The 122,542-nt window shown below is 44.9% G+C and overlaps 14 long non-coding RNA genes across 23 annotated transcripts; 5 read left to right on the forward strand and 9 right to left on the reverse strand.

The window, feature by feature from the left end:
• Window positions 1-8,904: 8,904 nt before the first annotated feature.
• Window positions 8,905-9,955, forward strand: LOC115768410. The gene is made up of 4 exons (XR_004018538.1): window positions 8,905-9,110; window positions 9,166-9,323; window positions 9,382-9,771; window positions 9,827-9,955. It is a non-coding gene; the product is annotated as an uncharacterized LOC115768410 (long non-coding RNA).
• A 39-nt stretch (window positions 9,956-9,994) lies between these two features.
• LOC115768408 lies at window positions 9,995-10,957 on the forward strand. Of its 2 annotated transcripts, none has more exons than XR_004018536.1 (4): window positions 9,995-10,120; window positions 10,179-10,355; window positions 10,409-10,754; window positions 10,819-10,957. It is a non-coding gene; the product is annotated as an uncharacterized LOC115768408 (long non-coding RNA). The 2 variants fall into 2 exon arrangements; XR_004018537.1 differs by having other exon boundaries at window positions 10,409-10,692.
• Window positions 10,958-11,020: 63 nt separating this feature from the next.
• Window positions 11,021-15,005, forward strand: LOC115768406. Of its 2 annotated transcripts, none has more exons than XR_004018532.1 (9): window positions 11,021-11,099; window positions 11,164-11,444; window positions 11,509-11,893; window positions 11,969-12,148; window positions 12,354-12,628; window positions 12,686-13,050; window positions 13,117-13,457; window positions 13,541-13,872; window positions 13,943-15,005. It is a non-coding gene; the product is annotated as an uncharacterized LOC115768406 (long non-coding RNA). The 2 variants fall into 2 exon arrangements; XR_004018533.1 differs by having other exon boundaries at window positions 14,332-15,004.
• A 7,657-nt stretch (window positions 15,006-22,662) lies between these two features.
• LOC115768407 lies at window positions 22,663-24,962 on the forward strand. Of its 2 annotated transcripts, none has more exons than XR_004018534.1 (7): window positions 22,663-23,115; window positions 23,171-23,328; window positions 23,387-23,776; window positions 23,832-24,125; window positions 24,184-24,360; window positions 24,414-24,759; window positions 24,824-24,962. It is a non-coding gene; the product is annotated as an uncharacterized LOC115768407 (long non-coding RNA). The 2 variants fall into 2 exon arrangements; XR_004018535.1 differs by having other exon boundaries at window positions 24,414-24,697.
• A 2,026-nt stretch (window positions 24,963-26,988) lies between these two features.
• Window positions 26,989-29,008, forward strand: LOC115768405. 2 transcript variants are annotated; one of them, XR_004018530.1, is made up of 4 exons: window positions 26,989-27,054; window positions 27,121-27,461; window positions 27,545-27,876; window positions 27,947-29,008. It is a non-coding gene; the product is annotated as an uncharacterized LOC115768405 (long non-coding RNA). The 2 variants fall into 2 exon arrangements; XR_004018531.1 differs by having other exon boundaries at window positions 28,336-29,006.
• A 326-nt stretch (window positions 29,009-29,334) lies between these two features.
• On the reverse strand, window positions 29,335-31,774 carry LOC115768432. Its single transcript, XR_004018555.1, has 7 exons — window positions 31,324-31,774; window positions 31,111-31,268; window positions 30,663-31,052; window positions 30,152-30,607; window positions 29,939-30,096; window positions 29,491-29,880; window positions 29,335-29,435 (listed from the first exon to the last, which is right to left on the reverse strand). It is a non-coding gene; the product is annotated as an uncharacterized LOC115768432 (long non-coding RNA).
• A 65-nt stretch (window positions 31,775-31,839) lies between these two features.
• On the reverse strand, window positions 31,840-34,631 carry LOC115768431. Its single transcript, XR_004018554.1, has 7 exons — window positions 34,179-34,631; window positions 33,966-34,123; window positions 33,518-33,907; window positions 33,007-33,462; window positions 32,794-32,951; window positions 32,346-32,735; window positions 31,840-32,290 (listed from the first exon to the last, which is right to left on the reverse strand). It is a non-coding gene; the product is annotated as an uncharacterized LOC115768431 (long non-coding RNA).
• Window positions 34,632-38,469: 3,838 nt separating this feature from the next.
• Window positions 38,470-42,454, reverse strand: LOC115768424. Of its 2 annotated transcripts, none has more exons than XR_004018546.1 (9): window positions 42,376-42,454; window positions 42,031-42,311; window positions 41,582-41,966; window positions 41,327-41,506; window positions 40,847-41,121; window positions 40,425-40,789; window positions 40,018-40,358; window positions 39,603-39,934; window positions 38,470-39,532 (listed from the first exon to the last, which is right to left on the reverse strand). It is a non-coding gene; the product is annotated as an uncharacterized LOC115768424 (long non-coding RNA). The 2 variants fall into 2 exon arrangements; XR_004018547.1 differs by having other exon boundaries at window positions 38,471-39,143.
• Window positions 42,455-42,837: 383 nt separating this feature from the next.
• LOC115768429 lies at window positions 42,838-45,989 on the reverse strand. The gene is made up of 9 exons (XR_004018552.1): window positions 45,537-45,989; window positions 45,324-45,481; window positions 44,876-45,265; window positions 44,365-44,820; window positions 44,152-44,309; window positions 43,704-44,093; window positions 43,355-43,648; window positions 43,120-43,296; window positions 42,838-43,066 (listed from the first exon to the last, which is right to left on the reverse strand). It is a non-coding gene; the product is annotated as an uncharacterized LOC115768429 (long non-coding RNA).
• A 3,997-nt stretch (window positions 45,990-49,986) lies between these two features.
• On the reverse strand, window positions 49,987-53,971 carry LOC115768425. Of its 2 annotated transcripts, none has more exons than XR_004018548.1 (9): window positions 53,893-53,971; window positions 53,548-53,828; window positions 53,099-53,483; window positions 52,844-53,023; window positions 52,364-52,638; window positions 51,942-52,306; window positions 51,535-51,875; window positions 51,120-51,451; window positions 49,987-51,049 (listed from the first exon to the last, which is right to left on the reverse strand). It is a non-coding gene; the product is annotated as an uncharacterized LOC115768425 (long non-coding RNA). The 2 variants fall into 2 exon arrangements; XR_004018549.1 differs by having other exon boundaries at window positions 49,988-50,660.
• A 383-nt stretch (window positions 53,972-54,354) lies between these two features.
• LOC115768430 lies at window positions 54,355-57,506 on the reverse strand. Its single transcript, XR_004018553.1, has 9 exons — window positions 57,054-57,506; window positions 56,841-56,998; window positions 56,393-56,782; window positions 55,882-56,337; window positions 55,669-55,826; window positions 55,221-55,610; window positions 54,872-55,165; window positions 54,637-54,813; window positions 54,355-54,583 (listed from the first exon to the last, which is right to left on the reverse strand). It is a non-coding gene; the product is annotated as an uncharacterized LOC115768430 (long non-coding RNA).
• Window positions 57,507-61,503: 3,997 nt separating this feature from the next.
• On the reverse strand, window positions 61,504-65,461 carry LOC115768428. 2 transcript variants are annotated; one of them, XR_004018550.1, is made up of 9 exons: window positions 65,383-65,461; window positions 65,038-65,318; window positions 64,589-64,973; window positions 64,361-64,513; window positions 63,881-64,155; window positions 63,459-63,823; window positions 63,052-63,392; window positions 62,637-62,968; window positions 61,504-62,566 (listed from the first exon to the last, which is right to left on the reverse strand). It is a non-coding gene; the product is annotated as an uncharacterized LOC115768428 (long non-coding RNA). The 2 variants fall into 2 exon arrangements; XR_004018551.1 differs by having other exon boundaries at window positions 61,505-62,177.
• Window positions 65,462-65,524: 63 nt separating this feature from the next.
• LOC115768420 lies at window positions 65,525-67,162 on the reverse strand. Of its 2 annotated transcripts, none has more exons than XR_004018544.1 (5): window positions 66,710-67,162; window positions 66,362-66,654; window positions 66,127-66,303; window positions 65,790-66,073; window positions 65,525-65,663 (listed from the first exon to the last, which is right to left on the reverse strand). It is a non-coding gene; the product is annotated as an uncharacterized LOC115768420 (long non-coding RNA). The 2 variants fall into 2 exon arrangements; XR_004018543.1 differs by having other exon boundaries at window positions 65,728-66,073.
• Window positions 67,163-68,502: 1,340 nt separating this feature from the next.
• On the reverse strand, window positions 68,503-71,974 carry LOC115768419. Of its 2 annotated transcripts, none has more exons than XR_004018542.1 (10): window positions 71,522-71,974; window positions 71,309-71,466; window positions 70,861-71,250; window positions 70,350-70,805; window positions 70,137-70,294; window positions 69,689-70,078; window positions 69,340-69,633; window positions 69,105-69,281; window positions 68,768-69,051; window positions 68,503-68,641 (listed from the first exon to the last, which is right to left on the reverse strand). It is a non-coding gene; the product is annotated as an uncharacterized LOC115768419 (long non-coding RNA). The 2 variants fall into 2 exon arrangements; XR_004018541.1 differs by having other exon boundaries at window positions 68,706-69,051.
• Between the last annotated feature and the right edge of the window lie 50,568 nt (window positions 71,975-122,542).

The raw sequence follows: 122,542 nt of genomic DNA on the forward strand, positions 1-122,542 counted from the left end.
CCCTTCAATAAATTAACCATAATTAATTTAAGCCCACCCCAAAAAATACTTAACAATATTAATATCACACATTTACTATACTTATTACAATACCTTACATTATATTATCTTATACTATATAACAATGTATTACTTACCAGTGATACTTACCCAATACATAAAGAAATAAACAGCTGCCATATAAGCCAAAATTAAAACCAAAAACTTATACACTATACTCAACTGTTAGTAAAATATCCAAACAACCTACCTCAAATATCTTAAATCCTTATCATCCACATACAATACAATCTACTATCAAGAACCCAACTGACACTAAAAACTAATACAAACCGCAATTATAAAATCCACATTTTTCTCTAGCAAACCCTATTACATATATACTCTTCCCCCCCCAAAACAGACAAACCCACAATCTTGGATAGAATCACTAAAACTCAATTCACAAGCACTATGTCCAATAATATACAAACCCATGATCTCAGAATCATCAGCTGGAACTCAGCCGGAATCTTAAACAAAATCTCTGAACTAGAATCACACATTCACGAAAATAGCATTGATATAGTCCTAATATCTGAAACCCATCTAATTGACACGGACATAGATACCATAACAATTGAAGGATACGACCTATACATAGCCAACCATCCAACCAATCGAAGAAGAGGAGGCTCTGCTATTATAGTCAATAGAAAAATTGAGCACATTGCTCTCCCAACAATAATCACACAGGCCATACAATTGACCCCAATCAGTGTCACCCTCAAAGACCAACCGCTAATTAATATAGCTGCCATTTACTGCCCGCCACTAAAGGGCCTTACTTCCAAAGCTTTTGAAACTATATTTAAACTCTTTGAACCAAGATTCATAATAGCCGGTGATTGGAATGCCAAACACCGTTGGTGGGGCAACAATCGTGCCTGTAATCGAGGCAATGAGCTCATAAACTGCATCAGGACACATAGCTACAATATATTAGCCACTGGCTCACCCACTCACTATCCCCATGATCATCGAAAAAGACCCTCAGCCATTGATTTCGCCATTTATTGTGGCATACAACACAATCGTTTACAAATTGAATCCTCATTAGATCTAGACTCAGATCACCTTCCACTTCGTATCCACCTACTAAATAAGCCAATGATTGTATCTCACAAGAAACCAGTTTTAACTCCAAACTCTAATATCAAAAAATTCCATCACTGGCTAAATCAAAGCATTCATCTCAACACTGAGATAACAAGTGGTCAAGACATAAACGATGCAGTTGATATCCTAACCAGAAATATCCATCAAGCCGCTATCTATGCAACAAATTTGCCCCCAAATCTCCCAGCAAATAGCCGTTTTCGTACATACCATACCCCAAATAGACGTATCCAAAATATGCTTATTGTAAAAAGATACTTCAAATACAATCATCTCGTCCTTAGAGACAGCTCAGCCAAAAGACCTCATAAATTAACAGCTAATCGAATCAAAAAAGCACTCCAAGATAGAAAAGCACAACGCCTAGACAGATCACTTCTAGCCATTGATCCTAAGGATCGATATAGTTTACAAAAACTTTGGAAGTTCACCAAGCAAATTAAAAGACAACCAATGCCAAACTTACCCGTAAGGCAACATACAATACAAACTAACACAAATACTCCGGACAAAGAAAGTAGCTGGTGTAAAACTAATATAGAAAAAGCTGAAGCATTTGCTCAGCATCTTGAAACTAGATTCAGACCAAACCTAATAAATAGTCCAGAAGAAAGATCTTTCATTGAAAATCAAATTGCACCCCAGCAAATGCCTAACAACCCCATATTCAAACCAATTACACTAGCTGAAGTTAAAACCCAAATCAAGAAACTCCCAAATAACAAAGCCCCAGGACTAGACAGAATTGACAACTATACAATCAAAGCATTACCAGACTCTGCCTTAATATACCTTATATTAATTTTTAACAACTCACTTCGACTAGGCCATTTTCCACAACAATGGAAAATGGCTGTTGTCACAATGATACCCAAACCGGGTAAGCCGACCGAGCAACTCGCCTCATATAGACCTATTAGCCTACTTTCTGGCCTGTCAAAAATACTAGAAAAACTTCTTCTAAGCCGCATGTTCAAATCCAAAACCTTCATATCCTATATACCAAGTCACCAATTCGGATTTCGCTACGAGCATAGCACTGAGCAACAATTGGCAAGAGTCACCCAATTTATACTCAGAGCTTATGAAAGAAATCAATTCTGTTCAGCTGTCTTTATCGACATACAAGAGGCCTTTGATCGTGTCTGGCATCCAGGACTATTTTTCAAACTCAAACCACTAATACCTCATACGCTATACGCAGTCATTAGACACTATCTTTCAAACAGAACTTTCATGGTTGAATGCCATGAGGGTGCCAGATCGACCCCAAAAACAATTTCGGCCGGAGTGCCACAAGGTAGCGTTTTGGGACCAATTCTGTACACCATCTATACAGCAGACATGCCTACCCCAGATAAAGTCTACACCAATATCCCACGCAACTCAGCATCCTTACTTGCAACCTATGCTGATGACACTGTCGTCATGTTTGCCAACGAATCGGCTATAACAGCCATTGAGCAAGTTAACATAATGCTGGAGACCCTAGAAAAATGGACCAATAAATGGTGTATAAAAATAAATGCCAGCAAAACGGCACACATACTATTCCATCTAAAAGAAAACTATGAACTCATACTACCCATAATTTCACCAAAAATCTTAGGCCAACCCATTATCACCAAAGACTCCCATCCCTATCTGGGTGTAAATTTAGATAAGAAATTAAATTTCTGCAAACATATTGCAGCCCTTACAACCAAACTCAAAGCCAGAAGAGCCCAACTCGACTGGCTGATAAATAACCAAAGCAAACTCACATTAAATTGCAAAACCCTTTTGTATAAACAATTAATAGCCCCAATATGGCATTACGCTCTGCCAGTCTGGGGTGCACTCACAAGTGAAACTCAGATCAATAAAGTCACTACATTTCAAAATATTACCCTACGAACCATCATGAACCCCCCACCACTAACCAGAAATAGCACAATACACAACGACCTTAAGATACGCACAATCGAAGACACATTTGACAAACTTTCTGCCAATTATGCCAAAAGACTTGGCAAACACTCAAACATTGAAGCAAAAAAGCTTGTTGCCACCCCATACGTCCCATTTCGTTTAGCCAGAAGTCGAGCCAGATATATGGATCAACTTAGCAAACACGTTAGACCAATACAACGTACCATAGCCCCATTACCAACAGTCAGAAAACCTGTACAGAATCTCCAACCAGAATATTTTGCCAAACTTCAGAGCAAGAAACATAGCCTACTCCAACAAATCAGTGAGCTACGCGCTAGACTACCATTTGACCCAGACACCACAGAACGATCCTTTACACTCCGCTTTCCAATGAGTGTCAACGAAATGAATAACATCAATCGAGAACTAATCGCTCTCAACAATAAACTCCAAGAAACAGAACGACTACTAGCATCCTTTCCTGCGCAAGCTGAGAGTGCACCCCAGCAGCAACAAAAACCGCTTACACAGCCACAACAAATTTCTGTGCAACCAGCACTTAGCCCCCTAGATGATACACTACCACTAACACTATAATCTAACCAATCTAACCAACAACAATAACCATAAAACTGCATACACCATATAAGTATGCTATGCTTAATCTATATAAACACCAAGCCATACTCACCAGTAACACAGTTAAAACTGCCTAGCCTAATTAACAAATATATGGCAAACTAAAAACCAAAATAAAAACACATCATACTTACCAGTAGCACAATGATAACAAACCAAGAAAACTGCCTAGCCTAGTGGGTCAGCATATAGTGATGAAATATAATGATAAGAGCATCTCACGCTATCACTATCATTATCTCTGACAATGCTGACCCATACCCCCCCTGGCCTGTTCACCAATCAGAACCCCCCCCTAATAGCACTAACAAACAACCAACTGCTCGACCTAAGTGAGCTTAAACAAAACCTAGCCAAGTCATACTGTGAGCCAAATAAAAGTGCCACATATGAATAAGTTGCTTAGACCACAGAAACCAAGCCACACTCACCAAGAAACACATAAATATTAACTGCATACACCAACCACAAATGCCAATCACTAACACAACTAACACAACCAAGACAAGGCACCAATGCTTAGCACAAACAACAAATGCCAAACTCTAAGCCACACTCACCAATGACACTACAGTCCCAACACCCCAACCCGGGAGACTGGCCAAAGAATGCAAATCCAAAAAGAAAAATCCAAAAATACTGCCTAGTCAAATGGATCAGCATAAAGTGAAGAAATATAATGATACAAGCACCTTGTGCTTCACTATCATTAACCCTGATCTTGCTGATCCAAACACCATGGCCAATCCAATTACTCAATTTAAAATAACTAACTCAAACCAAATAACAATTATATAAATATTAACTGCCAAACCAAACAATGGCCAAATAAAGAACAACCAAACACACAACCAAATTACACTGTGTACCATAATCCAATAGTCTATGCAAACATGCAACAAACTTCAAACTGCTGAACAAACTTAACCACCAAAATATCCAGCCATAGCATATTGTGCACTTACAATTCGCACAAACTGCACTCCCAATTCTCAGTGCCAGAATTACCATATGACCAATTCAACTAACAATAATACTAACCCATTAATATGCAAGTCATTCAGTTTGTCAGAATAGAGACTGAGAAGAGACCCTAAAGTGTATGTTCTTAGACAAGCAGACGACAACCAAGTTGCATGTTAACGTTCATACCAGACAAACAAAAACAAACCCAATTTGCTCAATAGCAACAGGAGACCCATACACACCAAAAGTGACCCAAACAACAATCCAATATTCGGATATATCACACCCCTAATAAATCTGCACCGCCTAAATTCCAGTGCCTAGAACAGTCATATCAGACTTCTAAAAACTGCTTAGCTTGGGTACCTGGAGCTCTGTCCTTCCGGACATGTGTAAACCAGGTGAGTGAGCAGTTATAGATTAAAAACAGCACAACAATATCCCAGTGCCTAAACTGCTTTGCTTGGGTGCCTGGAGCTCTGCCCTTCTGGGTATGTGTAAACCAGGTGAGTGAGCAGTGACCATGAAACCCCAAGAAAACAATGCTAGCCGGCACAACTCCTATGCCAAACAGCTCAACAAACCTCAAAAACCTGAACTGTCCCACCAGACTTCAAAACTAATCCACAACTAACCACCAACCTGGCGCAAACACTAACCACAACTAACAACCTCAATATGCTCTACACTTCCAAGGCTAGCCACCAAAGCCACAATAGCGTATTGACCAACCACCAATAAAAACAATCCGTGCTTCACCCAGCGCAACAAGCTCCAACCTGAGCAACACCTAAGCGCCAAAAACAAGAGCTATACCTAGCCATAATCTGCAATACCAACAATTGCCTCCCAAGAAAACGACCGATTCCGCGTGGTCCGCTAAGCGGCGCAGTGCGGTAAACTTGTCCAGATCCAGCCATTACACGGATCTGGGCCACCAGCCGTATGTACTGAGTAATAGACCAGTACATACTACAAAAAAAAAAAAAAAAAAATGGACCAATAAATGGTGTATAAAAATAAATGCCAGCAAAACGGCACACATACTATTCCATCTAAAAGAAAACTATGAACTCATACTACCCATAATTTCACCAAAAATCTTAGGCCAACCCATTATCACCAAAGACTCCCATCCCTATCTGGGTGTAAATTTAGATAAGAAATTAAATTTCTGCAAACATATTGCAGCCCTTACAACCAAACTCAAAGCCAGAAGAGCCCAACTCGACTGGCTGATAAATAACCAAAGCAAACTCACATTAAATTGCAAAACCCTTTTGTATAAACAATTAATAGCCCCAATATGGCATTACGCTCTGCCAGTCTGGGGTGCACTCACAAGTGAAACTCAGATCAATAAAGTCACTACATTTCAAAATATTACCCTACGAACCATCATGAACCCCCCACCACTAACCAGAAATAGCACAATACACAACGACCTTAAGATACGCACAATCGAAGACACATTTGACAAACTTTCTGCCAATTATGCCAAAAGACTTGGCAAACACTCAAACATTGAAGCAAAAAAGCTTGTTGCCACCCCATACGTCCCATTTCGTTTAGCCAGAAGTCGAGCCAGATATATGGATCAACTTAGCAAACACGTTAGACCAATACAACGTACCATAGCCCCATTACCAACAGTCAGAAAACCTGTACAGAATCTCCAACCAGAATATTTTGCCAAACTTCAGAGCAAGAAACATAGCCTACTCCAACAAATCAGTGAGCTACGCGCTAGACTACCATTTGACCCAGACACCACAGAACGATCCTTTACACTCCGCTTTCCAATGAGTGTCAACGAAATGAATAACATCAATCGAGAACTAATCGCTCTCAACAATAAACTCCAAGAAACAGAACGACTACTAGCATCCTTTCCTGCGCAAGCTGAGAGTGCACCCCAGCAGCAACAAAAACCGCTTACACAGCCACAACAAATTTCTGTGCAACCAGCACTTAGCCCCCTAGATGATACACTACCACTAACACTATAATCTAACCAATCTAACCAACAACAATAACCATAAAACTGCATACACCATATAAGTATGCTATGCTTAATCTATATAAACACCAAGCCATACTCACCAGTAACACAGTTAAAACTGCCTAGCCTAATTAACAAATATATGGCAAACTAAAAACCAAAATAAAAACACATCATACTTACCAGTAGCACAATGATAACAAACCAAGAAAACTGCCTAGCCTAGTGGGTCAGCATATAGTGATGAAATATAATGATAAGAGCATCTCACGCTATCACTATCATTATCTCTGACAATGCTGACCCATACCCCCCCTGGCCTGTTCACCAATCAGAACCCCCCCCTAATAGCACTAACAAACAACCAACTGCTCGACCTAAGTGAGCTTAAACAAAACCTAGCCAAGTCATACTGTGAGCCAAATAAAAGTGCCACATATGAATAAGTTGCTTAGACCACAGAAACCAAGCCACACTCACCAAGAAACACATAAATATTAACTGCATACACCAACCACAAATGCCAATCACTAACACAACTAACACAACCAAGACAAGGCACCAATGCTTAGCACAAACAACAAATGCCAAACTCTAAGCCACACTCACCAATGACACTACAGTCCCAACACCCCAACCCGGGAGACTGGCCAAAGAATGCAAATCCAAAAAGAAAAATCCAAAAATACTGCCTAGTCAAATGGATCAGCATAAAGTGAAGAAATATAATGATACAAGCACCTTGTGCTTCACTATCATTAACCCTGATCTTGCTGATCCAAACACCATGGCCAATCCAATTACTCAATTTAAAATAACTAACTCAAACCAAATAACAATTATATAAATATTAACTGCCAAACCAAACAATGGCCAAATAAAGAACAACCAAACACACAACCAAATTACACTGTGTACCATAATCCAATAGTCTATGCAAACATGCAACAAACTTCAAACTGCTGAACAAACTTAACCACCAAAATATCCAGCCATAGCATATTGTGCACTTACAATTCGCACAAACTGCACTCCCAATTCTCAGTGCCAGAATTACCATATGACCAATTCAACTAACAATAATACTAACCCATTAATATGCAAGTCATTCAGTTTGTCAGAATAGAGACTGAGAAGAGACCCTAAAGTGTATGTTCTTAGACAAGCAGACGACAACCAAGTTGCATGTTAACGTTCATACCAGACAAACAAAAACAAACCCAATTTGCTCAATAGCAACAGGAGACCCATACACACCAAAAGTGACCCAAACAACAATCCAATATTCGGATATATCACACCCCTAATAAATCTGCACCGCCTAAATTCCAGTGCCTAGAACAGTCATATCAGACTTCTAAAAACTGCTTAGCTTGGGTACCTGGAGCTCTGTCCTTCCGGACATGTGTAAACCAGGTGAGTGAGCAGTTATAGATTAAAAACAGCACAACAATATCCCAGTGCCTAAACTGCTTTGCTTGGGTGCCTGGAGCTCTGCCCTTCTGGGTATGTGTAAACCAGGTGAGTGAGCAGTGATAAAGAATCAAATCTGCACAACCTCAGTGCCTTAACTGCTTTGCTTGGGTGCCTGGAGCTCTGCCCTTCTGGGTATGTGTAAACCAGGTGAGTGAGCAGTGATAAAGAATCAAATCTGCACAACCTCAGTGCCTTAACTGCTTTGCTTGGGTGCCTGGAGCTCTGCCCTTCTGGGTATGTGTAAACCAGGTGAGTGAGCAGTGACCATGAAACCCCAAGAAAACAATGCTAGCCGGCACAACTCCTATGCCAAACAGCTCAACAAACCTCAAAAACCTGAACTGTCCCACCAGACTTCAAAACTAATCCACAACTAACCACCAACCTGGCGCAAACACTAACCACAACTAACAACCTCAATATGCTCTACACTTCCAAGGCTAGCCACCAAAGCCACAATAGCGTATTGACCAACCACCAATAAAAACAATCCGTGCTTCACCCAGCGCAACAAGCTCCAACCTGAGCAACACCTAAGCGCCAAAAACAAGAGCTATACCTAGCCATAATCTGCAATACCAACAATTGCCTCCCAAGAAAACGACCGATTCCGCGTGGTCCGCTAAGCGGCGCAGTGCGGTAAACTTGTCCAGATCCAGCCATTACACGGATCTGGGCCACCAGCCGTATGTACTGAGTAATAGACCAGTACATACTACAAAAAAAAAAAAAAAAAAATGTCAGTTGGCTTGGCGGTCACAGTAACGCATTCAATCGGCTCAATAGTAATGGATGGCCTGGAAGCAGGCCGGTAGCGATTCAGATTGCTAGATGGAGCCCAACAGGAGCTGCTGAGCTGTTGCCCACTTTGTTTGAGAGGGCGGTGCCGGAGCTGTCGCTCACTCCAGGTTGAGTATTTAGCCAGCAGGCCGTCGTGGAGCATGTCATCTTCTTGGTAAGTATGTGTTTTAAACAATTTTTTGCTTTTAATTATGTGCCTTTGGTTGCAGGACAGCGCATCATCTTCGTGATTTGGAAATATCTGGTGGCGTCTCTCACACGCCACGCAGCTTGACCAGGAATTGTTTGTATGAGCGATACCGAAGCAGTCGCTCACTTCAAATGAGTATTTGGCCCAATTTACCGTCGTGGGTGCATCGTCTTCTTGGTATGTATGTATTTAAAGCTTTATTTAGACATTGTTTAATTTATGCCTTTATTTGCAGGGCAGCAGTTCTGCGTCTTGCTTTAGAAACATTCATTGTCGTCTCTCACACTCCACAATCCGTCCAGTAGTTGCATGTCAGCAGACCCGGGTGGCCCGCAAACAGGCCGGTTGCAGTTCAGGATGCTAGATGGAGCCCACAAGGAGCTGCTGGGCTGTTGAATACCTTGTTCGAGTGGGCGATGCCGAGGCCGTCGCTCACTCCAAATTGAGTTCCCAAACCTTGCTTGCAGGACAGCGCATCATCGTCGCGGTTTGGAAACATCCAGTGGCGTCTCTCACACGCCATGCAGTTTGGCCAGGAATTGTTTGAATGGGCGATACCGAAGCAGTCGCCCACTCTAAATTGGGCATTCGACCAGCAGGCCGTCGTGGAGCATGTCATCTTTTGGTAAGTATGTATTTTAAACAATTTTTTGCTTTTATTTATGTGCCTTTGGTTGCAGGACAGCGCATCATCATTCGTGATTTGGAAATATCTGGTGGCGTCTCTCACACGCCACGCAGCTTGTCCAGAATTTACATATCAGTCGACTTGGTAGTCACAGCAGCGTATTAAATCGGCTCCGTTGTACTTGATGGCATGCCAGCAGGCTGTTTGCGTTTCAGGATGCTGGATGAGCCCACAAAGAGCTGCTGAGCTGTTGCATATTTTGTTTGAGTGGGCGATGCCGAGGCACTCGCTCACTCCAAATTGAGAATTTGGCCCAGTTGGCCGTCGTGGGCGCATCGTGTTCTTGGTGTGTATGCATTTAAAGCTTTGTTTAAACAGTGTTTAATTTGTGCCTTTGTTTGCAGGTCAGCACTTCTGTGTCGTGGTTTGGAAACATCTATTGGCGTCTCTCAGACTCCACAATTTGTCGAGGAATTGCATGTCAGCTGACTTGGCGGCAAAGTATTAAATCGGTTCCGTTATGAGTCAGGATGTTGGATGGAGCCCACAAGGAGCAGTTGAGCTATTTCATATTTGTTTTGGTAGACGCTGCCAATGCCGTTGCTCATTCCAAACTAATTATTTGACCCAGCAGATCATCTTGGGAGCTTGCGACTTCCATGTCTTCATTTAGAACGCGTTCCAATGTTAACCGGACTCTCTGGAGGCCATGCTCCAGGAGTGTTTCGTGGCTGATGGCTGTATTTATCTGGGTGTGTTGTAGTTGCGGCTGCTGTGGTTGCGTCAGCGATTGCAGGTTTCCTGTCCCCTGAGGTGATGTCGTTAGCTGCTGTTGTGGCGTTACTGATGCCTGTTGAGTCTGCATTGGCAGAGTATGCTGTGTTTGATGATTCTGCTGCCTCTCGTCCACATAGTCTGGTAGGATTAATCGCTGGATTGTTGGGGGTTGGCCTTGGATGTTAGCCACTAGCTCTTCACGTGTAATTTGTCCGCTTCTATACATTCTTCTTAACGCATTTATTCTTAACTCCCCAAATCTTCTAGGTATTTGCTGGAGTTGGTGCCTGGCCTGGATGACAGTCGTCGTTAGCTGAGTTTGTTGGAGTTGCGGCTGCTGTAGCTGCGGTTGCAACTGCGGATTCACTGACTCCTGAGTTGGCGTAGTTAGCTGCTGTTGTTGCTGCGTTGATAGTGCCTGTTGTATCTGCATTGGCAGAGTACGCTGTGGTTGATGATTCTGCTGCCTCTCGTCCACATAGTCTGGTAGGATTAATCGCTGGATTGTTGGAGGTTGGCCTTGGATGTTAGCCACTAGCTCTTCACGGGTAACTTGTCCGCTTCTATACATTCTTCTTAACGCATTTATTCTTAACTCCCCAAATCTTCTAGGTATTTGCTGGAGTTGGTGCCTGGCCTGGATGACAGTCGTCGTTAGCTGAGTTTGTTGGAGTTGCGGCTGCTGTAGCTGCGGTTGCAACTGCGGATTCACTGACTCCTGAGTTGGCGTAGTTAGCTGCTGTTGTTGCTGCGTTGATGGTGCCTGTTGCATCTGCATTGGCAGAGCTTGCTGTGTTTGATGATCCTGCTGCCTCTCGTCCACATAGTCTGGTAGGATTAATCGCTGGATTGTTGGGGGTTGGCCTTGAATATCTGCCACTACCTCTTCACGGGTGATTTCTCCGCTTCTATACATTCTTCTTAACGCATTTATTATTGACTCCCCGAATCTTCTAGGAGGCGGCCGATTAGGTTGCTGGATCTGTTGCCTTGCCTGGATTTCGGCCAATCTCTCATTTTCTCGCCTCTCTAGCTCTTCTTCTTGAAGCCGGAGGAGTGTTGGAAGCTGCTCTCTAAATTGCATCCTTTGTTGTGCTTGTTGTGCTTGGTGAGCAGTGTGCTGTGTGTGCGGTGGCTGTGCTTGGCGCTGTTGCGGTCCATGATGATTCTGAAGCGGTCGTATGTGTTGTTGTAATTGCTGCATGTAGCGGGGCCTCAGTAGGCGCTGTGGCTCAAATGGGTGCTCTAGCAGGTTTCGTGCCTCAGGGTTTGCATGTCTGACCAACGAGTTTGCAAAGCGGTCACTTGCCAAGTGAAAGACTTCGTCAACAGTTTTAAGGCAGTATGTACTCCGTATTGTTGCGTTTCTGGTGTACCAGGATGCATTAACTGATTTTCTTATTATTTTATTTTGCAGTCGCTGAATTCGTTGTAACTGTGTGTCCGATGTGAGCGCCCCCCAGACAGGGAGACCGTATTGCCAGATTGGTATGATGAGCTGCTTGATGAGTACCGCTTTGCAGTCCTTTGCCAGTCTGCTGTTGGGACCAAGGAGCCACATCAGTTTGGATGCTCTTGCTCTCAGCTTGTTACTTAGGTGAGTGACATGTGGTTTGAGGGTGAGTTTCCGGTCCAGTATGATTCCCAGGTATGTCTGTGAGGTTTTGCTTGGTATCCTTTGCCCATTTAGTAGTGGTGACCGTTCTCTATCTGTTTGAGCTAGATTTCTCAGTGTGTAGAGCACATGGCCTGTTTTGTTAGCGTTGATACTAATGGACCATTTTTTCGCCCATTTTGTGAAGTGGCGAAGGTATTCCTCGTTCTGTCCGACAGCCCCCGAGGGAAGCGCAGAGGCACACATGATCACTGTATCGTCGGCGTATGTTGATAACAGCATTTGATTTTGGCTGGGCGCAAAGTATGTGCGTCTCATGAGCGATGGGAGGGGCATATCCGACGAGTAAATTGTGTACAGAATTGGGCCCAGCACACTGCCCTGGGGCACGCCGGCAGCAACTCGACCTGTTCTAGATTTGACACCGTCGTTGCAGTTTACTACGAAGGTGCGCTCGCATAGGTAATTTTCAAGTATCGTATAAAGGTTTAATGGTAACAATTTTATTAACTTGTTCAGCAGGCCGTCATGCCACACGCGGTCAAAGGCTTCCGAGATATCTATATAGACCGCTGAGCAGAAATGTCGCTCTTCGTATGCGCGTAATATAAATTGCGTAACGCGGGCCAGTTGCTGCTCAGTGCCGTGTTCTCGCCTGAAGCCAAATTGATGGCTTGGCATTGCCCTGGCAAAATCCTGGACTTCGAAGAGCCTTGACATTAAGAGCTTCTCGAAGATCTTTGATAGGCCCGATAAGAGGCTGATTGGACGATATGATGTTGCTTCAGCTGTGCTTTTACCAGGCTTGGGAATCATAGTTATGCCAGCGTGTTTCCATTTGCTTGGGAAATGCCCTAACCTTAGGCTAGAGTTGTAGATTAGCAGTAAGTATAGCAGCGCTTTTTGCGGTAAAAGTTGGATAATTCTGTTATCTATTTTATCTTCTCCAGGCGACTTCGTTACCACTAGTGCATCAATTTCTAGCTTTAGTTCATTGAGCGTGATTGGCCTAATAGTCTGCTGTAGCTCCTGGTCTGTTTGTTGCTGCTGGAGTTTCTGCTGCTTCAGTTGTCTCCATTCCTGACGAATTTCTGCACGCTCCTCAGACGAATTAGAGAAATTTGGACTGAATCTTTCTTCAAGGTGGGCGACGAAAGCCTCCGCTTTTTCGGCAGTAGTTTTCGTCCATATTACGTTTGGATTTGTCGCACGCCTCGCGCCCCCATTGCCAACATTAGCCTGTATTGTTTTTATTGGCCAATTGGGCTGCGGCTGTTTTTTAAGCTTGTTGGTAAGTCTCCAAAGCTTTTGCATAGCGTATCGATCATGGGTGTCAATGTCCACAAGCATTTTATTAATATTCTTGTTTTTCAGCTGGATTAGTGCCTTCTTCAACTTATTTTGTGCAGACCTATATTGTTGCCTTGCCTCTGGAGTTCGTGTCGCCATTAAAATCTGCTTGCATCTCTGTTTCTCCGATAATAGTCTTCTGGTTGGCTCGTCCAGTTCAAGATCGTGCCTGCGGTGGGCCCGGTGGCTAAGCTGGTTTCCTATCTGCCTGTGTGCTGCTGCATCTGCCGCTATTTGAACGTTGCGTACGAAGATGTTCACTGCATCGTCGATGTCCAGGCCACTGCGGATCTCGGTGTTTAAGTGGATTTGCTGGTCAAGAAGCTCCTGAAAACGATGCGTATTGGCTCCATTAGGTAGCAGTCTGTGATTTCCAGTATGAGTTGTAAAGATTCGATTTTTGTTAGTGATCAGATCAACTCTTAGGGGCAGGTGGTCCGAGTCCAGGTCCGTAGAGGAGTGGATTCGAAGTCGATTGCTATCTAGCCCACCGTAGACTGCGAGGTCAATTGCTGATGGTCTTTTCCTCCTATCGTACGGGTAGTGCGTTGCTCCGCCGGTGGCCAGAACATTATATCGACTTTGCGTGTGAATTGCTTCGAAGAGCGCTTTGCCTCTGTGACAGGCGCGCGGGTTTCCCCACCATGAGTGCTGGGCATTCCAGTCACCGCAGAGGAGAAAGTTAGATGAAGCCAGTTCTGTGATTTTGTCAAAATGTCTGAACAGTTTTGTGAAGTGTTCGACTGACCATTTGAACACTGGGGGGCAGTATATTGGCGCAATTATAATTATTTCCCTTTTATTCTCATTTTCAGGAAGTAAGGCAACAGGCATAATCTGGAGGAAGTTCTCGGACATTGGATGAAGGGCGGCATGTCTAATGTCGTTTCGTACAAAGATAGCGACTCCACCTCTCCGATACGTGTGTGGATTGGTTGTACTGTATGTGTGGTAGCCGTCCATGCTTAGTATGCTGGCGTCAGATGGAACCCGAGTTTCGATGACCATCATAATTTGGATGGACTCGCGTCGCATGTACAGCTCTAGCTCTGTCATTTTGTTGCCTATACCACATGCATTCCAGAAAGCAATTTTAAGTGGGTTGCTATTCTGGCCGCTCCTGTGGATGGTCACATGTGGATTTGCTGTACTAATTGGCGCACTGTTGTGGACATTTTCAGCTGAGGAAGTAGTGGCTATGGTCAATTGAGAGTCGGTACTGCTGTGAGTACGACTATACATATTTAGTGACGTCATTGGCGATGGCAGCTTCCCTAGAGCAGTCCATTTGGGCTGCTTTGCTGTCTGTTTGTTGATGGGCTATGTTTGGGAACACATGATTATTGGTGTTTGTTGTATTGTTTTCATTATGGATGGTAATGAATTGCACAAGGACATTTAATAGAGTGTCTATTCTTTTTTCCATGCGACTAAACATTGCCATGTTTTGTTCTAATGTCTGGAGTATAGTGCTTTTGGACATTGATGATTGGTGTCCTGCCTGCTGCTGCTGTTCATCCCATTGATGCTGCTGTGGAGTGGCCAAATGACTTCCAAACGAATTGCGCAAGGGAGCACTATAGTCGACTTGGCCGTGCGTGAACTTGTCACGATTGGTTGGAGTAGCTGGCTTGTTAATTGATGATGTTGCTGGCTTCCTGGAATTGTTCGAACGATGTTGTTGTTGATTCTGCCGTCTGCGAAGTGGCCGCTGAAGTGTTCCTAAAAGCTTTCTTTTCGGGTTATGTTTGCGGATTGTGGACACAAGCCGGCTGTGGGACATGTTGGTGGATCTTTCAGCTGAATTCGGTGTACTGGCATTGTTTGTTGCTGAGATCTGCTGTTCCCTCATGGGAGGATTTGGTAGTTGATTTTGCTGTTGTTCCAATCGTAGTTGCTGCTGGAAAGTGGCCAAGTGTATTTCGGCCGGGTTTCGTACGCGACCGGCAGCGTTGCCGTTACGCACGACCTGACTGTAGGATAGCTTAGCGACTCCTGGCTGTTTTAATGCTCTTGACTGCTGATGTGCTGGTTTTATCTGGTGTGGATGCTGGATTCCTGGCAGTGGCTGCTGCCTCTGCTCACGTTCTTGCCGCTGTTTATCATCGGCCATGACTCGGTTTGCCCTTAGTTTGCTGCGTGCGTTTTTGTAGGCAGGGCAGCCTTTATAGCAGCTTATATGATTGCCCTTGCAATTTGCGCACTTGGGCTCCACCTGTCTGGGTTTGGTGCACGCAGTTGACATGTGCTCACCTGCACATTTCATGCAGACGAAAGGCCGCCTGCAGTAATTTTTCGTGTGTCCAAAGGCCTGGCACCGATGGCACTGCACTGGATCACGAGGTTTGACTTGCCGCTCAACCGCGACTGATTGGCTCCCCAGCTCTTTCAGGTTGAGGATGTCTTCATGGCTCCCATCCGCTTTGGTCTGCAGTTCGATTTCGAATATATTCAGCGGCCTGCCTGTAAACCGGTGTTTTATGCCTCGGATGAATCGAGCGACAAAGCCCAATTGTTCTAGCTTGGCCGCTATCCATTCACAGGGTGTAGTGTGATGGATATGGCGCAAGATTATGCGATATCCCTTTTCGCTGCGTAGTTGGTGCGTATGCAGATGAGTGCCTTCTTCAGCCAGGGCGGTCAGGATTGCGTTGTGTGTGACCAGATCTTCACATTGGACACGTAATCCGCTGCCAGATGTTGCCTTTGTGGAGAATTTTCCAACACCTGGATTGCTTTTCAGTTTATCTAGTAGTGGTATAATTGCGGGCACCATCGGCAAGAAGAGTGCGGGCACTTTCTTGCTTTGTATTGTCTGTTGCTGTAGTGGCTGTGGTAGATGCTCTTTCGATTGCTGCTGCGAGCTCTCGTCCTTTGATTGCTGATGTTGTTGCGATTTTTGTTGATTCTGTTGTTGATGTGGCTGTGAATGCTGACAATTTTGTGATTGCCCTTGCTGTTCTGCCTGCTGTCCATGTTGCTGCTGTGCGTCACTTTGGAGCATTTGTTGCCGGCGTGCCTCCTGGTGGAGCTTGATGGCGAACCCGCTCTTAAAAATGGGCGTTGTTAGCGGTAGCACCTGGAGAGCGGGATCATCATCAGATTCATCCATGTCCACACATCTTCTCTTCAGGGGGGATCGCCATGTTGTGGCGGCGGTATTTATCGTTACTAGTGGAGGCTTTGGTAGTTCGTTGGGCAGCAGTGGTGGCACACCAGATAGCCAGCTTTGTAGCAATGTTGCTTTGTCGTTGTTGGTATTTTCTGCCGTCATTGTTAGCGTCTGAGTTGGCGGCGATTTTATTAAAGATGGCAGCAAGTTTCTTCTGGTTGTGGTTGTTGTAGTTGTTGCTGTTGGCGCAGGCATAGAATTGTTTTTCCATTGCTGGAGAAGTAGCTTCCAAGGTTTAACTTGTTGTTGGCTCTGTATTGGCTGTTGTAGTGGTTTCTGCTGTGTTGCTTGTTGTTGCTGAGTGCCAGTTATGTTGGCGTTCATGCGTGCATTGGTAGATGAGGACTGTAAAGCAGCGTTTAGTTCCTGCTGTAGTATGTGTGCGCCGCTTTTATTGGCGCTTGTCGATAAAGCAGTTTCCTTGCCCTGTGTGTGTATTTGCTGTGCGCACTGTTGTAGTGTGTGTGTGCCGATTCCGTTGGCATTTGTCATTCTTTTTGTGTCTCTTATTTCTCTTTTGGCGGGGAATGTGCCGCTACTTTTGCGTTTGATTGTGTTAGTGATTTTCGCTTTTTTCTTTTGGATTTTATATGTATTGGCGCCTTTTTTTGTGGTGTTAGTGGCGTCTGATGCGCGTTTTGGCGGCCCTTTCTTTGCTTGTTCTTTTTTGAAGATTTTTGGGCAAATGGTTTTTTCCATTACTGTCGTTTGCAGGGGGCTCAGCGGGGCATCCATTTCAGCAAGGGCGGCTTCATCCTCGGTGTCAAACGTTACATCCATGGGTGAACCGCGGATAGGCTTGGTGGACAGGTCCGAGTTGGACTGCGACGGGAGTGTGACTATGTACTCACCGCTTGCTCTCGTCGGATCTGCCGCCGATGGGGCAGCATCGTGGCTAGAATTGGCTGGAGCAAGTGCATCCATGGAGAGTCGCCGGGTAGTACCGTGAGCAGTAGCGTCTGGCACGGTCAAGGGTGCCGTCGTTAATTTGTCAAGTTGGGAATTATCAGATTCACTGGCACTGGGCATGACGTATCTCGCTATATCACCGAAGTTGTAGCCGACCGAGATTATGGAGGCGTCAGAGGAATCGTATTCCTCATCTGAGCGCAGCATTTACTTTTTTTTTTTTTTTTTTTTTTTTTTAATCTTAACTTTTTTTTTTTTTAATCTTAACCTTTTTTAATGTTAACCACTTGCCCGCCAGAAAGATACTGACGGTGTCTTTATTTTTAATTTAACTCATTACTTTAACATAGCAACTTATTTTAAATTTAAATGGCAACAGAAGTATTATAATTTGTGGGCAAAACATTTTGCAGCCCTGTTACAGCGTGTCGGTATTAACTTATCGGCTAAACGCGTTTTTGGTATTTTTATTTGCAACGATATTTATCGTCCTGCATTACTCATCTTTAGGAGCAGCATCAATGGCAGCGTTTCCTGAGTTTTGGCCCAGTAATCCGCCGTGGGAACCTGCGTCTTATTGAAAACAGTGGTAACTTCCTCTGTGGCGGCTATCGCGCGTCATGCATCTCACTCAGCTGGCAGGTACGCTTATGATGGATGGCCACTCGGGCAATTCAGGAAGTGAGGGGAGCCCACATGAAGCTGCTGGGCTATACCGTCGCTCATGCCAATTAGTGGTTTGGCTCAGTGGATCGTCGTGGAGCAGATCATCTTATCTGAGTATTGCATGTCAGCTGGCTTGGCAGCCGCAGCAACGCATTGGGTGGCCCGCAGTACAGGCCGGTTGCAGTTCAGGGTGCTAGGTGGAGCCCACAAGGAGCTGCTGAGCTGTTGCATATTTTGTTCGAGTGGGCGATGCCGATGCCGTCGCTCACTGCAAATTGTGTATTTAACCAGGAGGCCATCGTGGGGCGTATCATCTTCTTGGTAAGTATGTAGACAATTTTTTTTATTTGTGCTTTTGCTTGCAAGACAGCGCATCATCGTTGTGGTTAGGAAGCTTCTTTTTAATCTTAACCACTTGCCCGCCAGAAAGATACTGACGGTGTCTTTATTTTTAATTTAACTCATTACTTTAACATAGCAACTTATTTTAAATTTAAATGGCAACAGAAGTATTATAATTTGTGGGCAAAACATTTTGCAGCCCTGTTACAGCGTGTCGGTATTAACTTATCGGCTAAACGCGTTTTTGGTATTTTTATTTGCAACGATATTTATCGTCCTGCATTACTCATCTTTAGGAGCAGCATCAATGGCAGCGTTTCCTGAGTTTTGGCCCAGTAATCCGCCGTGGGAACCTGCGTCTTATTGAAAACAGTGGTAACTTCCTCTGTGGCGGCTATCGCGCGTCATGCATCTCACTCAGCTGGCAGGTACGCTTATGATGGATGGCCACTCGGGCAATTCAGGAAGTGAGGGGAGCCCACATGAAGCTGCTGGGCTATACCGTCGCTCATGCCAATTAGTGGTTTGGCTCAGTGGATCGTCGTGGAGCAGATCATCTTATCTGAGTATTGCATGTCAGCTGGCTTGGCAGCCGCAGCAACGCATTGGGTGGCCCGCAGTACAGGCCGGTTGCAGTTCAGGGTGCTAGGTGGAGCCCACAAGGAGCTGCTGAGCTGTTGCATATTTTGTTCGAGTGGGCGATGCCGATGCCGTCGCTCACTGCAAATTGTGTATTTAACCAGGAGGCCATCGTGGGGCGTATCATCTTCTTGGTAAGTATGTAGACAATTTTTTTTATTTGTGCTTTTGCTTGCAAGACAGCGCATCATCGTTGTGGTTAGGAAGCTTCTTTTTAATCTTAACCACTTGCCCGCCAGAAAGATACTGACGGTGTCTTTATTTTTAATTTAACTCATTACTTTAACATAGCAACTTATTTTAAATTTAAATGGCAACAGAAGTATTATAATTTGTGGGCAAAACATTTTGCAGCCCTGTTACAGCGTGTCGGTATTAACTTATCGGCTAAACGCGTTTTTGGTATTTTTATTTGCAACGATATTTATCGTCCTGCATTACTCATCTTTAGGAGCAGCATCAATGGCAGCGTTTCCTGAGTTTTGGCCCAGTAATCCGCCGTGGGAACCTGCGTCTTATTGAAAACAGTGGTAACTTCCTCTGTGGCGGCTATCGCGCGTCATGCATCTCACTCAGCTGGCAGGTACGCTTATGATGGATGGCCACTCGGGCAATTCAGGAAGTGAGGGGAGCCCACATGAAGCTGCTGGGCTATACCGTCGCTCATGCCAATTAGTGGTTTGGCTCAGTGGATCGTCGTGGAGCAGATCATCTTATCTGAGTATTGCATGTCAGCTGGCTTGGCAGCCGCAGCAACGCATTGGGTGGCCCGCAGTACAGGCCGGTTGCAGTTCAGGGTGCTAGGTGGAGCCCACAAGGAGCTGCTGAGCTGTTGCATATTTTGTTCGAGTGGGCGATGCCGATGCCGTCGCTCACTGCAAATTGTGTATTTAACCAGGAGGCCATCGTGGGGCGTATCATCTTCTTGGTAAGTATGTAGACAATTTTTTTTATTTGTGCTTTTGCTTGCAAGACAGCGCATCATCGTTGTGGTTAGGAAGCTTCTTTTTAATCTTAACCACTTGCCCGCCAGAAAGATACTGACGGTGTCTTTATTTTTAATTTAACTCATTACTTTAACATAGCAACTTATTTTAAATTTAAATGGCAACAGAAGTATTATAATTTGTGGGCAAAACATTTTGCAGCCCTGTTACAGCGTGTCGGTATTAACTTATCGGCTAAACGCGTTTTTGGTATTTTTATTTGCAACGATATTTATCGTCCTGCATTACTCATCTTTAGGAGCAGCATCAATGGCAGCGTTTCCTGAGTTTTGGCCCAGTAATCCGCCGTGGGAACCTGCGTCTTATTGAAAACAGTGGTAACTTCCTCTGTGGCGGCTATCGCGCGTCATGCATCTCACTCAGCTGGCAGGTACGCTTATGATGGATGGCCACTCGGGCAATTCAGGAAGTGAGGGGAGCCCACATGAAGCTGCTGGGCTATACCGTCGCTCATGCCAATTAGTGGTTTGGCTCAGTGGATCGTCGTGGAGCAGATCATCTTATCTGAGTATTGCATGTCAGCTGGCTTGGCAGCCGCAGCAACGCATTGGGTGGCCCGCAGTACAGGCCGGTTGCAGTTCAGGGTGCTAGGTGGAGCCCACAAGGAGCTGCTGAGCTGTTGCATATTTTGTTCGAGTGGGCGATGCCGATGCCGTCGCTCACTGCAAATTGTGTATTTAACCAGGAGGCCATCGTGGGGCGTATCATCTTCTTGGTAAGTATGTAGACAATTTTTTTTATTTGTGCTTTTGCTTGCAAGACAGCGCATCATCGTTGTGGTTAGGAAGCTTCTAATGGCGTCTCTCACACGCCATGCAGTTTGACCAGGAATTGTTTGTATGGGCGATGCCGGAGCAGTCGCCCACTCCAAGTTGGGTATTCAGCCAGCAGGCCGTCGTGGAGCATGTCATCTTCTTGGTAAGTATGTATTTTAAAACAATTTTTGCTTTTATTTATGTGCCTTTGGTTGCAGGACAGCGCATTTTCGTCGTGATTTGGAAGCGTCCAGCGTCGTCTCTCACACGCCACGCAGCTTGGCCAGAAATTGTTTGACTGGGCGATACCGAAGCAATCGCTCACCTCAAATTGAGTACTGGGCCCAGTCGACCGTCATAGGCGCATCGTCTTTATTTGCAGGACAGCACTTAGTGTCATGGTTTGGAAACATCCGTTGGCGTCTCTCACTCGCCACGAAGCTTGCCAGTAATTGCATGTCAGTTGGCTTGGCGGTCACAGTAACGCATTCAATCGGCTCAATAGTAATGGATGGCCTGGAAGCAGGCCGGTAGCGATTCAGATTGCTAGATGGAGCCCAACAGGAGCTGCTGAGCTGTTGCCCACTTTGTTTGAGAGGGCGGTGCCGGAGCTGTCGCTCACTCCAGGTTGAGTATTTAGCCAGCAGGCCGTCGTGGAGCATGTCATCTTCTTGGTAAGTTTTTAATCTTAACCACTTGCCCGCCAGAAAGATACTGACGGTGTCTTTATTTTTAATTTAACTCATTACTTTAACATAGCAACTTATTTTAAATTTAAATGGCAACAGAAGTATTATAATTTGTGGGCAAAACATTTTGCAGCCCTGTTACAGCGTGTCGGTATTAACTTATCGGCTAAACGCGTTTTTGGTATTTTTATTTGCAACGATATTTATCGTCCTGCATTACTCATCTTTAGGAGCAGCATCAATGGCAGCGTTTCCTGAGTTTTGGCCCAGTAATCCGCCGTGGGAACCTGCGTCTTATTGAAAACAGTGGTAACTTCCTCTGTGGCGGCTATCGCGCGTCATGCATCTCACTCAGCTGGCAGGTACGCTTATGATGGATGGCCACTCGGGCAATTCAGGAAGTGAGGGGAGCCCACATGAAGCTGCTGGGCTATACCGTCGCTCATGCCAATTAGTGGTTTGGCTCAGTGGATCGTCGTGGAGCAGATCATCTTATCTGAGTATTGCATGTCAGCTGGCTTGGCAGCCGCAGCAACGCATTGGGTGGCCCGCAGTACAGGCCGGTTGCAGTTCAGGGTGCTAGGTGGAGCCCACAAGGAGCTGCTGAGCTGTTGCATATTTTGTTCGAGTGGGCGATGCCGATGCCGTCGCTCACTGCAAATTGTGTATTTAACCAGGAGGCCATCGTGGGGCGTATCATCTTCTTGGTAAGTATGTAGACAATTTTTTTTATTTGTGCTTTTGCTTGCAAGACAGCGCATCATCGTTGTGGTTAGGAAGCTTCTAATGGCGTCTCTCACACGCCATGCAGTTTGACCAGGAATTGTTTGTATGGGCGATGCCGGAGCAGTCGCCCACTCCAAGTTGGGTATTCAGCCAGCAGGCCGTCGTGGAGCATGTCATCTTTTGGTAAGTATGTATTTTAAAACAATTTTTGCTTTTATTTATGTGCCTTTGGTTGCAGGACAGCGCATTTTCGTCGTGATTTGGAAGCGTCCAGCGTCGTCTCTCACACGCCACGCAGCTTGGCCAGAAATTGTTTGACTGGGCGATACCGAAGCAATCGCTCACCTCAAATTGAGTACTGGGCCCAGTCGACCGTCATAGGCGCATCGTCTTTATTTGCAGGACAGCACTTAGTGTCATGGTTTGGAAACATCCGTTGGCGTCTCTCACTCGCCACGAAGCTTGCCAGTAATTGCATGTCAGTTGGCTTGGCGGTCACAGTAACGCATTCAATCGGCTCAATAGTAATGGATGGCCTGGAAGCAGGCCGGTAGCGATTCAGATTGCTAGATGGAGCCCAACAGGAGCTGCTGAGCTGTTGCCCACTTTGTTTGAGAGGGCGGTGCCGGAGCTGTCGCTCACTCCAGGTTGAGTATTTAGCCAGCAGGCCGTCGTGGAGCATGTCATCTTCTTGGTAAGTATGTGTTTTAAACAATTTTTTGCTTTTAATTATGTGCCTTTGGTTGCAGGACAGCGCATCATCTTCGTGATTTGGAAATATCTGGTGGCGTCTCTCACACGCCACGCAGCTTGACCAGGAATTGTTTGTATGAGCGATACCGAAGCAGTCGCTCACTTCAAATGAGTATTTGGCCCAATTTACCGTCGTGGGTGCATCGTCTTCTTGGTATGTATGTATTTAAAGCTTTATTTAGACATTGTTTAATTTATGCCTTTATTTGCAGGGCAGCAGTTCTGCGTCTTGCTTTAGAAACATTCATTGTCGTCTCTCACACTCCACAATCCGTCCAGTAGTTGCATGTCAGCAGACCCGGGTGGCCCGCAAACAGGCCGGTTGCAGTTCAGGATGCTAGATGGAGCCCACAAGGAGCTGCTGGGCTGTTGAATACCTTGTTCGAGTGGGCGATGCCGAGGCCGTCGCTCACTCCAAATTGAGTTCCCAAACCTTGCTTGCAGGACAGCGCATCATCGTCGCGGTTTGGAAACATCCAGTGGCGTCTCTCACACGCCATGCAGTTTGGCCAGGAATTGTTTGAATGGGCGATACCGAAGCAGTCGCCCACTCTAAATTGGGCATTCGACCAGCAGGCCGTCGTGGAGCATGTCATCTTTTGGTAAGTATGTATTTTAAACAATTTTTTGCTTTTATTTATGTGCCTTTGGTTGCAGGACAGCGCATCATCATTCGTGATTTGGAAATATCTGGTGGCGTCTCTCACACGCCACGCAGCTTGTCCAGAATTTACATATCAGTCGACTTGGTAGTCACAGCAGCGTATTAAATCGGCTCCGTTGTACTTGATGGCATGCAAGCAGGCTGTTTGCGTTTCAGGATGCTGGATGAGCCCACAAAGAGCTGCTGAGCTGTTGCATATTTTGTTTGAGTGGGCGATGCCGAGGCACTCGCTCACTCCAAATTGAGAATTTGGCCCAGTTGGCCGTCGTGGGCGCATCGTGTTCTTGGTGTGTATGCATTTAAAGCTTTGTTTAAACAGTGTTTAATTTGTGCCTTTGTTTGCAGGTCAGCACTTCTGTGTCGTGGTTTGGAAACATCTATTGGCGTCTCTCAGACTCCACAATTTGTCGAGGAATTGCATGTCAGCTGACTTGGCGGCAAAGTATTAAATCGGTTCCGTTATGAGTCAGGATGTTGGATGGAGCCCACAAGGAGCAGTTGAGCTATTTCATATTTGTTTTGGTAGACGCTGCCAATGCCGTTGCTCATTCCAAACTAATTATTTGACCCAGCAGATCATCTTGGGAGCTTGCGACTTCCATGTCTTCATTTAGAACGCGTTCCAATGTTAACCGGACTCTCTGGAGGCCATGCTCCAGGAGTGTTTCGTGGCTGATGGCTGTATTTATCTGGGTGTGTTGTAGTTGCGGCTGCTGTGGTTGCGTCAGCGATTGCAGGTTTCCTGTCCCCTGAGGTGATGTCGTTAGCTGCTGTTGTGGCGTTACTGATGCCTGTTGAGTCTGCATTGGCAGAGTATGCTGTGTTTGATGATTCTGCTGCCTCTCGTCCACATAGTCTGGTAGGATTAATCGCTGGATTGTTGGGGGTTGGCCTTGGATGTTAGCCACTAGCTCTTCACGTGTAATTTGTCCGCTTCTATACATTCTTCTTAACGCATTTATTCTTAACTCCCCAAATCTTCTAGGTATTTGCTGGAGTTGGTGCCTGGCCTGGATGACAGTCGTCGTTAGCTGAGTTTGTTGGAGTTGCGGCTGCTGTAGCTGCGGTTGCAACTGCGGATTCACTGACTCCTGAGTTGGCGTAGTTAGCTGCTGTTGTTGCTGCGTTGATAGTGCCTGTTGTATCTGCATTGGCAGAGTACGCTGTGGTTGATGATTCTGCTGCCTCTCGTCCACATAGTCTGGTAGGATTAATCGCTGGATTGTTGGAGGTTGGCCTTGGATGTTAGCCACTAGCTCTTCACGGGTAACTTGTCCGCTTCTATACATTCTTCTTAACGCATTTATTCTTAACTCCCCAAATCTTCTAGGTATTTGCTGGAGTTGGTGCCTGGCCTGGATGACAGTCGTCGTTAGCTGAGTTTGTTGGAGTTGCGGCTGCTGTAGCTGCGGTTGCAACTGCGGATTCACTGACTCCTGAGTTGGCGTAGTTAGCTGCTGTTGTTGCTGCGTTGATGGTGCCTGTTGCATCTGCATTGGCAGAGCTTGCTGTGTTTGATGATCCTGCTGCCTCTCGTCCACATAGTCTGGTAGGATTAATCGCTGGATTGTTGGGGGTTGGCCTTGAATATCTGCCACTACCTCTTCACGGGTGATTTCTCCGCTTCTATACATTCTTCTTAACGCATTTATTATTGACTCCCCGAATCTTCTAGGAGGCGGCCGATTAGGTTGCTGGATCTGTTGCCTTGCCTGGATTTCGGCCAATCTCTCATTTTCTCGCCTCTCTAGCTCTTCTTCTTGAAGCCGGAGGAGTGTTGGAAGCTGCTCTCTAAATTGCATCCTTTGTTGTGCTTGTTGTGCTTGGTGAGCAGTGTGCTGTGTGTGCGGTGGCTGTGCTTGGCGCTGTTGCGGTCCATGATGATTCTGAAGCGGTCGTATGTGTTGTTGTAATTGCTGCATGTAGCGGGGCCTCAGTAGGCGCTGTGGCTCAAATGGGTGCTCTAGCAGGTTTCGTGCCTCAGGGTTTGCATGTCTGACCAACGAGTTTGCAAAGCGGTCACTTGCCAAGTGAAAGACTTCGTCAACAGTTTTAAGGCAGTATGTACTCCGTATTGTTGCGTTTCTGGTGTACCAGGATGCATTAACTGATTTTCTTATTATTTTATTTTGCAGTCGCTGAATTCGTTGTAACTGTGTGTCCGATGTGAGCGCCCCCAGACAGGGAGACCGTATTGCCAGATTGGTATGATGAGCTGCTTGATGAGTACCGCTTTGCAGTCCTTTGCCAGTCTGCTGTTGGGACCAAGGAGCCACATCAGTTTGGATGCTCTTGCTCTCAGCTTGTTACTTAGGTGAGTGACATGTGGTTTGAGGGTGAGTTTCCGGTCCAGTATGATTCCCAGGTATGTCTGTGAGGTTTTGCTTGGTATCCTTTGCCCATTTAGTAGTGGTGACCGTTCTCTATCTGTTTGAGCTAGATTTCTCAGTGTGTAGAGCACATGGCCTGTTTTGTTAGCGTTGATACTAATGGACCATTTTTTCGCCCATTTTGTGAAGTGGCGAAGGTATTCCTCGTTCTGTCCGACAGCCCCCGAGGGAAGCGCAGAGGCACACATGATCACTGTATCGTCGGCGTATGTTGATAACAGCATTTGATTTTGGCTGGGCGCAAAGTATGTGCGTCTCATGAGCGATGGGAGGGGCATATCCGACGAGTAAATTGTGTACAGAATTGGGCCCAGCACACTGCCCTGGGGCACGCCGGCAGCAACTCGACCTGTTCTAGATTTGACACCGTCGTTGCAGTTTACTACGAAGGTGCGCTCGCATAGGTAATTTTCAAGTATCGTATAAAGGTTTAATGGTAACAATTTTATTAACTTGTTCAGCAGGCCGTCATGCCACACGCGGTCAAAGGCTTCCGAGATATCTATATAGACCGCTGAGCAGAAATGTCGCTCTTCGTATGCGCGTAATATAAATTGCGTAACGCGGGCCAGTTGCTGCTCAGTGCCGTGTTCTCGCCTGAAGCCAAATTGATGGCTTGGCATTGCCCTGGCAAAATCCTGGACTTCGAAGAGCCTTGACATTAAGAGCTTCTCGAAGATCTTTGATAGGCCCGATAAGAGGCTGATTGGACGATATGATGTTGCTTCAGCTGTGCTTTTACCAGGCTTGGGAATCATAATTATGCCAGCGTGTTTCCATTTGCTTGGGAAATGCCCTAACCTTAGGCTAGAGTTGTAGATTAGCAGTAAGTATAGCAGCGCTTTTTGCGGTAAAAGTTGGATAATTCTGTTATCTATTTTATCTTCTCCAGGCGACTTCGTTACCACTAGTGCATCAATTTCTAGCTTTAGTTCATTGAGCGTGATTGGCCTAATAGTCTGCTGTAGCTCCTGGTCTGTTTGTTGCTGCTGGAGTTTCTGCTGCTTCAGTTGTCTCCATTCCTGACGAATTTCTGCACGCTCCTCAGACGAATTAGAGAAATTTGGACTGAATCTTTCTTCAAGGTGGGCGACGAAAGCCTCCGCTTTTTCGGCAGTAGTTTTCGTCCATATTACGTTTGGATTTGTCGCACGCCTCGCGCCCCCATTGCCAACATTAGCCTGTATTGTTTTTATTGGCCAATTGGGCTGCGGCTGTTTTTTAAGCTTGTTGGTAAGTCTCCAAAGCTTTTGCATAGCGTATCGATCATGGGTGTCAATGTCCACAAGCATTTTATTAATATTCTTGTTTTTCAGCTGGATTAGTGCCTTCTTCAACTTATTTTGTGCAGACCTATATTGTTGCCTTGCCTCTGGAGTTCGTGTCGCCATTAAAATCTGCTTGCATCTCTGTTTCTCCGATAATAGTCTTCTGGTTGGCTCGTCCAGTTCAAGATCGTGCCTGCGGTGGGCCCGGTGGCTAAGCTGGTTTCCTATCTGCCTGTGTGCTGCTGCATCTGCCGCTATTTGAACGTTGCGTACGAAGATGTTCACTGCATCGTCGATGTCCAGGCCACTGCGGATCTCGGTGTTTAAGTGGATTTGCTGGTCAAGAAGCTCCTGAAAACGATGCGTATTGGCTCCATTAGGTAGCAGTCTGTGATTTCCAGTATGAGTTGTAAAGATTCGATTTTTGTTAGTGATCAGATCAACTCTTAGGGGCAGGTGGTCCGAGTCCAGGTCCGTAGAGGAGTGGATTCGAAGTCGATTGCTATCTAGCCCACCGTAGACTGCGAGGTCAATTGCTGATGGTCTTTTCCTCCTATCGTACGGGTAGTGCGTTGCTCCGCCGGTGGCCAGAACATTATATCGACTTTGCGTGTGAATTGCTTCGAAGAGCGCTTTGCCTCTGTGACAGGCGCGCGGGTTTCCCCACCATGAGTGCTGGGCATTCCAGTCACCGCAGAGGAGAAAGTTAGATGAAGCCAGTTCTGTGATTTTGTCAAAATGTCTGAACAGTTTTGTGAAGTGTTCGACTGACCATTTGAACACTGGGGGGCAGTATATTGGCGCAATTATAATTATTTCCCTTTTATTCTCATTTTCAGGAAGTAAGGCAACAGGCATAATCTGGAGGAAGTTCTCGGACATTGGATGAAGGGCGGCATGTCTAATGTCGTTTCGTACAAAGATAGCGACTCCACCTCTCCGATACGTGTGTGGATTGGTTGTACTGTATGTGTGGTAGCCGTCCATGCTTAGTATGCTGGCGTCAGATGGAACCCGAGTTTCGATGACCATCATAATTTGGATGGACTCGCGTCGCATGTACAGCTCTAGCTCTGTCATTTTGTTGCCTATACCACATGCATTCCAGAAAGCAATTTTAAGTGGGTTGCTATTCTGGCCGCTCCTGTGGATGGTCACATGTGGATTTGCTGTACTAATTGGCGCACTGTTGTGGACATTTTCAGCTGAGGAAGTAGTGGCTATGGTCAATTGAGAGTCGGTACTGCTGTGAGTACGACTATACATATTTAGTGACGTCATTGGCGATGGCAGCTTCCCTAGAGCAGTCCATTTGGGCTGCTTTGCTGTCTGTTTGTTGATGGGCTATGTTTGGGAACACATGATTATTGGTGTTTGTTGTATTGTTTTCATTATGGATGGTAATGAATTGCACAAGGACATTTAATAGAGTGTCTATTCTTTTTTCCATGCGACTAAACATTGCCATGTTTTGTTCTAATGTCTGGAGTATAGTGCTTTTGGACATTGATGATTGGTGTCCTGCCTGCTGCTGCTGTTCATCCCATTGATGCTGCTGTGGAGTGGCCAAATGACTTCCAAACGAATTGCGCAAGGGAGCACTATAGTCGACTTGGCCGTGCGTGAACTTGTCACGATTGGTTGGAGTAGCTGGCTTGTTAATTGATGATGTTGCTGGCTTCCTGGAATTGTTCGAACGATGTTGTTGTTGATTCTGCCGTCTGCGAAGTGGCCGCTGAAGTGTTCCTAAAAGCTTTCTTTTCGGGTTATGTTTGCGGATTGTGGACACAAGCCGGCTGTGGGACATGTTGGTGGATCTTTCAGCTGAATTCGGTGTACTGGCATTCGGTATCGCCCAGTCAAACAATTTCTGGCCAAGCTGCGTGGCGTGTGAGAGACGACGCTGGACGCTTCCAAATCACGACGAAAATGCGCTGTCCTGCAACCAAAGGCACATAAATAAAAGCAAAAAATTGTTTAAAATACATACTTACCAAAAGATGACATGCTCCACGACGGCCTGCTGGTCGAATGCCCAATTTAGAGTGGGCGACTGCTTCGGTATCGCCCATTCAAACAATTCCTGGCCAAACTGCATGGCGTGTGAGAGACGCCACTGGATGTTTCCAAACCGCGACGATGATGCGCTGTCCTGCAAGCAAGGTTTGGGAACTCAATTTGGAGTGAGCGACGGCCTCGGCATCGCCCACTCGAACAAGGTATTCAACAGCCCAGCAGCTCCTTGTGGGCTCCATCTAGCATCCTGAACTGCAACCGGCCTGTTTGCGGGCCACCCGGGTCTGCTGACATGCAACTACTGGACGGATTGTGGAGTGTGAGAGACGACAATGAATGTTTCTAAAGCAAGACGCAGAACTGCTGCCCTGCAAATAAAGGCATAAATTAAACAATGTCTAAATAAAGCTTTAAATACATACATACCAAGAAGACGATGCACCCACGACGGTAAATTGGGCCAAATACTCATTTGAAGTGAGCGACTGCTTCGGTATCGCTCATACAAACAATTCCTGGTCAAGCTGCGTGGCGTGTGAGAGACGCCACCAGATATTTCCAAATCACGAAGATGATGCGCTGTCCTGCAACCAAAGGCACATAATTAAAAGCAAAAAATTGTTTAAAACACATACTTACCAAGAAGATGACATGCTCCACGACGGCCTGCTGGCTAAATACTCAACCTGGAGTGAGCGACAGCTCCGGCACCGCCCTCTCAAACAAAGTGGGCAACAGCTCAGCAGCTCCTGTTGGGCTCCATCTAGCAATCTGAATCGCTACCGGCCTGCTTCCAGGCCATCCATTACTATTGAGCCGATTGAATGCGTTACTGTGACCGCCAAGCCAACTGACATGCAATTACTGGCAAGCTTCGTGGCGAGTGAGAGACGCCAACGGATGTTTCCAAACCATGACACTAAGTGCTGTCCTGCAAATAAAGACGATGCGCCTATGACGGTCGACTGGGCCCAGTACTCAATTTGAGGTGAGCGATTGCTTCGGTATCGCCCAGTCAAACAATTTCTGGCCAAGCTGCGTGGCGTGTGAGAGACGACGCTGGACGCTTCCAAATCACGACGAAAATGCGCTGTCCTGCAACCAAAGGCACATAAATAAAAGCAAAAAATTGTTTAAAATACATACTTACCAAAAGATGACATGCTCCACGACGGCCTGCTGGTCGAATGCCCAATTTAGAGTGGGCGACTGCTTCGGTATCGCCCATTCAAACAATTCCTGGCCAAACTGCATGGCGTGTGAGAGACGCCACTGGATGTTTCCAAACCGCGACGATGATGCGCTGTCCTGCAAGCAAGGTTTGGGAACTCAATTTGGAGTGAGCGACGGCCTCGGCATCGCCCACTCGAACAAGGTATTCAACAGCCCAGCAGCTCCTTGTGGGCTCCATCTAGCATCCTGAACTGCAACCGGCCTGTTTGCGGGCCACCCGGGTCTGCTGACATGCAACTACTGGACGGATTGTGGAGTGTGAGAGACGACAATGAATGTTTCTAAAGCAAGACGCAGAACTGCTGCCCTGCAAATAAAGGCATAAATTAAACAATGTCTAAATAAAGCTTTAAATACATACATACCAAGAAGACGATGCACCCACGACGGTAAATTGGGCCAAATACTCATTTGAAGTGAGCGACTGCTTCGGTATCGCTCATACAAACAATTCCTGGTCAAGCTGCGTGGCGTGTGAGAGACGCCACCAGATATTTCCAAATCACGAAGATGATGCGCTGTCCTGCAACCAAAGGCACATAATTAAAAGCAAAAAATTGTTTAAAACACATACTTACCAAGAAGATGACATGCTCCACGACGGCCTGCTGGCTAAATACTCAACCTGGAGTGAGCGACAGCTCCGGCACCGCCCTCTCAAACAAAGTGGGCAACAGCTCAGCAGCTCCTGTTGGGCTCCATCTAGCAATCTGAATCGCTACCGGCCTGCTTCCAGGCCATCCATTACTATTGAGCCGATTGAATGCGTTACTGTGACCGCCAAGCCAACTGACATGCAATTACTGGCAAGCTTCGTGGCGAGTGAGAGACGCCAACGGATGTTTCCAAACCATGACACTAAGTGCTGTCCTGCAAATAAAGACGATGCGCCTATGACGGTCGACTGGGCCCAGTACTCAATTTGAGGTGAGCGATTGCTTCGGTATCGCCCAGTCAAACAATTTCTGGCCAAGCTGCGTGGCGTGTGAGAGACGACGCTGGACGCTTCCAAATCACGACGAAAATGCGCTGTCCTGCAACCAAAGGCACATAATTAAAAGCAAAAAATTGTTTAAAACACATACTTACCAAGAAGATGACATGCTCCACGACGGCCTGCTGGCTAAATACTCAACCTGGAGTGAGCGACAGCTCCGGCACCGCCCTCTCAAACAAAGTGGGCAACAGCTCAGCAGCTCCTGTTGGGCTCCATCTAGCAATCTGAATCGCTACCGGCCTGCTTCCAGGCCATCCATTACTATTGAGCCGATTGAATGCGTTACTGTGACCGCCAAGCCAACTGACATGCAATTACTGGCAAGCTTCGTGGCGAGTGAGAGACGCCAACGGATGTTTCCAAACCATGACACTAAGTGCTGTCCTGCAAATAAAGACGATGCGCCTATGACGGTCGACTGGGCCCAGTACTCAATTTGAGGTGAGCGATTGCTTCGGTATCGCCCAGTCAAACAATTTCTGGCCAAGCTGCGTGGCGTGTGAGAGACGACGCTGGACGCTTCCAAATCACGACGAAAATGCGCTGTCCTGCAACCAAAGGCACATAAATAAAAGCAAAAAATTGTTTAAAATACATACTTACCAAAAGATGACATGCTCCACGACGGCCTGCTGGTCGAATGCCCAATTTAGAGTGGGCGACTGCTTCGGTATCGCCCATTCAAACAATTCCTGGCCAAACTGCATGGCGTGTGAGAGACGCCACTGGATGTTTCCAAACCGCGACGATGATGCGCTGTCCTGCAAGCAAGGTTTGGGAACTCAATTTGGAGTGAGCGACGGCCTCGGCATCGCCCACTCGAACAAGGTATTCAACAGCCCAGCAGCTCCTTGTGGGCTCCATCTAGCATCCTGAACTGCAACCGGCCTGTTTGCGGGCCACCCGGGTCTGCTGACATGCAACTACTGGACGGATTGTGGAGTGTGAGAGACGACAATGAATGTTTCTAAAGCAAGACGCAGAACTGCTGCCCTGCAAATAAAGGCATAAATTAAACAATGTCTAAATAAAGCTTTAAATACATACATACCAAGAAGACGATGCACCCACGACGGTAAATTGGGCCAAATACTCATTTGAAGTGAGCGACTGCTTCGGTATCGCTCATACAAACAATTCCTGGTCAAGCTGCGTGGCGTGTGAGAGACGCCACCAGATATTTCCAAATCACGAAGATGATGCGCTGTCCTGCAACCAAAGGCACATAATTAAAAGCAAAAAATTGTTTAAAACACATACTTACCAAGAAGATGACATGCTCCACGACGGCCTGCTGGCTAAATACTCAACCTGGAGTGAGCGACAGCTCCGGCACCGCCCTCTCAAACAAAGTGGGCAACAGCTCAGCAGCTCCTGTTGGGCTCCATCTAGCAATCTGAATCGCTACCGGCCTGCTTCCAGGCCATCCATTACTATTGAGCCGATTGAATGCGTTACTGTGACCGCCAAGCCAACTGACATGCAATTACTGGCAAGCTTCGTGGCGAGTGAGAGACGCCAACGGATGTTTCCAAACCATGACACTAAGTGCTGTCCTGCAAATAAAGACGATGCGCCTATGACGGTCGACTGGGCCCAGTACTCAATTTGAGGTGAGCGATTGCTTCGGTATCGCCCAGTCAAACAATTTCTGGCCAAGCTGCGTGGCGTGTGAGAGACGACGCTGGACGCTTCCAAATCACGACGAAAATGCGCTGTCCTGCAACCAAAGGCACATAAATAAAAGCAAAAAATTGTTTAAAATACATACTTACCAAAAGATGACATGCTCCACGACGGCCTGCTGGTCGAATGCCCAATTTAGAGTGGGCGACTGCTTCGGTATCGCCCATTCAAACAATTCCTGGCCAAACTGCATGGCGTGTGAGAGACGCCACTGGATGTTTCCAAACCGCGACGATGATGCGCTGTCCTGCAAGCAAGGTTTGGGAACTCAATTTGGAGTGAGCGACGGCCTCGGCATCGCCCACTCGAACAAGGTATTCAACAGCCCAGCAGCTCCTTGTGGGCTCCATCTAGCATCCTGAACTGCAACCGGCCTGTTTGCGGGCCACCCGGGTCTGCTGACATGCAACTACTGGACGGATTGTGGAGTGTGAGAGACGACAATGAATGTTTCTAAAGCAAGACGCAGAACTGCTGCCCTGCAAATAAAGGCATAAATTAAACAATGTCTAAATAAAGCTTTAAATACATACATACCAAGAAGACGATGCACCCACGACGGTAAATTGGGCCAAATACTCATTTGAAGTGAGCGACTGCTTCGGTATCGCTCATACAAACAATTCCTGGTCAAGCTGCGTGGCGTGTGAGAGACGCCACCAGATATTTCCAAATCACGAAGATGATGCGCTGTCCTGCAACCAAAGGCACATAATTAAAAGCAAAAAATTGTTTAAAACACATACTTACCAAGAAGATGACATGCTCCACGACGGCCTGCTGGCTAAATACTCAACCTGGAGTGAGCGACAGCTCCGGCACCGCCCTCTCAAACAAAGTGGGCAACAGCTCAGCAGCTCCTGTTGGGCTCCATCTAGCAATCTGCATCGCTACCGGCCTGCTTCCAGGCCATCCATTACTATTGAGCCGATTGAATGCGTTACTGTGACCGCCAAGCCAACTGACATGCAATTACTGGCAAGCTTCGTGGCGAGTGAGAGACGCCAACGGATGTTTCCAAACCATGACACTAAGTGCTGTCCTGCAAATAAAGACGATGCGCCTATGACGGTCGACTGGGCCCAGTACTCAATTTGAGGTGAGCGATTGCTTCGGTATCGCCCAGTCAAACAATTTCTGGCCAAGCTGCGTGGCGTGTGAGAGACGACGCTGGACGCTTCCAAATCACGACGAAAATGCGCTGTCCTGCAACCAAAGGCACATAAATAAAAGCAAAAATTGTTTTAAAATACATACTTACCAAAAGATGACATGCTCCACGACGGCCTGCTGGCTGAATACCCAACTTGGAGTGGGCGACTGCTCCGGCATCGCCCATACAAACAATTCCTGGTCAAACTGCATGGCGTGTGAGAGACGCCATTAGAAGCTTCCTAACCACAACGATGATGCGCTGTCTTGCAAGCAAAAGCACAAATAAAAAAAATTGTCTACATACTTACCAAGAAGATGATACGCCCCACGATGGCCTCCTGGTTAAATACACAATTTGCAGTGAGCGACGGCATCGGCATCGCCCACTCGAACAAAATATGCAACAGCTCAGCAGCTCCTTGTGGGCTCCACCTAGCACCCTGAACTGCAACCGGCCTGTACTGCGGGCCACCCAATGCGTTGCTGCGGCTGCCAAGCCAGCTGACATGCAATACTCAGATAAGATGATCTGCTCCACGACGATCCACTGAGCCAAACCACTAATTGGCATGAGCGACGGTATAGCCCAGCAGCTTCATGTGGGCTCCCCTCACTTCCTGAATTGCCCGAGTGGCCATCCATCATAAGCGTACCTGCCAGCTGAGTGAGATGCATGACGCGCGATAGCCGCCACAGAGGAAGTTACCACTGTTTTCAATAAGACGCAGGTTCCCACGGCGGATTACTGGGCCAAAACTCAGGAAACGCTGCCATTGATGCTGCTCCTAAAGATGAGTAATGCAGGACGATAAATATCGTTGCAAATAAAAATACCAAAAACGCGTTTAGCCGATAAGTTAATACCGACACGCTGTAACAGGGCTGCAAAATGTTTTGCCCACAAATTATAATACTTCTGTTGCCATTTAAATTTAAAATAAGTTGCTATGTTAAAGTAATGAGTTAAATTAAAAATAAAGACACCGTCAGTATCTTTCTGGCGGGCAAGTGGTTAAGATTAAAAAAGGTTAAGATTAAAAAAAAAAAAAGTTAAGATTAAAAAAAAAAAAAAAAAAAAAAAAAGTAAATGCTGCGCTCAGATGAGGAATACGATTCCTCTGACGCCTCCATAATCTCGGTCGGCTACAACTTCGGTGATATAGCGAGATACGTCATGCCCAGTGCCAGTGAATCTGATAATTCCCAACTTGACAAATTAACGACGGCACCCTTGACCGTGCCAGACGCTACTGCTCACGGTACTACCCGGCGACTCTCCATGGATGCACTTGCTCCAGCCAATTCTAGCCACGATGCTGCCCCATCGGCGGCAGATCCGACGAGAGCAAGCGGTGAGTACATAGTCACACTCCCGTCGCAGTCCAACTCGGACCTGTCCACCAAGCCTATCCGCGGTTCACCCATGGATGTAACGTTTGACACCGAGGATGAAGCCGCCCTTGCTGAAATGGATGCCCCGCTGAGCCCCCTGCAAACGACAGTAATGGAAAAAACCATTTGCCCAAAAATCTTCAAAAAAGAACAAGCAAAGAAAGGGCCGCCAAAACGCGCATCAGACGCCACTAACACCACAAAAAAAGGCGCCAATACATATAAAATCCAAAAGAAAAAAGCGAAAATCACTAACACAATCAAACGCAAAAGTAGCGGCACATTCCCCGCCAAAAGAGAAATAAGAGACACAAAAAGAATGACAAATGCCAACGGAATCGGCACACACACATTACAACAGTGCGCACAGCAAATACACACACAGGGCAAGGAAACTGCTTTATCGACAAGCGCCAATAAAAGCGGCGCACACATACTACAGCAGGAACTAAACGCTGCTTTACAGTCCTCATCTACCAATGCACGCATGAACGCCAACATAACTGGCACTCAGCAACAACAAGCAACACAGCAGAAACCACTACAACAGCCAATACAGAGCCAACAACAAGTTAAACCTTGGAAGCTACTTCTCCAGCAATGGAAAAACAATTCTATGCCTGCGCCAACAGCAACAACTACAACAACCACAACCAGAAGAAACTTGCTGCCATCTTTAATAAAATCGCCGCCAACTCAGACGCTAACAATGACGGCAGAAAATACCAACAACGACAAAGCAACATTGCTACAAAGCTGGCTATCTGGTGTGCCACCACTGCTGCCCAACGAACTACCAAAGCCTCCACTAGTAACGATAAATACCGCCGCCACAACATGGCGATCCCCCCTGAAGAGAAGATGTGTGGACATGGATGAATCTGATGATGATCCCGCTCTCCAGGTGCTACCGCTAACAACGCCCATTTTTAAGAGCGGGTTCGCCATCAAGCTCCACCAGGAGGCACGCCGGCAACAAATGCTCCAAAGTGACGCACAGCAGCAACATGGACAGCAGGCAGAACAGCAAGGGCAATCACAAAATTGTCAGCATTCACAGCCACATCAACAACAGAATCAACAAAAATCGCAACAACATCAGCAATCAAAGGACGAGAGCTCGCAGCAGCAATCGAAAGAGCATCTACCACAGCCACTACAGCAACAGACAATACAAAGCAAGAAAGTGCCCGCACTCTTCTTGCCGATGGTGCCCGCAATTATACCACTACTAGATAAACTGAAAAGCAATCCAGGTGTTGGAAAATTCTCCACAAAGGCAACATCTGGCAGCGGATTACGTGTCCAATGTGAAGATCTGGTCACACACAACGCAATCCTGACCGCCCTGGCTGAAGAAGGCACTCATCTGCATACGCACCAACTACGCAGCGAAAAGGGATATCGCATAATCTTGCGCCATATCCATCACACTACACCCTGTGAATGGATAGCGGCCAAGCTAGAACAATTGGGCTTTGTCGCTCGATTCATCCGAGGCATAAAACACCGGTTTACAGGCAGGCCGCTGAATATATTCGAAATCGAACTGCAGACCAAAGCGGATGGGAGCCATGAAGACATCCTCAACCTGAAAGAGCTGGGGAGCCAATCAGTCGCGGTTGAGCGGCAAGTCAAACCTCGTGATCCAGTGCAGTGCCATCGGTGCCAGGCCTTTGGACACACGAAAAATTACTGCAGGCGGCCTTTCGTCTGCATGAAATGTGCAGGTGAGCACATGTCAACTGCGTGCACCAAACCCAGACAGGTGGAGCCCAAGTGCGCAAATTGCAAGGGCAATCATATAAGCTGCTATAAAGGCTGCCCTGCCTACAAAAACGCACGCAGCAAACTAAGGGCAAACCGAGTCATGGCCGATGATAAACAGCGGCAAGAACGTGAGCAGAGGCAGCAGCCACTGCCAGGAATCCAGCATCCACACCAGATAAAACCAGCACATCAGCAGTCAAGAGCATTAAAACAGCCAGGAGTCGCTAAGCTATCCTACAGTCAGGTCGTGCGTAACGGCAACGCTGCCGGTCGCGTACGAAACCCGGCCGAAATACACTTGGCCACTTTCCAGCAGCAACTACGATTGGAACAACAGCAAAATCAACTACCAAATCCTCCCATGAGGGAACAGCAGATCTCAGCAACAAACAATGCCAGTACACCGAATTCAGCTGAAAGATCCACCAACATGTCCCACAGCCGGCTTGTGTCCACAATCCGCAAACATAACCCGAAAAGAAAGCTTTTAGGAACACTTCAGCGGCCACTTCGCAGACGGCAGAATCAACAACAACATCGTTCGAACAATTCCAGGAAGCCAGCAACATCATCAATTAACAAGCCAGCTACTCCAACCAATCGTGACAAGTTCACGCACGGCCAAGTCGACTATAGTGCTCCCTTGCGCAATTCGTTTGGAAGTCATTTGGCCACTCCACAGCAGCATCAATGGGATGAACAGCAGCAGCAGGCAGGACACCAATCATCAATGTCCAAAAGCACTATACTCCAGACATTAGAACAAAACATGGCAATGTTTAGTCGCATGGAAAAAAGAATAGACACTCTATTAAATGTCCTTGTGCAATTCATTACCATCCATAATGAAAACAATACAACAAACACCAATAATCATGTGTTCCCAAACATAGCCCATCAACAAACAGACAGCAAAGCAGCCCAAATGGACTGCTCTAGGGAAGCTGCCATCGCCAATGACGTCACTAAATATGTATAGTCGTACTCACAGCAGTACCGACTCTCAATTGACCATAGCCACTACTTCCTCAGCTGAAAATGTCCACAACAGTGCGCCAATTAGTACAGCAAATCCACATGTGACCATCCACAGGAGCGGCCAGAATAGCAACCCACTTAAAATTGCTTTCTGGAATGCATGTGGTATAGGCAACAAAATGACAGAGCTAGAGCTGTACATGCGACGCGAGTCCATCCAAATTATGATGGTCATCGAAACTCGGGTTCCATCTGACGCCAGCATACTAAGCATGGACGGCTACCACACATACAGTACAACCAATCCACACACGTATCGGAGAGGTGGAGTCGCTATCTTTGTACGAAACGACATTAGACATGCCGCCCTTCATCCAATGTCCGAGAACTTCCTCCAGATTATGCCTGTTGCCTTACTTCCTGAAAATGAGAATAAAAGGGAAATAATTATAATTGCGCCAATATACTGCCCCCCAGTGTTCAAATGGTCAGTCGAACACTTCACAAAACTGTTCAGACATTTTGACAAAATCACAGAACTGGCTTCATCTAACTTTCTCCTCTGCGGTGACTGGAATGCCCAGCACTCATGGTGGGGAAACCCGCGCGCCTGTCACAGAGGCAAAGCGCTCTTCGAAGCAATTCACACGCAAAGTCGATATAATGTTCTGGCCACCGGCGGAGCAACGCACTACCCGTACGATAGGAGGAAAAGACCATCAGCAATTGACCTCGCAGTCTACGGTGGGCTAGATAGCAATCGACTTCGAATCCACTCCTCTACGGACCTGGACTCGGACCACCTGCCCCTAAGAGTTGATCTGATCACTAACAAAAATCGAATCTTTACAACTCATACTGGAAATCACAGACTGCTACCTAATGGAGCCAATACGCATCGTTTTCAGGAGCTTCTTGACCAGCAAATCCACTTAAACACCGAGATCCGCAGTGGCCTGGACATCGACGATGCAGTGAACATCTTCGTACGCAACGTTCAAATAGCGGCAGATGCAGCAGCACACAGGCAGATAGGAAACCAGCTTAGCCACCGGGCCCACCGCAGGCACGATCTTGAACTGGACGAGCCAACCAGAAGACTATTATCGGAGAAACAGAGATGCAAGCAGATTTTAATGGCGACACGAACTCCAGAGGCAAGGCAACAATATAGGTCTGCACAAAATAAGTTGAAGAAGGCACTAATCCAGCTGAAAAACAAGAATATTAATAAAATGCTTGTGGACATTGACACCCATGATCGATACGCTATGCAAAAGCTTTGGAGACTTACCAACAAGCTTAAAAAACAGCCGCAGCCCAATTGGCCAATAAAAACAATACAGGCTAATGTTGGCAATGGGGGCGCGAGGCGTGCGACAAATCCAAACGTAATATGGACGAAAACTACTGCCGAAAAAGCGGAGGCTTTCGTCGCCCACCTTGAAGAAAGATTCAGTCCAAATTTCTCTAATTCGTCTGAGGAGCGTGCAGAAATTCGTCAGGAATGGAGACAACTGAAGCAGCAGAAACTCCAGCAGCAACAAACAGACCAGGAGCTACAGCAGACTATTAGGCCAATCACGCTCAATGAACTAAAGCTAGAAATTGATGCACTAGTGGTAACGAAGTCGCCTGGAGAAGATAAAATAGATAACAGAATTATCCAACTTTTACCGCAAAAAGCGCTGCTATACTTACTGCTAATCTACAACTCTAGCCTAAGGTTAGGGCATTTCCCAAGCAAATGGAAACACGCTGGCATAACTATGATTCCCAAGCCTGGTAAAAGCACAGCTGAAGCAACATCATATCGTCCAATCAGCCTCTTATCGGGCCTATCAAAGATCTTCGAGAAGCTCTTAATGTCAAGGCTCTTCGAAGTCCAGGATTTTGCCAGGGCAATGCCAAGCCATCAATTTGGCTTCAGGCGAGAACACGGCACTGAGCAGCAACTGGCCCGCGTTACGCAATTTATATTACGCGCATACGAAGAGCGACATTTCTGCTCAGCGGTCTATATAGATATCTCGGAAGCCTTTGACCGCGTGTGGCATGACGGCCTGCTGAACAAGTTAATAAAATTGTTACCATTAAACCTTTATACGATACTTGAAAATTACCTATGCGAGCGCACCTTCGTAGTAAACTGCAACGACGGTGTCAAATCTAGAACAGGTCGAGTTGCTGCCGGCGTGCCCCAGGGCAGTGTGCTGGGCCCAATTCTGTACACAATTTACTCGTCGGATATGCCCCTCCCATCGCTCATGAGACGCACATACTTTGCGCCCAGCCAAAATCAAATGCTGTTATCAACATACGCCGACGATACAGTGATCATGTGTGCCTCTGCGCTTCCCTCGGGGGCTGTCGGACAGAACGAGGAATACCTTCGCCACTTCACAAAATGGGCGAAAAAATGGTCCATTAGTATCAACGCTAACAAAACAGGCCATGTGCTCTACACACTGAGAAATCTAGCTCAAACAGATAGAGAACGGTCACCACTACTAAATGGGCAAAGGATACCAAGCAAAACCTCACAGACATACCTGGGAATCATACTGGACCGGAAACTCACCCTCAAACCACATGTCACTCACCTAAGTAACAAGCTGAGAGCAAGAGCATCCAAACTGATGTGGCTCCTTGGTCCCAACAGCAGACTGGCAAAGGACTGCAAAGCGGTACTCATCAAGCAGCTCATCATACCAATCTGGCAATACGGTCTCCCTGTCTGGGGGGCGCTCACATCGGACACACAGTTACAACGAATTCAGCGACTGCAAAATAAAATAATAAGAAAATCAGTTAATGCATCCTGGTACACCAGAAACGCAACAATACGGAGTACATACTGCCTTAAAACTGTTGACGAAGTCTTTCACTTGGCAAGTGACCGCTTTGCAAACTCGTTGGTCAGACATGCAAACCCTGAGGCACGAAACCTGCTAGAGCACCCATTTGAGCCACAGCGCCTACTGAGGCCCCGCTACATGCAGCAATTACAACAACACATACGACCGCTTCAGAATCATCATGGACCGCAACAGCGCCAAGCACAGCCACCGCACACACAGCACACTGCTCACCAAGCACAACAAGCACAACAAAGGATGCAATTTAGAGAGCAGCTTCCAACACTCCTCCGGCTTCAAGAAGAAGAGCTAGAGAGGCGAGAAAATGAGAGATTGGCCGAAATCCAGGCAAGGCAACAGATCCAGCAACCTAATCGGCCGCCTCCTAGAAGATTCGGGGAGTCAATAATAAATGCGTTAAGAAGAATGTATAGAAGCGGAGAAATCACCCGTGAAGAGGTAGTGGCAGATATTCAAGGCCAACCCCCAACAATCCAGCGATTAATCCTACCAGACTATGTGGACGAGAGGCAGCAGGATCATCAAACACAGCAAGCTCTGCCAATGCAGATGCAACAGGCACCATCAACGCAGCAACAACAGCAGCTAACTACGCCAACTCAGGAGTCAGTGAATCCGCAGTTGCAACCGCAGCTACAGCAGCCGCAACTCCAACAAACTCAGCTAACGACGACTGTCATCCAGGCCAGGCACCAACTCCAGCAAATACCTAGAAGATTTGGGGAGTTAAGAATAAATGCGTTAAGAAGAATGTATAGAAGCGGACAAGTTACCCGTGAAGAGCTAGTGGCTAACATCCAAGGCCAACCTCCAACAATCCAGCGATTAATCCTACCAGACTATGTGGACGAGAGGCAGCAGAATCATCAACCACAGCGTACTCTGCCAATGCAGATACAACAGGCACTATCAACGCAGCAACAACAGCAGCTAACTACGCCAACTCAGGAGTCAGTGAATCCGCAGTTGCAACCGCAGCTACAGCAGCCGCAACTCCAACAAACTCAGCTAACGACGACTGTCATCCAGGCCAGGCACCAACTCCAGCAAATACCTAGAAGATTTGGGGAGTTAAGAATAAATGCGTTAAGAAGAATGTATAGAAGCGGACAAATTACACGTGAAGAGCTAGTGGCTAACATCCAAGGCCAACCCCCAACAATCCAGCGATTAATCCTACCAGACTATGTGGACGAGAGGCAGCGGAATCATCAAACACAGCATACTCTGCCAATGCAGACTCAACAGGCATCAGTAACGCCACAACAGCAGCTAACGACATCACCTCAGGGGACAGGAAACCTGCAATCGCTGACGCAACCACAGCAGCCGCAACTACAACACACCCAGATAAATACAGCCATCAGCCACGAAACACTCCTGGAGCATGGCCTCCAGAGAGTCCGGTTAACATTGGAACGCGTTCTAAATGAAGACATGGAAGTCGCAAGCTCCCAAGATGATCTGCTGGGTCAAATAATTAGTTTGGAATGAGCAACGGCATTGGCAGCGTCTACCAAAACAAATATGAAATAGCTCAACTGCTCCTTGTGGGCTCCATCCAACATCCTGACTCATAACGGAACCGATTTAATACTTTGCCGCCAAGTCAGCTGACATGCAATTCCTCGACAAATTGTGGAGTCTGAGAGACGCCAATAGATGTTTCCAAACCACGACACAGAAGTGCTGACCTGCAAACAAAGGCACAAATTAAACACTGTTTAAACAAAGCTTTAAATGCATACACACCAAGAACACGATGCGCCCACGACGGCCAACTGGGCCAAATTCTCAATTTGGAGTGAGCGAGTGCCTCGGCATCGCCCACTCAAACAAAATATGCAACAGCTCAGCAGCTCTTTGTGGGCTCATCCAGCATCCTGAAACGCAAACAGCCTGCTTGCATGCCATCAAGTACAACGGAGCCGATTTAATACGCTGCTGTGACTACCAAGTCGACTGATATGTAAATTCTGGACAAGCTGCGTGGCGTGTGAGAGACGCCACCAGATATTTCCAAATCACGAATGATGATGCGCTGTCCTGCAACCAAAGGCACATAAATAAAAGCAAAAAATTGTTTAAAATACATACTTACCAAAAGATGACATGCTCCACGACGGCCTGCTGGTCGAATGCCCAATTTAGAGTGGGCGACTGCTTCGGTATCGCCCATTCAAACAATTCCTGGCCAAACTGCATGGCGTGTGAGAGACGCCACTGGATGTTTCCAAACCGCGACGATGATGCGCTGTCCTGCAAGCAAGGTTTGGGAACTCAATTTGGAGTGAGCGACGGCCTCGGCATCGCCCACTCGAACAAGGTATTCAACAGCCCAGCAGCTCCTTGTGGGCTCCATCTAGCATCCTGAACTGCAACCGGCCTGTTTGCGGGCCACCCGGGTCTGCTGACATGCAACTACTGGACGGATTGTGGAGTGTGAGAGACGACAATGAATGTTTCTAAAGCAAGACGCAGAACTGCTGCCCTGCAAATAAAGGCATAAATTAAACAATGTCTAAATAAAGCTTTAAATACATACATACCAAGAAGACGATGCACCCACGACGGTAAATTGGGCCAAATACTCATTTGAAGTGAGCGACTGCTTCGGTATCGCTCATACAAACAATTCCTGGTCAAGCTGCGTGGCGTGTGAGAGACGCCACCAGATATTTCCAAATCACGAAGATGATGCGCTGTCCTGCAACCAAAGGCACATAATTAAAAGCAAAAAATTGTTTAAAACACATACTTACCAAGAAGATGACATGCTCCACGACGGCCTGCTGGCTAAATACTCAACCTGGAGTGAGCGACAGCTCCGGCACCGCCCTCTCAAACAAAGTGGGCAACAGCTCAGCAGCTCCTGTTGGGCTCCATCTAGCAATCTGAATCGCTACCGGCCTGCTTCCAGGCCATCCATTACTATTGAGCCGATTGAATGCGTTACTGTGACCGCCAAGCCAACTGACATGCAATTACTGGCAAGCTTCGTGGCGAGTGAGAGACGCCAACGGATGTTTCCAAACCATGACACTAAGTGCTGTCCTGCAAATAAAGACGATGCGCCTATGACGGTCGACTGGGCCCAGTACTCAATTTGAGGTGAGCGATTGCTTCGGTATCGCCCAGTCAAACAATTTCTGGCCAAGCTGCGTGGCGTGTGAGAGACGACGCTGGACGCTTCCAAATCACGACGAAAATGCGCTGTCCTGCAACCAAAGGCACATAAATAAAAGCAAAAAATTGTTTAAAATACATACTTACCAAAAGATGACATGCTCCACGACGGCCTGCTGGTCGAATGCCCAATTTAGAGTGGGCGACTGCTTCGGTATCGCCCATTCAAACAATTCCTGGCCAAACTGCATGGCGTGTGAGAGACGCCACTGGATGTTTCCAAACCGCGACGATGATGCGCTGTCCTGCAAGCAAGGTTTGGGAACTCAATTTGGAGTGAGCGACGGCCTCGGCATCGCCCACTCGAACAAGGTATTCAACAGCCCAGCAGCTCCTTGTGGGCTCCATCTAGCATCCTGAACTGCAACCGGCCTGTTTGCGGGCCACCCGGGTCTGCTGACATGCAACTACTGGACGGATTGTGGAGTGTGAGAGACGACAATGAATGTTTCTAAAGCAAGACGCAGAACTGCTGCCCTGCAAATAAAGGCATAAATTAAACAATGTCTAAATAAAGCTTTAAATACATACATACCAAGAAGACGATGCACCCACGACGGTAAATTGGGCCAAATACTCATTTGAAGTGAGCGACTGCTTCGGTATCGCTCATACAAACAATTCCTGGTCAAGCTGCGTGGCGTGTGAGAGACGCCACCAGATATTTCCAAATCACGAAGATGATGCGCTGTCCTGCAACCAAAGGCACATAATTAAAAGCAAAAAATTGTTTAAAACACATACTTACCAAGAAGATGACATGCTCCACGACGGCCTGCTGGCTAAATACTCAACCTGGAGTGAGCGACAGCTCCGGCACCGCCCTCTCAAACAAAGTGGGCAACAGCTCAGCAGCTCCTGTTGGGCTCCATCTAGCAATCTGAATCGCTACCGGCCTGCTTCCAGGCCATCCATTACTATTGAGCCGATTGAATGCGTTACTGTGACCGCCAAGCCAACTGACATGCAATTACTGGCAAGCTTCGTGGCGAGTGAGAGACGCCAACGGATGTTTCCAAACCATGACACTAAGTGCTGTCCTGCAAATAAAGACGATGCGCCTATGACGGTCGACTGGGCCCAGTACTCAATTTGAGGTGAGCGATTGCTTCGGTATCGCCCAGTCAAACAATTTCTGGCCAAGCTGCGTGGCGTGTGAGAGACGACGCTGGACGCTTCCAAATCACGACGAAAATGCGCTGTCCTGCAACCAAAGGCACATAAATAAAAGCAAAAATTGTTTTAAAATACATACTTACCAAAAGATGACATGCTCCACGACGGCCTGCTGGCTGAATACCCAACTTGGAGTGGGCGACTGCTCCGGCATCGCCCATACAAACAATTCCTGGTCAAACTGCATGGCGTGTGAGAGACGCCATTAGAAGCTTCCTAACCACAACGATGATGCGCTGTCTTGCAAGCAAAAGCACAAATAAAAAAAATTGTCTACATACTTACCAAGAAGATGATACGCCCCACGATGGCCTCCTGGTTAAATACACAATTTGCAGTGAGCGACGGCATCGGCATCGCCCACTCGAACAAAATATGCAACAGCTCAGCAGCTCCTTGTGGGCTCCACCTAGCACCCTGAACTGCAACCGGCCTGTACTGCGGGCCACCCAATGCGTTGCTGCGGCTGCCAAGCCAGCTGACATGCAATACTCAGATAAGATGATCTGCTCCACGACGATCCACTGAGCCAAACCACTAATTGGCATGAGCGACGGTATAGCCCAGCAGCTTCATGTGGGCTCCCCTCACTTCCTGAATTGCCCGAGTGGCCATCCATCATAAGCGTACCTGCCAGCTGAGTGAGATGCATGACGCGCGATAGCCGCCACAGAGGAAGTTACCACTGTTTTCAATAAGACGCAGGTTCCCACGGCGGATTACTGGGCCAAAACTCAGGAAACGCTGCCATTGATGCTGCTCCTAAAGATGAGTAATGCAGGACGATAAATATCGTTGCAAATAAAAATACCAAAAACGCGTTTAGCCGATAAGTTAATACCGACACGCTGTAACAGGGCTGCAAAATGTTTTGCCCACAAATTATAATACTTCTGTTGCCATTTAAATTTAAAATAAGTTGCTATGTTAAAGTAATGAGTTAAATTAAAAATAAAGACACCGTCAGTATCTTTCTGGCGGGCAAGTGGTTAAGATTAAAAAAAAAACGCTGTAACAGGGCTGCAAAATGTTTTGCCCACAAATTATAATACTTCTGTTGCCATTTAAATTTAAAATAAGTTGCTATGTTAAAGTAATGAGTTAAATTAAAAATAAAGACACCGTCAGTATCTTTCTGGCGGGCAAGTGGTTAAGATTAAAAAAGGTTAAGATTAAAAAAAAAAAAGTTAAGATTAAAAAAAAAAAAAAAAAAAAAAAAGTAAATGCTGCGCTCAGATGAGGAATACGATTCCTCTGACGCCTCCATAATCTCGGTCGGCTACAACTTCGGTGATATAGCGAGATACGTCATGCCCAGTGCCAGTGAATCTGATAATTCCCAACTTGACAAATTAACGACGGCACCCTTGACCGTGCCAGACGCTACTGCTCACGGTACTACCCGGCGACTCTCCATGGATGCACTTGCTCCAGCCAATTCTAGCCACGATGCTGCCCCATCGGCGGCAGATCCGACGAGAGCAAGCGGTGAGTACATAGTCACACTCCCGTCGCAGTCCAACTCGGACCTGTCCACCAAGCCTATCCGCGGTTCACCCATGGATGTAACGTTTGACACCGAGGATGAAGCCGCCCTTGCTGAAATGGATGCCCCGCTGAGCCCCCTGCAAACGACAGTAATGGAAAAAACCATTTGCCCAAAAATCTTCAAAAAAGAACAAGCAAAGAAAGGGCCGCCAAAACGCGCATCAGACGCCACTAACACCACAAAAAAAGGCGCCAATACATATAAAATCCAAAAGAAAAAAGCGAAAATCACTAACACAATCAAACGCAAAAGTAGCGGCACATTCCCCGCCAAAAGAGAAATAAGAGACACAAAAAGAATGACAAATGCCAACGGAATCGGCACACACACACTACAACAGTGCGCACAGCAAATACACACACAGGGCAAGGAAACTGCTTTATCGACAAGCGCCAATAAAAGCGGCGCACACATACTACAGCAGGAACTAAACGCTGCTTTACAGTCCTCATCTACCAATGCACGCATGAACGCCAACATAACTGGCACTCAGCAACAACAAGCAACACAGCAGAAACCACTACAACAGCCAATACAGAGCCAACAACAAGTTAAACCTTGGAAGCTACTTCTCCAGCAATGGAAAAACAATTCTATGCCTGCGCCAACAGCAACAACTACAACAACCACAACCAGAAGAAACTTGCTGCCATCTTTAATAAAATCGCCGCCAACTCAGACGCTAACAATGACGGCAGAAAATACCAACAACGACAAAGCAACATTGCTACAAAGCTGGCTATCTGGTGTGCCACCACTGCTGCCCAACGAACTACCAAAGCCTCCACTAGTAACGATAAATACCGCCGCCACAACATGGCGATCCCCCCTGAAGAGAAGATGTGTGGACATGGATGAATCTGATGATGATCCCGCTCTCCAGGTGCTACCGCTAACAACGCCCATTTTTAAGAGCGGGTTCGCCATCAAGCTCCACCAGGAGGCACGCCGGCAACAAATGCTCCAAAGTGACGCACAGCAGCAACATGGACAGCAGGCAGAACAGCAAGGGCAATCACAAAATTGTCAGCATTCACAGCCACATCAACAACAGAATCAACAAAAATCGCAACAACATCAGCAATCAAAGGACGAGAGCTCGCAGCAGCAATCGAAAGAGCATCTACCACAGCCACTACAGCAACAGACAATACAAAGCAAGAAAGTGCCCGCACTCTTCTTGCCGATGGTGCCCGCAATTATACCACTACTAGATAAACTGAAAAGCAATCCAGGTGTTGGAAAATTCTCCACAAAGGCAACATCTGGCAGCGGATTACGTGTCCAATGTGAAGATCTGGTCACACACAACGCAATCCTGACCGCCCTGGCTGAAGAAGGCACTCATCTGCATACGCACCAACTACGCAGCGAAAAGGGATATCGCATAATCTTGCGCCATATCCATCACACTACACCCTGTGAATGGATAGCGGCCAAGCTAGAACAATTGGGCTTTGTCGCTCGATTCATCCGAGGCATAAAACACCGGTTTACAGGCAGGCCGCTGAATATATTCGAAATCGAACTGCAGACCAAAGCGGATGGGAGCCATGAAGACATCCTCAACCTGAAAGAGCTGGGGAGCCAATCAGTCGCGGTTGAGCGGCAAGTCAAACCTCGTGATCCAGTGCAGTGCCATCGGTGCCAGGCCTTTGGACACACGAAAAATTACTGCAGGCGGCCTTTCGTCTGCATGAAATGTGCAGGTGAGCACATGTCAACTGCGTGCACCAAACCCAGACAGGTGGAGCCCAAGTGCGCAAATTGCAAGGGCAATCATATAAGCTGCTATAAAGGCTGCCCTGCCTACAAAAACGCACGCAGCAAACTAAGGGCAAACCGAGTCATGGCCGATGATAAACAGCGGCAAGAACGTGAGCAGAGGCAGCAGCCACTGCCAGGAATCCAGCATCCACACCAGATAAAACCAGCACATCAGCAGTCAAGAGCATTAAAACAGCCAGGAGTCGCTAAGCTATCCTACAGTCAGGTCGTGCGTAACGGCAACGCTGCCGGTCGCGTACGAAACCCGGCCGAAATACACTTGGCCACTTTCCAGCAGCAACTACGATTGGAACAACAGCAAAATCAACTACCAAATCCTCCCATGAGGGAACAGCAGATCTCAGCAACAAACAATGCCAGTACACCGAATTCAGCTGAAAGATCCACCAACATGTCCCACAGCCGGCTTGTGTCCACAATCCGCAAACATAACCCGAAAAGAAAGCTTTTAGGAACACTTCAGCGGCCACTTCGCAGACGGCAGAATCAACAACAACATCGTTCGAACAATTCCAGGAAGCCAGCAACATCATCAATTAACAAGCCAGCTACTCCAACCAATCGTGACAAGTTCACGCACGGCCAAGTCGACTATAGTGCTCCCTTGCGCAATTCGTTTGGAAGTCATTTGGCCACTCCACAGCAGCATCAATGGGATGAACAGCAGCAGCAGGCAGGACACCAATCATCAATGTCCAAAAGCACTATACTCCAGACATTAGAACAAAACATGGCAATGTTTAGTCGCATGGAAAAAAGAATAGACACTCTATTAAATGTCCTTGTGCAATTCATTACCATCCATAATGAAAACAATACAACAAACACCAATAATCATGTGTTCCCAAACATAGCCCATCAACAAACAGACAGCAAAGCAGCCCAAATGGACTGCTCTAGGGAAGCTGCCATCGCCAATGACGTCACTAAATATGTATAGTCGTACTCACAGCAGTACCGACTCTCAATTGACCATAGCCACTACTTCCTCAGCTGAAAATGTCCACAACAGTGCGCCAATTAGTACAGCAAATCCACATGTGACCATCCACAGGAGCGGCCAGAATAGCAACCCACTTAAAATTGCTTTCTGGAATGCATGTGGTATAGGCAACAAAATGACAGAGCTAGAGCTGTACATGCGACGCGAGTCCATCCAAATTATGATGGTCATCGAAACTCGGGTTCCATCTGACGCCAGCATACTAAGCATGGACGGCTACCACACATACAGTACAACCAATCCACACACGTATCGGAGAGGTGGAGTCGCTATCTTTGTACGAAACGACATTAGACATGCCGCCCTTCATCCAATGTCCGAGAACTTCCTCCAGATTATGCCTGTTGCCTTACTTCCTGAAAATGAGAATAAAAGGGAAATAATTATAATTGCGCCAATATACTGCCCCCCAGTGTTCAAATGGTCAGTCGAACACTTCACAAAACTGTTCAGACATTTTGACAAAATCACAGAACTGGCTTCATCTAACTTTCTCCTCTGCGGTGACTGGAATGCCCAGCACTCATGGTGGGGAAACCCGCGCGCCTGTCACAGAGGCAAAGCGCTCTTCGAAGCAATTCACACGCAAAGTCGATATAATGTTCTGGCCACCGGCGGAGCAACGCACTACCCGTACGATAGGAGGAAAAGACCATCAGCAATTGACCTCGCAGTCTACGGTGGGCTAGATAGCAATCGACTTCGAATCCACTCCTCTACGGACCTGGACTCGGACCACCTGCCCCTAAGAGTTGATCTGATCACTAACAAAAATCGAATCTTTACAACTCATACTGGAAATCACAGACTGCTACCTAATGGAGCCAATACGCATCGTTTTCAGGAGCTTCTTGACCAGCAAATCCACTTAAACACCGAGATCCGCAGTGGCCTGGACATCGACGATGCAGTGAACATCTTCGTACGCAACGTTCAAATAGCGGCAGATGCAGCAGCACACAGGCAGATAGGAAACCAGCTTAGCCACCGGGCCCACCGCAGGCACGATCTTGAACTGGACGAGCCAACCAGAAGACTATTATCGGAGAAACAGAGATGCAAGCAGATTTTAATGGCGACACGAACTCCAGAGGCAAGGCAACAATATAGGTCTGCACAAAATAAGTTGAAGAAGGCACTAATCCAGCTGAAAAACAAGAATATTAATAAAATGCTTGTGGACATTGACACCCATGATCGATACGCTATGCAAAAGCTTTGGAGACTTACCAACAAGCTTAAAAAACAGCCGCAGCCCAATTGGCCAATAAAAACAATACAGGCTAATGTTGGCAATGGGGGCGCGAGGCGTGCGACAAATCCAAACGTAATATGGACGAAAACTACTGCCGAAAAAGCGGAGGCTTTCGTCGCCCACCTTGAAGAAAGATTCAGTCCAAATTTCTCTAATTCGTCTGAGGAGCGTGCAGAAATTCGTCAGGAATGGAGACAACTGAAGCAGCAGAAACTCCAGCAGCAACAAACAGACCAGGAGCTACAGCAGACTATTAGGCCAATCACGCTCAATGAACTAAAGCTAGAAATTGATGCACTAGTGGTAACGAAGTCGCCTGGAGAAGATAAAATAGATAACAGAATTATCCAACTTTTACCGCAAAAAGCGCTGCTATACTTACTGCTAATCTACAACTCTAGCCTAAGGTTAGGGCATTTCCCAAGCAAATGGAAACACGCTGGCATAACTATGATTCCCAAGCCTGGTAAAAGCACAGCTGAAGCAACATCATATCGTCCAATCAGCCTCTTATCGGGCCTATCAAAGATCTTCGAGAAGCTCTTAATGTCAAGGCTCTTCGAAGTCCAGGATTTTGCCAGGGCAATGCCAAGCCATCAATTTGGCTTCAGGCGAGAACACGGCACTGAGCAGCAACTGGCCCGCGTTACGCAATTTATATTACGCGCATACGAAGAGCGACATTTCTGCTCAGCGGTCTATATAGATATCTCGGAAGCCTTTGACCGCGTGTGGCATGACGGCCTGCTGAACAAGTTAATAAAATTGTTACCATTAAACCTTTATACGATACTTGAAAATTACCTATGCGAGCGCACCTTCGTAGTAAACTGCAACGACGGTGTCAAATCTAGAACAGGTCGAGTTGCTGCCGGCGTGCCCCAGGGCAGTGTGCTGGGCCCAATTCTGTACACAATTTACTCGTCGGATATGCCCCTCCCATCGCTCATGAGACGCACATACTTTGCGCCCAGCCAAAATCAAATGCTGTTATCAACATACGCCGACGATACAGTGATCATGTGTGCCTCTGCGCTTCCCTCGGGGGCTGTCGGACAGAACGAGGAATACCTTCGCCACTTCACAAAATGGGCGAAAAAATGGTCCATTAGTATCAACGCTAACAAAACAGGCCATGTGCTCTACACACTGAGAAATCTAGCTCAAACAGATAGAGAACGGTCACCACTACTAAATGGGCAAAGGATACCAAGCAAAACCTCACAGACATACCTGGGAATCATACTGGACCGGAAACTCACCCTCAAACCACATGTCACTCACCTAAGTAACAAGCTGAGAGCAAGAGCATCCAAACTGATGTGGCTCCTTGGTCCCAACAGCAGACTGGCAAAGGACTGCAAAGCGGTACTCATCAAGCAGCTCATCATACCAATCTGGCAATACGGTCTCCCTGTCTGGGGGGCGCTCACATCGGACACACAGTTACAACGAATTCAGCGACTGCAAAATAAAATAATAAGAAAATCAGTTAATGCATCCTGGTACACCAGAAACGCAACAATACGGAGTACATACTGCCTTAAAACTGTTGACGAAGTCTTTCACTTGGCAAGTGACCGCTTTGCAAACTCGTTGGTCAGACATGCAAACCCTGAGGCACGAAACCTGCTAGAGCACCCATTTGAGCCACAGCGCCTACTGAGGCCCCGCTACATGCAGCAATTACAACAACACATACGACCGCTTCAGAATCATCATGGACCGCAACAGCGCCAAGCACAGCCACCGCACACACAGCACACTGCTCACCAAGCACAACAAGCACAACAAAGGATGCAATTTAGAGAGCAGCTTCCAACACTCCTCCGGCTTCAAGAAGAAGAGCTAGAGAGGCGAGAAAATGAGAGATTGGCCGAAATCCAGGCAAGGCAACAGATCCAGCAACCTAATCGGCCGCCTCCTAGAAGATTCGGGGAGTCAATAATAAATGCGTTAAGAAGAATGTATAGAAGCGGAGAAATCACCCGTGAAGAGGTAGTGGCAGATATTCAAGGCCAACCCCCAACAATCCAGCGATTAATCCTACCAGACTATGTGGACGAGAGGCAGCAGGATCATCAAACACAGCAAGCTCTGCCAATGCAGATGCAACAGGCACCATCAACGCAGCAACAACAGCAGCTAACTACGCCAACTCAGGAGTCAGTGAATCCGCAGTTGCAACCGCAGCTACAGCAGCCGCAACTCCAACAAACTCAGCTAACGACGACTGTCATCCAGGCCAGGCACCAACTCCAGCAAATACCTAGAAGATTTGGGGAGTTAAGAATAAATGCGTTAAGAAGAATGTATAGAAGCGGACAAGTTACCCGTGAAGAGCTAGTGGCTAACATCCAAGGCCAACCTCCAACAATCCAGCGATTAATCCTACCAGACTATGTGGACGAGAGGCAGCAGAATCATCAACCACAGCGTACTCTGCCAATGCAGATACAACAGGCACTATCAACGCAGCAACAACAGCAGCTAACTACGCCAACTCAGGAGTCAGTGAATCCGCAGTTGCAACCGCAGCTACAGCAGCCGCAACTCCAACAAACTCAGCTAACGACGACTGTCATCCAGGCCAGGCACCAACTCCAGCAAATACCTAGAAGATTTGGGGAGTTAAGAATAAATGCGTTAAGAAGAATGTATAGAAGCGGACAAATTACACGTGAAGAGCTAGTGGCTAACATCCAAGGCCAACCCCCAACAATCCAGCGATTAATCCTACCAGACTATGTGGACGAGAGGCAGCGGAATCATCAAACACAGCATACTCTGCCAATGCAGACTCAACAGGCATCAGTAACGCCACAACAGCAGCTAACGACATCACCTCAGGGGACAGGAAACCTGCAATCGCTGACGCAACCACAGCAGCCGCAACTACAACACACCCAGATAAATACAGCCATCAGCCACGAAACACTCCTGGAGCATGGCCTCCAGAGAGTCCGGTTAACATTGGAACGCGTTCTAAATGAAGACATGGAAGTCGCAAGCTCCCAAGATGATCTGCTGGGTCAAATAATTAGTTTGGAATGAGCAACGGCATTGGCAGCGTCTACCAAAACAAATATGAAATAGCTCAACTGCTCCTTGTGGGCTCCATCCAACATCCTGACTCATAACGGAACCGATTTAATACTTTGCCGCCAAGTCAGCTGACATGCAATTCCTCGACAAATTGTGGAGTCTGAGAGACGCCAATAGATGTTTCCAAACCACGACACAGAAGTGCTGACCTGCAAACAAAGGCACAAATTAAACACTGTTTAAACAAAGCTTTAAATGCATACACACCAAGAACACGATGCGCCCACGACGGCCAACTGGGCCAAATTCTCAATTTGGAGTGAGCGAGTGCCTCGGCATCGCCCACTCAAACAAAATATGCAACAGCTCAGCAGCTCTTTGTGGGCTCATCCAGCATCCTGAAACGCAAACAGCCTGCTTGCATGCCATCAAGTACAACGGAGCCGATTTAATACGCTGCTGTGACTACCAAGTCGACTGATATGTAAATTCTGGACAAGCTGCGTGGCGTGTGAGAGACGCCACCAGATATTTCCAAATCACGAATGATGATGCGCTGTCCTGCAACCAAAGGCACATAAATAAAAGCAAAAAATTGTTTAAAATACATACTTACCAAAAGATGACATGCTCCACGACGGCCTGCTGGTCGAATGCCCAATTTAGAGTGGGCGACTGCTTCGGTATCGCCCATTCAAACAATTCCTGGCCAAACTGCATGGCGTGTGAGAGACGCCACTGGATGTTTCCAAACCGCGACGATGATGCGCTGTCCTGCAAGCAAGGTTTGGGAACTCAATTTGGAGTGAGCGACGGCCTCGGCATCGCCCACTCGAACAAGGTATTCAACAGCCCAGCAGCTCCTTGTGGGCTCCATCTAGCATCCTGAACTGCAACCGGCCTGTTTGCGGGCCACCCGGGTCTGCTGACATGCAACTACTGGACGGATTGTGGAGTGTGAGAGACGACAATGAATGTTTCTAAAGCAAGACGCAGAACTGCTGCCCTGCAAATAAAGGCATAAATTAAACAATGTCTAAATAAAGCTTTAAATACATACATACCAAGAAGACGATGCACCCACGACGGTAAATTGGGCCAAATACTCATTTGAAGTGAGCGACTGCTTCGGTATCGCTCATACAAACAATTCCTGGTCAAGCTGCGTGGCGTGTGAGAGACGCCACCAGATATTTCCAAATCACGAAGATGATGCGCTGTCCTGCAACCAAAGGCACATAATTAAAAGCAAAAAATTGTTTAAAACACATACTTACCAAGAAGATGACATGCTCCACGACGGCCTGCTGGCTAAATACTCAACCTGGAGTGAGCGACAGCTCCGGCACCGCCCTCTCAAACAAAGTGGGCAACAGCTCAGCAGCTCCTGTTGGGCTCCATCTAGCAATCTGAATCGCTACCGGCCTGCTTCCAGGCCATCCATTACTATTGAGCCGATTGAATGCGTTACTGTGACCGCCAAGCCAACTGACATGCAATTACTGGCAAGCTTCGTGGCGAGTGAGAGACGCCAACGGATGTTTCCAAACCATGACACTAAGTGCTGTCCTGCAAATAAAGACGATGCGCCTATGACGGTCGACTGGGCCCAGTACTCAATTTGAGGTGAGCGATTGCTTCGGTATCGCCCAGTCAAACAATTTCTGGCCAAGCTGCGTGGCGTGTGAGAGACGACGCTGGACGCTTCCAAATCACGACGAAAATGCGCTGTCCTGCAACCAAAGGCACATAAATAAAAGCAAAAAATTGTTTAAAATACATACTTACCAAAAGATGACATGCTCCACGACGGCCTGCTGGTCGAATGCCCAATTTAGAGTGGGCGACTGCTTCGGTATCGCCCATTCAAACAATTCCTGGCCAAACTGCATGGCGTGTGAGAGACGCCACTGGATGTTTCCAAACCGCGACGATGATGCGCTGTCCTGCAAGCAAGGTTTGGGAACTCAATTTGGAGTGAGCGACGGCCTCGGCATCGCCCACTCGAACAAGGTATTCAACAGCCCAGCAGCTCCTTGTGGGCTCCATCTAGCATCCTGAACTGCAACCGGCCTGTTTGCGGGCCACCCGGGTCTGCTGACATGCAACTACTGGACGGATTGTGGAGTGTGAGAGACGACAATGAATGTTTCTAAAGCAAGACGCAGAACTGCTGCCCTGCAAATAAAGGCATAAATTAAACAATGTCTAAATAAAGCTTTAAATACATACATACCAAGAAGACGATGCACCCACGACGGTAAATTGGGCCAAATACTCATTTGAAGTGAGCGACTGCTTCGGTATCGCTCATACAAACAATTCCTGGTCAAGCTGCGTGGCGTGTGAGAGACGCCACCAGATATTTCCAAATCACGAAGATGATGCGCTGTCCTGCAACCAAAGGCACATAATTAAAAGCAAAAAATTGTTTAAAACACATACTTACCAAGAAGATGACATGCTCCACGACGGCCTGCTGGCTAAATACTCAACCTGGAGTGAGCGACAGCTCCGGCACCGCCCTCTCAAACAAAGTGGGCAACAGCTCAGCAGCTCCTGTTGGGCTCCATCTAGCAATCTGAATCGCTACCGGCCTGCTTCCAGGCCATCCATTACTATTGAGCCGATTGAATGCGTTACTGTGACCGCCAAGCCAACTGACATGCAATTACTGGCAAGCTTCGTGGCGAGTGAGAGACGCCAACGGATGTTTCCAAACCATGACACTAAGTGCTGTCCTGCAAATAAAGACGATGCGCCTATGACGGTCGACTGGGCCCAGTACTCAATTTGAGGTGAGCGATTGCTTCGGTATCGCCCAGTCAAACAATTTCTGGCCAAGCTGCGTGGCGTGTGAGAGACGACGCTGGACGCTTCCAAATCACGACGAAAATGCGCTGTCCTGCAACCAAAGGCACATAAATAAAAGCAAAAATTGTTTTAAAATACATACTTACCAAAAGATGACATGCTCCACGACGGCCTGCTGGCTGAATACCCAACTTGGAGTGGGCGACTGCTCCGGCATCGCCCATACAAACAATTCCTGGTCAAACTGCATGGCGTGTGAGAGACGCCATTAGAAGCTTCCTAACCACAACGATGATGCGCTGTCTTGCAAGCAAAAGCACAAATAAAAAAAATTGTCTACATACTTACCAAGAAGATGATACGCCCCACGATGGCCTCCTGGTTAAATACACAATTTGCAGTGAGCGACGGCATCGGCATCGCCCACTCGAACAAAATATGCAACAGCTCAGCAGCTCCTTGTGGGCTCCACCTAGCACCCTGAACTGCAACCGGCCTGTACTGCGGGCCACCCAATGCGTTGCTGCGGCTGCCAAGCCAGCTGACATGCAATACTCAGATAAGATGATCTGCTCCACGACGATCCACTGAGCCAAACCACTAATTGGCATGAGCGACGGTATAGCCCAGCAGCTTCATGTGGGCTCCCCTCACTTCCTGAATTGCCCGAGTGGCCATCCATCATAAGCGTACCTGCCAGCTGAGTGAGATGCATGACGCGCGATAGCCGCCACAGAGGAAGTTACCACTGTTTTCAATAAGACGCAGGTTCCCACGGCGGATTACTGGGCCAAAACTCAGGAAACGCTGCCATTGATGCTGCTCCTAAAGATGAGTAATGCAGGACGATAAATATCGTTGCAAATAAAAATACCAAAAACGCGTTTAGCCGATAAGTTAATACCGACACGCTGTAACAGGGCTGCAAAATGTTTTGCCCACAAATTATAATACTTCTGTTGCCATTTAAATTTAAAATAAGTTGCTATGTTAAAGTAATGAGTTAAATTAAAAATAAAGACACCGTCAGTATCTTTCTGGCGGGCAAGTGGTTAAGATTAAAAAAAAAACGCTGTAACAGGGCTGCAAAATGTTTTGCCCACAAATTATAATACTTCTGTTGCCATTTAAATTTAAAATAAGTTGCTATGTTAAAGTAATGAGTTAAATTAAAAATAAAGACACCGTCAGTATCTTTCTGGCGGGCAAGTGGTTAAGATTAAAAAAGGTTAAGATTAAAAAAAAAAAAGTTAAGATTAAAAAAAAAAAAAAAAAAAAAAAAGTAAATGCTGCGCTCAGATGAGGAATACGATTCCTCTGACGCCTCCATAATCTCGGTCGGCTACAACTTCGGTGATATAGCGAGATACGTCATGCCCAGTGCCAGTGAATCTGATAATTCCCAACTTGACAAATTAACGACGGCACCCTTGACCGTGCCAGACGCTACTGCTCACGGTACTACCCGGCGACTCTCCATGGATGCACTTGCTCCAGCCAATTCTAGCCACGATGCTGCCCCATCGGCGGCAGATCCGACGAGAGCAAGCGGTGAGTACATAGTCACACTCCCGTCGCAGTCCAACTCGGACCTGTCCACCAAGCCTATCCGCGGTTCACCCATGGATGTAACGTTTGACACCGAGGATGAAGCCGCCCTTGCTGAAATGGATGCCCCGCTGAGCCCCCTGCAAACGACAGTAATGGAAAAAACCATTTGCCCAAAAATCTTCAAAAAAGAACAAGCAAAGAAAGGGCCGCCAAAACGCGCATCAGACGCCACTAACACCACAAAAAAAGGCGCCAATACATATAAAATCCAAAAGAAAAAAGCGAAAATCACTAACACAATCAAACGCAAAAGTAGCGGCACATTCCCCGCCAAAAGAGAAATAAGAGACACAAAAAGAATGACAAATGCCAACGGAATCGGCACACACACACTACAACAGTGCGCACAGCAAATACACACACAGGGCAAGGAAACTGCTTTATCGACAAGCGCCAATAAAAGCGGCGCACACATACTACAGCAGGAACTAAACGCTGCTTTACAGTCCTCATCTACCAATGCACGCATGAACGCCAACATAACTGGCACTCAGCAACAACAAGCAACACAGCAGAAACCACTACAACAGCCAATACAGAGCCAACAACAAGTTAAACCTTGGAAGCTACTTCTCCAGCAATGGAAAAACAATTCTATGCCTGCGCCAACAGCAACAACTACAACAACCACAACCAGAAGAAACTTGCTGCCATCTTTAATAAAATCGCCGCCAACTCAGACGCTAACAATGACGGCAGAAAATACCAACAACGACAAAGCAACATTGCTACAAAGCTGGCTATCTGGTGTGCCACCACTGCTGCCCAACGAACTACCAAAGCCTCCACTAGTAACGATAAATACCGCCGCCACAACATGGCGATCCCCCCTGAAGAGAAGATGTGTGGACATGGATGAATCTGATGATGATCCCGCTCTCCAGGTGCTACCGCTAACAACGCCCATTTTTAAGAGCGGGTTCGCCATCAAGCTCCACCAGGAGGCACGCCGGCAACAAATGCTCCAAAGTGACGCACAGCAGCAACATGGACAGCAGGCAGAACAGCAAGGGCAATCACAAAATTGTCAGCATTCACAGCCACATCAACAACAGAATCAACAAAAATCGCAACAACATCAGCAATCAAAGGACGAGAGCTCGCAGCAGCAATCGAAAGAGCATCTACCACAGCCACTACAGCAACAGACAATACAAAGCAAGAAAGTGCCCGCACTCTTCTTGCCGATGGTGCCCGCAATTATACCACTACTAGATAAACTGAAAAGCAATCCAGGTGTTGGAAAATTCTCCACAAAGGCAACATCTGGCAGCGGATTACGTGTCCAATGTGAAGATCTGGTCACACACAACGCAATCCTGACCGCCCTGGCTGAAGAAGGCACTCATCTGCATACGCACCAACTACGCAGCGAAAAGGGATATCGCATAATCTTGCGCCATATCCATCACACTACACCCTGTGAATGGATAGCGGCCAAGCTAGAACAATTGGGCTTTGTCGCTCGATTCATCCGAGGCATAAAACACCGGTTTACAGGCAGGCCGCTGAATATATTCGAAATCGAACTGCAGACCAAAGCGGATGGGAGCCATGAAGACATCCTCAACCTGAAAGAGCTGGGGAGCCAATCAGTCGCGGTTGAGCGGCAAGTCAAACCTCGTGATCCAGTGCAGTGCCATCGGTGCCAGGCCTTTGGACACACGAAAAATTACTGCAGGCGGCCTTTCGTCTGCATGAAATGTGCAGGTGAGCACATGTCAACTGCGTGCACCAAACCCAGACAGGTGGAGCCCAAGTGCGCAAATTGCAAGGGCAATCATATAAGCTGCTATAAAGGCTGCCCTGCCTACAAAAACGCACGCAGCAAACTAAGGGCAAACCGAGTCATGGCCGATGATAAACAGCGGCAAGAACGTGAGCAGAGGCAGCAGCCACTGCCAGGAATCCAGCATCCACACCAGATAAAACCAGCACATCAGCAGTCAAGAGCATTAAAACAGCCAGGAGTCGCTAAGCTATCCTACAGTCAGGTCGTGCGTAACGGCAACGCTGCCGGTCGCGTACGAAACCCGGCCGAAATACACTTGGCCACTTTCCAGCAGCAACTACGATTGGAACAACAGCAAAATCAACTACCAAATCCTCCCATGAGGGAACAGCAGATCTCAGCAACAAACAATGCCAGTACACCGAATTCAGCTGAAAGATCCACCAACATGTCCCACAGCCGGCTTGTGTCCACAATCCGCAAACATACCCCGAAAAGAAAGCTTTTAGGAACACTTCAGCGGCCACTTCGCAGACGGCAGAATCAACAACAACATCGTTCGAACAATTCCAGGAAGCCAGCAACATCATCAATTAACAAGCCAGCTACTCCAACCAATCGTGACAAGTTCACGCACGGCCAAGTCGACTATAGTGCTCCCTTGCGCAATTCGTTTGGAAGTCATTTGGCCACTCCACAGCAGCATCAATGGGATGAACAGCAGCAGCAGGCAGGACACCAATCATCAATGTCCAAAAGCACTATACTCCAGACATTAGAACAAAACATGGCAATGTTTAGTCGCATGGAAAAAAGAATAGACACTCTATTAAATGTCCTTGTGCAATTCATTACCATCCATAATGAAAACAATACAACAAACACCAATAATCATGTGTTCCCAAACATAGCCCATCAACAAACAGACAGCAAAGCAGCCCAAATGGACTGCTCTAGGGAAGCTGCCATCGCCAATGACGTCACTAAATATGTATAGTCGTACTCACAGCAGTACCGACTCTCAATTGACCATAGCCACTACTTCCTCAGCTGAAAATGTCCACAACAGTGCGCCAATTAGTACAGCAAATCCACATGTGACCATCCACAGGAGCGGCCAGAATAGCAACCCACTTAAAATTGCTTTCTGGAATGCATGTGGTATAGGCAACAAAATGACAGAGCTAGAGCTGTACATGCGACGCGAGTCCATCCAAATTATGATGGTCATCGAAACTCGGGTTCCATCTGACGCCAGCATACTAAGCATGGACGGCTACCACACATACAGTACAACCAATCCACACACGTATCGGAGAGGTGGAGTCGCTATCTTTGTACGAAACGACATTAGACATGCCGCCCTTCATCCAATGTCCGAGAACTTCCTCCAGATTATGCCTGTTGCCTTACTTCCTGAAAATGAGAATAAAAGGGAAATAATTATAATTGCGCCAATATACTGCCCCCCAGTGTTCAAATGGTCAGTCGAACACTTCACAAAACTGTTCAGACATTTTGACAAAATCACAGAACTGGCTTCATCTAACTTTCTCCTCTGCGGTGACTGGAATGCCCAGCACTCATGGTGGGGAAACCCGCGCGCCTGTCACAGAGGCAAAGCGCTCTTCGAAGCAATTCACACGCAAAGTCGATATAATGTTCTGGCCACCGGCGGAGCAACGCACTACCCGTACGATAGGAGGAAAAGACCATCAGCAATTGACCTCGCAGTCTACGGTGGGCTAGATAGCAATCGACTTCGAATCCACTCCTCTACGGACCTGGACTCGGACCACCTGCCCCTAAGAGTTGATCTGATCACTAACAAAAATCGAATCTTTACAACTCATACTGGAAATCACAGACTGCTACCTAATGGAGCCAATACGCATCGTTTTCAGGAGCTTCTTGACCAGCAAATCCACTTAAACACCGAGATCCGCAGTGGCCTGGACATCGACGATGCAGTGAACATCTTCGTACGCAACGTTCAAATAGCGGCAGATGCAGCAGCACACAGGCAGATAGGAAACCAGCTTAGCCACCGGGCCCACCGCAGGCACGATCTTGAACTGGACGAGCCAACCAGAAGACTATTATCGGAGAAACAGAGATGCAAGCAGATTTTAATGGCGACACGAACTCCAGAGGCAAGGCAACAATATAGGTCTGCACAAAATAAGTTGAAGAAGGCACTAATCCAGCTGAAAAACAAGAATATTAATAAAATGCTTGTGGACATTGACACCCATGATCGATACGCTATGCAAAAGCTTTGGAGACTTACCAACAAGCTTAAAAAACAGCCGCAGCCCAATTGGCCAATAAAAACAATACAGGCTAATGTTGGCAATGGGGGCGCGAGGCGTGCGACAAATCCAAACGTAATATGGACGAAAACTACTGCCGAAAAAGCGGAGGCTTTCGTCGCCCACCTTGAAGAAAGATTCAGTCCAAATTTCTCTAATTCGTCTGAGGAGCGTGCAGAAATTCGTCAGGAATGGAGACAACTGAAGCAGCAGAAACTCCAGCAGCAACAAACAGACCAGGAGCTACAGCAGACTATTAGGCCAATCACGCTCAATGAACTAAAGCTAGAAATTGATGCACTAGTGGTAACGAAGTCGCCTGGAGAAGATAAAATAGATAACAGAATTATCCAACTTTTACCGCAAAAAGCGCTGCTATACTTACTGCTAATCTACAACTCTAGCCTAAGGTTAGGGCATTTCCCAAGCAAATGGAAACACGCTGGCATAACTATGATTCCCAAGCCTGGTAAAAGCACAGCTGAAGCAACATCATATCGTCCAATCAGCCTCTTATCGGGCCTATCAAAGATCTTCGAGAAGCTCTTAATGTCAAGGCTCTTCGAAGTCCAGGATTTTGCCAGGGCAATGCCAAGCCATCAATTTGGCTTCAGGCGAGAACACGGCACTGAGCAGCAACTGGCCCGCGTTACGCAATTTATATTACGCGCATACGAAGAGCGACATTTCTGCTCAGCGGTCTATATAGATATCTCGGAAGCCTTTGACCGCGTGTGGCATGACGGCCTGCTGAACAAGTTAATAAAATTGTTACCATTAAACCTTTATACGATACTTGAAAATTACCTATGCGAGCGCACCTTCGTAGTAAACTGCAACGACGGTGTCAAATCTAGAACAGGTCGAGTTGCTGCCGGCGTGCCCCAGGGCAGTGTGCTGGGCCCAATTCTGTACACAATTTACTCGTCGGATATGCCCCTCCCATCGCTCATGAGACGCACATACTTTGCGCCCAGCCAAAATCAAATGCTGTTATCAACATACGCCGACGATACAGTGATCATGTGTGCCTCTGCGCTTCCCTCGGGGGCTGTCGGACAGAACGAGGAATACCTTCGCCACTTCACAAAATGGGCGAAAAAATGGTCCATTAGTATCAACGCTAACAAAACAGGCCATGTGCTCTACACACTGAGAAATCTAGCTCAAACAGATAGAGAACGGTCACCACTACTAAATGGGCAAAGGATACCAAGCAAAACCTCACAGACATACCTGGGAATCATACTGGACCGGAAACTCACCCTCAAACCACATGTCACTCACCTAAGTAACAAGCTGAGAGCAAGAGCATCCAAACTGATGTGGCTCCTTGGTCCCAACAGCAGACTGGCAAAGGACTGCAAAGCGGTCTGGCAATACGATCTCCCTGTCTGGGGGGCGCTCACATCGGACACACAGTTACAACGAATTCAGCGACTGCAAAATAAAATAATAAGAAAATCAGTTAATGCATCCTGGTACACCAGAAACGCAACAATACGGAGTACATACTGCCTTAAAACTGTTGACGAAGTCTTTCACTTGGCAAGTGACCGCTTTGCAAACTCGTTGGTCAGACATGCAAACCCTGAGGCACGAAACCTGCTAGAGCACCCATTTGAGCCACAGCGCCTACTGAGGCCCCGCTACATGCAGCAATTACAACAACACATACGACCGCTTCAGAATCATCATGGACCGCAACAGCGCCAAGCACAGCCACCGCACACACAGCACACTGCTCACCAAGCACAACAAGCACAACAAAGGATGCAATTTAGAGAGCAGCTTCCAACACTCCTCCGGCTTCAAGAAGAAGAGCTAGAGAGGCGAGAAAATGAGAGATTGGCCGAAATCCAGGCAAGGCAACAGATCCAGCAACCTAATCGGCCGCCTCCTAGAAGATTCGGGGAGTCAATAATAAATGCGTTAAGAAGAATGTATAGAAGCGGAGAAATCACCCGTGAAGAGGTAGTGGCAGATATTCAAGGCCAACCCCCAACAATCCAGCGATTAATCCTACCAGACTATGTGGACGAGAGGCAGCAGGATCATCAAACACAGCAAGCTCTGCCAATGCAGATGCAACAGGCACCATCAACGCAGCAACAACAGCAGCTAACTACGCCAACTCAGGAGTCAGTGAATCCGCAGTTGCAACCGCAGCTACAGCAGCCGCAACTCCAACAAACTCAGCTAACGACGACTGTCATCCAGGCCAGGCACCAACTCCAGCAAATACCTAGAAGATTTGGGGAGTTAAGAATAAATGCGTTAAGAAGAATGTATAGAAGCGGACAAGTTACCCGTGAAGAGCTAGTGGCTAACATCCAAGGCCAACCTCCAACAATCCAGCGATTAATCCTACCAGACTATGTGGACGAGAGGCAGCAGAATCATCAACCACAGCGTACTCTGCCAATGCAGATACAACAGGCACTATCAACGCAGCAACAACAGCAGCTAACTACGCCAACTCAGGAGTCAGTGAATCCGCAGTTGCAACCGCAGCTACAGCAGCCGCAACTCCAACAAACTCAGCTAACGACGACTGTCATCCAGGCCAGGCACCAACTCCAGCAAATACCTAGAAGATTTGGGGAGTTAAGAATAAATGCGTTAAGAAGAATGTATAGAAGCGGACAAATTACACGTGAAGAGCTAGTGGCTAACATCCAAGGCCAACCCCCAACAATCCAGCGATTAATCCTACCAGACTATGTGGACGAGAGGCAGCAGAATCATCAAACACAGCATACTCTGCCAATGCAGACTCAACAGGCATCAGTAACGCCACAACAGCAGCTAACGACATCACCTCAGGGGACAGGAAACCTGCAATCGCTGACGCAACCACAGCAGCCGCAACTACAACACACCCAGATAAATACAGCCATCAGCCACGAAACACTCCTGGAGCATGGCCTCCAGAGAGTCCGGTTAACATTGGAACGCGTTCTAAATGAAGACATGGAAGTCGCAAGCTCCCAAGATGATCTGCTGGGTCAAATAATTAGTTTGGAATGAGCAACGGCATTGGCAGCGTCTACCAAAACAAATATGAAATAGCTCAACTGCTCCTTGTGGGCTCCATCCAACATCCTGACTCATAACGGAACCGATTTAATACTTTGCCGCCAAGTCAGCTGACATGCAATTCCTCGACAAATTGTGGAGTCTGAGAGACGCCAATAGATGTTTCCAAACCACGACACAGAAGTGCTGACCTGCAAATAAAGGCACAAATTAAACACTGTTTAAACAAAGCTTTAAATGCATACACACCAAGAACACGATGCGCCCACGACGGCCAACTGGGCCAAATTCTCAATTTGGAGTGAGCGAGTGCCTCGGCATCGCCCACTCAAACAAAATATGCAACAGCTCAGCAGCTCTTTGTGGGCTCATCCAGCATCCTGAAACGCAAACAGCCTGCTTGCATGCCATCAAGTACAACGGAGCCGATTTAATACGCTGCTGTGACTACCAAGTCGACTGATATGTAAATTCTGGACAAGCTGCGTGGCGTGTGAGAGACGCCACCAGATATTTCCAAATCACGAAGATGATGCGCTGTCCTGCAACCAAAGGCACATAATTAAAAGCAAAAAATTGTTTAAAACACATACTTACCAAGAAGATGACATGCTCCACGACGGCCTGCTGGCTAAATACTCAACCTGGAGTGAGCGACAGCTCCGGCACCGCCCTCTCAAACAAAGTGGGCAACAGCTCAGCAGCTCCTGTTGGGCTCCATCTAGCAATCTGAATCGCTACCGGCCTGCTTCCAGGCCATCCATTACTATTGAGCCGATTGAATGCGTTACTGTGACCGCCAAGCCAACTGACATGCAATTACTGGCAAGCTTCGTGGCGAGTGAGAGACGCCAACGGATGTTTCCAAACCATGACACTAAGTGCTGTCCTGCAAATAAAGACGATGCGCCTATGACGGTCGACTGGGCCCAGTACTCAATTTGAGGTGAGCGATTGCTTCGGTATCGCCCAGTCAAACAATTTCTGGCCAAGCTGCGTGGCGTGTGAGAGACGACGCTGGACGCTTCCAAATCACGACGAAAATGCGCTGTCCTGCAACCAAAGGCACATAAATAAAAGCAAAAATTGTTTTAAAATACATACTTACCAAAAGATGACATGCTCCACGACGGCCTGCTGGCTGAATACCCAACTTGGAGTGGGCGACTGCTCCGGCATCGCCCATACAAACAATTCCTGGTCAAACTGCATGGCGTGTGAGAGACGCCATTAGAAGCTTCCTAACCACAACGATGATGCGCTGTCTTGCAAGCAAAAGCACAAATAAAAAAAATTGTCTACATACTTACCAAGAAGATGATACGCCCCACGATGGCCTCCTGGTTAAATACACAATTTGCAGTGAGCGACGGCATCGGCATCGCCCACTCGAACAAAATATGCAACAGCTCAGCAGCTCCTTGTGGGCTCCACCTAGCACCCTGAACTGCAACCGGCCTGTACTGCGGGCCACCCAATGCGTTGCTGCGGCTGCCAAGCCAGCTGACATGCAATACTCAGATAAGATGATCTGCTCCACGACGATCCACTGAGCCAAACCACTAATTGGCATGAGCGACGGTATAGCCCAGCAGCTTCATGTGGGCTCCCCTCACTTCCTGAATTGCCCGAGTGGCCATCCATCATAAGCGTACCTGCCAGCTGAGTGAGATGCATGACGCGCGATAGCCGCCACAGAGGAAGTTACCACTGTTTTCAATAAGACGCAGGTTCCCACGGCGGATTACTGGGCCAAAACTCAGGAAACGCTGCCATTGATGCTGCTCCTAAAGATGAGTAATGCAGGACGATAAATATCGTTGCAAATAAAAATACCAAAAACGCGTTTAGCCGATAAGTTAATACCGACACGCTGTAACAGGGCTGCAAAATGTTTTGCCCACAAATTATAATACTTCTGTTGCCATTTAAATTTAAAATAAGTTGCTATGTTAAAGTAATGAGTTAAATTAAAAATAAAGACACCGTCAGTATCTTTCTGGCGGGCAAGTGGTTAAGATTAAAAAGCTCACCAAGCACAACAAGCACAACAAAGGATGCAATTTAGAGAGCAGCTTCCAACACTCCTCCGGCTTCAAGAAGAAGAGCTAGAGAGGCGAGAAAATGAGAGATTGGCCGAAATCCAGGCAAGGCAACAGATCCAGCAACCTAATCGGCCGCCTCCTAGAAGATTCGGGGAGTCAATAATAAATGCGTTAAGAAGAATGTATAGAAGCGGAGAAATCACCCGTGAAGAGGTAGTGGCAGATATTCAAGGCCAACCCCCAACAATCCAGCGATTAATCCTACCAGACTATGTGGACGAGAGGCAGCAGGATCATCAAACACAGCAAGCTCTGCCAATGCAGATACAACAGGCACTATCAACGCAGCAACAACAGCAGCTAACTACGCCAACTCAGGAGTCAGTGAATCCGCAGTTGCAACCGCAGCTACAGCAGCCGCAACTCCAACAAACTCAGCTAACGACGACTGTCATCCAGGCCAGGCACCAACTCCAGCAAATACCTAGAAGATTTGGGGAGTTAAGAATAAATGCGTTAAGAAGAATGTATAGAAGCGGACAAATTACACGTGAAGAGCTAGTGGCTAACATCCAAGGCCAACCCCCAACAATCCAGCGATTAATCCTACCAGACTATGTGGACGAGAGGCAGCAGAATCATCAAACACAGCATACTCTGCCAATGCAGACTCAACAGGCATCAGTAACGCCACAACAGCAGCTAACGACATCACCTCAGGGGACAGGAAACCTGCAATCGCTGACGCAACCACAGCAGCCGCAACTACAACACACCCAGATAAATACAGCCATCAGCCACGAAACACTCCTGGAGCATGGCCTCCAGAGAGTCCGGTTAACATTGGAACGCGTTCTAAATGAAGACATGGAAGTCGCAAGCTCCCAAGATGATCTGCTGGGTCAAATAATTAGTTTGGAATGAGCAACGGCATTGGCAGCGTCTACCAAAACAAATATGAAATAGCTCAACTGCTCCTTGTGGGCTCCATCCAACATCCTGACTCATAACGGAACCGATTTAATACTTTGCCGCCAAGTCAGCTGACATGCAATTCCTCGACAAATTGTGGAGTCTGAGAGACGCCAATAGATGTTTCCAAACCACGACACAGAAGTGCTGACCTGCAAACAAAGGCACAAATTAAACACTGTTTAAACAAAGCTTTAAATGCATACACACCAAGAACACGATGCGCCCACGACGGCCAACTGGGCCAAATTCTCAATTTGGAGTGAGCGAGTGCCTCGGCATCGCCCACTCAAACAAAATATGCAACAGCTCAGCAGCTCTTTGTGGGCTCATCCAGCATCCTGAAACGCAAACAGCCTGCTTGCATGCCATCAAGTACAACGGAGCCGATTTAATACGCTGCTGTGACTACCAAGTCGACTGATATGTAAATTCTGGACAAGCTGCGTGGCGTGTGAGAGACGCCACCAGATATTTCCAAATCACGAATGATGATGCGCTGTCCTGCAACCAAAGGCACATAAATAAAAGCAAAAAATTGTTTAAAATACATACTTACCAAAAGATGACATGCTCCACGACGGCCTGCTGGTCGAATGCCCAATTTAGAGTGGGCGACTGCTTCGGTATCGCCCATTCAAACAATTCCTGGCCAAACTGCATGGCGTGTGAGAGACGCCACTGGATGTTTCCAAACCGCGACGATGATGCGCTGTCCTGCAAGCAAGGTTTGGGAACTCAATTTGGAGTGAGCGACGGCCTCGGCATCGCCCACTCGAACAAGGTATTCAACAGCCCAGCAGCTCCTTGTGGGCTCCATCTAGCATCCTGAACTGCAACCGGCCTGTTTGCGGGCCACCCGGGTCTGCTGACATGCAACTACTGGACGGATTGTGGAGTGTGAGAGACGACAATGAATGTTTCTAAAGCAAGACGCAGAACTGCTGCCCTGCAAATAAAGGCATAAATTAAACAATGTCTAAATAAAGCTTTAAATACATACATACCAAGAAGACGATGCACCCACGACGGTAAATTGGGCCAAATACTCATTTGAAGTGAGCGACTGCTTCGGTATCGCTCATACAAACAATTCCTGGTCAAGCTGCGTGGCGTGTGAGAGACGCCACCAGATATTTCCAAATCACGAAGATGATGCGCTGTCCTGCAACCAAAGGCACATAATTAAAAGCAAAAAATTGTTTAAAACACATACTTACCAAGAAGATGACATGCTCCACGACGGCCTGCTGGCTAAATACTCAACCTGGAGTGAGCGACAGCTCCGGCACCGCCCTCTCAAACAAAGTGGGCAACAGCTCAGCAGCTCCTGTTGGGCTCCATCTAGCAATCTGAATCGCTACCGGCCTGCTTCCAGGCCATCCATTACTATTGAGCCGATTGAATGCGTTACTGTGACCGCCAAGCCAACTGACATGCAATTACTGGCAAGCTTCGTGGCGAGTGAGAGACGCCAACGGATGTTTCCAAACCATGACACTAAGTGCTGTCCTGCAAATAAAGACGATGCGCCTATGACGGTCGACTGGGCCCAGTACTCAATTTGAGGTGAGCGATTGCTTCGGTATCGCCCAGTCAAACAATTTCTGGCCAAGCTGCGTGGCGTGTGAGAGACGACGCTGGACGCTTCCAAATCACGACGAAAATGCGCTGTCCTGCAACCAAAGGCACATAAATAAAAGCAAAAAATTGTTTAAAATACATACTTACCAAAAGATGACATGCTCCACGACGGCCTGCTGGTCGAATGCCCAATTTAGAGTGGGCGACTGCTTCGGTATCGCCCATTCAAACAATTCCTGGCCAAACTGCATGGCGTGTGAGAGACGCCACTGGATGTTTCCAAACCGCGACGATGATGCGCTGTCCTGCAAGCAAGGTTTGGGAACTCAATTTGGAGTGAGCGACGGCCTCGGCATCGCCCACTCGAACAAGGTATTCAACAGCCCAGCAGCTCCTTGTGGGCTCCATCTAGCATCCTGAACTGCAACCGGCCTGTTTGCGGGCCACCCGGGTCTGCTGACATGCAACTACTGGACGGATTGTGGAGTGTGAGAGACGACAATGAATGTTTCTAAAGCAAGACGCAGAACTGCTGCCCTGCAAATAAAGGCATAAATTAAACAATGTCTAAATAAAGCTTTAAATACATACATACCAAGAAGACGATGCACCCACGACGGTAAATTGGGCCAAATACTCATTTGAAGTGAGCGACTGCTTCGGTATCGCTCATACAAACAATTCCTGGTCAAGCTGCGTGGCGTGTGAGAGACGCCACCAGATATTTCCAAATCACGAAGATGATGCGCTGTCCTGCAACCAAAGGCACATAATTAAAAGCAAAAAATTGTTTAAAACACATACTTACCAAGAAGATGACATGCTCCACGACGGCCTGCTGGCTAAATACTCAACCTGGAGTGAGCGACAGCTCCGGCACCGCCCTCTCAAACAAAGTGGGCAACAGCTCAGCAGCTCCTGTTGGGCTCCATCTAGCAATCTGAATCGCTACCGGCCTGCTTCCAGGCCATCCATTACTATTGAGCCGATTGAATGCGTTACTGTGACCGCCAAGCCAACTGACATGCAATTACTGGCAAGCTTCGTGGCGAGTGAGAGACGCCAACGGATGTTTCCAAACCATGACACTAAGTGCTGTCCTGCAAATAAAGACGATGCGCCTATGACGGTCGACTGGGCCCAGTACTCAATTTGAGGTGAGCGATTGCTTCGGTATCGCCCAGTCAAACAATTTCTGGCCAAGCTGCGTGGCGTGTGAGAGACGACGCTGGACGCTTCCAAATCACGACGAAAATGCGCTGTCCTGCAACCAAAGGCACATAAATAAAAGCAAAAATTGTTTTAAAATACATACTTACCAAAAGATGACATGCTCCACGACGGCCTGCTGGCTGAATACCCAACTTGGAGTGGGCGACTGCTCCGGCATCGCCCATACAAACAATTCCTGGTCAAACTGCATGGCGTGTGAGAGACGCCATTAGAAGCTTCCTAACCACAACGATGATGCGCTGTCTTGCAAGCAAAAGCACAAATAAAAAAAATTGTCTACATACTTACCAAGAAGATGATACGCCCCACGATGGCCTCCTGGTTAAATACACAATTTGCAGTGAGCGACGGCATCGGCATCGCCCACTCGAACAAAATATGCAACAGCTCAGCAGCTCCTTGTGGGCTCCACCTAGCACCCTGAACTGCAACCGGCCTGTACTGCGGGCCACCCAATGCGTTGCTGCGGCTGCCAAGCCAGCTGACATGCAATACTCAGATAAGATGATCTGCTCCACGACGATCCACTGAGCCAAACCACTAATTGGCATGAGCGACGGTATAGCCCAGCAGCTTCATGTGGGCTCCCCTCACTTCCTGAATTGCCCGAGTGGCCATCCATCATAAGCGTACCTGCCAGCTGAGTGAGATGCATGACGCGCGATAGCCGCCACAGAGGAAGTTACCACTGTTTTCAATAAGACGCAGGTTCCCACGGCGGATTACTGGGCCAAAACTCAGGAAACGCTGCCATTGATGCTGCTCCTAAAGATGAGTAATGCAGGACGATAAATATCGTTGCAAATAAAAATACCAAAAACGCGTTTAGCCGATAAGTTAATACCGACACGCTGTAACAGGGCTGCAAAATGTTTTGCCCACAAATTATAATACTTCTGTTGCCATTTAAATTTAAAATAAGTTGCTATGTTAAAGTAATGAGTTAAATTAAAAATAAAGACACCGTCAGTATCTTTCTGGCGGGCAAGTGGTTAAGATTAAAAACCAACAGAGAGCTTAAGCTTTTTCACGTTTCCTTTGTAGGCTGCTCTTAATTTTTTGTAAAGGTTGACACAAACAAAATCAAAACTGGTGTGTCGTCACCAATAAACAAAATAAACTGGTGTGTCGTCACCAATAAACAAAATAAATTAAAACTAAATACTTACCTTAATCAAAACTATTAAAAAACTGAAGCTTAATTAGGTGTGTCGCCACCAACAACATTAAGCTACAATCACACATACACTTACCTTATCACACCTTCTCATATACTTACCTTATCACACCTTCATACTACATATAGCTATACTTACCTTATCACACCTTCATATTACATATATTCATACTTACCTTATCATACTTATATATAAATATAATTTCCTACCGGTGTACCATCACCAACCATAAACTATATATAATATATATACTTACCTCAACCATATACTCACCGTATAATCACCAAATACCAATACCTACCTTCAACCATATTTACCAATTACCACTATCAATATGTCAGATCCAAACACTACGCCCACTACTCACCTGTCCGCCGAGCCGGCAGTATCGCCAGGACTCTTGTCAAACTTATCAGGCCTACTGCTCTCGCCGATACTGACAATGCCGGCATCAATGAACGGTCTACTATCAATTTCAGTAGACTCATTGGCGCCAGCATCAGCCCTGTCCCCCCAGGCTCTCATATCGACAGCCAGTGAAACATCTGCGCAAAAAGGACAAGAACAGAAACGTGCTGCGGGCAAAGAAACAGAAAACACTGTTTCGGAAACGACAACAACATCATCAATATCGGCAAAAACAACAGCTGTAAACACGAATATCAAGAGCATTTATATACCAGCTGACGCTCAGGCACAACTAGCACATTATAAACGTCTAATTGCCCAGCTTGAGTTGGATACTACTCCTCCAAACAGCCAAGTTGCCGACAACTTTACCAGCTACTACGACGAACACTCCTCTAGTGATTCTATCGTAAATATTATGGATAGCGATGATGCTCCTTGCACACCAAAGCCAGCTCAACCGCTGCCGATGCACTTCTCGCCATCAAACTCCCACCTCAGTTGTTGCTACAAAAACCTCCACACAACTCAGTTCGCCAACATATGCAGCCATTTTGGCTGGCAATGCTGCAAATCAAAAATCCAAAAATTCAACGTGCATAAGTAGCAGCAGTGACAGCAGCTCCAACAATGCACCCGGTATTGGTGGTCCCGGCGGCAAAATCACCACCACAGCCACTACCGGTGCTTCGCATTATCAACTACTCCATCCCACAGGCAAAGCAGCCAATCAAATTCGCAAAAATAATGCGCGAAAGTCAAATCGCCAAAACTCGGCAATTTCTCGCCTATCCCAGCAAGATGCTCAAAGACGCAACCAATTTGCAAATCGGTTCACATTATTATCAGAATCCGACTTTGAAGCGCCAGATACACTTCAGCCCCAACAGTTGCCGGCGAAAACTAACAATTTGGCCGCTGCCGTACAAGCTGCCCTGACACCTGCCAAACAGTCAACAACTACGACAAAAATTCCAACTAACACAAGAGCAGCATTGACAAATGTCCATTTCGCCACTGCCGCCACGGCCGTCAATGCTACTCCCCCTAACTCACCCGACCATCAACAACAACAGCAAGCTGGTGCGATCAATGTTTCTGCCCCTGCGGCGAAACACTACAAACCGCCACAGATATGCATTCAGCATTACAACCAGCCAGATCAAAACGGCATCGATTCTGTAATTGCCAAATTAAACGGACAAAACCCGCCCATAATTGATTATGGATTAAAATTGGGTAGTCCTGGCATATTAAGAATCCTGCCGAAAACCTTAGAGACATACTCTAAAATCATAAACGTCCTCAATATGGACAATTCAATCAATTATAACACGTACCAGAGGCGTGAGGAGCGCTCTTTCCGGGTTGTGGTGCGGGGCATTCACGCCTCCACAAGCACCGACGCAATCCGAAACGAGTTGACGTGCATGGGCTATACGATTCGCAACGTATATTGCCCAAAATATAAGAATCGCAGCGGCCCTGGTACATATCAACCGAATATATTCTTTGTGGAATTGGCTCCCGATTCCGCAAAGAATCGATCTATATTCGAAGTCAGAAATCTTTGCAAATATGTCGTCCGCTTCGAGTGGCCTAAAATAGATGGCAAGAAATTGCCACAGTGCCACCGATGTCAGCGTTTCAACCACACGACCCGATATTGCCATCATCGTGCTCGCTGTGTAAAGTGCGGCAACGAGCATCTCACACAAACTTGCGCCAAACCGGCAAATATGCCAGCTACTTGTGCAAACTGCGGCTCGGACCATACAGCCAATTACAAGGGCTGCCCCTTGTATCTGGATCTGCTACAAGCAAAACTGTTGTCCCTGCCAAACAGCAAAAATATCAGTCCGAATGTTCGGCAGCCTCAGCCGAAATTACAGCGGCGGCAAAAGCAGCCTCAGCGCCAGCAACCTGCTCAACTGCAACTGCAACAGCAGCAGCAACAGCAAAAACAAAAACAAGCTCAGCTGCAGCGCCAGCAGCCAAAGCCTAAGCTAATCAACAACAAAAATAACAAGAAATCAAAACAAAATGGTGGACAGATAGAAACGCAGCCAATGCATAATCAAAAATTACAAATTAGCACTCCAGCTGGAGTTCCTCGAAAATCTGTCACACCAAACACAACCAACAATATCAATGCGGCAAACAATGCCAATAATCCCAATCCCCCCACCGTCTCCTCATCCAACTCTTTGGATCCACGCTCTAGATGGGCGCGGACCCAAAGTTTACAACAACAACAACAACAGCAGCAACGCCAACTTGAGAGACCTGACTCTGTTCAAACCAGAGAACAGATCATCTCAAGGCAGCGTCAGATGCTAGAAAATTGGTCCATCCGGCAACAAGCCACCACCGCCAATCAACCCGTCACACAACAACAATCCGCGCCAATGCAAGTTGACGTTGAGCAGCGACAGCTACTACCATCACCACAACAACAGCAACTTTACCAAACACGCTCCTCTAACGATCCGCAAAAAGATATACTGCTTCAAATGGCCAACAAGCAGCAAGAGCAGTTAGACGGTCTGATGGGCTCGGTGCTGATATTGCAACAACAATTGCAAGGAGTGCTCCGCCTAGGTGCAGACTCTTCAACGCCCGCTGTACCATGGTCAAATTCAAGCCAATAATTTGAATGAATTCAGATGCCCGGTTTCACTGGCTCACCTTCTGCTCAATCAAAATTAAAATCCTGGAAAAAATAGCAACTTTACTTACCTCCAACTTACCTTTTATTAGTTAATTCCCAAACCAAATCTCTATTTTAGCACTTACCTCCTTATTATTTTTACCTACCTCATTTACTTACCTTTTTAATTTATCCTCAAGTAGCTATTATTTTCCTAAAAACATACTAACCTCATCATCAATACAATTGTCAACAACTGCAAACAACAAGAAGCCACAGCAAATTGCCAGCCATGTTCCGCTATGTGCGCCTCTGCGTCTGCTCGCTCACAACACTCCAGCACTTACAATGCTCGAATACAGTGAGCTTCCTATTCGTCAATGCGCTGGCGCACACTAAAACATAATCAGACGAAACGAGATGTCTGTGCCACACTTGCCCACCCCATGACCAATGGCAGCAGAAGCTACTAGTTGCATTCTTAACGGCCTACGAGGAAAGACGGGCAACTTCTTTTTCAAGATAAGCTCCAGAAATCCACATTTGGCAGCATCAAATATCATCACTCCTTTACACACACACACAATCACATCGAGAAAAAGCAATGAAAACAAACACAGCACACAATATGCTTATCATTGCCTCTTCTCACCAATGAATCTGCCAATTCAAATTCCACTTGCTAAAAACTTCTCCATCTCAACCATCCTTTTTATCCCGCATCGCAAATATTTAATCATAGCCAACACGCATTTGATGACAGCCAGTGCAAATATATTTAAATTATTGAAATTTAAATGAACCGAGAGAAGGTACTCGGCTAAAATAACATCAATTTTCTTATCAACTGCGGTGTTATTTATCTGCTTTTGATGTGGGAAACAGTGGACAGGGAGATTTTTTTAAATTGGGAAAACAAAAATCCAACAATTAACACAGGACGGACATGACAAATCACAGTTGTGAATTGTGGAGTGGCCCTGTGTGTGTGTCCTCTGTTCATTTGCCAACCCTATGTCTCGGGCAATGCAGACACACACACCATACAATTGGGAACACACACACAGTGTGTATTCATGCGCCGAGTCCAATGCATTATCAATAAAGAAACAGGAAACATTTCTCCATTTTTTCATACATCAAATCCAGACAAATCACAACGAAAAATTATTATTTTCATAAACTCCATTAAATAAATTCTCTCATCATTTTGCTTGACTCTTTTCAATAATGCTGGCTTATGGCGAACCAGATTTGCTGACGCCGCACACCACTCCAACTGTATACTTCTTCTATACACTTGAATTTTTTATTTACTAAATATAGAGACATAAAACAATCATTATTAAAAATACAGCTCTTATCATGAAGTGAATTTTTTGCACAAATGGTATGAATATTAAGTTGGCAAATTCATATAATTTTGTAAAACATACACGACACACACAAATTCCTAAACATGTATATACACATAAACATATCACAACACACAAAAATTTAATATGTATAGAATTAAGGAAGTATATATCAATAAACTCTGGAGGGGGGATTGGTTCGGTGTGTGACGGTGGGCAAAGGGATACCTCGTACCGCTGCAGGATAGTGGCCTGTGTGTGGGTCTGCATACCCGTGATGGTTTGGAGCGGTTGACGAGCATGAGCTAGTAGGCACCTTTAATGCTGCCTCGCCATGTCTCGGGCCCTCCAGGCCACCACGACCATGCATACTCAAACACTCGCTCGCTCTCTGTGCGATGCGAATGCTCGATGCCCGACGCTCGGTACTCGGTACTCGATGCTCGGTGTCCTGGATCCCGATTCCCATTCGTCTCATCCGACCCGGTCTCCTGCTCAACCTAAAACAGAAAAAAAAAATAAAAAGGAGTCTCTTTTTGGTGCCTGAAGTGAACGGACGTGCTCGCGGAGAAATAAAAAGTAAAAATCATAGAAATTCGGCAGCGCGCGCCAAAACGAACCGAACATAGTATATAGGGACACGATTGCAAAGTGCAAATTGCAATACATATCCCTCGGTTTTTTCATTCGGTTTTTTCACTCGCTCAATACAGTGGCTTTTTTGTACATGTATATAGTGCACGTGGCCTGCAGTGACTTTTGCGCAAAGTGTCGCCACGTGGACAATCTAGAACTTTCGTTTTAGTTGTTCTGCTGCGCATCAGACGCTGGCGCACGGCGTGCAAAAACACAAAAGTGTGTTATGTATAACAAATACATAACTGCCTAGTGCCTTACATGTACTATAATTAACCACTAAAACTTACACTCTCGTCTTAAAATCAATAAAAATTGATATAACCTAAAACAAAATTACATATAAATCAATAAATTGCCATAGCTATATATATTTTCAATTGCTAATTAAATATACGTATACACCTAGCATATATATTGCTGCAAACTGTCCGTCTACGGACAATCATACCCTCTTAGCTAAAAAGAGAGCAATTCAATCAAAAATATATTACCTATAAATAATACAACACATAACCAAAAATAACAATTAACCCTTCAAATCTCCAAAAACAAGGTATTACATCAACTTTTGCCATAAAACTTCAAGCCCAAAGGTGACCAAACAAATTAATCTAAAAATTTCTAGCAATTTCCAGCAAAAGTGTTGTGCCAATATATGACGCGTGTGTGTGTGTAGGCAATTGTTCTGGTTTTTTGCACACTTATACAATCGCTAAAATAGTTGCTGTCGCGCAACTTGACACACACACGCATACACACACTTATTACATTCCATAAATTACACATATATACATCTGTCAAAACATATACATATATACTTTCTAATACATATATACAACTCCTGTCAGAACACATATAAAAACAAATATATATATCTACAACAATCACATACAAATACACATATATACATTACCTCCCCTTTTTTGACGTCCATATAAGTGACGCGCGCATAGAAACTTGACGAAGCTGAGAGCAGGCGCAACTGTAGCTAGTCGACTTTCTGGTTGGTGAATTGACTAAATTGGTCAACTTGGTGCGAAACCAAAAGCACACACTTACAAACAAATCACAACAAAGCGCCATTTAGTCGTTTCATCCACCCATCGCCATTTTGCACTTTTTCCTACTCAAATAAACTCAACCTCTGCAAAAACCAACAGAGAGCTTAAGCTTTTTCACGTTTCCTTTGTAGGCTGCTCTTAATTTTTTGTAAAGGTTGACACAAACAAAATCAAAACTGGTGTGTCGTCACCAATAAACAAAATAAACTGGTGTGTCGTCACCAATAAACAAAATAAATTAAAACTAAATACTTACCTTAATCAAAACTATTAAAAAACTGAAGCTTAATTAGGTGTGTCGCCACCAACAACATTAAGCTACAATCACACATACACTTACCTTATCACACCTTCTCATATACTTACCTTATCACACCTTCATACTACATATAGCTATACTTACCTTATCACACCTTCATATTACATATATTCATACTTACCTTATCATACTTATATATAAATATAATTTCCTACCGGTGTACCATCACCAACCATAAACTATATATAATATATATACTTACCTCAACCATATACTCACCGTATAATCACCAAATACCAATACCTACCTTCAACCATATTTACCAATTACCACTATCAATATGTCAGATCCAAACACTACGCCCACTACTCACCTGTCCGCCGAGCCGGCAGTATCGCCAGGACTCTTGTCAAACTTATCAGGCCTACTGCTCTCGCCGATACTGACAATGCCGGCATCAATGAACGGTCTACTATCAATTTCAGTAGACTCATTGGCGCCAGCATCAGCCCTGTCCCCCCAGGCTCTCATATCGACAGCCAGTGAAACATCTGCGCAAAAAGGACAAGAACAGAAACGTGCTGCGGGCAAAGAAACAGAAAACACTGTTTCGGAAACGACAACAACATCATCAATATCGGCAAAAACAACAGCTGTAAACACGAATATCAAGAGCATTCATATACCAGCTGACGCTCAGGCACAACTAGCACATTATAAACGTCTAATTGCCCAGCTTGAGTTGGATACTACTCCTCCAAACAGCCAAGTTGCCGACAACTTTACCAGCTACTACGACGAACACTCCTCTAGTGATTCTATCGTAAATATTATGGATAGCGATGATGCTCCTTGCACACCAAAGCCAGCTCAACCGCTGCCGATGAGCACTTCTCGCCATCAAACTCCCACCTCAGTTGTTGCTACAAAAACCTCCACACAACTCAGTTCGCCAACATATGCAGCCATTTTGGCTGGCAATGCTGCAAATCAAAAATCCAAAAATTCAACGTGCATAAGTAGCAGCAGTGACAGCAGCTCCAACAATGCACCCGGTATTGGTGGTCCCGGCGGCAAAATCACCACCACAGCCACTACCGGTGCTTCGCATTATCAACTACTCCATCCCACAGGCAAAGCAGCCAATCAAATTCGCAAAAATAATGCGCGAAAGTCAAATCGCCAAAACTCGGCAATTTCTCGCCTATCCCAGCAAGATGCTCAAAGACGCAACCAATTTGCAAATCGGTTCACATTATTATCAGAATCCGACTTTGAAGCGCCAGATACACTTCAGCCCCAACAGTTGCCGGCGAAAACTAACAATTTGGCCGCTGCCGTACAAGCTGCCCTGACACCTGCCAAACAGTCAACAACTACGACAAAAATTCCAACTAACACAAGAGCAGCATTGACAAATGTCCATTTCGCCACTGCCGCCACGGCCGTCAATGCTACTCCCCCTAACTCACCCGACCATCAACAACAACAGCAAGCTGGTGCGATCAATGTTTCTGCCCCTGCGGCGAAACACTACAAACCGCCACAGATATGCATTCAGCATTACAACCAGCCAGATCAAAACGGCATCGATTCTGTAATTGCCAAATTAAACGGACAAAACCCGCCCATAATTGATTATGGATTAAAATTGGGTAGTCCTGGCATATTAAGAATCCTGCCGAAAACCTTAGAGACATACTCTAAAATCATAAACGTCCTCAATATGGACAATTCAATCAATTATAACACGTACCAGAGGCGTGAGGAGCGCTCTTTCCGGGTTGTGGTGCGGGGCATTCACGCCTCCACAAGCACCGACGCAATCCGAAACGAGTTGACGTGCATGGGCTATACGATTCGCAACGTATATTGCCCAAAATATAAGAATCGCAGCGGCCCTGGTACATATCAACCGAATATATTCTTTGTGGAATTGGCTCCCGATTCCGCAAAGAATCGATCTATATTCGAAGTCAGAAATCTTTGCAAATATGTCGTCCGCTTCGAGTGGCCTAAAATAGATGGCAAGAAATTGCCACAGTGCCACCGATGTCAGCGTTTCAACCACACGACCCGATATTGCCATCATCGTGCTCGCTGTGTAAAGTGCGGCAACGAGCATCTCACACAAACTTGCGCCAAACCGGCAAATATGCCAGCTACTTGTGCAAACTGCGGCTCGGACCATACAGCCAATTACAAGGGCTGCCCCTTGTATCTGGATCTGCTACAAGCAAAACTGTTGTCCCTGCCAAACAGCAAAAATATCAGTCCGAATGTTCGGCAGCCTCAGCCGAAATTACAGCGGCGGCAAAAGCAGCCTCAGCGCCAGCAACCTGCTCAACTGCAACTGCAACAGCAGCAGCAACAGCAAAAACAAAAACAAGCTCAGCTGCAGCGCCAGCAGCCAAAGCCTAAGCTAATCAACAACAAAAATAACAAGAAATCAAAACAAAATGGTGGACAGATAGAAACGCAGCCAATGCATAATCAAAAATTACAAATTAGCACTCCAGCTGGAGTTCCTCGAAAATCTGTCACACCAAACACAACCAACAATATCAATGCGGCAAACAATGCCAATAATCCCAATCCCCCCACCGTCTCCTCATCCAACTCTTTGGATCCACGCTCTAGATGGGCGCGGACCCAAAGTTTACAACAACAACAACAACAGCAGCAACGCCAACTTGAGAGACCTGACTCTGTTCAAACCAGAGAACAGATCATCTCAAGGCAGCGTCAGATGCTAGAAAATTGGTCCATCCGGCAACAAGCCACCACCGCCAATCAACCCGTCACACAACAACAATCCGCGCCAATGCAAGTTGACGTTGAGCAGCGACAGCTACTACCATCACCACAACAACAGCAACTTTACCAAACACGCTCCTCTAACGATCCGCAAAAAGATATACTGCTTCAAATGGCCAACAAGCAGCAAGAGCAGTTAGACGGTCTGATGGGCTCGGTGCTGATATTGCAACAACAATTGCAAGGAGTGCTCCGCCTAGGTGCAGACTCTTCAACGCCCGCTGTACCATGGTCAAATTCAAGCCAATAATTTGAATGAATTCAGATGCCCGGTTTCACTGGCTCACCTTCTGCTCAATCAAAATTAAAATCCTGGAAAAAATAGCAACTTTACTTACCTCCAACTTACCTTTTATTAGTTAATTCCCAAACCAAATCTCTATTTTAGCACTTACCTCCTTATTATTTTTACCTACCTCATTTACTTACCTTTTTAATTTATCCTCAAGTAGCTATTATTTTCCTAAAAACATACTAACCTCATCATCAATACAATTGTCAACAACTGCAAACAACAAGAAGCCACAGCAAATTGCCAGCCATGTTCCGCTATGTGCGCCTCTGCGTCTGCTCGCTCACAACACTCCAGCACTTACAATGCTCGAATACAGTGAGCTTCCTATTCGTCAATGCGCTGGCGCACACTAAAACATAATCAGACGAAACGAGATGTCTGTGCCACACTTGCCCACCCCATGACCAATGGCAGCAGAAGCTACTAGTTGCATTCTTAACGGCCTACGAGGAAAGACGGGCAACTTCTTTTTCAAGATAAGCTCCAGAAATCCACATTTGGCAGCATCAAATATCATCACTCCTTTACACACACACACAATCACATCGAGAAAAAGCAATGAAAACAAACACAGCACACAATATGCTTATCATTGCCTCTTCTCACCAATGAATCTGCCAATTCAAATTCCACTTGCTAAAAACTTCTCCATCTCAACCATCCTTTTTATCCCGCATCGCAAATATTTAATCATAGCCAACACGCATTTGATGACAGCCAGTGCAAATATATTTAAATTATTGAAATTTAAATGAACCGAGAGAAGGTACTCGGCTAAAATAACATCAATTTTCTTATCAACTGCGGTGTTATTTATCTGCTTTTGATGTGGGAAACAGTGGACAGGGAGATTTTTTTAAATTGGGAAAACAAAAATCCAACAATTAACACAGGACGGACATGACAAATCACAGTTGTGAATTGTGGAGTGGCCCTGTGTGTGTGTCCTCTGTTCATTTGCCAACCCTATGTCTCGGGCAATGCAGACACACACACCATACAATTGGGAACACACACACAGTGTGTATTCATGCGCCGAGTCCAATGCATTATCAATAAAGAAACAGGAAACATTTCTCCATTTTTTCATACATCAAATCCAGACAAATCACAACGAAAAATTATTATTTTCATAAACTCCATTAAATAAATTCTCTCATCATTTTGCTTGACTCTTTTCAATAATGCTGGCTTATGGCGAACCAGATTTGCTGACGCCGCACACCACTCCAACTGTATACTTCTTCTATACACTTGAATTTTTTATTTACTAAATATAGAGACATAAAACAATCATTATTAAAAATACAGCTCTTATCATGAAGTGAATTTTTTGCACAAATGGTATGAATATTAAGTTGGCAAATTCATATAATTTTGTAAAACATACACGACACACACAAATTCCTAAACATGTATATACACATAAACATATCACAACACACAAAAATTTAATATGTATAGAATTAAGGAAGTATATATCAATAAACTCTGGAGGGGGGATTGGTTCGGTGTGTGACGGTGGGCAAAGGGATACCTCGTACCGCTGCAGGATAGTGGCCTGTGTGTGGGTCTGCATACCCGTGATGGTTTGGAGCGGTTGACGAGCATGAGCTAGTAGGCACCTTTAATGCTGCCTCGCCATGTCTCGGGCCCTCCAGGCCACCACGACCATGCATACTCAAACACTCGCTCGCTCTCTGTGCGATGCGAATGCTCGATGCCCGACGCTCGGTACTCGGTACTCGATGCTCGGTGTCCTGGATCCCGATTCCCATTCGTCTCATCCGACCCGGTCTCCTGCTCAACCTAAAACAGAAAAAAAAAATAAAAAGGAGTCTCTTTTTGGTGCCTGAAGTGAACGGACGTGCTCGCGGAGAAATAAAAAGTAAAAATCATAGAAATTCGGCAGCGCGCGCCAAAACGAACCGAACATAGTATATAGGGACACGATTGCAAAGTGCAAATTGCAATACATATCCCTCGGTTTTTTCATTCGGTTTTTTCACTCGCTCAATACAGTGGCTTTTTTGTACATGTATATAGTGCACGTGGCCTGCAGTGACTTTTGCGCAAAGTGTCGCCACGTGGACAATCTAGAACTTTCGTTTTAGTTGTTCTGCTGCGCATCAGACGCTGGCGCACGGCGTGCAAAAACACAAAAGTGTGTTATGTATAACAAATACATAACTGCCTAGTGCCTTACATGTACTATAATTAACCACTAAAACTTACACTCTCGTCTTAAAATCAATAAAAATTGATATAACCTAAAACAAAATTACATATAAATCAATAAATTGCCATAGCTATATATATTTTCAATTGCTAATTAAATATACGTATACACCTAGCATATATATTGCTGCAAACTGTCCGTCTACGGACAATCATACCCTCTTAGCTAAAAAGAGAGCAATTCAATCAAAAATATATTACCTATAAATAATACAACACATAACCAAAAATAACAATTAACCCTTCAAATCTCCAAAAACAAGGTATTACATCAACTTTTGCCATAAAACTTCAAGCCCAAAGGTGACCAAACAAATTAATCTAAAAATTTCTAGCAATTTCCAGCAAAAGTGTTGTGCCAATATATGACGCGTGTGTGTGTGTAGGCAATTGTTCTGGTTTTTTGCACACTTATACAATCGCTAAAATAGTTGCTGTCGCGCAACTTGACACACACACGCATACACACACTTATTACATTCCATAAATTACACATATATACATCTGTCAAAACATATACATATATACTTTCTAATACATATATACAACTCCTGTCAGAACACATATAAAAACAAATATATATATCTACAACAATCACATACAAATACACATATATACATTACCTCCCCTTTTTTGACGTCCATATAAGTGACGCGCACATAGAAACTTGACGAAGCTGAGAGCAGGCGCAACTGTAGCTAGTCGACTTTCTGGTTGGTGAATTGACTAAATTGGTCAACTTGGTGCGAAACCAAAAGCACACACTTACAAACAAATCACAACAAAGCGCCATTTAGTCGTTTCATCCACCCATCGCCATTTTGCACTTTTTCCTACTCAAATAAACTCAACCTCTGCAAAAACCAACAGAGAGCTTAAGCTTTTTCACGTTTCCTTTGTAGGCTGCTCTTAATTTTTTGTAAAGGTTGACACAAACAAAATCAAAACTGGTGTGTCGTCACCAATAAACAAAATAAACTGGTGTGTCGTCACCAATAAACAAAATAAATTAAAACTAAATACTTACCTTAATCAAAACTATTAAAAAACTGAAGCTTAATTAGGTGTGTCGCCACCAACAACATTAAGCTACAATCACACATACACTTACCTTATCACACCTTCTCATATACTTACCTATACTTACCTTATCACACCTTCATATATATCTCTATACTTACCTTATCACACCTTCATATATATTTCTATACTCACCTTATCATATCTTCATAATTTAATATTTACGCCCTATAAATATAAATATAATTTCATACCGGTGCGCCATCACCAATCATAAAATATATATAATATATATACTTACCATATAAAATACTTACCATATAATAACTACTTACCTTTAATCATACTTACCATTATCGCCATGTCAAATCCAGACACTTCGTCCACCACATACTCGTCCGCAGAGCTGGCAATATCGCCAGGCCTTCTGAACGACTTATCAGACATGTCACTCTCGCCGATGTCGCCAATGCCGACACCACTGAACCGTCCGCAATCATTTTCAGCAGACTCTTTGGTGGCGGCAGCGACTAGGGCCACGACACCATCGGCACTGTCTCCTCAAGCTTTCATATCAACAGCCAGCGAAATGCCTGCGCAAAAGGGACAGCAACAGAAACGTGCCACGAATATGAAAGGGACAAACATAGTGTCTGAATCGACAACAACAAAAATGGCGTCAGCTGATGCTCAAGCACAATTGGCGCATTTCAAGCGTCTGATTGCTCAGCTTGAATCTGATTGTGCTGAAAATGCCGTAACTGAACATTTCTCAACCAACACCCAAAATGTCGAAAACTCTAGCATTCATAGCGACGAACACTGTTCTGGTGATCTGATCGCTAATATCACAGACAGTAATGATGCTCGCCAATTCTACTCGCCAACATACGCAGCCATTTTGGCTGGCAATGTTGCGCACCAAAACTCCAAAAACTTGTTATGCTGCAGTAGTGACAGCAGCTCCAGCAGTGCACCCGGTATTGGTGGTCCCGGCGGCAAAATCACCACCATAGCCACTACCGGTGCATCTCACTATAAGCTACTGCATCCCACAGGCAAAACAGCCAATCAAAACCGCAAAATAAACGCGCGCAAATCAAATCGCCAAATCTCGGCCAATTCTCGTTCATCACAACAAGATTCAAGGCGCAATCAACATGCAAATCGGTTCAATTTACTGTCAGAATCTGACCTTGAAGCGCCACAACAACATCTACCCCAACAGTTGCCGGTGACAACTAAACAGCCGACAATAACGGCTAAAATTCCTACCAACGCAAAAGTAGCGATGACCAATGTCCATTTTGCCGCTGCCGCCCTGGCCGTCAATACTACTCCCCCAGATTCCCTGTCCTTTAATACTCAACAACAACAGGCTAATGCGGTCAATATTTCTGCCCCTGCGGCGAAACATTACAAACCGCCCCAAATATGCATCTTACATGCAAATCAACCCGATCAAAATGGCATCGATTCTGTAATTGCCAAATTAAACGGACAAAACCCGCCCATAATTGATTATGGATTAAAATTGGGTAGTCCTGGCATATTAAGAATCCTGCCAAAAACCTTAGAGACATACTCTAAAATCATAAACGTCCTCAATATGGACAATTCAATCAATTATAACACGTACCAGAGGCGTGAGGAGCGCTCATTCCGGGTTGTGGTGCGGGGCATTCACGCCTCCACAAGCACCGACGCAATCCGAAACGAGTTGACGTGCATGGGCTATACGATTCGCAACGTATATTGCCCAAAATATAAGAATCGCAGCGGCCCTGGTACATATCAACCGAATATATTCTTTGTGGAATTGGCTCCCGATTCCGCAAAGAATCGATCTATCTTCGGTGTCAGAAATCTTTGCAAATACGTCGTCCGCTTCGAGTGGCCTAAAATAGATGGCAAGAAATTGCCACAGTGCCACCGATGTCAGCGTTTCAACCACACGACACGATATTGCCATCATCGTGCTCGCTGTGTAAAGTGCGGCAACGAGCATCTCACACAAACTTGCGCCAAACCGGCAAATATGCCAGCTACATGTGCAAACTGCGGCTCGGATCACACAGCCAATTACAAGGGTTGCCCCATGTACTTGGGCTTGCTTCAAGCAAAAATGTCGAACCAGCCCATCACTAAAAACACAAAATCACAAATTCGGCAGCCCCAACAAAAACAGCCTAATTTACCGCAGCGGCAAAAGCAGCCTCAGCGTCAGCAACCTATGCCAATGCAATCAAAGAAAAACAAAAAGAAAAAACAAAACAAAAAATCAAAACAAAATGGCGGACAGACGGAACCGCAGCCTATCAGCATCCCAACCGCGGTTTCCTTCGCATCTGTCACACAAATAATATCAATACGGCAAATATTGCAGAAAATTTCAATCCCCCCACCGTTCCCTCATCCAACTCCTTAGATCCACGCTCTAGATGGGCGCGGATCCAAAGATTACAACAACAACAGCAGCAGCTGCGTCAACTCGAGCGACCTCACTCTGTTCAGAGCAGAGAACAGATCGTTTCAATGCAACGCCAGCTGCTTGAAAACTTATCAAAACGGCAAGTTGCCACTGACCAACAACCCGTCCCGCAAGGGCAGCCACTGCCTATGCAGATGGATGATGAGCAGCAGCCGCAACAAAAACAACAGCCAAACAACACCTATCCTCCAAACGATCCCAATAATCAGATACTATTTCAAATGGCCCAAAAGAAGCAGGAGCTGATCCAGCGACAATTGCAGGAACTATTTCGCCACGGCGATAACTCCACAATGCCCGCCACAACCTGTAACAGCTCAAATCAATAAATTGTTCAGATGCCCGGCTTCATTGACTCATCTACTGCTAATCCAAACAAAAAATTTCTGAAAAAACTGACAATTTTTACTTACCTTCCACTTACCCATTATTATTTAGCTCCCTACTTACCTTTCACTTACCTCTCTATTATTTTTACCTACCTCAATTACTTACCTTTTTACTTTATCCTCATTTTGCCATTGTTTTCCTGAAATATACTTACCTTATCACAAATTGCATTTCTCAATGCAAACATCAAAAAGCATAATCAACAACGCAACCAACAGAAACTGCAATCAACAAGTTGTCAAAACAAATTGCCAGCCACGTGCCGCCGTGTGCGCCGCTGTGTCTGCTCGCTCGCGACACTCCAGCATTTTTCAATGCTGAAATGACGTGAGCTCATGCATACACACGCGTACACGAGTGCGCATAGCTCTTCGTCCATGCGCTGGCGCACACACGGACACAACAGACAAGATGTCTATGCGATATTGCCCGGCTAGTCGCAGCCAAAATCCTTGCCCACCCCATGGCCAATGGCAAAAGCTGCTGCTATTTGCATTTTTAAATGCAAAAAACGGCCAATATGGGGAAGGGGGCAATTTCTTATTCACCGCGGACTACCTCCAGCAGCTCCAACTATCATCTCAATTCAGCTAACAATAAGAATACACACACAATCAAATCATACACACATACACACAAAGCCATATCGAGAAAGCAACAATAACAAACACAATGCGCTTATTGTTGCCTCCTCTCATACACGAATTTGCCAATTCGCTATTATTTCCCAATATTCTTTTTCATTCCCTTTCCCGCAACGCAGATATCTAAGTTATGCCAATTTGCATCTGATAACAGCCAGTGCTAAGCGAGAGAAGGTACTTGGCGAAAACAACATCAACCTTCTTATCAAATGCGATATTATTTGTCTGCTCTTGATGTGTGGATCCAACATAGGGATGGGGAGAATTTTTTAATTTGGGAAAATAAAACATTAAACATTCAACACAGGACGGACATGAAAAATCGCAGTTGTGAATTGTGGAGTGGCCCGAGCGTGCTCTGTCCCGTTGCCATCTATTCATCTTTTGTCTCGGGCAATACAGACACACTTTGCAAAATCGGGAACACACACACACTGTATATTCATGTGCCGAGTCCAATTCTCTATCAATAAGAAACAAGAAAACATTCTCCTTATTTCGTACATCAAATTCAGATAAATCATAACGAAAAATCTTATGAATTTTTATAAACACCATTAAACAAATTTCTCTCACGTCAATCACTTGGCTATTATCAATAATGCTGGCTAATGGCATACATATACATGCTGACGCCGCACATCACTCCAATTGTACTCTTACTATACATTTAAATTTCAAACTAACCTTAAAGTCAGAGACAAAAGATAATCAATAAATAAACTTTTTCAATAAGTGTCATCTGCATATATAAGATTATGAATTAATTGGCAAATTCATGCATTTATATCTTGTCAAACACACACAACACTAATCCTTTAAACATGTACATACACACATTAACTTTTAATCAAAACTCACAGAAAATTTATAATGTATAGAATTAAGAGTATATCAATAAACTTCTGGAGTAGGGACAGGTTCGGTATGGGGCTGTGTGAATTGCGGATGGACTAGCTGAGTTCGTGAGGGAGGTATCTCTGATATTTGGTGTCCTGCGTGAGACCAGTGCGTTGTGACAGGGGGTATGGATATGAGAGTAGTTAGATTTAAATTGAGTTGGCGCCATAATGCCGTCACACTACGACTCGCTTACTCCCGTACTCACACACACGCTCACCCTCGTACTATACACTCATCTATCTAAGGTATCTCTCACACACTCACTTTCTCACTCATTCTCTCCCCAAAGGAATGGGCGAGCGAGTGCTCGGTGTCCTGGATCCCGATTCCCATTCGTCTCATCCGACCCGGTCTCCTGCTCAACCTAAAACAGAAAAAAAAAATAAAAAGGAGTCTCTTTTTGGTGCCTGAAGTGAACGGACGTGCTCGCGGAGAAATAAAAAGTAAAAATCATAGAAATTCGGCAGCGCGCGCCAAAACGAACCGAACATAGTATATAGGGACACGATTGCAAAGTGCAAATTGCAATACATATCCCTCGGTTTTTTCATTCGGTTTTTTCACTCGCTCAATACAGTGGCTTTTTTGTACATGTATATAGTGCACGTGGCCTGCAGTGACTTTTGCGCAAAGTGTCGCCACGTGGACAATCTAGAACTTTCGTTTTAGTTGTTCTGCTGCGCATCAGACGCTGGCGCACGGCGTGCAAAAACACAAAAGTGTGTTATGTATAACAAATACATAACTGCCTAGTGCCTTACATGTACTATAATTAACCACTAAAACTTACACTCTCGTCTTAAAATCAATAAAAATTGATATAACCTAAAACAAAATTACATATAAATCAATAAATTGCCATAGCTATATATATTTTCAATTGCTAATTAAATATACGTATACACCTAGCATATATATTGCTGCAAACTGTCCGTCTACGGACAATCATACCCTCTTAGCTAAAAAGAGAGCAATTCAATCAAAAATATATTACCTATAAATAATACAACACATAACCAAAAATAACAATTAACCCTTCAAATCTCCAAAAACAAGGTATTACATCAACTTTTGCCATAAAACTTCAAGCCCAAAGGTGACCAAACAAATTAATCTAAAAATTGCTAGCAATTTCCAGCAAAAGTGTTGTGCCAATATATGACGCGTGTGTGTGTGTAGGCAATTGTTCTGGTTTTTTGCACACTTATACAATCGCTAAAATAGTTGCTGTCGCGCAACTTGACACACACACGCATACACACACTTATTACATTCCATAAATTACACATATATACATCTGTCAAAACATATACATATATACTTTCTAATACATATATACAACTCCTGTCAGAACACATATAAAAACAAATATATATATCTACAACAATCACATACAAATACACATATATACATTACCTCCCCCTTTTTTGACGTCCATATAAGTGACGCGCGCATAGAAACTTGACGAAGCTGAGAGCAGGCGCAACTGTAGCTAGTCGACTTTCTGGTTGGTGAATTGACTAAATTGGTCAACTTGGTGCGAAACCAAAAGCACACACTTACAAACAAATCACAACAAAGCGCCATTTAGTCGTTTCATCCACCCATCGCCATTTTGCACTTTTTCCTACTCAAATAAACTCAACCTCTGCAAAAACCAACAGAGAGCTTAAGCTTTTTCACGTTTCCTTTGTAGGCTGCTCTTAATTTTTTGTAAAGGTTGACACAAACAAAATCAAAACTGGTGTGTCGTCACCAATAAACAAAATAAACTGGTGTGTCGTCACCAATAAACAAAATAAATTAAAACTAAATACTTACCTTAATCAAAACTATTAAAAAACTGAAGCTTAATTAGGTGTGTCGCCACCAACAACATTAAGCTACAATCACACATACACTTACCTTATCACACCTTCTCATATACTTACCTTATCACACCTTCATACTACATATAGCTATACTTACCTTATCACACCTTCATATTACATATATTCATACTTACCTTATCATACTTATATATAAATATAATTTCCTACCGGTGTACCATCACCAACCATAAACTATATATAATATATATACTTACCTCAACCATATACTCACCGTATAATCACCAAATACCAATACCTACCTTCAACCATATTTACCAATTACCACTATCAATATGTCAGATCCAAACACTACGCCCACTACTCACCTGTCCGCCGAGCCGGCAGTATCGCCAGGACTCTTGTCAAACTTATCAGGCCTACTGCTCTCGCCGATACTGACAATGCCGGCATCAATGAACGGTCTACTATCAATTTCAGTAGACTCATTGGCGCCAGCATCAGCCCTGTCCCCCCAGGCTCTCATATCGACAGCCAGTGAAACATCTGCGCAAAAAGGACAAGAACAGAAACGTGCTGCGGGCAAAGAAACAGAAAACACTGTTTCGGAAACGACAACAACATCATCAATATCGGCAAAAACAACAGCTGTAAACACGAATATCAAGAGCATTCATATACCAGCTGACGCTCAGGCACAACTAGCACATTATAAACGTCTAATTGCCCAGCTTGAGTTGGATACTACTCCTCCAAACAGCCAAGTTGCCGACAACTTTACCAGCTACTACGACGAACACTCCTCTAGTGATTCTATCGTAAATATTATGGATAGCGATGATGCTCCTTGCACACCAAAGCCAGCTCAACCGCTGCCGATGAGCACTTCTCGCCATCAAACTCCCACCTCAGTTGTTGCTACAAAAACCTCCACACAACTCAGTTCGCCAACATATGCAGCCATTTTGGCTGGCAATGCTGCAAATCAAAAATCCAAAAATTCAACGTGCATAAGTAGCAGCAGTGACAGCAGCTCCAACAATGCACCCGGTATTGGTGGTCCCGGCGGCAAAATCACCACCACAGCCACTACCGGTGCTTCGCATTATCAACTACTCCATCCCACAGGCAAAGCAGCCAATCAAATTCGCAAAAATAATGCGCGAAAGTCAAATCGCCAAAACTCGGCAATTTCTCGCCTATCCCAGCAAGATGCTCAAAGACGCAACCAATTTGCAAATCGGTTCACATTATTATCAGAATCCGACTTTGAAGCGCCAGATACACTTCAGCCCCAACAGTTGCCGGCGAAAACTAACAATTTGGCCGCTGCCGTACAAGCTGCCCTGACACCTGCCAAACAGTCAACAACTACGACAAAAATTCCAACTAACACAAGAGCAGCATTGACAAATGTCCATTTCGCCACTGCCGCCACGGCCGTCAATGCTACTCCCCCTAACTCACCCGACCATCAACAACAACAGCAAGCTGGTGCGATCAATGTTTCTGCCCCTGCGGCGAAACACTACAAACCGCCACAGATATGCATTCAGCATTACAACCAGCCAGATCAAAACGGCATCGATTCTGTAATTGCCAAATTAAACGGACAAAACCCGCCCATAATTGATTATGGATTAAAATTGGGTAGTCCTGGCATATTAAGAATCCTGCCGAAAACCTTAGAGACATACTCTAAAATCATAAACGTCCTCAATATGGACAATTCAATCAATTATAACACGTACCAGAGGCGTGAGGAGCGCTCTTTCCGGGTTGTGGTGCGGGGCATTCACGCCTCCACAAGCACCGACGCAATCCGAAACGAGTTGACGTGCATGGGCTATACGATTCGCAACGTATATTGCCCAAAATATAAGAATCGCAGCGGCCCTGGTACATATCAACCGAATATATTCTTTGTGGAATTGGCTCCCGATTCCGCAAAGAATCGATCTATATTCGAAGTCAGAAATCTTTGCAAATATGTCGTCCGCTTCGAGTGGCCTAAAATAGATGGCAAGAAATTGCCACAGTGCCACCGATGTCAGCGTTTCAACCACACGACCCGATATTGCCATCATCGTGCTCGCTGTGTAAAGTGCGGCAACGAGCATCTCACACAAACTTGCGCCAAACCGGCAAATATGCCAGCTACTTGTGCAAACTGCGGCTCGGACCATACAGCCAATTACAAGGGCTGCCCCTTGTATCTGGATCTGCTACAAGCAAAACTGTTGTCCCTGCCAAACAGCAAAAATATCAGTCCGAATGTTCGGCAGCCTCAGCCGAAATTACAGCGGCGGCAAAAGCAGCCTCAGCGCCAGCAACCTGCTCAACTGCAACTGCAACAGCAGCAGCAACAGCAAAAACAAAAACAAGCTCAGCTGCAGCGCCAGCAGCCAAAGCCTAAGCTAATCAACAACAAAAATAACAAGAAATCAAAACAAAATGGTGGACAGATAGAAACGCAGCCAATGCATAATCAAAAATTACAAATTAGCACTCCAGCTGGAGTTCCTCGAAAATCTGTCACACCAAACACAACCAACAATATCAATGCGGCAAACAATGCCAATAATCCCAATCCCCCCACCGTCTCCTCATCCAACTCTTTGGATCCACGCTCTAGATGGGCGCGGACCCAAAGTTTACAACAACAACAACAACAGCAGCAACGCCAACTTGAGAGACCTGACTCTGTTCAAACCAGAGAACAGATCATCTCAAGGCAGCGTCAGATGCTAGAAAATTGGTCCATCCGGCAACAAGCCACCACCGCCAATCAACCCGTCACACAACAACAATCCGCGCCAATGCAAGTTGACGTTGAGCAGCGACAGCTACTACCATCACCACAACAACAGCAACTTTACCAAACACGCTCCTCTAACGATCCGCAAAAAGATATACTGCTTCAAATGGCCAACAAGCAGCAAGAGCAGTTAGACGGTCTGATGGGCTCGGTGCTGATATTGCAACAACAATTGCAAGGAGTGCTCCGCCTAGATGCAGACTCTTCAACGCCCGCTGTACCATGGTCAAATTCAAGCCAATAATTTGAATGAATTCAGATGCCCGGTTTCACTGGCTCACCTTCTGCTCAATCAAAATTAAAATCCTGGAAAAAATAGCAACTTTACTTACCTCCAACTTACCTTTTATTAGTTAATTCCCAAACCAAATCTCTATTTTAGCACTTACCTCCTTATTATTTTTACCTACCTCATTTACTTACCTTTTTAATTTATCCTCAAGTAGCTATTATTTTCCTAAAAACATACTAACCTCATCATCAATACAATTGTCAACAACTGCAAACAACAAGAAGCCACAGCAAATTGCCAGCCATGTTCCGCTATGTGCGCCTCTGCGTCTGCTCGCTCACAACACTCCAGCACTTACAATGCTCGAATACAGTGAGCTTCCTATTCGTCAATGCGCTGGCGCACACTAAAACATAATCAGACGAAACGAGATGTCTGTGCCACACTTGCCCACCCCATGACCAATGGCAGCAGAAGCTACTAGTTGCATTCTTAACGGCCTACGAGGAAAGACGGGCAACTTCTTTTTCAAGATAAGCTCCAGAAATCCACATTTGGCAGCATCAAATATCATCACTCCTTTACACACACACACAATCACATCGAGAAAAAGCAATGAAAACAAACACAGCACACAATATGCTTATCATTGCCTCTTCTCACCAATGAATCTGCCAATTCAAATTCCACTTGCTAAAAACTTCTCCATCTCAACCATCCTTTTTATCCCGCATCGCAAATATTTAATCATAGCCAACACGCATTTGATGACAGCCAGTGCAAATATATTTAAATTATTGAAATTTAAATGAACCGAGAGAAGGTACTCGGCTAAAATAACATCAATTTTCTTATCAACTGCGGTGTTATTTATCTGCTTTTGATGTGGGAAACAGTGGACAGGGAGATTTTTTTAAATTGGGAAAACAAAAATCCAACAATTAACACAGGACGGACATGACAAATCACAGTTGTGAATTGTGGAGTGGCCCTGTGTGTGTGTCCTCTGTTCATTTGCCAACCCTATGTCTCGGGCAATGCAGACACACACACCATACAATTGGGAACACACACACAGTGTGTATTCATGCGCCGAGTCCAATGCATTATCAATAAAGAAACAGGAAACATTTCTCCATTTTTTCATACATCAAATCCAGACAAATCACAACGAAAAATTATTATTTTCATAAACTCCATTAAATAAATTCTCTCATCATTTTGCTTGACTCTTTTCAATAATGCTGGCTTATGGCGAACCAGATTTGCTGACGCCGCACACCACTCCAACTGTATACTTCTTCTATACACTTGAATTTTTTATTTACTAAATATAGAGACATAAAACAATCATTATTAAAAATACAGCTCTTATCATGAAGTGAATTTTTTGCACAAATGGTATGAATATTAAGTTGGCAAATTCATATAATTTTGTAAAACATACACGACACACACAAATTCCTAAACATGTATATACACATAAACATATCACAACACACAAAAATTTAATATGTATAGAATTAAGGAAGTATATATCAATAAACTCTGGAGGGGGGATTGGTTCGGTGTGTGACGGTGGGCAAAGGGATACCTCGTACCGCTGCAGGATAGTGGCCTGTGTGTGGGTCTGCATACCCGTGATGGTTTGGAGCGGTTGACGAGCATGAGCTAGTAGGCACCTTTAATGCTGCCTCGCCATGTCTCGGGCCCTCCAGGCCACCACGACCATGCATACTCAAACACTCGCTCGCTCTCTGTGCGATGCGAATGCTCGATGCCCGACGCTCGGTACTCGGTACTCGATGCTCGGTGTCCTGGATCCCGATTCCCATTCGTCTCATCCGACCCGGTCTCCTGCTCAACCTAAAACAGAAAAAAAAAATAAAAAGGAGTCTCTTTTTGGTGCCTGAAGTGAACGGACGTGCTCGCGGAGAAATAAAAAGTAAAAATCATAGAAATTCGGCAGCGCGCGCCAAAACGAACCGAACATAGTATATAGGGACACGATTGCAAAGTGCAAATTGCAATACATATCCCTCGGTTTTTTCATTCGGTTTTTTCACTCGCTCAATACAGTGGCTTTTTTGTACATGTATATAGTGCACGTGGCCTGCAGTGACTTTTGCGCAAAGTGTTGCCACGTGGACAATCTAGAACTTTCGTTTTAGTTGTTCTGCTGCGCATCAGACGCTGGCGCACGGCGTGCAAAAACACAAAAGTGTGTTATGTATAACAAATACATAACTGCCTAGTGCCTTACATGTACTATAATTAACCACTAAAACTTACACTCTCGTCTTAAAATCAATAAAAATTGATATAACCTAAAACAAAATTACATATAAATCAATAAATTGCCATAGCTATATATATTTTCAATTGCTAATTAAATATACGTATACACCTAGCATATATATTGCTGCAAACTGTCCGTCTACGGACAATCATACCCTCTTAGCTAAAAAGAGAGCAATTCAATCAAAAATATATTACCTATAAATAATACAACACATAACCAAAAATAACAATTAACCCTTCAAATCTCCAAAAACAAGGTATTACATCAACTTTTGCCATAAAACTTCAAGCCCAAAGGTGACCAAACAAATTAATCTAAAAATTTCTAGCAATTTCCAGCAAAAGTGTTGTGCCAATATATGACGCGTGTGTGTGTGTAGGCAATTGTTCTGGTTTTTTGCACACTTATACAATCGCTAAAATAGTTGCTGTCGCGCAACTTGACACACACACGCATACACACACTTATTACATTCCATAAATTACACATATATACATCTGTCAAAACATATACATATATACTTTCTAATACATATATACAACTCCTGTCAGAACACATATAAAAACAAATATATATATCTACAACAATCACATACAAATACACATATATACATTACCTCCCCTTTTTTGACGTCCATATAAGTGACGCGCGCATAGAAACTTGACGAAGCTGAGAGCAGGCGCAACTGTAGCTAGTCGACTTTCTGGTTGGTGAATTGACTAAATTGGTCAACTTGGTGCGAAACCAAAAGCACACACTTACAAACAAATCACAACAAAGCGCTATTTAGTCGTTTCATCCACCCATCGCCATTTTGCACTTTTTCCTACTCAAATAAACTCAACCTCTGCAAAAACCAACAGAGAGCTTAAGCTTTTTCACGTTTCCTTTGTAGGCTGCTCTTAATTTTTTGTAAAGGTTGACACAAACAAAATCAAAACTGGTGTGTCGTCACCAATAAACAAAATAAACTGGTGTGTCTTCACCAATAAACAAAATAAATTAAAACTAAATACTTACCTTAATCAAAACTATTAAAAAACTGAAGCTTAATTAGGTGTGTCGCCACCAACAACATTAAGCTACAATCACATATACACTTACCTTATCACACCTTCTCATATACTTACCTTATCACACCTTCATACTACATATAGCTATACTTACCTTATCACACCTTCATATTACATATATTCATACTTACCTTATCATACTTATATATAAATATAATTTCCTACCGGTGTACCATCACCAACCATAAACTATATATAATATATATACTTACCTCAACCATATACTCACCGTATAATCACCAAATACCAATACCTACCTTCAACCATATTTACCAATTACCACTATCAATATGTCAGATCCAAACACTACGCCCACTACTCACCTGTCCGCCGAGCCGGCAGTATCGCCAGGACTCTTGTCAAACTTATCAGGCCTACTGCTCTCGCCGATACTGACAATGCCGGCATCAATGAACGGTCTACTATCAATTTCAGTAGACTCATTGGCGCCAGCATCAGCCCTGTCCCCCCAGGCTCTCATATCGACAGCCAGTGAAACATCTGCGCAAAAAGGACAAGAACAGAAACGTGCTGCGGGCAAAGAAACAGAAAACACTGTTTCGGAAACGACAACAACATCATCAATATCGGCAAAAACAACAGCTGTAAACACGAATATCAAGAGCATTCATATACCAGCTGACGCTCAGGCACAACTAGCACATTATAAACGTCTAATTGCCCAGCTTGAGTTGGATACTACTCCTCCAAACAGCCAAGTTGCCGACAACTTTACCAGCTACTACGACGAACACTCCTCTAGTGATTCTATCGTAAATATTATGGATAGCGATGATGCTCCTTGCACACCAAAGCCAGCTCAACCGCTGCCGATGAGCACTTCTCGCCATCAAACTCCCACCTCAGTTGTTGCTACAAAAACCTCCACACAACTCAGTTCGCCAACATATGCAGCCATTTTGGCTGGCAATGCTGCAAATCAAAAATCCAAAAATTCAACGTGCATAAGTAGCAGCAGTGACAGCAGCTCCAACAATGCACCCGGTATTGGTGGTCCCGGCGGCAAAATCACCACCACAGCCACTACCGGTGCTTCGCATTATCAACTACTCCATCCCACAGGCAAAGCAGCCAATCAAATTCGCAAAAATAATGCGCGAAAGTCAAATCGCCAAAACTCGGCAATTTCTCGCCTATCCCAGCAAGATGCTCAAAGACGCAACCAATTTGCAAATCGGTTCACATTATTATCAGAATCCGACTTTGAAGCGCCAGATACACTTCAGCCCCAACAGTTGCCGGCGAAAACTAACAATTTGGCCGCTGCCGTACAAGCTGCCCTGACACCTGCCAAACAGTCAACAACTACGACAAAAATTCCAACTAACACAAGAGCAGCATTGACAAATGTCCATTTCGCCACTGCCGCCACGGCCGTCAATGCTACTCCCCCTAACTCACCCGACCATCAACAACAACAGCAAGCTGGTGCGATCAATGTTTCTGCCCCTGCGGCGAAACACTACAAACCGCCACAGATATGCATTCAGCATTACAACCAGCCAGATCAAAACGGCATCGATTCTGTAATTGCCAAATTAAACGGACAAAACCCGCCCATAATTGATTATGGATTAAAATTGGGTAGTCCTGGCATATTAAGAATCCTGCCGAAAACCTTAGAGACATACTCTAAAATCATAAACGTCCTCAATATGGACAATTCAATCAATTATAACACGTACCAGAGGCGTGAGGAGCGCTCTTTCCGGGTTGTGGTGCGGGGCATTCACGCCTCCACAAGCACCGACGCAATCCGAAACGAGTTGACGTGCATGGGCTATACGATTCGCAACGTATATTGCCCAAAATATAAGAATCGCAGCGGCCCTGGTACATATCAACCGAATATATTCTTTGTGGAATTGGCTCCCGATTCCGCAAAGAATCGATCTATATTCGAAGTCAGAAATCTTTGCAAATATGTCGTCCGCTTCGAGTGGCCTAAAATAGATGGCAAGAAATTGCCACAGTGCCACCGATGTCAGCGTTTCAACCACACGACCCGATATTGCCATCATCGTGCTCGCTGTGTAAAGTGCGGCAACGAGCATCTCACACAAACTTGCGCCAAACCGGCAAATATGCCAGCTACTTGTGCAAACTGCGGCTCGGACCATACAGCCAATTACAAGGGCTGCCCCTTGTATCTGGATCTGCTACAAGCAAAACTGTTGTCCCTGCCAAACAGCAAAAATATCAGTCCGAATGTTCGGCAGCCTCAGCCGAAATTACAGCGGCGGCAAAAGCAGCCTCAGCGCCAGCAACCTGCTCAACTGCAACTGCAACAGCAGCAGCAACAGCAAAAACAAAAACAAGCTCAGCTGCAGCGCCAGCAGCCAAAGCCTAAGCTAATCAACAACAAAAATAACAAGAAATCAAAACAAAATGGTGGACAGATAGAAACGCAGCCAATGCATAATCAAAAATTACAAATTAGCACTCCAGCTGGAGTTCCTCGAAAATCTGTCACACCAAACACAACCAACAATATCAATGCGGCAAACAATGCCAATAATCCCAATCCCCCCACCGTCTCCTCATCCAACTCTTTGGATCCACGCTCTAGATGGGCGCGGACCCAAAGTTTACAACAACAACAACAACAACAGCAGCAACGCCAACTTGAGAGACCTGACTCTGTTCAAACCAGAGAACAGATCATCTCAAGGCAGCGTCAGATGCTAGAAAATTGGTCCATCCGGCAACAAGCCACCACCGCCAATCAACCCGTCACACAACAACAATCCGCGCCAATGCAAGTTGACGTTGAGCAGCGACAGCTACTACCATCACCACAACAACAGCAACTTTACCAAACACGCTCCTCTAACGATCCGCAAAAAGATATACTGCTTCAAATGGCCAACAAGCAGCAAGAGCAGTTAGACGGTCTGATGGGCTCGGTGCTGATATTGCAACAACAATTGCAAGGAGTGCTCCGCCTAGGTGCAGACTCTTCAACGCCCGCTGTACCATGGTCAAACTCAAGCCAATAATTTGAATGAATTCAGATGCCCGGTTTCACTGGCTCACCTTCTGCTCAATCAAAATTAAAATCCTGGAAAAAATAGCAACTTTACTTACCTCCAACTTACCTTTTATTAGTTAATTCCCAAACCAAATCTCTATTTTAGCACTTACCTCCTTATTATTTTTACCTACCTCATTTACTTACCTTTTTAATTTATCCTCAAGTAGCTATTATTTTCCTAAAAACATACTAACCTCATCATCAATACAATTGTCAACAACTGCAAACAACAAGAAGCCACAGCAAATTGCCAGCCATGTTCCGCTATGTGCGCCTCTGCGTCTGCTCGCTCACAACACTCCAGCACTTACAATGCTCGAATACAGTGAGCTTCCTATTCGTCAATGCGCTGGCGCACACTAAAACATAATCAGACGAAACGAGATGTCTGTGCCACACTTGCCCACCCCATGACCAATGGCAGCAGAAGCTACTAGTTGCATTCTTAACGGCCTACGAGGAAAGACGGGCAACTTCTTTTTCAAGATAAGCTCCAGAAATCCACATTTGGCAGCATCAAATATCATCACTCCTTTACACACACACACAATCACATCGAGAAAAAGCAATGAAAACAAACACAGCACACAATATGCTTATCATTGCCTCTTCTCACCAATGAATCTGCCAATTCAAATTCCACTTGCTAAAAACTTCTCCATCTCAACCATCCTTTTTATCCCGCATCGCAAATATTTAATCATAGCCAACACGCATTTGATGACAGCCAGTGCAAATATATTTAAATTATTGAAATTTAAATGAACCGAGAGAAGGTACTCGGCTAAAATAACATCAATTTTCTTATCAACTGCGGTGTTATTTATCTGCTTTTGATGTGGGAAACAGTGGACAGGGAGATTTTTTTAAATTGGGAAAACAAAAATCCAACAATTAACACAGGACGGACATGACAAATCACAGTTGTGAATTGTGGAGTGGCCCTGTGTGTGTGTCCTCTGTTCATTTGCCAACCCTATGTCTCGGGCAATGCAGACACACACACCATACAATTGGGAACACACACACAGTGTGTATTCATGCGCCGAGTCCAATGCATTATCAATAAAGAAACAGGAAACATTTCTCCATTTTTTCATACATCAAATCCAGACAAATCACAACGAAAAATTATTATTTTCATAAACTCCATTAAATAAATTCTCTCATCATTTTGCTTGACTCTTTTCAATAATGCTGGCTTATGGCGAACCAGATTTGCTGACGCCGCACACCACTCCAACTGTATACTTCTTCTATACACTTGAATTTTTCATTTACTAAATATAGAGACATAAAACAATCATTATTAAAAATACAGCTCTTATCATGAAGTGAATTTTTTGCACAAATGGTATGAATATTAAGTTGGCAAATTCATATAATTTTGTAAAACATACACGACACACACAAATTCCTAAACATGTATATACACATAAACATATCACAACACACAAAAATTTAATATGTATAGAATTAAGGAAGTATATATCAATAAACTCTGGAGGGGGGATTGGTTCGGTGTGTGACGGTGGGCAAAGGGATACCTCGTACCGCTGCAGGATAGTGGCCTGTGTGTGGGTCTGCATACCCGTGATGGTTTGGAGCGGTTGACGAGCATGAGCTAGTAGGCACCTTTAATGCTGCCTCGCCATGTCTCGGGCCCTCCAGGCCACCACGACCATGCATACTCAAACACTCGCTCGCTCTCTGTGCGATGCGAATGCTCGATGCCCGACGCTCGGTACTCGGTACTCGATGCTCGGTGTCCTGGATCCCGATTCCCATTCGTCTCATCCGACCCGGTCTCCTGCTCAACCTAAAACAGAAAAAAAAAATAAAAAGGAGTCTCTTTTTGGTGCCTGAAGTGAACGGACGTGCTCGCGGAGAAATAAAAAGTAAAAATCATAGAAATTCGGCAGCGCGCGCCAAAACGAACCGAACATAGTATATAGGGACACGATTGCAAAGTGCAAATTGCAATACACATCCCTCGGTTTTTTCATTCGGTTTTTTCACTCGCTCAATACAGTGGCTTTTTTGTACATGTATATAGTGCACGTGGCCTGCAGTGACTTTTGCGCAAAGTGTCGCCACGTGGACAATCTAGAACTTTCGTTTTAGTTGTTCTGCTGCGCATCAGACGCTGGCGCACGGCGTGCAAAAACACAAAAGTGTGTTATGTATAACAAATACATAACTGCCTAGTGCCTTACATGTACTATAATTAACCACTAAAACTTACACTCTCGTCTTAAAATCAATAAAAATTGATATAACCTAAAACAAAATTACATATAAATCAATAAATTGCCATAGCTATATATATTTTCAATTGCTAATTAAATATACGTATACACCTAGCATATATATTGCTGCAAACTGTCCGTCTACGGACAATCATACCCTCTTAGCTAAAAAGAGAGCAATTCAATCAAAAATATATTACCTATAAATAATACAACACATAACCAAAAATAACAATTAACCCTTCAAATCTCCAAAAACAAGGTATTACATCAACTTTTGCCATAAAACTTCAAGCCCAAAGGTGACCAAACAAATTAATCTAAAAATTTCTAGCAATTTCCAGCAAAAGTGTTGTGCCAATATATGACGCGTGTGTGTGTGTAGGCAATTGTTCTGGTTTTTTGCACACTTATACAATCGCTAAAATAGTTGCTGTCGCGCAACTTGACACACACACGCATACACACACTTATTACATTCCATAAATTACACATATATACATCTGTCAAAACATATACATATATACTTTCTAATACATATATACAACTCCTGTCAGAACACATATAAAAACAAATATATATATCTACAACAATCACATACAAATACACATATATACATTACCTCCCCTTTTTTGACGTCCATATAAGTGACGCGCGCATAGAAACTTGACGAAGCTGAGAGCAGGCGCAACTGTAGCTAGTCGACTTTCTGGTTGGTGAATTGACTAAATTGGTCAACTTGGTGCGAAACCAAAAGCACACACTTACAAACAAATCACAACAAAGCGCCATTTAGTCGTTTCATCCACCCATCGCCATTTTGCACTTTTTCCTACTCAAATAAACTCAACCTCTGCAAAAACCAACAGAGAGCTTAAGCTTTTTCACGTTTCCTTTGTAGGCTGCTCTTAATTTTTTGTAAAGGTTGACACAAACAAAATCAAAACTGGTGTGTCGTCACCAATAAACAAAATAAACTGGTGTGTCGTCACCAATAAACAAAATAAATTAAAACTAAACACTTACCTTAATCAAAACTATTAAAAAACTGAAGCTTAATTAGGTGTGTCGCCACCAACAACATTAAGCTACAATCACACATACACTTACCTTATCACACCTTCATACTACATATAGCTATACTTACCTTATCACACCTTCATATTACATATATTCATACTTACCTTATCATACTTATATATAAATATAATTTCCTACCGGTGTACCATCACCAACCATAAACTATATATAATATATATACTTACCTCAACCATATACTCACCGTATAATCACCAAATACCAATACCTACCTTCAACCATATTTACCAATTACCACTATCAATATGTCAGATCCAAACACTACGCCCACTACTCACCTGTCCGCCGAGCCGGCAGTATCGCCAGGACTCTTGTCAAACTTATCAGGCCTACTGCTCTCGCCGATACTGACAATGCCGGCATCAATGAACGGTCTACTATCAATTTCAGTAGACTCATTGGCGCCAGCATCAGCCCTGTCCCCCCAGGCTCTCATATCGACAGCCAGTGAAACATCTGCGCAAAAAGGACAAGAACAGAAACGTGCTGCGGGCAAAGAAAGAGAAAACACTGTTTCGGAAACGACAACAACATCATCAATATCGGCAAAAACAACAGCTGTAAACACGAATATCAAGAGCATTCATATACCAGCTGACGCTCAGGCACAACTAGCACATTATAAACGTCTAATTGCCCAGCTTGAGTTGGATACTACTCCTCCAAACAGCCAAGTTGCCGACAACTTTACCAGCTACTACGACGAACACTCCTCTAGTGATTCTATCGTAAATATTATGGATAGCGATGATGCTCCTTGCACACCAAAGCCAGCTCAACCGCTGCCGATGAGCACTTCTCGCCATCAAACTCCCACCTCAGTTGTTGCTACAAAAACCTCCACACAACTCAGTTCGCCAACATATGCAGCCATTTTGGCTGGCAATGCTGCAAATCAAAAATCCAAAAATTCAACGTGCATAAGTAGCAGCAGTGACAGCAGCTCCAACAATGCACCCGGTATTGGTGGTCCCGGCGGCAAAATCACCACCACAGCCACTACCGGTGCTTCGCATTATCAACTACTCCATCCCACAGGCAAAGCAGCCAATCAAATTCGCAAAAATAATGCGCGAAAGTCAAATCGCCAAAACTCGGCAATTTCTCGCCTATCCCAGCAAGATGCTCAAAGACGCAACCAATTTGCAAATCGGTTCACATTATTATCAGAATCCGACTTTGAAGCGCCAGATACACTTCAGCCCCAACAGTTGCCGGCGAAAACTAACAATTTGGCCGCTGCCGTACAAGCTGCCCTGACACCTGCCAAACAGTCAACAACTACGACAAAAATTCCAACTAACACAAGAGCAGCATTGACAAATGTCCATTTCGCCACTGCCGCCACGGCCGTCAATGCTACTCCCCCTAACTCACCCGACCATCAACAACAACAGCAAGCTGGTGCGATCAATGTTTCTGCCCCTGCGGCGAAACACTACAAACCGCCACAGATATGCATTCAGCATTACAACCAGCCAGATCAAAACGGCATCGATTCTGTAATTGCCAAATTAAACGGACAAAACCCGCCCATAATTGATTATGGATTAAAATTGGGTAGTCCTGGCATATTAAGAATCCTGCCGAAAACCTTAGAGACATACTCTAAAATCATAAACGTCCTCAATATGGACAATTCAATCAATTATAACACGTACCAGAGGCGTGAGGAGCGCTCTTTCCGGGTTGTGGTGCGGGGCATTCACGCCTCCACAAGCACCGACGCAATCCGAAACGAGTTGACGTGCATGGGCTATACGATTCGCAACGTATATTGCCCAAAATATAAGAATCGCAGCGGCCCTGGTACATATCAACCGAATATATTCTTTGTGGAATTGGCTCCCGATTCCGCAAAGAATCGATCTATATTCGAAGTCAGAAATCTTTGCAAATATGTCGTCCGCTTCGAGTGGCCTAAAATAGATGGCAAGAAATTGCCACAGTGCCACCGATGTCAGCGTTTCAACCACACGACCCGATATTGCCATCATCGTGCTCGCTGTGTAAAGTGCGGCAACGAGCATCTCACACAAACTTGCGCCAAACCGGCAAATATGCCAGCTACTTGTGCAAACTGCGGCTCGGACCATACAGCCAATTACAAGGGCTGCCCCTTGTATCTGGATCTGCTACAAGCAAAACTGTTGTCCCTGCCAAACAGCAAAAATATCAGTCCGAATGTTCGGCAGCCTCAGCCGAAATTACAGCGGCGGCAAAAGCAGCCTCAGCGCCAGCAACCTGCTCAACTGCAACTGCAACAGCAGCAGCAACAGCAAAAACAAAAACAAGCTCAGCTGCAGCGCCAGCAGCCAAAGCCTAAGCTAATCAACAACAAAAATAACAAGAAATCAAAACAAAATGGTGGACAGATAGAAACGCAGCCAATGCATAATCAAAAATTACAAATTAGCACTCCAGCTGGAGTTCCTCGAAAATCTGTCACACCAAACACAACCAACAATATCAATGCGGCAAACAATGCCAATAATCCCAATCCCCCCACCGTCTCCTCATCCAACTCTTTGGATCCACGCTCTAGATGGGCGCGGACCCAAAGTTTACAACAACAACAACAACAGCAGCAACGCCAACTTGAGAGACCTGACTCTGTTCAAACCAGAGAACAGATCATCTCAAGGCAGCGTCAGATTCTAGAAAATTGGTCCATCCGGCAACAAGCCACCACCGCCAATCAACCCGTCACACAACAACAATCCGCGCCAATGCAAGTTGACGTTGAGCAGCGACAGCTACTACCATCACCACAACAACAGCAACTTTACCAAACACGCTCCTCTAACGATCCGCAAAAAGATATACTGCTTCAAATGGCCAACAAGCAGCAAGAGCAGTTAGACGGTCTGATGGGCTCGGTGCTGATATTGCAACAACAATTGCAAGGAGTGCTCCGCCTAGGTGCAGACTCTTCAACGCCCGCTGTACCATGGTCAAATTCAAGCCAATAATTTGAATGAATTCAGATGCCCGGTTTCACTGGCTCACCTTCTGCTCAATCAAAATTAAAATCCTGGAAAAAATAGCAACTTTACTTACCTCCAACTTACCTTTTATTAGTTAATTCCCAAACCAAATCTCTATTTTAGCACTTACCTCCTTATTATTTTTACCTACCTCATTTACTTACCTTTTTAATTTATCCTCAAGTAGCTATTATTTTCCTAAAAACATACTAACCTCATCATCAATACAATTGTCAACAACTGCAAACAACAAGAAGCCACAGCAAATTGCCAGCCATGTTCCGCTATGTGCGCCTCTGCGTCTGCTCGCTCACAACACTCCAGCACTTACAATGCTCGAATACAGTGAGCTTCCTATTCGTCAATGCGCTGGCGCACACTAAAACATAATCAGACGAAACGAGATGTCTGTGCCACACTTGCCCACCCCATGACCAATGGCAGCAGAAGCTACTAGTTGCATTCTTAACGGCCTACGAGGAAAGACGGGCAACTTCTTTTTCAAGATAAGCTCCAGAAATCCACATTTGGCAGCATCAAATATCATCACTCCTTTACACACACACACAATCACATCGAGAAAAAGCAATGAAAACAAACACAGCACACAATATGCTTATCATTGCCTCTTCTCACCAATGAATCTGCCAATTCAAATTCCACTTGCTAAAAACTTCTCCATCTCAACCATCCTTTTTATCCCGCATCGCAAATATTTAATCATAGCCAACACGCATTTGATGACAGCCAGTGCAAATATATTTAAATTATTGAAATTTAAATGAACCGAGAGAAGGTACTCGGCTAAAATAACATCAATTTTCTTATCAACTGCGGTGTTATTTATCTGCTTTTGATGTGGGAAACAGTGGACAGGGAGATTTTTTTAAATTGGGAAAACAAAAATCCAACAATTAACACAGGACGGACATGACAAATCACAGTTGTGAATTGTGGAGTGGCCCTGTGTGTGTGTCCTCTGTTCATTTGCCAACCCTATGTCTCGGGCAATGCAGACACACACACCATACAATTGGGAACACACACACAGTGTGTATTCATGCGCCGAGTCCAATGCATTATCAATAAAGAAACAGGAAACATTTCTCCATTTTTTCATACATCAAATCCAGACAAATCACAACGAAAAATTATTATTTTCATAAACTCCATTAAATAAATTCTCTCATCATTTTGCTTGACTCTTTTCAATAATGCTGGCTTATGGCGAACCAGATTTGCGGACGCCGCACACCACTCCAACTGTATACTTCTTCTATACACTTGAATTTTTTATTTACTAAATATAGAGACATAAAACAATCATTATTAAAAATACAGCTCTTATCATGAAGTGAATTTTTTGCACAAATGGTATGAATATTAAGTTGGCAAATTCATATAATTTTGTAAAACATACACGACACACACAAATTCCTAAACATGTATATACACATAAACATATCACAACACACAAAAATTTAATATGTATAGAATTAAGGAAGTATATATCAATAAACTCTGGAGGGGGGATTGGTTCGGTGTGTGACGGTGGGCAAAGGGATACCTCGTACCGCTGCAGGATAGTGGCCTGTGTGTGGGTCTGCATACCCGTGATGGTTTGGAGCGGTTGACGAGCATGAGCTAGTAGGCACCTTTAATGCTGCCTCGCCATGTCTCGGGCCCTCCAGGCCACCACGACCATGCATACTCAAACACTCGCTCGCTCTCTGTGCGATGCGAATGCTCGATGCCCGACGCTCGGTACTCGGTACTCGATGCTCGGTGTCCTGGATCCCGATTCCCATTCGTCTCATCCGACCCGGTCTCCTGCTCAACCTAAAACAGAAAAAAAAAAGTACGACGCTGAGATAGCTTCTCCCATCTTATAGTTTCGCAATTTTAAGGTTATGGAAGCAATGTCAGAATCTCGTTGCTGTTCGGCTAGAAGCCAATCGTCGGTTATCTCAGCTAGGTTTATGTGCATTTCAACCGTTTTCGCTGAGGATTTATAATCAGTAGGCAACGGATTGCGCGAGAAAAAATCAGCATGTAACATGCGTTCTCCCTTCCTGTAATCAATGCTGAAATCAAATGATTGCAGATATGCCCACCATCTATGTACCCTTGGGGTAAGGTTAATTTTTTTGATACTTGCTTTCAGGGAGTTGCAATCTGTATGCACAATAAATTTTTGACCATGTAAATAATGGCGGAAGTGTCTTACTGCGTTGTAAACTGCGAGGGTCTCAAGCTCGTATGAATGATATTTTGCTTCAGCCATTGTCGTACATTTGCTGTAATATTCAATGACTCTGGGTCTATTTTCTATCTTGTGCATTAAAATAGCACCATATCCAATAGAACTTGCGTCTGTATGTAATTCAATTGGCTTTAGTGGATCGAAAATTGTCAAAACGGAGTCATTAGTCAAAATTGATACGATTTTTTGACGAATTTCCTCATATTCCGGCTTCCAGACAAATTTATTATTTTTGGAGGTGAGATTATATAAAGCTTTCATCTGCTCAGAAAATTTTGGTACGAATTGCCTAAAATACGAGGCTAGGCCTATGAATTCTCGCACCTGCGTTACTGACTGCGGTGACGGTAATTCGGCCAACGCTTGTATCTTGCGTGGATTTGGTCGAATTTGACCCGCTTCAACCAAGTATCCTAAATATTCTATGCTTGTTTTCAAGAACGAGCATTTTGTAATGTTAAATGAGAATCCAGCTCTAGACAAGTTTTCCAAGACCGTTTGTAGCCTTTCAAGTGCCTCTTCCTTTGTCTTCGCTAGAATTAACACGTCATCTATATAGACGATGGCATACGTTTGAGCCAAATCACCCAATGCTCTCACGATTGCGCGCTGGAAAATCGAGGAAGCATTTTTTAATCCAAAAGGCATGGCCAAAAATTCATACTGTCCTTCTGGCGTGACAAAAGCAGTGCGCTCGATAGAGTCTGGGTGTATTGGAACTTGGTAAAAACCACTTGCCATGTCTAAACTGGAGAAATATTTGCCTTCACTCAGTCTATTAATTTGATCAGAAATCAAAGGCAGCGGATATTTGTCAGCGACCGTATTAGCATTCAGTTCCCGATAATCGACACATAGTCGATCGGTTCCATTTTTCTTTCTTACCATCAGCATTGGGCTTGCAAATGGAGAGCAACTAGGACGTATAACGTTTGCGTCTAACAATTCTTTTACTTTATTTCGCACGACTTCTTTTTCTTCTATGCTTAACCTATACGGACGCCTTTGTACAGTTTTATTTGGGTCAAGCAGGCGGATTTCAAGTTCACCCGTAGTCACTCGCGTTTGAGGAATACCCTCAATAAATCTATCAGCATAGTTTTGCAACAATTCCAGCAGACGACTCTTATCAGTGTTGCTTAATGCTCTATCGCTATTCAGATGCTCTACGTAACCCACATCCGGCACTTCCACTAGTACATCAACAGTTTTGGTTTTGTACATTTCAAATTTGTCGGCCTCGATGGAGACTCCAAAGCCTAATCCGAGTATATCACGGCCTATCAATACATCGTATTTCAAAAACTTATCCATTATTACACGAAACAATATTTCCAAGGAGTACTGATCAATTTTAACAGTAGCCAAGACTTGCATAGTGCTATACACAGGATTTTCTCCAATACCCCTCAAAACTATCAAATTATTAATTCTTTTTCCGGAAAATTTCTCGGCACAACTCTCTCTGATGAGCGTACATTCCGCTCCAGAGTCAAAACAAAATGGAACGAGCTCACCAGATTGACGCAGGATTCCTTTTGGCTCGGACACACAACAGATGTTTATACGCTTCTCATGTGATCCAACACCGCTCGTAGAAACTCCTTTCGTACATGAAGACGCAATGTGGCCAGCATCGCCACATTTGAAGCAGGTAACGGCAGATCGAACTTTAGGTAATGCTGAGTTTTTTGACACGTTGCCTTCTTCATACTTCCTCTTGCGACATTCGACCATTTTGTGTCCGAGGTTTCCACAATGATGACATTTAATGCCATATGTTTTCGATCTCTTGCGATCTGGTTCCATTGGGATATTTGGCTGTAGACCTCCATTTGACCTTCCATAAGCATAGGCCTTCAGATGCTGTTGCATCTCGTCTTGACTTTTAATATTAGTCGTATATAACATACGTTGCAGACTTTTGTCGATTTTCGATGTATGTGCCAAAACAACTGAGACTGCAATTTCCTCCATGTTCGCTGTCTTCCATTTGGATAAAAGTGACGTCACAAGACGGCTCGCATATACGGAGAGGCATTCGCCATCATTCGGTCGGCCATTAAAAATGTTCATTAAAGTTGCCGCCGATGTTTCCATTCCCACGAAACGTTGCAAAAACAATTCCTTAAAATTTTGCCAGTTCATTCCAGTATAGCATATTTGAGAAAGCCAGGGCGAGGCGCTTCCTTCTAGGGAGCCGCTGAGGGTCATCACCAGTGTACTGCCCTCAATAGGATTATCGTCAAGTATTATGTCCACAGTTTTGCACCAGGCATTTGCATCTGCGCCTGCAATGTCCGGGTTGAACTTTGGCAACGAGATGCTCTTCTTTGTTGAGGATGCTGAATTTGACATCTGCATTGCTTTAATAATCTCAAGAATATTTCGATTTTGAGATTCCAAAAGCTGACGCCACGAATCGTCAGAATTGCCTCGTGGAGGGGCATCGCCTGATCCCACTTCTGATGTCGGAACAGAGAAATCACTTTCTTTGCAATTAGGCATACTGGCAGCACAGCAAGTCCCGAGTGTCGTTATAGTCACAAAATAATTATATTTTTAGGAGCGAGCACGTCTGTTCTCTATGACTTCCACTTTTAGAATGAATAATTTTCATCGTCCTCGAGCATACTACTCATGCTCTTGTCATTCTATATTCTTCTCTGACTTTTAGTACTGTTAGTGAACATTCAACACTATAGCAAACTGGACGTTATACAACACACTCGGGCCATGCTCGGCAGAGACTATCTTTTTTTGTCTCACACCATGCTTTCAGTAGCAACCCTAATACAAGTAGGACAGTTATGTTAAATAGCAGTACCTTCTGTCAAATTCTCTGATTCTTACTAACACTTAATCGTTAGCATTCAAAATAATACTCACAATAATTTATTGGATACACGACACGGCCTTCCTGACATTTCACACGTCCTCGTGTGTACATTTCGCTTAGATCATGCCATAGTCAAAATTGTTGGGTAAAATTTATTAGTCATTACTTTACTTTAAGAATAGCTTTACAAACAGCAGTATCATCGGTCATTGTAGGTTTTATTTTTTATTTTTTTATTTTTTTTTTTTTTTTTTTTTTTTTTTTGTTGTTGTTCTGTCATCACACGTCTATAGGCTCTTGCTGCCCAGCAACGATAACATGGAGCGGATCCATACAGGTCTTTCAACCTCTGACCCCCGCCATAATATCACCCGCTTCAGCACGCCATGATCGAGCACTTGTGCACGGCGTGAGTATTATGGTGCGGTCTTAGCCATCGTGTATGAGCCCAACCGCACTCTCTCTTAGTGCCACAGTGTCTTGAGCAATGTCCTCAACATTGTCACACTCATCATCTCTCAAATCTATCAACTCCTCCGATACATTGTTGCTTGGAAAAGCTCGCAAATACTCATGTGCATACTTAAACGTGCGCTTACTCGTCAATGACTTTAATAAATATCTGTCTCCATCAAGTATTTCGATTATCTCAAAAGGTCCCTTAAACTTGGGATCTAACTTCGTTTGATTTCGTTCTTCCCTCTTGAGTAGGATATGATCACCAAGCTTATATTTTACAATTTTTGCTTTATTTTTATCAAACCTAGCCTTATCATATTTAGCGTTATTCACCATGTTATCTTTCGCTTGTGCTCTTATTAAATCTTTATCAATTGTTTTTTCATCTGATATTGTTATCATTCCTAACGGCCTTGCCTCTTTACCGATTAGCAATTCTAACGGACTATATTTCGTTACACGATTTGTCGTGCAATTTATTGCCAGCTGTATGTCTTTTAAAGCGTCTTGCCAGGATCGCTGACTACTCTCAACCGCTGTGAGCATGCTCTTCAAGGTGCTCATGACACGCTCTACTTGGCCGTTTGCTCGACTGGCGCCCGTCGCAATCAGGTGTAAACCTATCTTCTGCGAAGAACAAAATTCCCTAAACCTTGTGCTAGCAAAACATCTACCCTGATCAGCTATGATGCGTGCCGGCACTCCGAATAGTGCAACAGTTTCTTTGACTGCCTTAATGCAGTTTTCCGTATTAAGGTTCAGCGTATGTTGAAGGTGAACAAATTTTGTGAATGCATCAACTTGAACTATGATGTACTCTTTTAAGTCGTTTTTGCCACTTAATTTTCCGGTTATATCAATATGCACAGTGTGCCAGGGTATGTCATCTTTAGGAATCGGGTGCATTTCTATTTGTGGCTTACCAGATGGTGGTTTTGACACTCTACAGGTAATGCAATTTTCTACAAACTTTTTCACATACTTAGACATCTTCTGGAACCAGTAGTTGGCATACATTTTGTCTAGAGTTTTCTTCCACCCTAAATGCATTATGGCTTCGTGAACATTGTTAATGACTGACCATCTAAAGGCTCTAGGTATTACAGGCAAACATTTTGTGCTGCCATTTCTTTGAATCCTTCGATATAATACTCCTGCTCTCAATTCGTACGACGCTGAGATAGCTTCTCCCATCTTATGGTTTCGCAATTTTAAGGTTATGGAAGCAATGTCAGAATCTCGTTGCTGTTCGGCTAGAAGCCAATCGTCGGTTATCTCAGCTAGGTTTATGTGCATTTCAACCGTTTTCGCTGAGGATTTATAATCAGTAGGCAACGGATTGCGCGAGAAAAAATCAGCATGTAACATGCGTTCTCCCTTCCTGTATTCAATGCTGAAATCAAATGATTGCAGATATGCCCACCATCTATGTACCCTTGGGGTAAGGTTAATTTTTTTGATACTTGCTTTCAGGGAGTTGCAATCTGTATGCACAATAAATTTTTGACCATGTAAATAATGGCGGAAGTGTCTTACTGCGTTGTAAACTGCGAGGGTCTCAAGCTCGTATGAATGATATTTTGCTTCAGCCATTGTCGTACATTTGCTGTAATATTCAATGACTCTGGGTCTATTTTCTATCTTGTGCATTAAAATAGCACCATATCCAATAGAACTTGCGTCTGTATGTAATTCAATTGGCTTTAGTGGATCGAAAATTGTCAAAACGGAGTCATTAGTCAAAATTGATACGATTTTTTGACGAATTTCCTCATATTCCGGCTTCCAGACAAATTTATTATTTTTGGAGGTGAGATTATATAAAGCTTTCATCTGCTCAGAAAATTTTGGTACGAATTGCCTAAAATACGAGGCTAGGCCTATGAATTGTCGCACCTGCGTTACTGACTGCGGTGACGGTAATTCGGCCAACGCTTGTATCTTGCGTGGATTTGGTCGAATTTGACCCGCTTCAACCAAGTATCCTAAATATTCTATGCTTGTTTTCAAGAACGAGCATTTTGTAATGTTAAATGAGAATCCAGCTCTAGACAAGTTTTCCAAGACCGTTTGTAGCCTTTCAAGTGCCTCTTCCTTTGTCTTCGCTAGAATTAACACGTCATCTATATAGACGATGGCATACGTTTGAGCCAAATCACCCAATGCTCTCACGATTGCGCGCTGGAAAATCGAGGAAGCATTTTTTAATCCAAAAGGCATGGCCAAAAATTCATACTGTCCTTCTGGCGTGACAAAAGCAGTGCGCTCGATAGAGTCTGGGTGTATTGGAACTTGGTAAAAACCACTTGCCATGTCTAAACTGGAGAAATATTTGCCTTCACTCAGTCTATTAATTTGATCAGAAATCAAAGGCAGCGGATATTTGTCAGCGACCGTATTAGCATTCAGTTCCCGATAATCGACACATAGTCGATCGGTTCCATTTTTCTTTCTTACCATCAGCATTGGGCTTGCAAATGGAGAGCAACTAGGACGTATAACGTTTGCGTCTAACAATTCTTTTACTTTATTTCGCACGACTTCTTTTTCTTCTATGCTTAACCTATACGGACGCCTTTGTACAGTTTTATTTGGGTCAAGCAGGCGGATTTCAAGTTCACCCGTAGTCACTCGCGTTTGAGGAATACCCTCAATAAATTTATCAGCATAGTTTTGCAATAATTCTAGCAGACGATTCTTATCAGTGTTGCTTAATGCTCTATCGTTATTCAGATGCTCTACGTAACTTATATCTGGCACTTTTATTAGTACATCAACAGTTTTGGTTTTGTACATTTCAAATTTGTCGGCCTCGATGGAGACTCCAAAGCCTAATCCGAGTATATCACGGCCTATCAATACATCGTATTTCAAAAACTTATCCATTATTACATGAAATAATATTTCTAAGGAGTACTGATCAATTTTAACAGTAGCCAAGATTTGCATAGTGCTATACACAGGATTTTCTCCAATACCCCTCAAAACTATCAAATTATTAATTCTTTTTCCGGAAAATTTCTCGGCACAACTCTCTCTGATGAGCGTACATTCCGCTCCAGAGTCAAAACAAAATGGAACGAGCTCACCAGATTGACGCAGGATTCCTTTTGGCTCGGACACACAACAGATGTTTATACGCTTCTCATGTGATCCAACACCGCTCGTAGAAACTCCTTTCGTACATGAAGACGCAATGTGGCCAGCATCGCCACATTTGAAGCAGGTAACGGCAGATCGAACTTTAGGTAATGCTGAGTTTTTTGACACGTTGCCTTCTTCATACTTCCTCTTGCGACATTCGACCATTTTGTGTCCGAGGTTTCCACAATGATGACATTTAATGCCATATGTTTTCGATCTCTTGCGATCTGGTTCCATTGGGATATTTGGCTGTAGACCTCCATTTGACCTTCCATAAGCATAGGCCTTCAGATGCTGTTGCATCTCGTCTTGACTTTTAATATTAGTCGTATATAACATACGTTGCAGACTTTTGTCGATTTTCGATGTATGTGCCAAAACAACTGAGACTGCAATTTCCTCCATGTTCGCTGTCTTCCATTTGGATAAAAGTGACGTCACAAGACGGCTCGCATATACGGAGAGGCATTCGCCATCATTCGGTCGGCCATTAAAAATGTTCATCAAAGTTGCCGCCGATGTTTCCATTCCCACGAAACGTTGCAAAAACAATTCCTTAAAATTTTGCCAGTTCACTCCAGTATAGCACATTTGAGAAAGCCAGGGCGAGGCGCTTCCTTCTAGGGAGCCGCTGAGGGTCATCACCAGTGTACTGCCCTCAATAGGATTATCGTCAAGTATTATGTCCACAGTTTTGCACCAGGCATTTGCATCCGCGCCTGCAATGTCCGGGCTGAACCCCGGCAACGAGATGCTCTTCTTTGTTGAGGATGCTGAATTTGACATCTGCATTGCTTTAATAATCTCACCTCCAAAAATAATAAATTTGTCTGGAAGCCGGAATATGAGGAAATTCGTCAAAAAATCGTATCAATTTTGACTAATGACTCCGTTTTGACAATTTTCGATCCACTAAAGCCAATTGAATTACATACAGACGCAAGTCCTATTGGATATGGTGCTATTTTAATGCACAAGATAGAAAATAGACCCAGAGTCATTGAATATTACAGCAAATGTACGACAATGGCTGAAGCAAAATATCATTCATACGAGCTTGAGACCCTCGCAGTTTACAACGCAGTAAGACACTTCCGCCATTATTTACATGGTCAAAAATTTATTGTGCATACAGATTGCAACTCCCTGAAAGCAAGTATCAAAAAAATTAACCTTACCCCAAGGGTACATAGATGGTGGGCATATCTGCAATCATTTGATTTCAGCATTGAATACAGGAAGGGAGAACGCATGTTACATGCTGATTTTTTCTCGCGCAATCCGTTGCCTACTGATTATAAATCCTCAGCGAAAACGGTTGAAATGCACATAAACCTAGCTGAGATAACCGACGATTGGCTTCTAGCCGAACAGCAACGAGATTCTGACATTGCTTCCATAACCTTAAAATTGCGAAACCATAAGATGGGAGAAGCTATCTCAGCGTCGTACGAATTGAGAGCAGGAGTATTATATCGAAGGATTCAAAGAAATGGCAGCACAAAATGTTTGACAAATATCCGCTGCCTTTGATTTCTGATCAAATTAATAGACTGAGTGAAGGCAAATATTTCTCCAGTTTAGACATGGCAAGTGGTTTTTACCAAGTTCCAATACACCCAGACTCTATCGAGCGCACTGCTTTTGTCACGCCAGAAGGACAGTATGAATTTTTGGCCATGCCTTTTGGATTAAAAAATGCTTCCTCGATTTTCCAGCGCGCAATCGTGAGAGCATTGGGTGATTTGGCTCAAACGTATGCCATCGTCTATATAGATGACGTGTTAATTCTAGCGAAGACAAAGGAAGAGGCACTTGAAAGGCTACAAACGGTCTTGGAAAACTTGTCTAGAGCTGGATTCTCATTTAACATTACAAAATGCTCGTTCTTGAAAACAAGCATAGAATATTTAGGATACTTGGTTGAAGCGGGTCAAATTCGACCAAATCCACGCAAGATACAAGCGTTGGCCGAATTACCGTCACCGCAGTCAGTAACGCAGGTGCGACAATTCATAGGCCTAGCCTCGTATTTTAGGCAATTCGTACCAAAATTTTCTGAGCAGATGAAAGCTTTATATAATCTCACCTCCAAAAATAATAAATTTGTCTGGAAGCCGGAATATGAGGAAATTCGTCAAAAAATCGTATCAATTTTGACTAATGACTCCGTTTTGACAATTTTCGATCCACTAAAGCCAATTGAATTACATACAGACGCAAGTTCTATTGGATATGGTGCTATTTTAATGCACAAGATAGAAAATAGACCCAGAGTCATTGAATATTACAGCAAATGTACGACAATGGCTGAAGCAAAATATCATTCATACGAGCTTGAGACCCTCGCAGTTTACAACGCAGTAAGACACTTCCGCCATTATTTACATGGTCAAAAATTTATTGTGCATACAGATTGCAACTCCCTGAAAGCAAGTATCAAAAAAATTAACCTTACCCCAAGGGTACATAGATGGTGGGCATATCTGCAATCATTTGATTTCAGCATTGAATACAGGAAGGGAGAACGCATGTTACATGCTGATTTTTTCTCGCGCAATCCGTTGCCTACTGATTATAAATCCTCAGCGAAAACGGTTGAAATGCACATAAACCTAGCTGAGATAACCGACGATTGGCTTCTAGCCGAACAGCAACGAGATTCTGACATTGCTTCCATAACCTTAAAATTGCGAAACCATAAGATGGGAGAAGCTATCTCAGCGTCGTACGAATTGAGAGCAGGAGTATTATATCGAAGGATTCAAAGAAATGGCAGCACAAAATGTTTGCCTGTAATACCTAGAGCCTTTAGATGGTCAGTCATTAACAATGTTCACGAAGCCATAATGCATTTAGGGTGGAAGAAAACTCTAGACAAAATGTATGCCAACTACTGGTTCGAGAAGATGTCTAAGTATGTGAAAAAGTTTGTAGAAAATTGCATTACCTGTAGAGTGTCAAAACCACCATCTGGTAAGCCACAAATAGAAATGCACCCGATTCCTAAAGATGACATACCCTGGCACACTGTGCATATTGATATAACCGGAAAATTAAGTGGCAAAAACGACTTAAAAGAGTACATCATAGTTCAAGTTGATGCATTCACAAAATTTGTTCACCTTCAACATACGCTGAACCTTAATACGGAAAACTGCATTAAGGCAGTCAAAGAAACTGTTGCACTATTCGGAGTGCCGGCACGCATCATAGCTGATCAGGGTAGATGTTTTGCTAGCACAAGGTTTAGGGAATTTTGTTCTTCGCAGAAGATAGGTTTACACCTGATTGCGACGGGCGCCAGTCGAGCAAACGGCCAAGTAGAGCGTGTCATGAGCACCTTGAAGAGCATGCTCACAGCGGTTGAGAGTAGTCAGCGATCCTGGCAAGACGCTTTAAAAGACATACAGCTGGCAATAAATTGCACGACAAATCGTGTAACGAAATATAGTCCGTTAGAATTGCTAATCGGTAAAGAGGCAAGGCCGTTAGGAATGATAACAATATCAGATGAAAAAACAATTGATAAAGATTTAATAAGAGCACAAGCGAAAGATAACATGGTGAATAACGCTAAATATGATAAGGCTAGGTTTGATAAAAATAAAGCAAAAATTGTAAAATATAAGCTTGGTGATCATATCCTACTCAAGAGGGAAGAACGAAATCAAACGAAGTTAGATCCCAAGTTTAAGGGACCTTTTGAGATAATCGAAATACTTGATGGAGACAGATAATTATTTAAGTCATTGACGAGTAAGCGCACGTTTAAGTATGCACATGAGTATTTGCGAGCTTTTCCAAGCAACAATGTATCGGAGGAGTTGATAGATTTGAGAGATGATGAGTGTGACAATGTTGAGGACATTGCTCAAGACACTGTGGCACTAAGAGAGAGTGCGGTTGGGCTCATACACGATGGCTAAGACCGCACCATAATACTCACGCCGTGCACAAGTGCTCGATCATGGCGTGCTGAAGCGGGTGATATTATGGCGGGGGTCAGAGGTTGAAAGACCTGTATGGATCCGCTCCATGTTATCGTTGCTGGGCAGCAAGAGCCTATAGACGTGTGATGACAGAACAACAACAAAAAAAAAAAAAAAAAAAAAAAAAAAAATAAAAATAAAACCTACAATGACCGATGATACTGCTGTTTGTAAAGCTATTCTTAAAGTAAAGTAATGACTAATAAATTTTACCCAACAATTTTGACTATGGCATGATCTAAGCGAAATGTACACACGAGGACGTGTGAAATGTCAGGAAGGCCGTGTCGTGTATCCAATAAATTATTGTGAGTATTATTTTGAATGCTAACGATTAAGTGTTAGTAAGAATCAGAGAATTTGACAGAAGGTACTGCTATTTAACATAACTGTCCTACTTGTATTAGGGTTGCTACTGAAAGCATGGTGTGAGACAAAAAAAGATAGTCTCTGCCGAGCATGGCCCGAGTGTGTTGTATAACGTCCAGTTTGCTATAGTGTTGAATGTTCACTAACAGTACTAAAAGTCAGAGAAGAATATAGAATGACAAGAGCATGAGTAGTATGCTCGAGGACGATGAAAATTATTCATTCTAAAAGTGGAAGTCATAGAGAACAGACGTGCTCGCTCCTAAAAATATAATTATTTTGTGACTATAACGACACTCGGGACTTGCTGTGCTGCCAGTATGCCTAATTGCAAAGAAAGTGATTTCTCTGTTCCGACATATACGACTAATATTAAAAGTCAAGACGAGATGCAACAGCATCTGAAGGCCTATGCTTATGGAAGGTCAAATGGAGGTCTACAGCCAAATATCCCAATGGAACCAGATCGCAAGAGATCGAAAACATATGGCATTAAATGTCATCATTGTGGAAACCTCGGACACAAAATGGTCGAATGTCGCAAGAGGAAGTATGAAGAAGGCAACGTGTCAAAAAACTCAGCATTACCTAAAGTTCGATCTGCCGTTACCTGCTTCAAATGTGGCGATGCTGGCCACATTGCGTCTTCATGTACGAAAGGAGTTTCTACGAGCGGTGTTGGATCACATGAGAAGCGTATAAACATCTGTTGTGTGTCCGAGCCAAAAGGAATCCTGCGTCAATCTGGTGAGCTCGTTCCATTTTGTTTTGACTCTGGAGCGGAATGTACGCTCATCAGAGAGAGTTGTGCCGAGAAATTTTCCGGAAAAAGAATTAATAATTTGATAGTTTTGAGGGGTATTGGAGAAAATCCTGTGTATAGCACTATGCAAATCTTGGCTACTGTTAAAATTGATCAGTACTCCTTAGAAATATTATTTCATGTAATAATGGATAAGTTTTTGAAATACGATGTATTGATAGGCCGTGATATACTCGGATTAGGCTTTGGAGTCTCCATCGAGGCCGACAAATTTGAAATGTACAAAACCAAAACTGTTGATGTACTAATAAAAGTGCCAGATATAAGTTACGTAGAGCATCTGAATAACGATAGAGCATTAAGCAACACTGATAAGAATCGTCTGCTAGAATTATTGCAAAACTATGCTGATAAATTTATTGAGGGTATTCCTCAAACGCGAGTGACTACGGGTGAACTTGAAATCCGCCTGCTTGACCCAAATAAAACTGTACAAAGGCGTCCGTATAGGTTAAGCATAGAAGAAAAAGAAGTCGTGCGAAATAAAGTAAAAGAATTGTTAGACGCAAACGTTATACGTCCTAGTTGCTCTCCATTTGCAAGCCCAATGCTGATGGTAAGAAAGAAAATGGAACCGATCGACTATGTGTCGATTATCGGGAACTGAATGCTAATACGGTCGCTGACAAATATCCGCTGCCTTTGATTTCTGATCAAATTAATAGACTGAGTGAAGGCAAATATTTCTCCAGTTTAGACATGGCAAGTGGTTTTTA

This window comes from Drosophila novamexicana, unplaced genomic scaffold, assembly GCF_003285875.2.
Source record: "Drosophila novamexicana strain 15010-1031.04,08,12 unplaced genomic scaffold, DnovRS2.1 tig00001768-arrow-arrow-pilon, whole genome shotgun sequence".
Classification (NCBI taxonomy): Eukaryota; Metazoa; Arthropoda; class Insecta; order Diptera; family Drosophilidae; genus Drosophila; species Drosophila novamexicana.